This window comes from Pan troglodytes, chromosome 1, assembly GCF_028858775.2.
Source record: "Pan troglodytes isolate AG18354 chromosome 1, NHGRI_mPanTro3-v2.0_pri, whole genome shotgun sequence".
Taxonomy (NCBI): Eukaryota; Metazoa; Chordata; class Mammalia; order Primates; family Hominidae; genus Pan; species Pan troglodytes.
Window position 1 is genome coordinate 129448646 of NC_072398.2, and position 144179 is coordinate 129592824.

Here is a 144179-nt window from a genome sequence, read left to right on the forward strand (position 1 = left end):
TATAGTCTTTACTTTGTGCATGGCACTCTTCTACTCATTTTACATGTGTTAATTCATGTATTGCTTACAATAAGCCAATTAGATATTATTATTTCCATTGTACAGGAGAGGAAACAGTCCAGAATGACTAAGAGATTTACCCTAAGCCATACACCTTGTTATTGATGAAGCTAACATTTTAAACCTTCCAGTACACATGTCAACCTATTCTTAAAATCTAAGCTCTGGCTCACCCTAGACACCTTGAAATGTATGTTGTAGGAATACTAGAGAAATACAGAAATATTGACAATGGTAATCTCTAGATTACAAGATTGTGGGTGGATTTTTAATTTTTTCTATAATTTCTCTATAGTCCAAGTAACTAAAATGTACCTTATTACTTTTATAATCAGATAAAATAGTAAAGTTTGTTTTCAATAAGGAATTAGTCTCCAGGATTGAAGATGAAGGCGATGTATTTAGCTCTGCTAAAACATAGAATTACCTATTATAGTGAAGAAAAGAAAACAGAGAAATCAAGAGATGACATTATATTGAAAGATGACACTCTTTGGAGGAGGTTGTAATCCAGAATGTAGCATGAAGGAAACTTCAGGGAGGAAACGAGCCACTCTGCCCATCAGAGCCTAGAAAATCTCTGAGCTCAGAGTCTCCAGGAGCAATGGAAGAACAGCTAAAAACAAGAGGGATTCCTTCAAAGTCTGCATACATAATATGTACACTAGTCAGCCGCTATCCACTTCTTTTACATTGGAGCCCAGAGGAAAGCTTGACGTTTGCCCTAAAAAAAAAATCATTAGACTCTTCTCCACAAATAATGAAGTAAATTTCCTTAGAGCTAATAATTCTAATATGAGTAATGTTCAAATGTTGGTGCCTGGTTCCATTCTATTTTCCCTAAATAAAATATACATGCTAACATGTCTGTGATAACCATTGCAAGAAAAGAAATGAGCATAGTCTCTAAACTTCAAGATAAAATAGAAATTAGATCGGTCTTACATATATTAGATAAATTGAGTCAATAGCTAAAAATTCTTTCTGCCGTTAGAAGAAAAAATAGAAGACAAGAAAAGGTTTCATCAATACAAATAAAGACAAAAAAAGAAAAAATATAGTAAAAATGGGAAAAACAGAAAGCACAAAATAATAGGATAGAAATGAATCCAAATAGTTAATCACAGTAACTATAAAAGGACTAAAATTTCCAGTGAAAGACGGAAGGTTTTTTTCTTTTAAAGACTGGTTTTTTTAAGTACATCCAAAAGCTCTTTATAAAAGGGAGACTTAAAACATAAGTACAGTGCTCACTTGGACAGCACATATACAAAAACCAGAATGATTAGCATGATTCCTGCATAAAGATGACATGCAAATTAGTGGTGTTGTCTATGTACTGTACAATTAAAGATGTTTAAGAGGATACATTTTACGTTATGTATTTTTTACCACATTAAAAAAAACACACAAGGACAGGAAAGTTGAATGTAAAAAAGATTGGCATATGTTAATCAAGAGAAAGCTGATACAGAGTTAATACCAAATATAATACACTTTAAGGCAGATAACATTACTAGAAATAAGAAATTCACTCCTTATTTATAAGAGGTTGAATTCACTGGGAAGGTATAATAATTCTAAACTTATATGCACCTAATAGCAGTTTCAAATACAGGCAATCTTCGCTATTTGGGGTTTCCGTATTTGCAAATTCTCCCACTCACTGAAATTTATTTCTAACCCCAAAAGCAATAGTCATAGGACTTTTGTGGTCATTTTCAGACATGTACAGAGTAGCAAACATTTGAGTTGCCCTAAATGCACCTTCCCAGTTGAGGCTGAAGAAAGTGACATTCTGCTTTCTTGTTTCAGCTCTCACACTGTAACCAGGTGTTCTTTTCACGGTCTATGTAGTTCTGCGTCTTTCACATTTGTGCTTTTTCTTGGTGATTTCACAGTTTAAAACGGCCCCTAAGTGTAATGCTGAAATTCTGTCTAGTTTTCATAAGCAGGCTGTAATGTACCTTATAAAGAAAATACTTGTATTAGATAAGCTTTGTTCAAGCATGATTTATAATGCCGTTGGCCATAAATTCTGTGTTAATGAATCAACAATGTATGCTAAATAAAGTACCTTTAAATAAAACCACACACACACACAAAAACTTATGTGTTGGTCAGTTGATGGAAATATTCTGACCAGAGACTCACAGGAACCTAACCCTGTATTTCCCCTCAGAATAATGGTTCGATATTCACTAATTCAGTACTCACAGCAACTTTATAAAACAGAACTATTAAAAACAATGAGAATGGACTGTATGTAAAGCAAAAACCAACACAAATGCCCACAAGTAGAAACTAATACATCCATTATCAAAAGATTTAATATACATCTTCCAATAACTCATAGATCACACAGACAAAAATAAATCAGTAGGAACATAGAAAATGTGAAAAACAGAACAAAGGAGGTGTTTGTGTGAAAGAGCATACGAATGAAAAACAGGATCTGGCAGAATGCAAGGATAAATTGATTACTCTTGTTTGAAAGGGCAGAGAAATGATGGCGAGTGATTCAGAGGGCAGGTATCAGAGTTGTCCTAACATTTAGAAATAATCTAAGAGGATGATCTGTGAGAAATAAGAAATAAATAAATATTAATTCAACAGAAATCCAAACTATAGCAGTTGTTACCAAAAAAATGGAAAATAAGAAATAACCATAACATTGTTAGCAAATTATTACTAATTTGCATTATTTCTATAAAATGACAAAAATTTTTAAATGATGAAAATCCAGAACAAACATGTATTGGACATGGGAGATCTGTTTTCTCTTTCTGACAAGATCCTTCATCCCTTTCTCTCACCTTAAAGATTTTACAAAAGAGTTGAGATCCAAGAAGCTGTGTTTCTGAAAAAGACAAGTAGTCCTCTAGCAAGGAAGACTTTCTTAGTGGAAAAAATTGAGCTCATGGCTAAATGTATAATATAATTTCCCTTGATATGTAGTTGTAAATTGGTTGCCCACTTGATATCTTCAATATCACATAAATAGTTATAATCCTTCCAGCTGAAATAAAACGTAGATCTAAGCAGCTAAAAATTCAGAACTGACATGGGAAACTAAATATGGACATAGTCCAAGATCTTGCAGCTCTGTTAGCTCCCTTTGAAAAGGACATTATCATTTGTTATTCTAGCATTCTGCTCAATATGCTTTCATCTGCAGAAGCTGTTATTTCTTTGCTACAGATCAAATATTCTGATTTGTTTCTCCTTACTTCTTTGCACAGAATAAGTAATTGACTTATTATAAAGTAGTACCCTGGTTTTGGAGACAAGTTCCCAGAATAATAAAAATCCAGAATTATTTGCCCAGTTTCAGATTTGAGGATCAGAGCCCTGTAGCAATGATATAAGAATCAGAAGCAAGAATACATTTCATCTACATTTGTTCTATTTCCTGCCATTTAGTTTCTAAAATGGAAGCCATTTCTTGCTGGGAAAACAAAGGATCTTTCCATCCTCTAATGGAGAATCATGCAGTCTTAGAGTTGGATATGACTTGAGTAAAGTTCTTCCAATTCATGTGCCACAACACAATGGTGTACTCTGAAAAGGTTAGAGTGAGTGGAGAGAGCTTTCCAGCCACCAACAGGGAGTGGGATGGGCTGAGCTTCAGCCAATTGTGTCTCACCTTAAATGGCCTATCACAATTAATCACACTGTGAGACAAAAATATTTCTTTCTTTTGTGCCATGATATGGAAAATGTTGGGAACCACTACCTTGGAGATACATAGTCTAACTTACTCAAAAAGGAATGCTTGCTGCAATCATTCTGGCACAGGGCTGGTTGATTTCTATTTGTATGTTTTCCATGACAGATTCCTCAGTACTTTATGAAACAACAACTCTCTTTGAAAGATCTGTCAGAGAAAAAAGTTTAAAAGATCCCCTCCAGCTTCTTTGAATTGATGAAACTTCTGGCATTTGAAGCCACAGTAGATACAACTTTATGTGATAGCTTTGAAACTTGGAATGCAGATATTAAGTCTTTTTTTAGTTATTGCTTCTCCAGGACATACATCTTCAGTTCTCTCAAATGTTTGTAAAATGAGAAGGCTAGGGAAACTTCCACAATGTAGCCACAACCCCACTTACATGAAAATGTTTATTTTTAAAATACAGGGTCTAGAACTGAATATGCAGATGTGGTTGTATCGACCCTTATTAAAATGTGTCTATTAAATCCTCGATTTTTATTTCATCAAAAATATAAAGGGATGTTTACTTTCTTTTCTTAACAACTGAATGGTATTTTTTATTTGTATTGAATTTGTGGCCAATGAAAAACCTCAGGATATTTTATATGAACTGCTGTTGAGTCACATCTTCTTCATCCTGTATTTACTCATCTTGTTAAACATAAAAACAGCAATTATCTTTCTTTTCTCCTATGTGAAACTTAAGTATGTTGACTTCTCACATAAAAATAAAATTATAATCAATTTGTAATCAATTAATTTTAATTGTTGATAGCTCTTGCAAACATGACTTCTTTATAGGTTTCCAGTCAAATAATTGCAACATAATTGCAAAGCATGTCATACAAGTCAGACAGGACAGGATCTCAGGATACATCACTACAGACTTCCCTTCACCCTGGCACCTAACCATCTAAATGTCACTAAAGTACTTCTTATCTGTAACATTTTCCTTATAGTAAAATTAAAAATAAACACAAAATCATGCCTTGTTTATTATTTAAGTAACATTAGCTTATTGTAACAAATCAATCTAAAAACAGCTCATACACATTTAAATTTTATTTCTTCCTCTAAAAAACAAAGGTGTTCCTGATTGACTGGAAGCTTTCCCTAAAGTAATAATTCAAGGACACAAACTCCTTCGGTCTTATGGTTCTGCCATCTTCAATATGTGGCTTACAGGGTTGTCATGCTCCCTGAAACCAAGATGATAGAAGGTGAAAAAGCCAGTGAAAAAGGCACACCTGCTTCTTTAAAAATCTAGCTGAAAAGTAAAACGTAAAGTAGGCACTTTGGGAGGCCGAGGGGGGCGGATCACGAGGTCAGGAGATCGAGACCATCCTGGCTAAACAAGTGAAACCCCGTCTCTACTAAAAATACAAAAACTTAGCGGGGCGTGGTGGCGGGCGCCTGTAGTCCCAGCTACTCAGGAGACTGAGGCAGGAGAATGGCGTGAACCCGGGAGGCGGAGCTTGCCGTGAGCCGAGATCGCGCCACTGCACTCCAGCCTGAGCGACAAAGCGAGACTCCGTCTCAAAAACAAACAAACAAACAAACAAAAAACAAACATAAAGTAGGGGAAAGTATTTGCTGGATTGGAAACCACATCTTAGCAACAACTCCACATTATGGACATTATAGAAGGAGACACACAATTTTGAAGGGCGCTACTAGTCTTATTTTAAATAGTCCACCCCTCTGGCCATCTATTTCCCTCACACATAGGACATAGTCAAGCCCTGGCCAAGAGAGATCTTCCAAAATCCCATTAAGAAACTTTTACCAAATGGAAGTTGAGAATGTCCTGGTGAAATACAGCCTTCTTCACCAGGTCCTAATGGCTCCTACACATTAACAGACAAATCAGTTTCTACTTCCACATCCTCCTCCCTTCCCCCGCTTCTCTCTGTCTTTCTCTCAATATATGATAGAGGAGGAGGGATAGGAGGACTATAATTAAAAACTCCCAACTGGAAAAGAAAAGGGAAAACAGTAAAACTCTACAGAAATAGCTAACTCCTGCTGGGTAGGCGTTCTCTTATTTGTCAGTAGAGAATATTCACAGATTAGACTATAAACCTGCTGCCTGGTGAAAAAAAAAAAACAACTCTCTTGCCCGTCGTTGTCTTTTGTCTCTGGTTCCAGCCCTGAGAAGTTTGTCCTTGTACCTTATCTTCTGTGAATATTGAAGAGTGAGCCAGTTTTGGGGACCTATACAACTTCCAGAAACTCTTTCCTGCTGGTGCAAGTTTGAGGACTGGAAAAGAGTTTTATAGTCATAGGCTTTTTCTTGGCCAGTTCATAAAGGTTTTAACAATTAGAATCCCTCAAAATCTTAGTAGATTCTCATTTATTTATTTCCAGTTGTTTCCATGTACAATTAACTAGGACCAATTTTCTTTCTTGAGTATAATTTTCAAGCCTACCTGAATTCTTTACTTCCTTACTCCCTTGCCTTTCTCTTGAAAGTCAGTGGTGTCTGCCTGGAAGCCAACTAATACTTTATTGTTGATTAAGAAGGCAATACCTGTAGTCTGTTCTTTGTCCCAGGGCTGTTTACCTGAAAAATATTAATAACTTCTTATTGTTCAACGCTGTTTTCAGTTTCATTTCTTGCTGTTTGGAATGTAGAAGCTGACAATTTTTCCAACTCTACAAGCCCTAAAGCTTTCAGAATCGTTCTACACCATTTCATTTCTGCTTTCAAACTGCCAGTTGTTCTTATACTTTTTGTTTTGTTTTAATAATACATTTCCATGTGCTATAAGAAGCAACTAGTACACAATCAGGTGTCTGTACTCCTACAGTTACAGACCTATAAACAATTGATTAGCTTCCAGGTGATTTGCAGTTTTACCAAATGTTTTGTCGCTGCAAAATATAGATTGTCATTTTTCCAGCCTCTAATATGCATTTTCTTGCCCTCTAGTGATTATCAAGCCAATGCCACATATTTTAATTATTTGTTGGAGAAATAACTCTTTTTCAAAGTTCCAATTTTTATATTAATTAAAAGCTAGATGATGTAACAAACAAACCCCCAAATTTTAAGTGGCCCAAACACATTAGAAGTTTATTACTCACTCCTACATAGTCCTAATGCTCCTAATCTGTGGAAGACTCCCCTCCAAATAGTAACTCAGAAAAGTAGGTTGCTTCTACCTATGCCACCACCGTCTTCCAAGGTCACCATGTTGATCTGTATTAAGTTAGTGGACGGGAAAGATAAATTCAAGAAGCCACATCTACTTCTTAAAAATTCATTCTAACCATTCTATTTCATGGAGAGCATAAAAATGCTTGTATAAAGGGCTTGGTTATTGCTGGTTCTGCAGCCACTGACTGGTGTCCACTAGCCTTCTCTGACTCAACATCAATCAGAAGTGCTAGAGGAAAATAAATTCAAATCTTTGAATTATCTTGGGAAAATATGCATAGGGCATTCATTCCAAATTAGCATATACCCCACAACCCCCTATTCTTTACTCTGAAATTTTCATTAGATCAATAACATGCCAAATGACTAAGAACAAATTATTTGCAAAGAAATTGAAAATTGATGTCTTTATTATGATAAACATAAAATTCAGGAACAACAACAATACTCGGTGGTACTTGGTAGCAGAAATTGGACTAAACAAAATAGAACTGGTAAAAATAAGAAAACAAACAATAACACTATGAGAACTACGAGACATCATTAATACTAAACCACAATCTGTGTAAAGAGGAGATAAATAAAAGAATTATAGCTGAGTTTGAAATGAGATATTACCACCTACCCACTAGAATGAATAAAATTTTATCCATCAATCCATCAATCTGACAATGCTGACTGTTAAGATATGGAACAACTGGAACTCTCACTCCCTGCTAGTTGAAGTAAAAGTGGTAAAACCACTTTGGAAAACTTACAGAATCTATTATACAAACTCTGACCACATGCATTCATATTGTTTAACAAGTCCACTCTAATTATATACTCAACCAAAATGTGTACAGATATGCAGCAACAGATACCTACAGATATTAATACATATTAGAATGCTCATAGCGGCATTATCATCAATAGCTAAAACTTGGAAAAAGCCCAATTGTCCATCAACAGGAGAACATTTTTCAGTGTGTTTTCAAACAACGGGGTACCATATAACAATGATAAGGAACACAATACTATAATATACCATCACACAGATGAATACCACAGGCATAATACAGAGTGTAAAAAGTCAAAGACGAAAATACAAACTGAATTATTTGATCTCATAAAGTACATAGAGAGGCAAATCTAATGTGTGGTATTAAAGTCAGAATAGTGGTTACCTTTTGCCAGAGCTGGGACAGGGGCTCAGTGCGTAAGTACTGGGAGCAACTGTGAGAAAGTTTCCTGAGATGCAAGTAATGTTTTATATTTTCATTTAGGTGCATATGCTGGTACATTCATTCAGTAAGAATAAGTTTACTATACCATTAAAATTTATGCATTTTCATGGAAATGTATCAATGTTTTCATCACTAAATTTTCCTTTTATTATTGCTTTATGGACACCATAATCTGAAAGAATTTGTCTGCTTACAAAACTATATTAATGTTTAGCCCTATCTTTTCTTACACTTATTCAGATTTTAACCCTACATTCTGTATTTGTGATTTCATAATATTTTTATGATTTAACTTAAGTTAGTTGTAATACTAATAAGTAATAAATAAGTTGACAGACACTTAGCATTTTTCAGTGCTACCAGTAGCTCATTTTTACTGTCACTTAGCATTTGTATCCAAGGTTTATCACACATAGGACATGTTCAGTTCATTACAGTGACCATTTCACGGGGTTCTAGTCACAGTGTTTAATCTCCTAACTTGTTCTAATAATTTCCGTGATATCATCAGAAGCCAATCATTACCTATTACTTTCAAAATGTGTTGCTTTACTTCTAGCCCACAGAAAAGAAAACATATTTTGTTAGCCAGACCATCTAATTCAGGGAATTAAGCAATTTCAAGAAGATTATTAAAATATTAAAAACACCCTAGAATTTTATATCCACATTCATGGACCCTTAAAAATCTAGGAACCAACAGCATATTATTTCTACTGCAGGTTCAGATGAAGTAGCAGGGAGTCTATTTCTTAACTTTTAATAAATTTTTGTTGTTTGACAATTTGAAAGGGCTATTTAAAAAGATCTGCAACAGTAATATTTTAAAGGCTTTATATTTGAATTGAGAATCTAATCTGTCTATTTCTTTTCTCAAATCGTCTCTTTGAAATTCAGTCTCTGCTTTCTATAAACCTTTACTGACTTTGAAAGTGAACAGGATATCTTTCTGGGTTTAAATATTTTTCATGCTATTGCATGAATTTTAACTAAGATTTTTGTTTTTCATTTTGGCTGGCAGATGGTGTTCAATCTACTCTGTCAGGTAATTTGATAGGTCCTGGGTATATAGCAATGATGGAGACACAGCCTTTGTTCTAAAAAAACTCAATTATGCAGAGAAAAAATTGTAAGTAAGTAAAATAAACTGAGCTATGCACCAACAGCAATGAGTGCACTGAAAAAAACAAGAATCAATTCAACCTGGCAAATCAAGAAACTTTTAGAAAATAGATACCATCAGGAACTTGAAGTGTTTGTAATAATAACTTATATCTGCATAGTACTTATTATTTTCAAGTACTTCATATGTATTTCATTTTTCTTAAGAAAAAAATCCTATGAGTTTTATATTGTCATTATTCTTATTATACTAAGTAACTTGTCAAGGCTATCCAAACATGAAATAGTCACATTAAGGTACAAATCTCGGAAGGGGCAGTAAGTGTTAGAAGGCAGATAGAGGCTTTGTAATCTGAGTAACTTATCTTTGAAACACTACTTTGCCATTTCAGTGTGAGAAAATTATTTGTACTTGTGAGCTTTCTTAATCTCTAACTTAATATCTTTGCATCAGGATTACTGTGCACTTTATATGAGACAACAAATGTATGTGAAGTGTTTAGCACTGTGTTTAGGAGAATGGGCTTTCAATTAATTGGTGCTTTGTTTTTTGATCCTAAACCAGGGGATGGGATGAGGACATGATAAATCAATGTTTTAGAAATGTAATTAGGTCAGCAATGTGTAGGATGGGTTGAAATATCAAGAAGCACAAGAAATGTAAAAGAGGAGTGTTTTGTAATAGTCTAGCCTTAAGAAGATGAACGTTTGAACTAAAGCAATAGCAGTTGGGATAGACAAGAAGAAAGGATGATGAGAAACATTCAAAGGTAGAATTGCCTTGAAAATTGGTTGACTGTCAGGAGTAGAGAGGAGGGAAAGAATTACCTAACTATAATTTGGGAAACTGGTATATTGTGCTGCCAGGAACTGGGATAGAAATACAAGTTGATGAGATACTTTGAAAGTGAACATTCAATACTGTTTTAGACATATTGATTTAGGGATACATGCAAGAAGAGATGACTGAGCAGGCAGTTGGAGACATAGGTCTGGAGCTCAAGAAAGATTTTAGAGTCAAGTCATAGATGCGAGTTGAAGACATGCTAGAAAATGTGATCAAACAGGGAGAACATATAGGCCAGGTACAATAAATATAAAGACCAAAAACTTGAGGAATAATAACACTTAAGAATCAAGAAATGAGGTGAGGTGAGAGGAATCCAAGAAAGCCCAAATATGACTAGTCAGATATTTAAAAGAAATTAAGGAAAGTGACATGACATAGAAACCAAAAGAAGAGGGATTTAAGAGGGAAGTCAACCAATAAATTACCAAAGAGAAGATTAAAACCATAAGCACTAGTATCAGATCAGCAGTAAAGCTTTGACAGCTTTAGTGGATTGGATGAAAAAAGAATTTATTGACGAAAGAAGAGGTTGGGAATCTACAGAAAATAATGAGCATGAGCAAAGACACAGACAGATACAGGAAATAGTTTAAGTTGTGTTTGGTGAGCATTGAGTTAACAGGACCATGAGTTAATAGGACAAACTCGGCCTTATCTCGTTTTCCTTCAGAGTAGAAAAAAAGCACCTCCTTTGCGTGGACACAACTCTGAAAGTGTGTAGCTAGGCCAGAGCGCACGCTGAGTTTCAGTCCCCTTACCCTTCTGCCTTTGTGCAGTTCACTACTGCACAGCCACTTACAGCAGCCCTAAGTCAACAGTCCTATGGAGTTGAAATGCAGGGTACTGGAAGGGTATCACCAGAGCATAAATATGAAAAGATATCTTATAGATCACAGTGTGCAGAGGCTTGAAAGCTGGTTGAGACTATTGTGTTCCGTTTAGGAGACGATGGGGAACCATCCACGTCTGTGAAGTTCACTTAAGGAAGATGAGCCTGGCAGCAAAATGCAGATAGTGGGAGGAGGAAAACACAGGTGGTAGGAAAACTACTAAGAAAATGACTTCAACTGGATATCTAAATGCACAGCCTTGTGTTCCCTTTGACCTGATTTGAGATGTTTTAAATGAAGTCTAGAAAAAAAAAACATGAGGTCAGAAAAAGCAGTATTTATCCATGGAGCTTTGATTTCCAAAATGTAAAAAGAATTAGCTCCTCCAGGAGCAAATTAGGCAGATACAGAGAAAGGCAATCTCTGTACACCTTGCAACATGATTTAGTGCACTGCTTCCTACCTCTCCAAGGAACTACAGTGCTTTGAAGTACTATTTGTGGCCTTTCCCTAAGGTCTTCCTTATATTTCCTGCTACTAGGAGAAAAGTTGAGTCCTAGAAGGCCAGAATTTTAAAAACCAAAAAGTTCAGTCAAAACAATTCACATGGCGTCACTTGGATTGCCTCTCTTGCTCATTCCTGTAGCTCATAAAATGACTGTTGACCTGTAATTACTTACTGGGTTTAATGAATTAGTTAGCCTTGTTTGATCAATCCAAAAAGGCAAGATAAAGTAGAAAGAAAGAGAAGAGGAGTTAGATTAATAGGAAAAAAAGGGAGAGAAAGCCATCTTAGAATAAATTAAAACTTACTGAGTATCTGTTGTGCACTTTTGCTCCTTTTGAACAACATAAGACACATTTTATAATTCTGATAACAACTCTGCTATTGCTATCAGCATTTTACAGATAAAAAATCAGAAAATTCGTAATGTGAACTGCTCCATTATAATAATGGCAACTGGTTGAAAATATGCAAAGTTATTGATAAGAAAACAAGTATTAGCATAATATTTCTACTAAATAACAGTTAAAATGAAATACACTAATGAGTCTGGAGGTATAAATCTCAACATATATGATTGAGTAGAAAAAGTAAGTTTCAAAAGAGTATGTACAAAGTGAAAACATATAGGTAATATTTTAATTAAAAAAATATATAATTGTCATACATTTTCAGCTAAGATGGAATAACAGAGATCAAATTTACCCCTTACCCTCCCTCCTTAAACAATTGAAAAAACAAGCAAACAAAAACAAAAAACAAATGAGGTGAGCCCCATCTTATTGGCCTTGAAAGAGATTTTAAACTATGACAGGGAAGGAACTGACGGTGAAACCTGGCAGACTCCATGAGGTGAAGAGGCAGAGCTGAGATTCCTGGAGAATTAAGACAGCCAGTGTTCAAAGAAAAAGTTAACCAAGGAAGATACAGCTGTACAGAGAAACGCCCCTACTCCTCTGTAGAGGGCCACATTCCACCTTCACATTCCACCCTTATTGGCATTCAGCAGAGTACTGATCAATGCAAGTGTGTGAGAAAATTGTCCAAGGCTAGAAAACACTGCCCAAAATAATTAGAATAAGTAGGGTCCAACATTCACATAGGGCCAAGAAATGTTTGTGTTCTGACCAACCAGACTGCAAAACCTCTGATTTCACAGGACACTGGGTAGAGTGCCCAGGAAGGTAGTCCTTCAATAGCTGAAAATTAATTATAGACCAAACAGTGCTCCTAAGCTACTGACAAATTATTTTTATAATGCACCAGATCCAAAAAGATCAAACCATTTCCAAGTAGTTAAAAACAAACTGTAAAAGATTTATAGAATTACAAAATTATCCAGCACCAAACAAGGTAAAATTCACAATATCTAGCTTTTAATTAGAGTACCAGGCATGTAAAAAATTTAGGAAAGCTAAGCCATAATAAGGAGAATAATGAATTAGGTGAAATTGACCCAGAATTGACATAGACATTAGAATTAGCAAACAAAGACATTGAAACCCTCATGATAATGATATTCCATACGTCCAAAAAGTTAAAAGAAGTTAAAAGAAGACATAGCAGATGTTAAAAAAAAAATTCAATTGAGTTTCTAAAAATGCAAATGACCATGCTGGAAATTTAAACTATATTAGCCAGGATTAGCGGTAGATTAGACATTGTGAAATAAAAGATTGGGGAACTTGAAGGTATATAAATATAGACATCCAAAATGAAACATACAGAGAAAAATACATTTCTAAAAATACATTTTTAAAAATACAAAGAGCATCACAAAGCTATAGAACAATTTCATTTGAAGTCCTCGAAGGAGGGGATTGGAGAACCAAAATAATATTTGAATAAATAATGACCAAAATATTTACGAACTTGATGGAGATGGAATTTTTTTTTTTGAGACAGAGTCTCAGTATGTCTCTCAAGCTGGGGTGCAGTGGCACAATCTTGGCTCACTGCAACCTCCACCTCCCAGGTTCAAGCGATTCTCCTACCTCAGCCTCCCAAGTAGCTGGAATTACAGGTGCCCACCACCACAGCTGGCTAATTTTTGTATTTTTAGTAGAGATGGGATCTCACCATGTTGGCCAAGCTGGTCTCAAATTCCTGACCTCAAATGATCCACCCACCTTAGCCTCCCAAAGTGCTGGGATTACAGGCGTGAGCCGCCCTGCCAGGCCTGAGGAAAATGTTGATCCACATATTCAAGAATCTCAATGAACCTCAACACAAGAAACATGAATAAAACAATACCAATGTATAGCTTAATCAAAATTGCTAAAAAGCAGTGATAGAGAGAAAATCATAAAAGCACCAGAGAAAAAGACATGTTATGCAGAAATAAACAAACCTAGGAATCATATCAGATTTCTTATTGGAAATAATGCAAGTAAGAAGACAGTGGAGCAGTATATTTTAAGTATTGGGAAAGGGGACACTGTAAATCTAGAATTCTATACCCAATGAATATGCCTAGCAGAAAATAAAGACAAAGTAAAGTGTTTTTAGACATACAAAAGATGAAAGAACTCATCACCAGCCAACCTGCACTACAAGACATGTTAAAGGAGATACTTCAGGCAAAATAAATAAATAAATAAATAAATAAATAAATAAATAAATAAATACCATTCATGATTTCATATTTCATGAAAAAACAAAAACATATTGATTAAGAATATAAAATCTGGAGACAACTCCATCATTTCCTAATGGTGATTTTGGGCAAGAAACATTTTGGGCTTCAGTTTTCTCATAACTAATTTGGGAATAATGACAGTATCTACCTCAGAGGATCATTGTGAAGACTAAATTGTGTGTGGGGTGTGTGTGTGTGTGTGTGTGTGTGCCATCAGAATAATGACAACTGACTGGTATAATAAAAGCACTATAAATATTGGCTATTATTTATGATTACATATATCTGTAATAAAAATATAAAAAGATGAGTGAGGAGAATATACACAGATTTTTTAAAAAAAGACAAAGGAAAAGAGAAAAAAACAGCTGGAGGTATATATCCCAATAACTGAGTATGTGATGACTGGAGGAATGGAGCAGTGCTTACCTTCTCCACCTCATGGAAAAAAGAGAAGAACTCTGGCAAGAAAAAGAGAGATGCCCTTTTCATTTCAGCTACTTGCAACAAAGAGGCTAAAGAAAGAATCCAATCAATAGATGGATGTGCTTAACGTTTCAATCATTTTGGAAATCCCATCACCAGGGACTATCGGCTAGTGAGGATGAACATTTCTCCTCTTTGGGGTGGCTGGGCATAAAATCAAACTTTGAGCATCATTTAGAAGCTTCTATAGTTTGAATGTGTCCCCCAAATTCATGCATTGGAAGCTTAATCCCTAAAGCCAACAGTGTAGACAGGTTTCTTTAAAAGGTGATTCATTCATGAGGGCTGGGTTTACCTGGGTTTCTAGTAAAAGACTGCATTCATCCCCCTTCCCTCACCCAATCCCCCCACAACATTGGGCGTGCTCTCTTGTTTTCTGCCTTCCACCATGGGATGATACGTGAGAAAGCCCTCACCAGATCCGGGTTTCTCAACCTTAGACTTTCCAGCCTCCAGAACTGTAAGAAATAAACCTCTTTTCTTTATAAATTCCTCAACCCCAGGTATTTGGTATAGTAGCACAAAATGGAGCAAGAGAGAAGCTTAAACTCAAACTACAGTGAGGTAGAAAGTTCCTAATTCTCAAGCAAATGAGTGAGCTTCAGAGTCCCAAGATTCCTTTGAAATTGTATACAAAGAAAGAATATATAGAATTATGGGAGGTGTGTGTGTGTGTGTGTGTGTGTGTGTGTGTATTTAGTGAGAGATTGCACAGTCTTCCTCAGAGTGGCAAAGTGAAGACCTTAACCCCAAAAACAATACAAATGATTGAGCCAAGAGAAAGCTGATTCAAACCAGGAACCGCATTAGTTAGCTTGTTGGATTCTAAAAACTAAGTCTATGCTTTAAAGGCTCATGGGATTTTTTATTACATACATTAAGCCAACTAAAATGCATTGAAAATTGAAGTAGACACGGGAATGTAATTTATTAATTATGAGAAACATAATTGCTATAAGACCTGAATTTTAGAGAATGTATCTAAAGCATTCTTTCTCTTATAATCCAACTTTTAAAAAAGGCTGTGATAATCCTAAATTTACATGGTCTAAATTAGTACTAAAAGTATTTAGACAGTCTTATTAAAAATACCCAAATAAGATAGTCTGGGAGTCTTTGCCACTTTCTGGATAAGCCTGGCAATGGGAACAGAATTTGTGAAATATTTTTACCACAGGGACACTCTCTTTTAGCTAAGCGTAACTGGATTCTTCCTGTCTGGTTTCTTTTTTTTTTAAATGCTGCCAGACTGTCTTCTATCACTACCTTTTTTTCTTTATACCTGCTAATAATATTGTTTATGCTACTGCTGTAAGTTGCCAATATAGTTTGGGAAGGAAAAAGAAAACAACTTGTGGTTTTATAATACAACTTTAAAAGAACAGCACTATTCCTTTTACTCAAGGTCTAAGGGAATTATTTTGTAAATTTAAGCACTAATCCTAACAATAACTTTATTAGCAAAACAAAAATTTTCCCAATGGTTACCACTGAGTGTTTTAATTGTGCATAATACTTATTGAGTCCTCCACAATCTGATCCATTTGAGGTCCCACCTTCCTCCCTTCATGTTAACCTCTTACACCACCACCACCACCCTCTGCAATGGGGAAAGAGAAACTAGGGGTGCAACACACGCATGCACACACACATTTAATAGGTTCAAGTTTATGGTCTGTGAGGTTAAGATTGTGATTGCCTTACTAATTACCCCTGGGACTATATACCTACAAAATACAAGCAGCAAATTTTAACACTAATTCACGTTGATCTTAAGAAAAAAAAATTCTAATCTACATGAAATATGAATGTTGTTCAGTGTGAAGATGCCAATTTCTACTGCAATGATAATTTGAACATACTAATTACGATAAATCTCTTTTAAGAAAGAAAAACCTTAACTGTTGAAAACCATTCAATGAGCTGTTTCTCTAGATGTGCTTATTAAAAGAAGATTCTGGATATTTTTCTACCAAAAAAATTATTTAAAAGCTCTTTAAATATTAAATATTTCTTACAGATGCTCATTAAGTGCAGAGTGGTAGAACCATTTTAGTTATTTTTTACTGTTTCTCTCTCCCTCTACTAGGATGGTGAAGATGTATGAATAGGACTTCTGAGACATTTCTTAATTGTTTTGGGAGAAATGAATTAGAAGCAGGAGGAAGGTAGTAAAGTATTAACCCAATCATAGTACTGCCATGCCTTTAAACTCTGTACTAGTACAATTATGGCTTATCTAGTACTCATCTCCAAGGAGTCAGAAACTCTTCCAATAACAAAAATGACTCCAAGACAGGCATAGTGTCCATAATGTTTACATTGCATTAAAATGAAAAATACTGAACTTGAAGAAAACGAGAGCTAGAAAAAAAAGACACAAAACAAGTAACTATCACAGTCTACCCAAAGAGAGAGAAACAGAGAGAGACAGAGACAGAGAGAAAGACAGAGACAGAGAGAAAGACAAAGAGACAAAGAGAGATGTATTTAATATATGCCTAAGATTTTCAAATGGAGTAAATTATAACATAAATTAAAATGAAAATTGGTTTGGAGGATAAAAATAGGGATAAATATCTCAGATAATCCCCCTGTCTACACTTACCAACATCCCACCATCTGCATCATCATCCCTTTATTAGGATAAAAATGCTTCCAGTTGTTTAGGGTAGTGATATCGTTTGGCTGTGTCCTCACCCAAATCCCATCTTGAATTCCCACATGCTGTGGGAGGGACTGGGTGGGCAATAATTGAATTATGGGGGCAGTTTCTCCCATACTGTTCTCTTGGGAGTGAATAAGTCGCACAAGATCTGATGGTTTGAATAAGGGGAAACCCGTTTCACTTGGCTCTCATTCTCTCTCTTGACATGACCATGGAAGAAGTGCCTTTGGGTTTCTACCATGATTGTGAGGCCTCCTTAGCCACATGGAACTGTAAGTGCATTAAACTTCTTCCTTTTGTAAATTGCTTAGTCTTGGGTATGTCTTTATCAGCAGTGTGAAAATGGACTAATACAGGCAGACAGCAAAACATGGAATTAAACTCTACTGCAGATCTGTAACTAACTGGTGATAGTTAATCAAACATATATCTATTGAGCATTTTCTGTAGGCGAGGACTCTCTGGGAGCCAAAGCTGTACAGTCAGCATCCCTGTTCTAGGAAAAGTTACAGTGTATTTATTTAACAAATATTTGTGAATGCCCTCATCATGTCATCATGGCAGCATAAACAAGGTACTTAGAGACATAATGGCAACAAGATAGACATTGCCTCTGATCCCATGGAGACTACATTCTGATCCAGAAGATAGGCACTAAGCAATTTATTACACAATTATTCATTACAACTCTGATGAGACTTAACAGCATGCATACTGACTGCCATGACCTAATTTAGAGAATCAAAGCTTTTGCTCTTAATTATAATCTAAGCTTTAGAGCTACCCTGCCCTCAAACAATTTCAAATCCAAGCTCCACTTCCAGCTTTGGAATCTCGAACAAGTCACTTAATTTTAATAAACTATCTGTGCCTCAGTTTTTTAACTGGCAAAATAAAAATAATAAAACTTTTATGTAGGTTTATGGTAAGATTTAAATAGGCTAACATATTTAAAGTGCTTAGGACAGTGAGTCGCACAAAATGAAGCTCAGAAAAATGCTAGCTGTAATTGCATTTATTACAAGATGTGGAGAAAGAAAGATAAGAAAAGTAAGAAGAGGGAAGAGCATGTGCAAAGGTCCTGAGAAAGGAAACAGTACATTTGAGGAAACTGAAAAGAAAAATAATGAAAGATTGGCCTGGAGAGGTAGGCAGCGCCCACATCTAAAAAGGCCTTGCAAGCCCTGAAGGGTTTTAGACATTAATGCAATTGGATGTTATTAAGAGTTTTAATTGTGAAAATTACATGGTTATATTTTTACTTTAAGTAAAACAATTTCCAGTGCAGATAATGTAGAATAGAAGCAAAAATGGAAGAAGGAATTTAAGGGGCTATATCTGCCATATCAGTAAAAGGCAATGGTGGCTTAACTTGGGAGGCACCAGTGGAGATGAAGAGATATTTAGAATGAAGGTGCAGCTTAAGATTGAATTCATATCAATCTACATTAACTACTGTGCTAATTAAGGTTTCAAATTTCTATAACTGGGTGGATGATGGTGCTATCCACTAAAATAAGAAAGATGAGAAGGGGAGATTTGAAGAAAAATAAATGAATTCAATATTTAGGCATGTATATGATTTCTCTAGGACTGCCATAACAAAATACCACAGAATGAGTGGTTAAAACAACAGAAATTAATTTTCCCACAGTTCTGGAGACTAGGGGGTGAAGATCAAAGTGCCAGCAGATTTAGTTTCTTCTCAGGTATCTCTCCTTGGCTTGCCAGATGGCCCCCTTTTCACTGTGTCCTCACACGAACACCCCTCAGTCTATGTGTCTATGTTCCTTATCTCTTCTTCTATAGGATGTCAGTCACATAGGATTAGGGCCAACTCTGATGACCCCATTTTAACTTAGTTACTTCTTTAAAGAACCTGTCTCCAAATACAGGCACTTTCTGAGATCTTAGGTGTTAGGACTTCAACTTATGAAATTGGGGTGAATCAATTCAGTCTGTAACATCATGCTTTTTTGGGGAAGGACTGTGAGAAAATGCATGAACATATTATATAAACAGGATATATAGATCTAGAGTTCAAAGGAAAGATCTTGGACAGAATTATAAATTAATGTTATTTGTGTTTTACTGGTAAAGAAAGTCAGAATTTGGATGATATCACCAGATAGATAGATAGATAGATGATAGATAGATAGATAGATAGATAGAGATAATGTAAGAGAAGTTAGCACTGAGTGTTCAAAGATGAGAAGGAGGGGAGGGGGAGATGAAGAGATGGTAGGGGATAAGGGGAGGAGATATTTTACAAATGGAAAAAGAACCTTTAAAGAAGACTAAGAAGCAGTGGCCACAAACACGAGAGGAACAGAAGAGAGTCTTTCAAAAAAGCATGGGGACCAGCTATGCTAAATACAATGCAGATGGCAAATATTATAAATCCAATAGGAGATATTGATATGTAAAGAAGTAAACAGTAATACAATGCAGTGCTATAAAATAAATAAAAACAGAGTGATATAGGAGCATGAAAGGCCTATGTTTATTCATTTAATACATATTTGTGGAGTGACACTGTAATTCGTATTGGCAGCATAATGTTTAAAAAGCAGAAAAAGTACATAAGTACATGCTCTATTGGTCTTTATTAGTCTAATCAGATTTAAAGTCAAATGATGAGCCAGTTAAAACAGAGCATAAGTTCTATGATAGGTGAGTGGTTCTGAAGAATTGCAATGCTATTTTATTTTATTTTTTTTTACAAAAAGAAGGGGTAGAGGGTGGAAGCAGAGACTATTCATACCTAATAAAGGCAGCAACTACTCCTTAAAGCACTCAGTTGTGAAAGAGCCCAGTGCTCTGGGGAACAGAGAGAGACATTCAATGTGGGGAGAGCTGTAACAGCAAGAGCAAAGAAATGTGCATATAAACACATGTGTTGTGTGAAGTTATATTATGAAGGAATTTCCATGCAAACTAAGAAATTTGAATTTGGATTTTTCTACATGAAATGGATGTAACAGAGGTGTTTAAACAAGAGTAAAATAGTTATTTTTCTTTTATAGAAACATCATTTACAGTAAGTTAGAGGATGGGCTGCAGTAAACAGAAATTGGTGACAGACATACTTTATCAGGATTCTGTCATAGTGGTCCAAAGGAGAGTTTATGAAAGCTGTATTGAATTGGAGGTGAAAGGGATATGGAAGAAAGGACTAACTGGAGCAACATTTCTAGATATAATTGTCACATTCATTTCCAGTAAGAGTGAGAAGGGACAAAAGGGAAGGTCAAGAAAGAGGAGGCAATAAAACAATAAACAAGGTAAATGATGATGCTGTTATTGAACGACACAGTAGAATGAAACAATCTGGATGTTCAAGAATGAAACTGGAGTTGGAGGATATTTTGCAACAGTAGTCATGCTTCTTTTAATCTCATACTCATTTCTTCTTGCAATCAGGGTGCAGTAAGGGCATCTACACTACTTCACTCAGAGTTGCATTGTTAGAGCAAAAATGCAAAGAGAATAAAAGAGAATTGGTTTTTGTTTCAAAACAGAACTTTGCATTGTATGGTACAAAGGTTTTTAATGGAAAAAAATGTTAAACTGTGAAATTCTAAATTTTGATGATTAAAAGCCAGATCTCTAAATAACGAGGGGCATAAAGTTTAAGCCTTAAATAATAAGCACAGAAAAATCTGAGCTTGGTCAGAGCTAATTTTTTCCTACCTACCAGAAAAAAAGATAAAATTGTCTTGAACTGGTGAAGACAAAAAGTCAGAGAAGAAACTTTTATACACCTATATGGGACTCTGAGTGGTAGACCCCCAAATCTAAATAAAATTTTTTGGTAGGAGAAATGGTATTAAAGACAATAAATTACACAAGTGGAAACTCAAGAACAGTATAGACCTAGAGACCACTGCAAGTTTGGTTTAGCATTAGCAGAATACTAAAGGCATCAGAATTAAATTAAATTAAAGGCAAGCAGAATTAAAGGCATCAATCTCCCAGTCCCCAGGGTGGCATGAAAGAGAATCAGAATATTTTCATGTCTACATTGGGAGTCTCAGAAGCAAATGACTGAGGGCCAGGAGAGCTGTGTCATGTTACAAATGAGTGGAGAGTAAATTGTCTAAGTGAATGCCGAAGACTAGATAGAAATATAGCTATCTCAGATCACTAGGACATGCTCTGATGAAAAGGAACCAACATTTATGAGGCTGTGAGACAGGCACCAGCAAGAATAGCCATAGACTAGGGAGAGCCCCATATTTTTCTCCCTCTCACCATACCCATTTATGCCCCTGGAACTTAAAGGCAACCTCAGAGATAAGTGGCTGAGGGATAAACTATGAATCAACTGACACTAATCTGAAAGTTTCTGCTACTAGACAATAAGTTTGGTTATAGAAAAAAGGATACATTTTTGCTTGTAGAAGTTCAGTAAGTAATGGAAATGTAGATCTCGAACTAAGAAGAAAAATCTGGGCCAGAGAATCCAGTTTGGAATTTATCAACACAGTGATGATAAACTGAAGCCATAGGAGTGGGTGAGATAAAGTGATGAAGGAGGACAGAACCCTCAGTGTTGTAGCATTCAGGGGCAAGCAGAAGAGAAGGAGATAAGAATAGAAGAAAAAAGATGTTGTCAGAGATGAGAACCAGAAAAGAATATTGATAAGGAGAGATGGCAAGAAGTCCAAGGTCACCAGCATCTAAAAGTTGCAAGATCATGTAGAATACACCCTGGATATGCATAGACTATAATTGATCTGATCAAAAGAGTTTCATGGAAATGGTGGGAACAGGAGCCAGGTTCAACAGATTCAGAAGAGAATGGGGAATCTGACAAAGTGAATATAGGAGGTGCAGGTGGTATTTTTAGGAAAAGAGTGCAGGAAGGAAGGAGGGAGATAGGGAAGAACTTTGAAGGTGGTGCTTAGTTAAATGAATGGTTTGGGTTTTAATTAGACCTTTATTTTCATTGTGAAGATTTGCTTTCTTTGGCTTTATGGATGTAGAAAGTATATTGTCAATGGAAAGGGAGAGAAAACAGGTGGAAGAGTTGATTGATTATAAGAGCAGTTGTGAGAATATTGGATAGTGCAAAGTGAAAGACTTGGCCTCGGAATGGAGCAATGTAAAGGAACAAATGAAATAAGTTGAAATGATAACTGTAATGCATACATTTTTGGAGAGAGAGGAGTAAATTAAATAAATTCCACGTATATTTTTCCTAGGAAGAGGGTGATAAATTGTCAACTAGGTGTGAGGAGGAGGAAAGGAGAAAGGCCCAGGAACATCCTGGTACAACTGGGAATGAATAAAGAACTACTGAGTAGTTCTGAGGGCCCAGATGAAAGTAAAACCCTAAAACCTTAGTGCCACCAATCAACACAGTATTTTCTGCAGCAAAATTTATTGAGCACTACAAGTACAAAAGTAACTTAGACACAGTTCCTTATGTTCAGGTTGCTCTGATGCAGGAAACAATGGATAAATAAACAATTGCAGTTCAATGTGATGAATCCTTTAGAAGAGTGGTAAAACAAGGTGCTGTATATGAACAACTAACTTTGACAAGGCTTCATAGAGGACATGACATTTTATTTAGGATTTGAAGGAGAATGTTTTTTAAGGGGACGGGATTGGAAGATTTCTAATTATAGATGCAGCATATAGAAATCATGGAATTATAAAAGGAGTTGGCAGTTTTAGGATATGGCACAAGTTTTATGTGGTTCTGTGATGGGGTAAGAAGGAGGAAATTTGGAGATTATTCTAGAAAAAACTAGAAGTTACAATAAATTATTTCTCTTGTTTCTTATAGTTTTTCAGCAACCGTTTTATAATTTTAATTCTGCAAAAGTCATAGGAAAGGAGAACTCACTGCAATCATGAAATAAAATAGTTTTTAGTCCAATTGTAGAACACATTCAAAGAAAAGGCAGAAAAACAGTCTACCATTATGTTGCATATAGCCAATTAACACTTCAGGATTACATATCAATAGATAGATAAAAATAAATGCTAGATAACTAATACAAATAAACAAATAGAGATATTGATAGATATAGTCTCTAAAACTTCTTTCATTGTTTCAATTTCTTCTTTGGAAATCATAATTAAGACCCACTGTAGAGTCATGAGTTGAAAATAAAATATTTTGTTTGGCTACAAAAGGGAAAATATTTATGCTGCCCCAGAAGAGACTCATTTGCAGTCAGTGGCACACCAGATGGCAGCAAGTGGTCTGTGCAACAATCTGTTATGCCTACAATGTCTACAGTGCTCCTTCCATAATGCATTATTGAAGTGATAAAATGAAAAGGAACTCTCTGAGAACACTATGCTCATAAAGAATGCAGTGGATGGACTCTAGTGTTATAGATCTAGAGGTAAAATACTCAAGGAAAGTGATCTCTGAACCACCTTTGTTAATATATCAGGGCCTAAGATCTTCACACTCTGGGAATTGTGCTGTAGGTCTAATCTCAACAACCTCTTCAACATCAGCTAGTTTTATTTTATTTCATTCAGAAAAAATAAATTGGCACCTCTACATAAATTTTTTCATTCAGGAAAAGTAAATTGTTTGTATTTCTTCTTAATTCAGAAATGTGAATAAATTTCCTAAATCACTATTCAGATTTACAAAAATGAAACTATCTAATCTCAGATCTCCTCATGTTCCTCATTTTTGAAATTCTCACAGTAGATATTTTCCATGGTAAATGCAGAATTTATTTTAACAATCCATTAGTTACTGTTACTGTGTTAAAAAAAAATCCCTTCAAAATTTAGCAGCTTAAACAACCATTTTATTTAACTTAACAAGGATTCTGTAAGTCCAAACTTTCAGAAGTATACAAAGTGACGGGCTCTTCTTGGCATCACAATATCTGGCACATAGGCTGAGAAGAATTGAATGACTAGATCTCTTGGTAGAGAACTTGGGCAGAGCTATCTAGAGGTGACTTCACTTACTTATCTGACGCTTGGTTTGGGGCTGTTGATGGGAGTACCTACACACAGCCTCTCCTTTTGTCCTGGACTTCCTAACAACGTGGCTGTTTCAGCGTACTCAGACTTCTTCCATGTGTGCATGGTTTTTTTTTTATGACCGGGCCTCTTAAGTCACCCAGCATAACTTCCATTAATTTCTGTTAGCTACAAATGAGTCACTAAGGCCAGCCCAGCTTCTCCATAAGAAAATGTCAAAGAATTTGTAGAAACGTTTTAAACCATTATAAACAGCAACTAAATCATTAAGTTCATAATTTAAAACAGACTCTTCAAAGTAAAAAAAATACATATACCCACTGTACAAAGAACCCTTTCAAACTTTTTTGAAGGCAATATGGGCATCATATGTTAAACTCTTATTTGTTCTGAATGAATAGGTAGGTAGCAGTGTTCTGAATTTACCTGAGTCTCAATTAAACATTCTTAGAAAATTCAAGTCTAAAAAATGTACTTAGCACTACATATAAAATATCCTCACGTATTTAATGAAAAAAAATTTAATACAATGTCCATAATGTCATTTAGTCTCATTTATATAAAAGGTCAGGTTAGGAATTCCTTTAAGAATTTAGAGTCAGGTGACAGTTTCTATGCCTTTAATTTAGAGTCAGGTGACAGTTTCTATGCCTTTTAGAATTAACAGGCTTCCTCCTTTTGACAAGGGTTGTATAACTGTTTTGCATTGACAACATGGAGGTTCACAGTCAAATTTTACTCTCCAACACAAGACTTATGCTAATGCATAGAATTTAGCATATGAAATGCCTTCATTTTACCCTTTACTAGTTTCCCTGACTTCCACCTATTCTTATTTTATTAACCTTAAGGTGTATGTCCTATTATTGTACAACAATGCAAATCCTTTTAGAAAACAAGTAGAGTGTACTAAAATTAAAATAAATACTTATCATTAAAGTTATTCTGAATGTAATGTAATCTTTGATAATTCCAAAGATTTTAACAGTTTATAATATTTTGATGAATGTACTATGAACATCTATTTTCTTTTAAAGTAAATTAAAAAGTTGGAAGAAGTTAGGCTATCTCTACACTAACTTCATAACATTACTTAAATGTTATGTTTTTTCATAAAAAGGAGGCTAAAAGCCTGAGTTCTGGTCACTCCTCTCCTCCACCATTCCTCAGACAAAAAAAACCAGTCAATTTCCTTCTCTGGACATTCATTACCTCATTTGGGGAGGTAGACATTAGAGTAGAAATTAGGTGTTTTTGACCTTTTAAATCTTTTGGATTTCAGATAAATGAAATTTGAATATGATGGGGCCAAAAGAGGGATTGATTTACCATGTGTAGGAATTTTTTATCCTTATTGTCAGACCCCACCCACAAATTTATAGTTTAAGGAAAGAAAATAGGGTTAGTCTTGCTAAATGATGACGAAATAGCATGTTTAAACATATACTTTGAGCATTATAATGTTTTAGAATCCAGGTTATTAGTGTTTAGTAAAAAATATAACATTTATAATTATTTATCACTTGGGGTTGTTTTATAATAAACATATCAAAAGTCCTCATATGCTTGCTTTGTATATAATTGAGATTTAAAACCTCAAAGTGAATTTTAAAATGTTTAGTATTTTAAAATAGATGTTGGATTTCCCTTAATCAATATCAGACTAAGTTAACTGATGTATTTTCATTAAGTGTATGATCCTTCAGCAATATGAAACGTGTAGTTTTTTATTGATGTGTTTTTTTATTATAGATATACGAATATAATCCCATCTTTGTTCTCTTGGACACATGATAGAATAAGAATAGTAATATTCTTGCTTTAGGCAAAGCCCTGTTCTAACTGTTTTATATGCCTTAACTCACTTCATCTTTTGGAAAATGATACAACATTTATGTACATATGGTTTTTAGTTCCCTGTTAAGGAAGCAGACTTTTGCTAACATCCCTCACTCCTCGGAAATCTAAAGAACTCTATTTTTATTTTCATTTAATACTTCCTGAGTTTTCTTACTTTAAAACAATACTTATAAATATGGGGTTGGGAATTATGTATGCCCAAATCTCAATTATCCATGAATTTACCATCCATTTAGCAGACTCAGAAGCAAATAGTTTTTATCATTTATATTTGTATATAAGACATTAATCCAAATAAAGCAAGAAATGAGTGAATGATCTTTTCTCTCTCTCTACAAGATCCAAAATCTTTTTTCTATGCTGGTTTCAACAGAGATATAACCTAAACTGAAACTGCTTTAGTTGAAAGTATTCTAAAAGGTCTGGAATCATCTTTGTGAGCTTTTGTTCTTAAGTTTCTGCAGTGCAAAATAGACCGAACATAATAGGCAATTATGAACACAAGATTCATTTCATTGTTGAAGCTTTGAGCAAACAAATACAGCAATTCTGACTCAACCAGTCTTAGGATCAATATCAGACCTCTGGGAAATTCCCAAGGATGATAAACCTTGCTTATTAGCTTTCAGAGCAAAAGTCTTTCATTGCTATGAAATACAGCAGATGTATGTGTAGTTCATGATGGAATGCAGTGATGAAGAGGACAAGCTCCAGTTAGACACAGACAGGCCTGGAATGAATCCTAGCTCTACCTCTGGGCAGAAGGTAGGCCACGGTCATGACATTTAATCTCTGCCATTTCCATCTATTACAGCGAAATGAGAAGAACAAACTCTGTTTTGTAGACCAGCTTTGAGGACACAATGAGAAAACGCATGGAAGTGCCTAGAACATTGCCTGGCATATAGAATTGTGTTCCATAAATAATGTTCACACATATTGTTATGGCATAAATCTTTTATATTGTTTCTCTACTCCTTCTCTATATTTCATGCAGAAAAAAGATTATGCCCATGGTATTGAGCAGCAAAATATCATTTAATGACACCAGTTGAGTGGATTGACAATATATGCTAGTTAATTTATAAAGACCTTCAAAGTAAACAGAAACATCACAGCAGCCTTCACTCCCAGCTCTCTATCCCTTTTTCTTAAACATCTTATAGAAAAGATCTCTGAAATCTAGTAGCATACTACTAGCATCTCACTTGTTACATAAGAAATATATAAGTTGTAAACTATTTCCAACTCCAGAATTCCATCAGCCATACATAAAATCCTGGAGCCTGGACGGTTTTGGCTATAGCGGCCATTTAATCCTTGAAATTTTGAGGGAAGCTCTGCTGACCTTCACAGTAAGAACTGACCTCATTATATTATTTCAGGACCAACATAGAAGAGTTCCAACCCCAAAGATTACCTAGTCAACTCCTTCTGTGCACAATTGCCTAAAATTCCTTCAAGAAAAGACAAAATTATTTCTCCCAAAATTAGCAATGAAACAGATACCTTGTAAGAGCTAACATTTGTTGAGTACCTGCTACGTGGCAAGATTATCATGGATTTCATATTTTAACTCATTAAACCAAAACCACAAACCTCTGATGGAAAAACTACTATAATTTCATTTTACCCAAGAGAAAACCGAGTTATGGAAAACGTAAGTTACGAACACAACATTACAACACTATAAGTGGTAGATCTGGGATTTGAATCCAGATAGTCTAGCCCTCAAATCTCTGTTTTTAACTACTATGCAAAATAAGGGATGAAGACTGACAAGAGAGTTTTTTCTGAGGTTTTATTGAAGGAGGTGAGAGACACAAATTGCTGAAACAAGGGGTATCAAATACCATGAAAAGGAGAAAATAACAATAAGAAGAGGCTAGAGGCCGGGCGCAGTGGCTCACGCCTGTAATCCTAGCACTGTGGGAGGCCAAGGCCAGTGGATCACTTGAGGTCAGGAGTTCAAAACCAGCCTGGCCAACATGGTGAAACCCCATCCCTACTAAAAATACAAAAAAAAATTAGCAGGTCATGGTGATGGGCGCCGATAATCCCAGCTACTTGGGAGGCTGAGGCAGGAGAATTGCTTGAACCTGGGTGACAGAGGTTGCAGTGAGCCAAGATCACACCACTGCACTCCATCCTGGGTGACAGAGAGAGAAAAAAAAAGGAGAAAGAAAGGGAAGGGAAGGGAGGGGAGGGGAGGGGAAGGGAGGGGAAGGGAAGGGAGGGGAAAGGAGGGGAAGGGAGGGGAAGGGAGGGGAAGGGAGGGGAAGGGAGGGGAAGGGAGGGGAAAGGAGGGGAAGGGGGTCAGGGGAAGGGAGGGGAAGAGAGGGGGAGAGGGAGGGGAGTGGGGAGGGGAGGGAAGGGGAGGGGAGAGGAGAGGAAGGGAAAAAAAAAAAAGAAAGAGAGGCTAGAGATACCAAATAAACACCTCATTGACTTCACAGTTTTATCAAGGGGCTGTCCTAGGCACAGGATTTCCTTGAAGTTATTTTGTCAGACTTCTACTCCCACCCCCCAGGAACTTATTCATAAAAACAGAGTGTATAAAAGAGACCACCTGGCATCTAGTCACAAGATTTCTTCCCCCTCAGCACTGAGCTAGCACTTTACTTAAAACTTCATTTTAGTCTAAGTAACATCCTTTTCTGATAATTTATTGGTCTATAACATAATCCATCTTAGAAAGTGCTAAATAAATATAGTGTAACCATTTTTTATAAATTGTCTGTTATCTGTGTTAAAGACTGTAGTTAGGGCTAATGAACATCTATTACACTCTGTCATACCAACGCATGTAAATTTTAAGTGATACCTAATGTCCATTTTTTTTCTAAAGTAAATGCCAAATTGTTAAAAATGCTTTATTAGAAATAAGCTATTCACAGAAATAAAGAATACTCTATTTTCCCTTCAACAACAACAGCTTTCCTAAGTGGTTTATAAATCTTAGAGCTGCATAAATCAACATCAGGAACTCACTAGGCTATATATCCCATGACTCAAGAGCCTCCTTTTTTAGAAAATGGAGAGGAAGAATATCAGGAAGGAGACCAGGAGTTAACTACATCCTGGGCCAGTGCTCAGTCCTAGTAAAGATCAACACGGAGTACGTTGATCTCAAATCCTAATATGATCCAGTATTAATGACAGTTTTGTTATTACTCTTCACTGATAATATTTTCTATAACCAGATGAGGTATCCAGAAATATAAAAATATACTCCTAACTGTTTTACTTATCTTAACAATTTTAGGTTCACTTACTAGTAATGGGTCCACTGAGGAGAGAATGGCAAATGGATGCCAAGGCCACGAGCTATATGCCTTCCCAAACTTACACGGTGCTAAAACCTTAATCAAATCATTTTGAAATTTTTTTTTATTTTTTATTTTATTATACTTTAAGTTCTAGGGTACATGTGCACAATGTGCAGGTTTGTTACATATGTATACATGTGCCATGTTGGTATGCTGCACCCATTAACTCGTCATTTACATTAGGTATATCTCCTAATGCTATCCCTCCCCCCTCCCCCCACCCCACAACAGGCCCCGGTGTGTGATGTTCCCCTTCCTGTGTCCAAGTGTTCTCATTGTTCAATTCCCACCTATGAGTGAGAACACGCGGTGTTTGGTGACAATGGAACACAGACAAAAGTTGTTATGATTGTTTCCTATGATTGCATCTTATACATATCCTACTAATTCTAAATCAGCAGTGTTATGGTTATATGACAAGAGCATCATTTTTTACCCATGCATTCATTCAACATTATCTAGCTGATGCAAGGCACTGTTCTATGGTATATACAGAAGTAAGCAGGACAAAGTCCCTGTATTCATCAGTGTTGTATTCTAGGAGGAGGCAGACAACAATCATATACAAGCAAATGATATAACTTCAGAAGCAAACAAAATATGGTCATGAAAAACTGTTGAATACTCTTCATAATTTAACGTTTTAACTACTATGCAAAATAAGAGGCAAAGAATGACAGAGAGTTTTTTCTGAGGTTTTATTGAAGAAGGGGGAGACACTAATTGCTGAAACAAGGAGGAGCAAATACCATAAAAAGGAGAAAATAACACAGTAAGAAGAAGCTAGGGGTACCAAGTAAACACTTCATTGACATCACAGTTTTATCAGGGGCTATTCCAGGCATAGGATCTCCTTGGAGTTATTTTGGTAGACGTCTTCCCTTCCCCTAGGAACTTATTCATAAAGAATAAGTTGTAAAAGAGGTCCTTCTGAAGAGCTGGCAGGTTGAGACCTAAATGGTGAAACAGTATAACACATCGGAGAGAAGAGGGTTCCAGGCATAGCAAACCGCAAGTTCACAGACAGAAATGTACATGCTTGGACTGTCAGGAGCAGTGAGGGCAGTAAAATGGCACAGCATTTTAAAAAAGGAAAGAACCATTAACCATGCCTCTTTCTTCATGCAGTTTTGAAGGACAGGAAAAAATTGTGAGATTATATTCCAATGAAAATAGAAAATCTTGGGAGGGTTTTTACAAAAAGAAGTAAATATGATTTCATATACATTTTAAGGAAATCTCCTTGGCTGCTGATTGGAAAATGGCTTTGTGGTTTGGAGGATAGGGACAAGTTGTGGCAGTTGAAAGATCAGTTAGGAGACTTCTGCTGTCGTAAAAGTGAGAGATGATGCTGACTTCACGAGTGCAGTAAAGATGTTGAGAAGTAATCAGATTTGGGTAGTCATTCAAGACAGCACCAATAAGACTTCTTGATGAATTATATTCGGGATGTTAAAGGAACTACATCATACAGCATTAGCACCTGTTCTAGGATATAAAGTGCTCACTGAATTGGTCATTGAGCTATTTCTGTGTGAAAAAAAAAACCCTTAAATTTTATTGATAAAAAAACTATGCAACCATGGACTATAGTGTTGTGAGCTTTATTTTTGCCTTGTATTGCTGAGTTAAGAAAAAATATGCTTAGAGGTCTCCAAATGAGCTGAGTATAGGTTAATCTCTTTAAGAGTTTGCTTTCAATCTCTTCTAAAATGAAATTTACTGGAAGGTTCTGGGAGTTTTGCATTTTCATCTGCTTCACTCCTACAGCATTAAATGAAAATGCAAAACTCTCAGAACATATGTGGTAACATATTGGATTCTCAATGCATAATTCTTCACTGGTTTCATCAAAAAAACCTAATCTCAAGATTCTTGCCAATTAAAATATTCGATCTTCATTTTCTCTTGAGCTTTTTGCTCTTGCAGTTGAATTCCTATTCTTCTTTGTGCACAATGCATACAACTGTTTAAAATGAATTTTAAAATTGTCCATTTTCAGTGAAGCATCTGACTTACATCAAGATGTAAGAAGGTCACAGCTTGTCAAACATGCTAACTACTGTTAATATTTTATTGATTTTAGTAAAAACCATTTTTTAAATATGCTAAGCATATATCTTATTAGATTTCTAAATCCAGACAGACAAGTTGAGAGTAGAATACCACTGTCCTGGTCCCCAGTAGAATTCCTTTCACTTCATTGCACTTCGGTATGTGGCCATCAATTTATATTGAAGGTGATTATGAGGAAGGGTTCTCTGAAATGTATAGTTACACCCATTTTCAGGATTTGTAAAGAAGTTTCTTTATTGCATCACAAGCAGTCCTTTTTATGAAGTACTCCTTAGGAAATATATCTCCCTAGTCAGAATATAAAATATAAAATTCACTGCTAATTGTACTTTGCCAAAATAAATAAATAATAATTTTCTTCTGACTATTGTGAATGATATGACTCAATTTTCCTTGTTTCTTAAGTTGTTAAAAACTTCCAAAATGTGTTCAGTTAAACAGGTAACAAACAAATCATTACAGTAAGCATGTTAACATTATTTCTGGATTTTTTTTTTTTACCCCAAGTTATATAGTCTCCTTGTTATGTTGGTTTTCTGTATCATTTTAGACTTCTGGAAAAAAAGACAAGATTGAACAAGTTATTTGACCTCTCTGGATCTCGGTTTCCTCATTCTAAAACTTGAGAGTTGGATTACAAAACCTTCAAGATTCTGAATATGGATGAAATATATACTTTAGCATCAGAGATAGGGAAAGAATTTTAGTGTGCCTCAAATCCCAATACAGAAGCAGCTACTTACTCTGCCCACATATAAAACCAGATCTGCCTTCAGGAAATGGAAAATCTAATTCCTAGCCTATCTTGTTAAGTTGCAAAGTCACACTTGATTGGAAATGTACTCTCCAGCAGCATTGTTGAATCCTTAGAATTTATGTGGTTATTTTAGGTAGCTGTAGCTCTCATCATTTTGCAACCTACACCTAAGTAGTTCAGTTTATAATTGAAATACATAGATTGAGAGAAAATATTTTGGCATCAATTATAAATTTCAGGGGGATATTTTATTTGGGGGCAAAATATTGGCAATTGTGTCTATTCTCTACTTTGTGAACTCAGAAAATCATAAAATAAAACTATTCTCAGACCAGATACTGGCTTTATCATGGTATACACAAAAACAAATAGGAGATGAAAATGAACACAAAATTTGAAAGACATAGCAATCTATAAATCAACAAGGGGCTATAAAGTAATGCAGTATTTTTTAAAGCTACTTTATGCTGTGCCTATGCCAAAAGCTCAAATCATGGTTGGCTCCAAGTACTAACTATATTTCACTACCATATATCTCCCTCTTGGGGTTTTTAAAGTGATTTGCAGACTGAAAAATGTCAGGGACGAATGCTTTTGAGTCTTCCATAATACTGCAGTCAGAGTGGGAACTGAGAAACTGCAAGCAACAGCCTCAAGGACTGTCTTCTACTGCCTACTCTTTTCTAAAGACTAATTATTGTTTTACACACCTTTAGGCTTTTTCCCTGAACCCTATGTAAGGAGAACCTATTAAATTTTATGACTTGAGATTTCTAAACAACTTGTGAACTCTGCCATTAAGCCAAATCTTCTTTTCTTTGCCTGTTTTTGTCCTACTTTCTGCTTCTTCCCAGGTAAGGCATTCACTTTTAAGTAAGTGAAGATAAAGCTGTTCTTTCCCATGGGATATTAATAAAATAGACTTATGTAAAATTTCAGCTTTTGCTCCATATTCTTTATTTACTATATTTTCTTGCCGATTTTCTCATACTCAAGTCTGATGTTTTCAGTTCTTTCACTGCAATAACACTGCAAAAGCAATGCCAAGTAGCAAACTGGAAAACTACAACACAGATGCCTAATCATTGACTCTACACTAATTTCTTTTAATTGACACTCTTTTGGTTAGATTCCCACATAGAAACTAACGGAAGGAAATTGCCTACATGTTTATTTTTTAATAGATCAGGTTCATAAGGCCTGCAAATGTGAGTTGACTGTGTGTGTGTGAGAGTGTGGGTGTACATGCACGTGTGTGTGGAAGACAGCTTATTATGACTTCCAGAACTGTTCTTATTTTAAATTAGATTGATAATATCATTTTTCATCAATTATTTCTACATGAGAAATCTAAGTGGGGAAACCTATGAAAAACCTAGGCTCAAGTAAACTAAATTTAGGAAGGTCATTTTTAATTATCTTTATCTGAAACAAGAGTTTCCATCACATAGCATATTTTATGGTTTAGAATAGTGATATTTTACATCATTAATAAGTATGTGCTGAACAAAGAATAAGATTACAAATTGAGCAAATTATTATTGTTAATAACCCTCAATTCTAAGAAAAATTTAATATAAATTTTCATTAAGCATACAAAATGTCCCCAAAGAAGTTTACTTGTGAAATTATATTACTCTTATTTTCTAATTTTAGGATAATTGGGAAATATAAGACAATTATTATAAATTGCATGTAATATAGTTTTTGCACCCAAAGTAACTCTGATGATTCCTCTTTTCTCCAATTTTTTTTGCCTTCCTTCTATAGAATTAAAATGTCAGAATTTATATTTTAAATTAGTAACAACTTCTGTTCAATTTAGAAGTCAAACATCTGTCCCAAAGGTTAGTCAGAATCACCAGGTAAGTTTTATTTCTTTAATACAGATTCATAAAACTAACTCTAAATACCATGATTCGGTACACCTGAGGAATGCAGAATTCTATTTTGTTTAAATGTTCAAGAAAATGTCAAGATTTGTCTGACTCAGTTATCAGTAAGCAATTCGAGATCTTTAATTTATTCACAGAAAATGTGAGTTTCCAAATGCAAGTAAAAAATTAGATGCCTGAAAATAAAGAGGATGTAAGGAAAAGAACGCTTAAATTTAATTTAAATTTGAAGGAGATGGTTTGAAGAGATTTTTGAAATGGTAGGATTTCTTCTATTGTACTAATTCTTCCAGACAAAACTATATAACTCTCATAAAGGTATAAGACAGGAATCCAACAGGAGTCAACACATGGAAAAAGAGAAACAGCACTGAGTTTCCCATTTGTGTGGCTCTTTATCTGACGGAACACCCCATTCAACTCCACACAGGTGGCTGAATATTGGATAGAAATACATAGTTTTGCCAACTTGAAGAACTAGACGAAAGAGCTCAAAGTAAATGGCAGCTTGATGAGGGGGGAAATCCCAGAAAGAAAAAAAAGAGAACCAAAGATTTGTAAGATTGCAAGTCTCTTACATTTTACAAATGGCACAATACAAATTAGGTAGAGTGTGAAAACTAAATATTTGTAGTATAACTCCGGAGGCAACTCCTAAAAATAATGCAAAAAAAAAAAAAAAATTAAAAAGTCAATAGATAGATTAAAATTTAATTCATACAAATGTTTATTCAATTTAAAACAAGAAAAAAGGCAGGAAAGGAGAGACAGAGGAAAAACCTACATGAGACAAAGAGAAAACAAAAACTGAAATGGTAGACTTAATCCTAAGCATATTAATAACTACAATAAATATATTATAAATGGATTAAACTCTCCAATTAAAAGGCAGAGGTTGTTGGCTTAGATTTAAAAAGCAAGACTCAATTATATTTATTTTAAGTATAAAGACAAAGATAGATTAAAGGTACATGAATTTAAAATTACTTTTAAAATTATTTTAAATAAAAATTAGTGAATGTATTATATACTAATGTTACATATAAAATAAAATACCAATATTCGAGAAAGTCAACTTTAAGACAAAGAGCATTAACAGAGATAATGTGCTCCTAATGATAATAACAATGGCAAAGGGGTCAATTCATACCAAAGCCATAACAATCAGAAATACATGTACATCTAGTAAGATAATTTCAAAATACATGAAGAAACAATTAGCAGAATTAAAGAGACAAATAGACAAAGTCGTGGTTGGAAGTTTCTTGGAAATTTCTTGTAAATTTGTTTAACACCCCTTCACAGGAAATGATAAAATTAATTTTAAAAATCATCAAAGGCATAAAAGTTTTGAACAGCACTTCCATCTTAACATAGTTGTGTGTGTGTTTGTTTGTTTGCTTGTTCTTTGTTTGTTTTGAGACAAAGTCTCACTCTCACCCAGGCTGGAGTGCAGTGGCTCAATCTCTGCTCACTGGAGCCTCCACCTCCAGGGTTCAAAGGATTCTTGTGCCTCAGCCTCCTGAGTAGCTGGGATTACAGGTGTGTGCCACCACACCCAGCTAATTTTTATATTTTTAGTAGAGATGGGGTTTCGCAACATTGGCCAGGCTGGTCTCCAGCTCCTCACCTCAAGTGATCTGCCCGCCTTGGCCTCGCAAAGTCTTGGGATTACAGGCATGAGCCACCACACCTGGCCGCATAATTGATACTTATAAAACATTACACCCAACAACTGCAGAAAACACTCTTTTCAAGCACACATGGTATGGTCAACAAGACAGAAAATACTCTAGGTCAAAAATAATTGTCAATAAACTAAAAAAAAAAAAAAAAAAATGAAGTTGGCTAGGCACGGTGGCATAGGCTTGTAATCCCAGCACTTTGGGAAGCCGAGGTGGCAAATCTCTTGAGTCCAGGAGTTCAAGACCAGTCTAGGCAACATAGCAAGATCCCCTCTCCACTAAAAATACAAAAATTAGCTGGGCATGGTGGTGTGTGCTGTTTTAATCAATAGCCTAAAGTTCCACCTTAAGAAGCTTGATAAAGAAATGCAAAGAAAACCCAACGTAGGGAGAAAACAAGTAGTTGGTAGTGCCAACTACCTGTGGGGGGCAGAGATGGGAGGATTGCTTGAGCCCAGGAAGTTGGGACTGCAGTGACTCGAGATCACACCACTGCATTTCAGCCTGAGTGACAAAGTGAGATCTATCTCAAAGAAAGAAAAAAAGCCTGAAGTCATATAGCATGTGTTCTCTGACAATAGGATTAAATAGAAATAAATAACAATAAGATATCTAGAAAAATCCCACAGTTTGGAAAAATAATTATATAATTTTAAATAACCCGGTGATTATTTTGGGGATAGCCTTTTCTTTTCCCCCAGTAAAAGAAGGATGCCCCAAGAGTCATAACTTTAAATGATCCAAGAAAAATTAGAAAATATTTCAAGTTCTATAATAATAAAAGTATTAGTACTAAAACTTAAGGGGAAACTAAAGTAGAACTTACAGAAAAGTGTATAGTTTCTAATGTTTATATAAGAAAAAAACAAAGGTGTAAAATCAGTAGCCTGAAGTTCCACCTTAAGAAGCTTGATAAAGAAATGTAAAGAAAATCCAATGTAGGGAGAAAACAATGAAACAGAAAATAGGAAAACAATAAAGAGAATTAACAAAGTTGAAACTTTGTTTTTCTATGGCTGCATAATATTCCATGGTGTATATGTGCCACATTTTCTTTATCCACTTTATCATTGATGGACATTTGGTTTGGTTCCAAGTCTTTGCTATTGTGAATAGTGCCACAATAAACATACGTGTGCATGTGTCTTTATAGAAGAGAGATTTATAATCCTTTGGGTGTATACCCAGTAATGGAATTACTGGATCAAATGGTATTTCTAGTTCTAGGTCCTTGAGGAATCACCACACTGTCTTCCACAATGGTTGAACTAATTTACACTCCCACCAGCAGTGTAAAACTTTCCTATTTGTCCACATCTTCTCCATCATCTATTGTTTCCTGACTTTTTAATGATCGCCATTCTAACTGGCGTGAGATGGTATCTCATTGTGGGTTTGATTTGCATTTCTCTAATGACCAGTCATGATGAGCTTTTTTTCATATGTTTGTTGGCTGCATAAATGTCTTCTTTTGAAAAGTGTCTGTTCATATCCTTTGCCCACTTTTTGATGGGGCTTTGTTTCTTCTTGTAAATTTGTTTAAGTTCTTTGTAGATGCTGGATATTAGCCCTTTGTCTGTTGGATAGATTGCAAAAATTTTCTTCCATTCAGGTTGCCTGTTTACTCTGATGATAGTTTATTTTGCTGTGCAGGAGCTCTTTAGTTTAATTAGATCCCACTTGTCAACTTTGGCTTTTGTTGCCATTGCTTTTGGTGTTTTAGACATGAAGTCGTTGCCCATGCCTATGTCCTGAATGGTATTGCCTAGGTTTTCTTCTAGGGTTTTTATGGTTTTGGGTCTTACATTTAAGTCTTTAATTCATCTTGAGTTAACTTTTTTATAAGGTATAAGGAAGGGATCCAGTTTCAGTTTTCTGCATATGGCTAGCCAGTTTTCCCAACACCATTTATTAAATAGGGAATCCTTTCCCCATTGCTTGTTTTTGTCAGGTTTGTCAAAGATCAGATGGTTGTAGATGTGTGGTGTTATTTCTGAGGCCTCTGTTCTGTTCCATTGGTCTATTTGTTTGTTTTGATACCAGTACTATGCTGTATGGGTTACTGTAGCCTTTCAGTATAGTTTGAAATCAGGTAGCATGATACCTCCAGCTTTGTTCCTTTTGCTTAGGGACATGGATAAGCTGGAAACCATCATTCTCAGCAAACAGAACAGAAAACCAAACACCACATGTTCTCACTCATAAGTGGGAGTTGAACAATGAGAACACATGGACACAGGGAAGGGAACATCACACAATGGGGCCTGTCAGGGTGTCGGGGGATGGGGGAGGGATAGCATTAGGAGAAACACCTAATGTGGATGACGGGTTGATGGGTGCAGCAAACCACCATGGCACATGTGTACCTATGTAACAAACTTGCACATTCTGCACATGTACCCCTGAACTTACAGTATTTAAAAAAAAAACAAAAAAACTTTGTTTTTCAAAAAGATCAACAAAATTGATAAACCCCTTTGGATAATTAAGAGAAAAAACAAGGACAAAAGAATAAAAACATAACTTAAACAAAAACATAACAAACATCCCATAGGTTTCCATCATAGCTAATCAAAATAACAACTTTACTAATACAAAATGTGCCCATTATTTACATTTACCAGTTGTCACTTCATATTCACTTTTGAATAAGAAAGCATTCTGGATGTAACTTGAAGTAAAAAATTTCCTTATATTCCTCACATTTTTGAAATTCTATAAATCAGTTGAAATGCAGCCATGCGTATTTTTGCATGAGCGAATTGCATCAATAATTAATTCATTGTGAAAGCTGCTATGTTTACATACAAAAAAATTATTTAAAAATTCCAAATAACTAAATAGTAAAATAGAATGACAGTTAATACAAAGAGTACATTAGCTAGATAACTTTAAAACTTATTTTATTATTTGAGTAAAAATAGTATGAAAATTTAAATATTAATACAAAGCAGAAAGTAGAGATTATATCTAATTCTTATTGTAGAATTGTTTATTGTGCTATCATTAATATTAGACAAAATAAAACATAAGAACTGGATTTAATATTTAGTTGTTTAATTCAATTTATGCTCTAAGTATTTTGAGAATAAGTCCTATTACAAAATAATTCACTTCTGAGGACAAATTCAGGTTGCAATACCTGCTCACCCCCTCAAAATTTTATTTCGACAAAACCTTAAAAGTTATCCATAAGATTAACCATAAAAATTCCTTAAATCATGCATAAAAAGGGATATAAGTACTATGAAGAGAGAAAAATGAAGCATTCCAAATATCCTCATTAATTAAACTTTGAAATAAGAGACATTACCATAATGCTATAAAAAGACATTTGTGAAAGTTGTGAGTATAGGAAATCTGTATCCACAGTTTGCAAAAATCTTTTTGGAAGATATTTATAGATTGTTGTTTATTTTCAGTAGATGAACACAATACTTTTTGTGACATACTAAAGCTATAAATTATTCTAGAAAATATTACTTTCCAGGTTAACCGTATCAGGGCAGCTCCCCCACTCCCCGCCCCCCTCAAAAGTATTAGCTCCTAAAACTTAGAGCATGGAGATGAGAGAGAGCGAAGCTTTTAAAAGGGGGTAAGCTGAAGGTCTAGTTTCTCCTTCCAAACCACCTTCTCCCCACAGGAATGAAGCTTTTTAAAAGATAGAGTGAAGCCAGGAATGTTGTAATAATTGATGTCCTCCATGGAAGGAAACACAGAGTATGGGGAAGAAGCATTCCCCCAAAGTGATCCTTAGGCCTTCTTTGTTCCAGAGCCTATAGTGTGGATACTGAGAATATGAAGAAGAATCAGGAAGAGGTCCCTACCTAGGAGGGACACACAGTGTAATGAAGATGGCAATCCTGTCAACAGAGGCATTGAAACCCTCTGGCTTTAGTTCCTTGCTTCCTACTCCATCTATCACACACAGCAACTTGGTTCGGCCTCAACTATATCACTGAAATTATCCTCACTGCTACATATTAGACAAATCTGATAAGCATTATTCCGCCTTCTCTGTTCTGCTCTCCCAGTCTTGTGAAGCCATATATTGTTGAGTTTTCCTCCACCTCTCTGGCCGTTCCTTTCTAGTATTCTTTATGGGATCATTTTTCTATGCCTTATCTCACAAAATATGGGCGATTCTCAGGACTTTCTATTTTGCATTTTTGCTGGAAAATACCATCAGCTCTCAATAATCCACATTATCTCCATATGCAACCTAATAAGAGAGAACTATTCCAAGAGAAAGAATGGTGGGATAATATAAAAAGACTTAAGTCATAGATCACATAAGCTTTATCAGGTAAAATTTAGATTCCTATGTTAAACATTTACTGACTCCAACAAAATATGTGCACTCATTTAAATCATTTACACTTGCAGATGATAGCCATTCTCATTTATTATCAAGCATCATTCCGGTTTTAATCAGTATCAATTCCGATCTGAATTTGAAAAATGAGACTCCTGTTATTCACACAGACATAGAAGGCCTCAGTAAGAGTTGTTGTTCTTTTGTTTTTATAAGTGAATTCATTAAATAACAGCAGGTGAATTATTATGGCAACATCTTCTTAATCAATTTGAGTAAACCATGGCACGTTCTCTGTGATGGGCTGTGTGTTTTTCACTCATCTGCAGAATGTTTTGTAGAGATGTCAGGTTTCCAACTTCTAGTCTTTGCTTAATCAGAGATAATTTTCTGGAAATCTGAAACAACAGCATTTATGAACCCCAATCCAAAGTAACTTCCGGGTAGTCAGATATGAGATAGATTGGGCATGGCTCTGAGTTCATAGAATAGCCAGGTCTATATATCAATTGAACTTAACTAAAAGCTTTCAGCTATGGAAGAGAAAGTAGGGTGGCTTCAGATAATGCGTCCTGCAGAATGCACATTACATCCTGGTGACTTTTAGTTGCAAAACGCTTGGGGGAGAAAGATGAAGACAGTGCATCATGGAGGGTTAGGAATAACCAAGGGTGAGAAGATGGTATGAAGGAGAAGACCAAGAGGTCCTAGCTGAAGGACCTGCCCAACTATCTCTTTCCAGGAGAGTCTCTAGAGAGGAGAAAAGGATGACTCAGAAATCCTGAATGAGTTCTTTATATTCTTCAAGTTTGCTTTCTCATTTCATATATAGGGATACTGAGACCTAGAAATGGGCAGGAAACTTTCTGAAATAGGATAGTTTGAAAAATAAATAAGATAAATTTTAATAGAAAATGATGTTTAAAAAAAGATTCCTAACTTATACTCTGCTGAGCACTGAAAGGTTAGTGATAATGTACGATGTGATACTTATATGTCTAGTACATCTGATTTATGGGCAGGCAGAACCATCCAATCAAGAAACCTATATGGATAATTGTTTTTTAACTTTGCTAATGTGGTGGACTCATGCTGAACTCAACAGTGCTTCTGATGTACCCGTTTGGCAAAATATTTCTGGGTCTGATGCTGTATTATTTTCTATGGCTGCATATCAAATTACCACAAATTTAGCAACTCAAAAAAGTTCCACGTATTAGCTAAGAGTTTTGTAGATCAGCAGTCTAGTGTGGCATAACTAAGTTCTCTGTTCAGAGTATCCCAGACTGAAATCAATTTTTCTACCAGACTGAATTCTAGGAAAAATTTCTCCTCCAAGGTCATTCTTGTCATTAGCAGAATTAATTTCCTTCTAGTTATAGGACAGAAGCCCCTGTTTCCTTGCTGGCTGTCAGCTGGGAGCTACTGTCAGCTCCTAGAGGCCACTCATAATCTTTGCCACATGATTTCCTCTTTATCTCCAAACTAGCAATAGCAAGTTGAATCCTTATCATGATTCAAATTGCTTATCCTCTTTGTCTCCCACTTCTAAAGCCAGATTTAAAGGACTCATGTGATTAGGCAAGGCCCACATGGATAATCTCTGATATCTTCAGGTCAACTGATTTGGGAACTCAACTACACCTGCAAAATTCTTTTTGGCCATAAGATGTAACATAATCGTGAGAGTAATAAACATCATATTTGTAATTTTAGGGGTTATACAGTGTGTGTACATCAGGAAGCAGGAGACTTCGGGGCTATCTAGACTTCTAGCAATCACATGTGCCAACAGTATCTGACTAAATAATAATAATTATTGAATAATAAATTATTAACAAAAATTGCATGCAATTTTATTGACAGTGTGATAAAAGCTTATATTTTTATATGGTTAAAAAATTATTATAGAACACAATACAACTAAATTACTAGCAGTATGCAGAGAATTGTTGGGCCACTATTTTCATTCTTTTTAAGCCAAAGGCAAAAATCAAAAGTTACAGGAGATTTTGGAACTGCAAACCAAACTAGATGGAGAAGTAACCGTCACATATTAAAATCTGCTTAAATAAAAGAAAGCCTTAATACCATACCATATGTTGCAAGGGGGAAAATCTCCAACATAGCAAGTCTTACTTAACAACCAATAATAATTATTGAATAATAAAGTATTTCTCTACAAACAATAGTTGTTTGTAGAGAAAGTTATTTATATACTAAATCAGGCAAACTATGTGCCTTGAGATTACAACCATTTCTTTACTGATAAGTGCTGCTAAAAAATCCTCCTATCATTCTATTAAAAGATGCTGGGAGTGCAGACAGTAAAAGCTGGGTGCAGATAGAAATTCGGACAAGAGTTTAGTAACTTGAAAGTCAATCACATTGCTCCCTTGTTACATTTCAAGATTAAGAACAAATTTCCCCATAAGACAATATAAAGCAGTGAATGCTTGCAAATACATTAGAATAAAAATATTGAAATGAAAGCAACAATATGTCTGCATCTGAAAATATGCATAAAGTGGTTTTCCATCAACGCGGGAAGCTTCTAAGTGTGAGATTGGGTTGTTAGGACAGCCACAAGGGCACTGATCATATCTGAGAGCCCAAATGTCGAAGAGTAGTTAACCCTTCACCACATTCAGCTCTGGCTAGAGAAGAAGAAAAGCTAAGTACTTGGTGGAAACATCACAATCCAGGAGTACCCTACTCTGGACAAGGTAGAAAAAGTAGATCTTGTCCCATTATTGACTTTTCTCTGTTAAAAGTGACTATTTTTGCTGAAAAGTTATAAATCTTGCATTTTAATGTCAAACTTTAAAAATAGATCTAGCAAAAGTTTTAATAAAAAATTGTAATCATAGTAAACATTTTAATAACATTTCAGATTCAATTTTGAATCATCTTTGGCCAAAAGGCATATTTGGTCTACTTCTAGCCACACATTTCATATTTTTTGTTATCCAACACTTTATTTTTCATTTTTTAAAAAATAGCCTAAGCCATATCACTGTGGATTTCTGATCATGAGTAAACTGGTGAAAAATCATACTGGTTTACCTCCTTACTTGATGAATGGGCATTTTTATTTTGTGATAAATAACAGTACTTAATGTCTCCTTTCATCTTAATTATCTGCAAAGAAATAACAAAAGACAGCATTGCCTTGGCTTTTAAAAACGTATAATATGGTTGAATTTATATCGACTGTTAACATTTTGAGGGCAGAAACATAAAAAAATAGTGTTTGTCTAAATCAACTTTTTGTAGACCTTACTGATGAAATTTAAAAAAAAAGTAACTTTAAAGGCCAAAGAAAGATGCCTTTCATTAAGGAATTTATTTTTGGGCAACAGAGTCACGACTAGCTTAAGAAAAAATTTTCATATATTTATAAAATGGTCTAAATACTATGGACTTGGAGGAACAAATATTTTCCTCAGTGTTGGATTAACTAATTGGATGTTTATATTTATATTAGGGTCTAATATTAAATTAAACTTATAGGTTTCAAAAATCTCCAGTAATATATATTGCAAACATAGAAATATACTTCATATTACATTACACATATATCAAGAAACAAATAAAACTTGTCAGAAAAAAATATAAATTTTCCGGCCCGGCATGGTAGCTCATACCTGTAATCCCAGAACTTTGGGAGGCTGAGGCAGGTGGATCACTTGAGGCCAGCAGATCAAGACCAGCCTGAGCAATATGGTGAAACCCCCATCTCTATTAAAATTCCAAAAATTTGCTGGGGTAGGCATGGTGGCGCATGTCTGTAAGATACTCAGGAGACTGAGTCAGGAGAATTGCTTAAACCCAGGAGGTGGAGGTTGCAGTGAGCAGAGGTCATGTCACTACATTGCAGCCTGGGCGAGCAGAGGTCGTGTCACTACATTGCAGCCTGGGAGACAGAGCAAGACAAGAAAGAATGAAAGGAAGAGAGAAAGAGAAAGAGAAAGAGGAAAGAATGAAAGAAAGAAAGAAGAAAAAAAAGAAAAGAAAAAGAGAGAAAAAGGAAGGAAGAAAGGAAGGAAGGAAGGGAAATATAAATGTTCTCAAGGACTTTTATAAAGTCCATCTTAATCTGAACACTAAAGTAGGGTTTGATTCATTTTTTCGCCTTGAATCTTTTCAACAAATTGAAGAAAAATTAGAAAACAAAGAATCAGAGAAATGTGTAAGGATAATACGTGGTAGTCTCTCTATTTAAATCATAAGTAAACTCATAGGATTCTAAAATACTCTCAGCTAACCTTTACTGTAATGAGTGTAATTTTTCTAATGGCTGCCCTCTAATTTTAAAATTCCAGATCTTGCTTCATTTGACCTCAGTTGGACTGCTATTTTGAAAGACTGTTCAGAAAAAATAAAAATAAACCTTTAAAATATTTTTACAGTTTTGCAGCTATTTAAATGATTCGGCTGCAATAGACACAAATCTTTAAAATAGATTCTGACCAAAATATCAAAGCGTCAATGACCTCTTTTCCTAAATAAGAACATGAAAATGGTAGATTAGCTCAATTAGCTTCAGGACTAATGGATGCGGGTTTAGTCAGAACTCCAAAGAAGAGCTAAAAGTAGGATGAAGTTCTGCTTTTTTTAAAAAATTTTATTTGTATGGGAGGCACACACAAAGACTATCGTAAAATGGATGATTGGGACTTCTGTAGTGATCCTCTAACGGGCTGTCAAAAGACAAAATTATAACAAATTTAATTTAAAGACCTTAGTTGGCTTTTATTTGCAATTCTAGAATCAGGCAAAACCCCATTCTGTAAAATAGAATGAGTATTCCAATGAGCTGAGTGGAGGAGTTTGGCTTTATGGACAGAAAAGGGCTGAGGAAAGCAGAAACCAAGAACAAAAAGCAGATTGGTCATTTCAAAGTTATTTTCCTTGAAAAGGTTAAAGCAGAGGGAATGTCCTTATCATACGGACTAAACCTGACCTGTTTGGGAATTTGGCTATTATCTCTCTTGATTTCTCAGAAGGTCAGATAAACAACTTGGTTTTGACTTGGTGGCCTGGAACTCAACAAAAATGATTTCATTTTAGTTTGATCTGTTGGGCTTAGTGTAGGAGCTCAGTTCAAACCAATAGTCACCTATAAATTTTATTTAACAACAATAACATCAGATGAGTTTAAAAAGGAAAAGTTAATCATGTGAAACAATGTTGACAGGCACTACATGCATCAGCAGTCTCCTTACTCCTGTGTGTACATATATTGCTGAGTTAGACTAAAAATTCTCACAGAAGATTCATTCTAGAAAGGCTGTGCTCTCACAGTCCTTCCCTCCTCCAGTCACCCCTTATCTCCCACACACGCATATTTTCTTTTCTGGTACATTTGACATTACTGTAGTTTAGTTATTTTTTAATTATATTTCTACCATAATATCCCTATTATGATGATGCTGAACACCACCCTGTGTCTCTGATATTTATGGTTTTCATTTAGCTCTGCCTTTCCAGAAGAATCGCAGTTAAAATATTCTGCCCTATTGTCTTCATAATGCACTCATACTTATCAAACCTTGTATCCTGGATTTTAGCTTCTCAAATAATGTCTTGACACTCTTGGTTGAAATTTGATCTTTTTTTTCATGGATATGTTATTACAAACGTTGGTCAGACTCCCAGGCAAACCCAAAGCTCATTTAACTCATAGTTGAATATGATACAGGTAATACAAGTGAATTATTTCTCATTTAATCTGTAAACCTACACTGACTTCATAGTGGACAAGAGCTTACAGAGCATCTTAATATCATGGGCTAACACGAGTAATGAGTTAACACTAAAGCAGTGCAGAGCAGCAGATAATGCTGGAAAAAATACAAAGAACTGATATTAGTTGCACATATGTGAGTTAGAGTTTTTCAGATTGTAATTAACAAAAATATAACCAGTTCTTCACAAATAATCAAAGCTTATATTACGGATTATCAGGGAAGTAAGCAAGAACAGAAAAGAAAGAATCCCAGTCAGCAGAGAACTGAAATTATGGAAAAAATCTGGAATGAGTCTGAGAATAGAACAGCACGGGTGACTCTCCAGGCACAGCAACAGCTGCAGAGATCTGGTCCGCTTTATGCCCTCTGCAGCCGTGCTGTGCTCTTAGGTGACTCAGCTATCCTCTGTTTTACCTCTTTGAACTGCTCTTATCAGTACTTGACTCTCAGGCTATTTTTGCATTAAAAATGCCCCCATTGAGAATATTACTACTTTAGACAGTTCCTACCTAATGTACTGGGGACCACTTCATGGGCTGCTGTCTACTCAATAGACAACCTCTTTTAGGAATGCCACCAATCTTTAATCCAGTCAGGGGCAGTGAGGGTGCTGAAGTAAGGTGGCCATATGTCCTGGTTTGTCCTAGTTTGTCCCAGCTTACATCTATTATCATGGTGTCATTAATAGAACCCTTTTTATTCTCAAAAGTGTTTGGTTTGTATACAAATTATATGGCTGCTCTGTGCAGAGTCACATTGAACCAAAGCATGAGAATTTTAGGTCAGAAAATGCCTGCAGGAGGGCAAGTATTGGCATTTACCCCAACCATCTGTCCAGTTCAGTAGGCTATCGCCTCAGCAAGGGCCAATCCACTAAATTGCTAGATTATAGGACTAATTGTTACCAATATATGCAACTCATCAGTTCTAGATGCAAATGTTACATTCATGCATTCAATATATTTTTTATGGAGTGTCTCTTTGTTCCAGGTACTATTCTAGGCACCGCAGATGCAACAATGAACAAAACATAAAAATGCCTCTCCTCATGGTATTTACATACTAATAACAGAATTTTCTAATTATGGCAAATATTCACTGAATACTTCTATATCCAGGGTATTGTTGTCATCATATTATTTAAATATATTATCTCATTGTGTCCTCAAAATAACTCCATTGTGTGCTTTCTATTGTCATCATCACCATCATCATCGTCACCATCATCGTCATCACGAATGACTAAGTCAGATAGAAATTTGGAAACATCAAGGTGAGACAGTTAATGAGTGGTGGACCAAGGGCTTGAATCTAGACAGTCAGGTTCTGAGTCCTGCTGCTGATTACTATATTATACCACTTCTCTGTTAGCAGAAAGTACAGTCTCCCTCTTGAAAACTTGTAGGAATTGTAGAAGATTGTATGAGTCTAAGGGAGGACAGCTGTACTTAAAACGCCAAAGAAAATTTGAAGTGGAATCTGAATAAGTTACTACAGACAGCCCTTGCGTTTTTCTGTCAATTCCCAACACTGATGCAGCACAGCTGGACAGATTTTTTGCCCACTCCATGGAGAACGCTTTGTAGACCAGTTGCCTATTAACACTTTGTGCTTGAAAGTTACATTTTTCTTAGATCACAGGCCTGTGCTTAGTCATTGTTTCTCAAGTCAATACCGTTCCAGCTTAGCTGAATTCTGCGACATTTGCAGACTTAGCCATGCTTTGCTAAATTCAACTTTTCTGCTGTGTGAACACTTAGGCTCTTGTCTTACAACTAGTTCAACAAATTAAATGTTAATTTTCCTAAGAAAAACTAAAACCAATTAATTTTTAAAAACTATGTATACACACACACACACACACACACACCTCACTTTCTTTCCTCAGTATAATTGTTCAGTTTCTATAAGAAGATTATCTCTAAGAACTAGACGGCTTAAGTCCAAGAGTGCAGTTAGGTTAAAATTTGAAAACTAATCAATCCAACTCACCAAATTACAGAATTAAGGAGAAAAATTTTGTGATTCTCTCAATAGTTACAGAAAAAGCAACTGATAAAATTTAATATGAACAATTAAAGTCTCAGTAAACTATGAATCAAAAGGAATTGCCTCAATATGATAAAGGTATTCCTACAAAAGCTTTAACTAACTTCTGCAATGGCAAATTAATAAATTTGTTTGCACGAAAATCATAGAGAAGTTAAGAATGTCTGCTTTTATGTCTTTGTTTTAACATTGTAGTGGAGGTTCTAGCAGTGCAAGAAAGTAAAAGAAAAAAATAGGCATATGATTGAGAGAAAAGAAGTAAAACTGCCTCCATTCCAAGACAATATGATTGTTTATGTAGAAAATCATAAGGAACCTACAAAGCAATTGTAATTAATTTTTAAATTTCAATGATTGTGGGATATCAGATCAAAATAAAAATATAACACCTAGTAAATATAAAAAAATTCAATTGCATTTCCTTCTATAAACTGGCAATCAAAATTAAGAAGTAACTTTACAAAACAATAAAGTTTACAATAGCAACGAAAAACATACTTTGGAATTGTTATTAATGTGCGAGAGCTCTACACTGAATACATTTTAAAGGAACAAAGAGAAATTAAGAAAGACAAATAAATGAAGAGATAAACTACATTAATAGATTGGAAGACTCAGTATTATTAAGATACTGATTATCTCTGCACTACCAGTGGCAGTCAGGCAGGGTGCAGCTGCTAAACAAGGTTCACAGGACCCAAAATGGCACTGTTTAAAAATCTACAGTTTATTGCAGAAAAAGAATATAATACAGCAGGCATTCAAGAACTTTTGTCTACTTTAAACGTCCTAGAGAAGCCAGGTGCAAACCAATTTTTCTCCGTCTCTAAAGTTCACTGGGAGACACACTTTCTCCTTGGATAAGGAGCCCCCAAAATGTGCAGAGAACACCAAAGAACCAAGAACTCTAAAAAGGAATCTCGGCTGAGATTTCTTATACTCTGCTGATTGCATAAGCATTTCTGCTATGTAAGCAGCCCCGAAAGCACAGCCCTCCAGGGGTTTGTCTGAGAGAGGATAGTAAATTATCTAATTATTATCAATAAACAAAGCTAACAAGCTGGTCCACACAATCCTAAAATTCCTTGGGCCCATGACTACAAAGCAAAAACATTATGATAATATGTTTCATGCCTTGATAGAAGTCAGTTTCATGCAGGTACTTTAGCAAAACAGCTCAGGCCAAATCCAGAGGTGATAGAATTAACCTTCATGGTATTCTCCCTCAGCTAGAATTAACACCATCTCTATCATAATCCTATCATACTTTTCTTCTGAAATTAACATATATTCTAAAATATGTATGGAACTCAAAGAATCTAAAGCAATAAAAACAATATTTAAAAAGAAAAATTAAGTTGGAGGCCTCACACTACCTGATTTCAAGGCTTACTATAAAACTACAATAATTAAGACTGTGGAGTTGACATAAGTATAGATGATTAGATCAATGAAATAGAATACAGAGTCCAGAAAACAGGCCGTTGCAAATAGAATTAATTGATTTTTCACAAAGACACCAAGGTAATTCAATTAGGAAAAGAGAGTCTTTTCAACAAATGATGCTGGTATGCCTAAATAAACATTTTAAAAATAGGAACTTGGCTGGGCACAGTGGCTCACACCTCTAATCCCAGCACACTGGGAGGCTGAGGTGGGTGGACCACCTGAGGTCAGGAGTTGGAGACCAGCCTGGCCAACATGGTGAAATCCCGTTTCTACTAAAATACAATAATTAGCTGGGCATGGTGGCGGGCACCTGTAATCCCAGCTACTTGGGAGGTTGAGGCAGTAGAATCACTTGAACCTGGGAGGCAGAGGTTACAGTGAGCAGAGATCGTGCCATTGCACTTCAGCCTGGGCACAAGAACAAAACTCAGTAAAAAAAAAAAAAAAAAAGGACCTCTTGTTCCAGCATAAGATGGACTAGACACCTCTCCCTATCTTCATCTATAATGTGAAAATTATATTACTTAATACTAAGTTTATAGGACTATGGTGTGGCTAATGTTTGTATGAGCTAATGTATGTATGGTACTTAGCACAAGTTCCGACATAAAATGTATATATTCAGAAACATAAGTACATCTCCCTTAATTACCTTCTTATTCGTGGATAGTCAACATAAATATCTTGTGTTTTCAGTCCAAAGCTCTGTTCTGCCAATATTCTTTTCTGCAAACCTTTAAACACTGCAAAAATATCACACATATCCTATAAATATGTATAATTATTATGCATCAATAAATTTGTTTTGATCAGCTAAGTTAGCAGGAAATTTTTAAAAATCAAGTTTCAATATTAAATGTATTATTCCATGTGTGGAAAAAGACACAAAGATATATTTTTACTAGTATATGGAGAGATAAAAAGAGAGAGAGAGAAGAATATAATCCAAAATATTAATAGTGATTATCTCCAGGAGTGGAATAATGTGGCACTTTAACTTTTTCTCTATCATAAATTTCTGTAATATTTTGATTTCTGTAATAAGCATGTATTACTTTTGTAATTAATAAAACTATTCTTTGAAAAATTAAAAAATACAATATTTAAACAAATATGGATTAAAAAAAATACAAACCAACACTTATAGCATGGAATTAAACTGGAGGATAAAATGAAGCTAGAGAGAAAGCTAACATGCTGATGCTAGATTTAGGAACCCAAAAAGATTTCATCAAATTCTAATTATGGGCTGAATCAAACTAGAATTTAACATAGATAAATAAAAAATCTGGAGCACAAGTTCAAAAATATAGCAGCACATACATAGCCTTTTGAGGGTTTAATTTTCTACAAGACTCATAAGAATCAACAATCTATCCGTACTTTAATACACACTAAAAAGAAACACGTTGTTAAGGCACATGTACTACTTTAATTCATACTCAAAATATGGAGATGGCCCAAAATTATTCTACCTAATCTGCATTACTGAGTATAAGGTACCAGAACAAGGAAGATTAATCTATTTTAGCTATTCTGAGCTAATTAGAATAAACTTAGACATAGTTTTGGGTATCAGAATGAATGAGATTTTGGAACACTAGATTAAGTGCTGAGAAGAGTATGTAAGAGGATGGGGGAATTCAATACAATGGCAAATGAACTGCAGTCAGAATCCCTAAGGAGAGGGATGGCTTGTGTGAGACATCTTAATTGACCTCATATATTATGCTGAAAAGAAATTAGACATTTTTCTATATGCCCTAAGGAATAGCACAAATAACAATTAGTATACTTTTCTGAGAGCTAGATTTCATTTCAATTTAATAAAAATAATTTCTTAACAATTATATGTATTATTAAATTGAATGGTCTGTCACTTTAAAAAGTTCAATTCACTGGGGGTTATAAAACAAAAGCAGTAGGGTTTTCTCTCATAAGAAATGGCCTCCAGTGAACTTTTCAACTAAAAGTCCATTATTTTAAGATATGAGTTTTATTTTTCAGTCCCATCATCTGGGATATTCAACAAACATATATACTCTGAAATATTCGCTTAGAGTAGGGGGAGAGTGTGGACTTGATTAATCAGTTCTGAGATCCCCACCACTACTTTGCTTTAATTTATTTTGCTTTAATTTATTTCTTATTTTTGTAAATTGTTAATCCATCATCTAACAAATCATAATAATTCTAACAGTGGCTAACATGTATTGAGTATTTACTATGTGGTAGTCACAATGCAAATTTTCTCCATTGATTTTTTTTTTTTTTTTGAGACGGAGTCTCGCTCTGTCGCCCAGGCTGGAGTGCAATGGCGCGATCTCGGCTCAATGCAAGCTCCGCCCCCTGGGTTCACGCCATTCTCCTGCCTCAGCCTCCCGAGTAGCTGGGAATACAGGCGCCCGCCACTACGCCCGGCTAATTTTTTGTATATTTAGTAGAGACGGGGTTTCACCGTGTTAGCCAGGATGGTCTCGATCTCCTGACCTCGTGATCCACCCGCCTCGGCCTGATTTTTTTTATTTTAATCTTCATAATAACTTCAGTCCTTTAACTTATCATACTTCTAACTGTATTCAGTGCTATTGCTATACCCATTTTACAGATGAGGAAAAAAAGAAATTAAGCAACATTGTTAGATCCATTTTCTTTATGCTGCTCCTTGGGACCCTGAATAAATATCTAATGTCTCTTTGGTAGACTATATGAGGTTATGTGACACCATGTCACAATTCAGCAACACAAGCAATAGTTGGAATATCAAGAGGTCCAATCAAGACACAAACTCCAAAGTTGAAATTCTTCATTTTTATATGTTTTAGATATAAAACACAAAGGCACTGAGAATTACCAAGAAAATTTTTCTGCTACTGGAAATTTAAAAAGAAAAATTTAACATTCAAAGGAAAAAATAATTATCTCATTTTCAATACATAACATATTAATTTTTTCTTATATTAATCACCACAGATAAATGTTGGTGGATAGAAAACAATATTGCAGCAAGATTGACTATGATTTATTCAAGATGAGCATATTAGATTTCTTTGTAATTCATTGTTGACTCATATCAAAATCATAAACCACTTTAACAGTTTTTAGCCAATAAAATTCCAAGGTGTTATTCAATTCCATAAAGAGCTCAACACTGAACTAACTTTCCAAGGTTATTATTGTTTGGTCCAATTTAAGTTTGCATTTGCTAAGTACTTTTAAATGATAATGTGTCCAAGACACTGACTTTAAAATGCTGATGAAGATATTGTCCTATTCTGGAGGAGCTCAGAGTCTTTAGGAATCATAGATATATAGTGATATTGCATCATCAAAATGAAGAAAGCAATAAGATAGCGGTAAGTCCAGGGTGTAAAGGAGAACACAAGAATAAAAATTGTATTAGGCCATCGGTTACATGTAACAAATTTAAAAAATTAAATCTCCAATTCATTAGGAAATTAAATGTTATGGAAGAGCATTAGAATTCTGAAGTAAAACAAACAATTAGAAGAAAAAAAACGCAGGAACCAAAGCCATTCTGTGTGTATTAGGGACTGAAAAGGGAACTCGGTAATTATTAGAACTCTATCTCTCCATCTCTTGTCTCTGATGATTGTCTTTAATTTTTCCTAATGCAAGGCTTTTTTCATCTTAGTGACCCAGTAGGCAATAGGATCTTTAGTCTTCAGTTCTTGTTAGAATAATTTTGGTAAAGATTCTGCCAAGTCCCTTCTACTATAGTGAGAATGTCTAGGGCTGTAGCAGAAGTGAGATATGGGGAAAGGATACTGGGCAGATAAAAATCACTGCTACCGTAGACACTATCCTCAAGAGAGAAGCTCAGAAATCCTCAGAAAGAAGGACTAAGAAGTCTCAAAAAACAGTACAATTTAGCCAAATCTTAAGCTAAAAGGGTAAAACAATAATAATTTTAAAAAGCAAAGATATCTCAGCAAGAATCAACCTGATATATAGCCAAGGTACAGTTTGAAGTGGTGATTATAAGGGAAGATGAGGCTGGAGTGTCAGGTAACAGTCAGGTCATGGAGAACCTTGTACACTATGCCCCAAATCAAAGATAATTGATGAGACTACATGAACTGAAAATCTAATTTTTAAATTTCCAATTCTACTTAAGATTTAATGAGCTAATGCACATTATGTCCCTCACAGGCAAAATTTCTTTCTTAGCAAAACCTACACCTGTGTATCGTATTCATCACCCCCTGCTCTTCCTCCACTATACATTTGTCACCAACTCTGATGATGTCATACATTTGTATGGTAACAAGCTTAGGGCTACACAGCAATGGTGGCAACTCAGAGACTTTTCTTCCTGGCAGGGTTTAGCTGCTTCAATCAGTTTTCTCTCAACCATCTCATTTTAGATTAGGGCATAAAATTCACTGAGTTTGCCAATCCATCCTGCACCCTCTCACTTGAACTCTATTCATCATTTTATCCAAAGAATTGCCTAGGAAAGAAGTATTTCTTGAGGCAAGTATAGAGTTGGGGCCTATTATAAAATAAATAGAGCCAGTGGGATAATTAATTTGTTTCAGTTGCATTAGAAATCCGCATTTGTGTTTTATGCATCCTTTCCAACTCAGCCTCCCTCTACCTTATAATTAATATTTTAGAGTCTTTTTCGCAGAGTGTATAGCCATCACAGGAAAACTGTGCCATTCTTTTTTTTGATTTTTTTTTGTTCACATGCCAAACACTGCTGTGTAGCCTTCTCAGGGGAATTCTCTTTCAGCTTCAGAAAGTTGTTAACATAAGGTTGAGCCTGTACTGTGACCTTATTATGACAGCTTCTTCAAAACTACAAAAGACAAAGGACAGGAAAAGTTTAGAAATTGTGTCTGTTACATACGCACATGGTCCCCTCAATATGCTAAGCTTGGAAATGGTGGAAGCTACAGTTCTAGAAGAAAACCAAAGCAGTCAACCATTCTTGACTCCTTTCAGCCATTTCAGTAGTCTGTAGCTCTTCGATATCAAAAATAAATGTAACTGTTAAAATGCAGGGAAGGATGGCAACTCTTCTGACAGAAAATATAGCCTATTAAAATATTTAACCATTTGACTCAAATTATTGAAACTTTCAGGTTAATTCTAAGTTTTGGTATGGAATCCTCTTTATCTGTGAAGGTTTAAAAAAACCCTGTGTAATTCCACATAGTGTAGTGACTTGAAGCATTCCATGGCAGATATAGAATATATACATGGTATAATATCAAGATAAGAAAACAGAAGCCAAAATAATATAAACATATTTTTGAAACCATACGAAGTTTATAAAAATTACTTTAAATGGTGAAAATTAAAATTAATCAACATAACCAACAAGAAGATAATTATGTGGTATATTCATCTCATGAGAGTTTTATAGTTGCTAAAAGTGACATAAATAAAAGTTTATAATGCAACAATGACATACTTATATGTAAAAAGTAAAACCAAGCATTATTTATACAATAGGGTCATATTATATAGATAAAATGCATAGAGAAAAGGTTTTATATGGAATGCTAATATTTTTAGTCTTTGTTTCAATGTTTCCAGGTATATTTTCATCAGTATTTTTTATAATAAGAAGTATAAACTACAGGTAAAACCATATTTGAAGAGCAGTTTGTCAAAATCTGTTAAAGGTGAAGATGTCCATGTCCTATACCTAGTAAGTTTATTCCTAGGTATATAACCAAAAGAAATCTTTACAGCTGTACACAAGCATACAAGTACAAGCAGGTTCCTTGTAGCATTAACTAACTGCAAAAGAACAGAGAACAATCTTTGTTTTTTTGTTTTTGTTTTTTGAGATAGAGTCTCGCTCTGTTACCCAGGCTGGAGTGCAGTGGCACAATCTTGGCTCACTGCAACCTCCACCTCCCAGGTTCAAGTGATTCTCCTGCCTCAGCCTCCCAAATAACTGGGACTACAGGCGCACACCACCATGCCTGCTAATTTTTGTATTTTTAGTAGAGATGGGTTTTCACCATGTTGGCCAGGCTGGTCTCAAACTCCTGGCCTCCCAGAGTGCTGGGATTACAAACATAAGCCACCGTGCCCAGCCAAACTTTGTTTATTTAAAACAACATTAAATTCAATAAACTGGAACTGCATGTAGCAACATTGCTAAATCTCAGAAGCATACCATTGACCAAAAAAGAAAAGATCAAGTTGGAGAATGTACATATAGTATGACATTTTAATAAAGTTTAAGATATCTGTATTAATCCATTTCCACACTGCTGATAAAGACATAACTGAGAGTGAGCAATTTACAAAAGAAAGAGGTTTAATTGGACTTACAGTTCCACATGGCTGAGGAAGCCTCACAATCATGGCAGAAGGCAAGGAGGAGCAAGTCACATCTTACATGGCTGGCAGCAAGTGAAAAATGAGAGAGAGCTTGTGCAGGGGAACACCTCTTTTTAAAACCATCAGATCTCATGAGACTTATTCACTATCATGACAACAGCACAGGAAAGACTTACCCCCATGATTCAATTACCTCCCACCAGGTCCTTCCCAAAACACCTGTGAATTCAAGATGAGATTTGGGTGGGGACACAGCCAAACCATATCCACATCCCTTGTACAACTCCATAGCAAAAAAACCAAATAACCCAATTTAAAAAAGAGAAAAAGATTTGAATACACATTTCCCTAAAGAAGGGATACAAAAGTCAACATATATGAAAAGATGCTCAGCATCAATAATCATTAGGGAAATGCAAATTAAAACCACAATAAGATACCACTTCATGCCTGTTAGGATGGCTCGTATCAAGAAAACAAAGATAACAAGTGTTGGTGAGAATGTGGAGAAATTGGAACCCTTGTGTATTGTTGTTAGAAATGTAAAATAGTGCAGTCACTATGGAAAGCAGCATGTGGGATCAATCATTGAAAAATTAAAAAATAGAACTATCATATGATCTAGCAATCCCACTACTGAGTATATACACAAGATAATTGAAACCTAAATATCAAGGAGATATTTGCACTCCCATGTTTATTGCAGCATTGTTCATAACACCCAAGATATGTAAACAACCTGAATGTTCATCAACAGATGAATGGATTTTTAAAATGTGATTTATACATACAAGGGGATATTATTCAGCCTTAAAAGGAAGGAAATCCTGCAATATGCAACAGCATGGACGGAACTGGAGGATTATGCTAAATGAAATAAGCCAGTCACAGAAAAACAAATATTGCATAATTATATGAAGTGTCTAAAACAGTCAAACTCATAGAAACAGAATGGAATGGTAGTTGCCAGGGACTGGGGGAAGAGATATGAGAAGCTACTGTTCTTCAGTTGTAAAGGGTCAGTTATACAAGATGAATAAATTCTAGAGATCTGCTATACAATGTAGTGCCTATAGTTAACAAGACTTGACAATTAAAAATTCTTTACTGCAATAATTTTTTTTTTTTGAGACAGAGTCTCACTCTGTCACCAGACTGGAGTGCACTGGCACGATCTCAGGTCACTGCAACCTCCAACTCCCAGGTTCAAGTGATTCTCCTGCCTCAGCCTCCTGAGTAGCTAGTATTACAGGTGCCCACTACCATGCCCAGTTAATTTTCTTTTTTTTATTTTTATTTTTAGACAGACGGGGATTCACCATGTTGCCCAGGATGGTCTGGATCTCTTGAACTTGTGATTCACCCGCCTTGGCCTCCCAAAGTGCTGTGATTACAGGCGTGAGCCACCACACCCAGTCAATAATTTTTAATTACAAAAATAAAACATCACTGTCTTAGCTCCTGCTGCTATAACAAATATCATAGACTAGGTGGCTTAAACAATAAGCATTTATTTCTCACATTTCTCTAGACTGGGAAGTCCAAGAAAAGGTGTCAGAAGATTTGGTGTCTAGTGTGGGCCCACCCACTTGAGGACAGCTACAAAGGCTATGTCCTCACAAGGCCCCAAGAGAGAGTTCTGTCCTCAGTGTCCTCACATGGGCCTGAGAGAGAGCTCTGGTCTTATCATTCCTTTATAAGGACACAAGTTCCATCATGGGCTCCATCTCATGACCTCATCAAAACCTAATAACCTCCCAAAGGCCATACCTCCAAATATCATCACACTGGGGATTAGGGCTTCAACATATGGATTTGAGGGGGACATTAAACATTCAGTCTATAGCAATCACAAAGAATGCTACATATTTTTTATGCATGTTTATATTTATAGTAAAAGTAACAATGAAAGAAATGCATGGAAAAGATAAATAATAAATTCAAGATAGTATAAACTGCTAGGAGGAAAGGGAAGAGATTAGATCAGGGAGAGATATATAGACTTCATCTGTGGTGGTTTCTATTTTTCTTTAGATTTTTTAAATTAAAAGCCAAGTAAAAATGGTAAAAATTAGGAAAGCTAGGTGGTGGGAATTTGGGTCATCACTATATGTACATCTTTTATAATAAGCTTGAATTATTTCATAATGTCAGACAAAATAAAATATTTTAATACATCTAAAGGTAGAAAAAATTAAATTTTATTATAAAAAGTAGCAAATGTTTATATTATTTTACACACGATAAAATTACCATATTTTTATACATCACAGTTTGTTGTGTACAAGAGCTTAAAAGTAGTATTATTTGTGTGTTTAAATGGTCAGAAATGGAAAGAAACAGAAACACATTTCAACACTGAGAGAAAAACAAATAGTAAGTTGCAAATTGCTAAGAGAAAAAACAAATGAGAACCTAAGAAACTGGGAGTCTGAGTAGCTTTTAAATCTGGGTAATGTTTAATTACTCAGAAGGCCATATAGGGTGTGATTGTGGGTACAGACTCTGTACGATATTGGTACTGTTAGGGTTTGAATTCTAGCTCTATTACTTAGTTATGCAACCATAGGCAACCTACATATTCTGACTGGGTCTCCATGCTTTTGTTTCCTCATTTATCAACTGTAGAGAATATGAATAATTACTTCATAAGCTAAATGTGAGAAAAAATGAGTTAATACATATGAAATGTTTAGAAATGTGGCAAGCACCTTTATCATTTAGATATTAGCTCAAAGTTCACTGCCTCAGAGAGAACTTACCTAGGAATCCAATCTAATCCCACATTCACTCTGTATCACATCATCCTGTATTATCATCTTTATAGCACTAAACATTTTCTCATAAAATTTTATAGCTGGTTTGTTTATTTGGCATTGCTGCCCTCCTTCAATATAATACAAGTTTCAGGAACACAGGGCCTTTCTTTGTCTTCTTCACCACTGTATTACCAGGACCTGGGTCAGCACCTGGCAAAAATATTTACTAAATGAAGCATAAGGGGCACACCTCTAACAGTGAAGGAGTCTTGACAAACTTGAATGTCTATTCTTGGATATTCTTCCAGATGTTGTGGAAGTCACATATATCAAGACAGATCTGGTGAAAAGGCTAACCCAGACTAACTCATGTCAAACCATTCAATACCTCCTAGACCAGCCGCCCCTTCAACAGAAATAGTTTCCACTCACAGCCACTGCTAAAGTAGTAGAACTATTATAATATAGGGGTTCAGATCCAGACCCCAAGAGAGGGTTCTTGGATCTCATGCAAGAAGGAATTCAGGGCAAGTCCACAGTGCAAAGTAAAAGCAAATTTATTTAAAAAGTAAAGTGGTGAAAGGACAGCTACTCCATAGGCAGAGTGGGACGTTCCTGAAAGTAACAGGAGGAACGCATCTACCCTAGGTACAATGTTTGTTTATATGGGGAGATGTGCTCTGCTACAAAGGTTTGTGATAAAGGATTAATTTTCTTAATTACTGTATTTTTCAAGAATCAATATTATTATCTTTAAAGCAATATTAGGAATGCCTTTGCTTTCCAGATATTGGGATATCTGAACATTCCTAAGTCTGGGTCTGTTTAGTAAACATTATTAATTTCTTCCCTTAACCATAAACATCTAGAGGCTAGGAATGCCTAACTTCCTGAGAATGCAGCCCGGCAAGTCTCAGCCTCATTTTCCTAGCCCTCACTCAAAATGGAGTCGCTCTGGTTCAAATGCCTCTGACTGAACTAACCATCTATATTGTATCATATGAACCTGTCTCCCAGACAAAGCTAAGTGGACTAGGAATGAACAAAGGGTTCTCCAAATGTTAGCTGGGCTTAGGCAATCACATCCCCTCAAGAGAATCTGAACAAAATGCACAGAGACAGTAGTCAATTAATGTTGGTTGTTGAAGCTAAGTATTCATGATGTAGCGACAGAGGCTGGAGACCATGTTGAACCAGGTATATTTTGAGTAAGCAAAAAAGAGAGATGAATAGAACATTAGGCAAAGCAGAGATAAGAAAGACCACATGGCTCTAGAGAGCTAATAGGAATGAATTAACTTCCTGGCCCCCAATTCCATTACAATATAAAATGTGAACTTTGCCTTGGGATCATGAATATCCTCTGCATTGCATGATAAAATCCTCTATTTTACTAGTGTAAAAGAGTGACTATTTGCAGCCAAAAGAACTTTGACTGGAACACTATTGAAATTTACATGTTTTTATTCAAGAGTAAATGTGATCCAAAATTGTTGAATCTAGGTGACCTGTTAAGAAACAGTCAACAAAGAGTAATCAAGTGTGTAAGCCAAATCCAATCAAAATGCAACTCTTACATTATGAATTTACTCATAGAAGGGGGAATCATGGTGAAGTCAAATGGACATGAAGGTCCTTAGAAGTGGTTACCATGTCCTAAACTTCTCTAGTCCCTTCACATTACTCAACAAAGTTGAAATTCTTCCATGTTTTTCCCTTTTTCTCTTGCATGCCTATTTTTCTATAGGAGATGAGATTTGCTTTGATATTTGTTGCAACAGAAAATCTTAACCATTAGACCTAAAACCATAAAAACCCTAGAAGAAAACCTAGGCATTACCATTCAGGACATAGGCATGGGCAAGGACTTCATGTCTAAAACACCAAAAGCAATGGCAACAAAAGCCAAAATTGACAAATGGGATCTAATTAAACTAAAGAGCTTCTGCACAGCAAAAGAAACTACCATCAGAGTGAACAGGCAACCTACAAAATGGGAGAAAATTTTCACAACCTACTCATCTCACAAAGGGCTAATATCCAGAATCTACAATGAACTCAAACAAATTTACAAGAAAAAAACAAACAACCCCATCAAAAAGTGGGCAAAGGACATGAACAGACACTTCTCAAAAGAAGACATTTATGCAGCCAAAAAACACATGAAAAAATGCTCACCATCACTGGCTATCAGAGAAATGCAAATCAAAACCACAATGAGATACCATCTCACACCAGTTAGAATGGCAATCATTAAAAAGTCAGGAAACAACAGGTGCTGGAGAGGATGTGGAGAAATAGGAACACTTTTACACTGTTGGTGGGACTGTAAACTAGTTCAACCATTGTGGAAGACAGTGTGGCGATTCCTCAGGGATCTAGAACTAGAAATACCATTTGACCCAGCCATCCCATTACTGGGTATATACCCAAAGGACTATAAATCATACTGCTATAAAGACCCATGCACACGTATGTTTCTTGCGGCACTATTCACAATAGCAAAGAGTTGGAACCAACCCAAATGTCCAACAATGATAGACTGGATTAAGAAAATGTGGCACATATACACCATGGAATACTATGCAGCCATAAAAAAGGATGAGTTCATGTCCTTTGTAGGGACATGGATGAAATTGGAAATCATCATTCTCAGTAAACTATCACAAGAACAAAAAACCAAACACCGTATAACTCACTCATAGGTGGGAATTGAACAATGAGAACACATGGACACAGGAAGGGGAACACCACACTCTGGGGACTGTTGTGGGGTGGGGGGAGGGGGTGGGATAGCTTTAGGAGATATACCTAATGCTAAATGACGAGTTAATGGGTGGAGCACACCAGCATTGCACATGTATACATATGTAACTAACCGGCACATTGTGCACATGTACCCTAAAACTTAAAGTATAATAATAAAATTTAAAAATTTAAAAATTTTAAAAAAGAAAAAAAAAGAAAATCTTAACCCAATGGTACCAGCACAGCACAGCAATTATAACTCAAGCTAGTTTCATTCTACTAGTTTGTGTTTCTCTGCCCAAGAAAATGGTTAATTATATACCACCAAGAAATGTGGTGAGTATAGAGTGTAAATCACTGTAAGAACTTAAGTTTAAAGGCATCAACAAACTTCTTTAAATATAAAAAGTAAAAGAAGCCTTAAAAATTGCTTCCTTAGAAACTGAGAAAGTAATTCTGGAAAGTCACAGTCTATTTTCCAAAAGGAATAAAACAGAAAAACAATAGGTTTAGCATAAGGATGGAAATGGAATGCCAAGGGCTATTTATTTTAAAGATACAGAGTATTACGGAATAGTCAATAAAATATGAATGCAAATTGTCTGAATTTCACTCTGAAACGTGCCAATAAAAACTTGGCTGACTGAACATTATTTCCTATCATACAGATGTGAAAATGTGGAAGATATACAATAAATTTTTTTATAAATACAGAACCTTTTATGTAAATCTGGACCCTGAGTTCCCAGGAGCATCAGAATTCTTCCCTGACTCAGTTATCTCTCCACTTTCCAGTGCTGTGTTATCCAGAGAACACAAATAATTATCCACTGTTAAGAAAACAACATTTGCATCATTATGCAGTAGAAAGTGTATGTTCTTTCAAGAATGCTAAAAAATTAGATATACTAATAAAGTTTGTCTTTTGTCTCAAAAAGTGTATTTTATTATAAATTATGACTTTCAGGAACATGGCTTATTTGAATGAAAAAAAAATCAACAGACTATATTGAGAGTTTTGAACTGACTCCCCATGCCTACCTTGACTGGGTTGATTAGGTAAAACGAACTAGAAGTTCAGGGCATACATAGCTTTTTCCAGTATTCAAAAGTTTGTTCCTGATCTCCCAGAGTGTGACAGGCTAAAAAGGCAAAATGTTTTGTATATCATCACTTACATCCTCAGTAAAATGTATTTAAAACCCTCTGGAGAAGAGGTGTCAGGCAAATCCCAAATATGGTTAGTATTTAAGCTTAGTAGAGTAGAAATATTTTAAAGGTTGGCTTCAATCAAATCTTTGCACATAAATAATAGAGGGGTCTCACTTGCCTTGTAGAAGACAACCAAAGCAAAGAGAAGCTTTATTTAGACTACAGTAGCTACACCTTGCTTCAACAAGTTTTAAAGACTTTCTTCTCCTTTCCATCAAATAACCCCTAAAGTGTCATATTCCTGTTAGTTTCCCAAGCAAAAGCAAGAAATACTCTATTAAAAATTTTATAGCTGAGTAAACCAAGTCCCAAAGCACAATAAAAAATACAGCAAAAGGAACAATAAGTTTTCACAGTTACTTTATAAAATAAGTTTATTTCAGGTTATTTTCAGGCTATCTTTAAAATAAAAATTGATTTGTGACCAGAATTGACCCAAATTAGGCTCCCAACCTTTCTCTGTTTAGGCTATTACATTGCTTCATGGGTTGCCTTCAATAGAAATGTCATAGTTTTTCTTCAAAAACCTAAGACTTAATTAGATTTTTAAGGGCTTTTTGTGTCTAACCAAAACTATCAGATTTTTTTCCTGATAAAAATGTGAAGTTGCTACATTTTGATTTCATTCAGAATCTCTCTCAATAGAGGTTATGGGGAGGGAAAGATTCAACTCCTCAATTTTAGCTTCCCAGGAAGCAAATGACGATGGGCACATTCATTTATGGTCTCTTCTATGCACTGGCCTTTGTCATAAACCAACTGAATCTAACAACATAATTCTTCAATTAGAGAACATCAGCAGTTGTAAAAAAAAAACACCATTTGCTTAATAAAAACTTTCCAAGTAATTTACACATTAATAGAAAGTACATTTAATCTCAGAAGTGGTGAAGATCTATCTGCATTACAGCCAGGAAGAAGATTTCAGTTCCCAGATTCTCTTCATAAAAACACTGCCTAGAAGGAGCTCCTAACTCAGAGAACCTGTTAACATCTGTATTATCTTCAACTACAGACAGTTCAAAGTATTAAAAATATAGAAAACTAGGATATTGTCAAGTGCTGACTCCCTGAAATATTATCAAAGCAACTTTTGATAAGATAAGGCTGAGTTTAATTTTACCATGGTAAAGGAAGGCACTACCTTAGCAAAGTCATAGTTGTATCTCAGAGCAGGGAGTACAAAGTTGGGATATTTGTGGGGTTTTAGACTCTGGTTTAAGGTGGGTCTTTCAATTCATTAGCTTAGTTAAATTTTGTAACAATGTGTTAGTTTAGTATTGATGTGTCCAAAGACAAGGCTTTTCAGGCAAGTTCAAATAGTCTTGGAGACTAAACAATCATTAGAACCTATCTATTGAAGAGTTAAATAGTTTGATATTCATTTAAATAAATTCTTCTGGATGTTCCTGGAATAAACAATAAATTTATTTTCAACTTTTGTCTCCTAGGCAAGAGTTTCTTGGAAATTGGAAACAGTGGAAGAGTAAAGTCACATTAATGTCGACAGAAAGCTGCATGGGTGCAGGTGTTTCAGTTCTCAAGGTCCCTAAAGCAATAGCCATACAATATATGATAGCACCGGGAAAAAATATATAAGCTAGGATACGTTCAAGTAAAGCTGGTTGTATGGTAAAGTTTGTCTTATATGACAAGACTCCATCCTTTCCAGATACATAGCCCACATACCTTCTTTTGTTCCAAATAAGAGAGCTGCATAACTTTCAATAAAGCTATTTTACTCCAAAGATGAACTGCTTTCTGAAAATAAGACATATCATTGACTTCCAGCACACTGAGGTGAAGACCTAATGCAATACCATGTGCCAGTTATTGCAGCCAGAAGGTGTGTGATTCTGTTCTTTCTTAGGTTCACTTCCTATACAGCTCTAGAAATATCAGTAAAGGAAGGTTGGTTATGTTATCTATATAATAGAATTTTTGCTTTTTTTTAGCTTATTTCTGTTCAGGTCAGGCACAATGTGGTATAGCAATTAAGAGCATAGACTAGCTAGACCAGGTACTCAAATCCTGGCTGTGCTACTTATTAGCTGAGTAAAAGTTGACTTGGTTAGAAATAAACTTTCAGTGCCACAAAAGAAATAGCACTCAAACATAAATGTAATTTTCTCAGCAAGGCAATTTTACTTCTATAGAAGGGTGCACATCACAGATGGAGCAATGGCAAGAGCACACCTGCACAAGGGAGGGAAAGGCGTTCTTATCCCTGATGCAGGTAGCCCCTACAGCTGTGTCATTCCCCTATTGGCTTGGGTTTGGGTTGGACTGCACAATCTAAGCTAATTATGATTGACTATTTTAAAGAGAGCAAGGATACAAGCCGGAGTGGCAGGGTGAGTAGTTTGGCCGGAATGACGGTTACAGAACAGGTGACTCTGGATGACTCAGGTCAGAGCAGGTGACCAGGGGTGACTCAGGATGGAGCAGGTGATAGAAGCTAGGAGGAGGTTGTTTACTGAAACTAGGGGCAAGGAGACAAAGATAATGAGGAAGTTAAACTTTAAAATGAAGAACAAAGAAGAGGAGAGCTGAATATACTGATACATTGCGTCTTTGGAGAGGATCTCAGAACTCATTGTACTTAAGAATTTACAGGCTAAAACCTTTGAAGAGGAATTTATTATATCCTACAGTTATTTTACCAATCTGTGCATCAGTCCCTTTGTCTGTAATATGGGGAAAATAATAGTCATAATACAATAAGTTGTTATGAGGAAAAATGAGCTAATAAACATGAAGCAGTTTGAATAGTACTGTTTCAACAGTCAGCAAACTACAGCCCGGAATAATTGCCTGTTTTTGTTCAACCTGTGAGCTAAGAATGGTTTTTGTATTTTTAATCATCTTTTTAAAGTCAGAGCAAAAATAATATTTTGTGACATGTAAAAATTACATACAATTAAAATTTCAGTATTTATAGTAAAGTTTTGTTAGGATACATACCTGCTCATTTGCTCATTTATTGTTTATGGAAGCTTTTGCACTGCAATAACAGAGTTCAATGATTGCAACAGAGATAATATATAATATGGCTTGGTTTTGCAGGAAAAGTTTGCTGACTCCTGCTATAGCAGATACTACTGCCTGTGGTCTGCTGAGATTCCATTGCTTTACCAGTTCTGTGCATCCTTCCCCTGGCTTTTGTTTATTTGTACTACAAATTATTTCATTGTGGTTCTCTTTAGAGGCTGCCCTTGAGCTATTACAACTACTTTGACTGCAGACACAGAGGTCTGGAAATACCTGGGAGCTTATATTTCCGTCATCCTGGTATGACTCGAAGCCAATAACTAAATGATGTGAGAATATAGCTCCCTTGCCTCAAGTTGGAATAAATTCTGAGGGATAATTTATACTTCATAGATAATTTTATACTTCAGATACTTTTTATTGGGAAATAGCTTATTTTTCAGTCTTCTACTTATCATTCAGCATAGCACAGTATCCTGCCATGCTGTGGAGGTCACCAGGTTAATTTTTTTCCATTGCCACTATCTTTTTCCTTTAAAAAAAAAAAACTTGTGAGAAGGAAAATACTAAATTGGGTACAGTTTTTTTGTTTTGCTTTGTTGTTGGTTTTTTTTTTTTTTTTTTTTTTTTGGAGACAGAGTCTCGCTCTGTCACCCAGGCTGGAGTGCAGTGGCACGATCTCAGCTTACTGAAAGCTCTGCCTCCCAGGTTCACGCCATTCATCCTACCTTAGCCTCCTGAGTAGCTGGGACTATAGGTGCCTGCCACCATGCCCGGCTAATTTTTTTGTATTTTTAGTAGAAATGGGGTTTCATCGTGTTAGGCAGGATGGTCTCAATCTCCTGACCTCATCATCCACCTGCCTCAGCCTCCCAAAGTGCTGAGATTACAGGCATGAGCCACCATGCCCAGCCAGGTACAGTATTTTTTAAAAAGGTTTTCATTGCTTAGAAACAAGAACAACACATTTTAATGTCTCCTATTCTTACTACAGTTGCTCAGAATTTGCTGGTTAACAATTTAATGCTCATGGTTTGGTGATCTAGATATCAGTTTTCTTTCTCCAGGTTGAGTTATTGAGCAGTTTTTGACTGTCCATTATATAACAGGACCTATGAAAATTACTGGGAACACAGTGAATGTAAGATGACCCAGATATTAAAAATTTCACACTTTTGTGAGGAACTTGCAATTTCATATGCCACTAGAGAAGGGAATGAACCTTCCACTCCAAATATTTCAAATTTTTGGAGTGCCAAGCACAGGGATGTGCTGAATAAATACTTGCTAAATGTAATTGTATCTCATCATTCCCAAAAACGGAAATCTATTCAGCCAAGAAGCAGCTGAATTTCATACATAATTTCTAGTAAAGAAATTATTGACACATAGCTCAACATGTTATATTGTCACAAGAAATGGGCACCAGGCTGAAAACTTGAAGTCCTGACTCTTTCTTTCCACTCTATTGATAAATCCCTAGGTGACCTTAGATAATTCTTTTTATTCTCTAAGCCTCAATTTCTTTAACTATAAAATTAAGAAGCCAGATTAGATTATTCATAAGGTTTATTTCAGCTCTGAAATTCTGATTCTTCTGAACTCTTAAATTATTTAGCAATGCCTGACTTCTCATGAAATAATAGACCTTACTTCAGGGCCTTATCCAATACTATTACATGAGTTAAACTACAGATTTTTTCACTGTGATAAACTTTATTGTTGAGGCAGAACTAATATGTCCCATGATTTATTCCTTTTACAGTCTCAGGTGTAAAAATACTTCCCCGAAATGTCATTCTTAGTTTTCAGTCTCTTGTTTTTAAAAAATGTTTGCAATTAGTTCTGAAAATATTTACTAATAATTTTCCATCTCAGATTTATAGATAGATCCAAGTTCCAATTAATTTCACAATTTTCTATCCCAACAAATTGCCTCATTTTATCATTTTGAGTTAATTTTAAGAGTTTTCAATTTTGAACACATTCAAACTTGTTCTCTTTTTATTAAACCACTTTGCCTCCTTCTTAGGTCCCTAGTCCTCATTACGAGTCCTAAGACTAGTAGAGATGGAAAATGTCAGCAACTTGGCAGAGTAAAATTTTCAAGCAAAGATAGAAAATGTCAGCAACATGGCAGAATAAGATTTTGAAGCACTTATCCCATTATAAAAGCATCAATTTGAACAAGTACCTATGCATAAAACTATCTTCACACCAGCTAGGAAATCTAGGTGAGAGATTACAGCACCCAGGGGAAGAACAGAAATAAGGAAAGATGCATTGAAAAGTGTACAAAGGACGGTTTCACATTACACACACCACCCCTCCCCCCAGCGTGGGCAGCACAGTGCAAAGAAAAATACTATCCACATAGGGAAAGAAGAATAAAGTGAAAAGTCAGCTTTCCCACAGACCCCAGCACCAGGTTCATGACAGTAAACCAATACCAGGCTGGTCCCTGTGGACTCAGGCTCCAAGCCCACCCCAGCACCAGGCCAACACCCATGGTCCCAGGGTTGTGGCCTCCCCAGTGCAAGGGGAGGCAACCACAACTCCAGAATCCAGGATATCCCCTTCAGACCCAGGCTCCAGCCACACTCCGTCACCAGGCTGGCCCTTGTGGACCTAGAATTCAGTCCCATACCACAGACTCAAGCGCCAGGTTTATCCATGCAGACAGAAGCTTCAGGTTCATACCTGCAGACTTAAGCTTCAGTATAGCCTCTGCAGACCCAGGCTCCAGGCTGGCTCCTGTGGACTCAGGTGCTAGGCCTGCCTTCCCACTGACCCAGGACCCAGGCCACCCCATCTAAGGACAACAGCAGCATACTAATCAGTAGAACCCACTAAATGGCCCACATAAAATCTCTGGATAGGCTAACTACTGAAGCCAGTCAGTAAAGACTCTAAGAAGTGCCTAGTTCTTCAAATGCACAGACATCAAGGCCACTAGGATCATAAATAATCAGAAAACAATGACATCACTAAAGGAACAAAATAAAGCACCAGTAACTTATCCTAAAGAAATGAAGATTTACAAACTTCTCAACAAATAATTAAAAATAATAATTTGAAAGTAGCTCAGTAAGCTGTAAGAGAACCCAGAGAGGCAACCAGACAAAACAAGGAAAATAGTAATGAATAATATGAGAAGTTCAACAAAGAGGTAGAAACTAGAAAAGAAGTACCGAATTATAGTTCTGGAGCTGAAGAACACAATGACTGGGCTGAAAAATTCCATAGAGAGCTTTAAGCAGGAGAAAGAATCAGCAAGCAAAAAGATAAGTCATTTGAAAGTAACAAGTCAGAAGAATAGAAAGAAAATCCAATGTTGCATTTCTACACACTAAAAATGACTATATAAAAAAGCAAAACAATCTCCTTTACAATGGCATTATAGAAGAATAAAATGCTTAAGAATAAATTTAACCAAGCAGTTGAATGATCTGTACACTGAAAACTACAAGATATTAATGAAATAAATTTTGAAGACACAAATAACTGGAAAGATTTCTCATGTTTATGGATTGGAATAATTAACATTGTAAAATGGCAATTCTACTCAAAGTAAGCTACAGACTCTTGCAATCTCTATAAAAATACAATGACTTTTTTATAAAAATAGAAAAAAATCCTAAAATTCATATGGAACTACAAGAGAATTCAAATAGCCAAAGCAATCTTGAACAAAAAGAACCAAGCTGGAGGCATCGAACTATCTGATTTCAAAATGTACTACAAAGCTATACCAATCAAAACAGAATAGTTCAGGCATAAAAAGAGACATATACATCAATGGAACAGAATAGGAGAGCTCAGAATTAAATCCACATTCATGGCCAATTTACCTTCAATAAATATGCCAAGAACACACAATAAGGAAAGTCTCCTCAATATACTGTGCTGGGAAAACTGGGTATCCACAGTCAAAAGAATGAAATTGTAATCTTATACCATATGCAAATATAAATTCAAAATGAATTTAAGACTTAACTGTAAAATTGCTAGAATGAAATATAGGGGAAAACTTATTTACATTAGGATAGGCAATAACTTTTTTGATATGACACCAAGGCACAGGCAGCAAAAGCAAAATAGTAGACAAATGGGAATGCATCAAACTAAGAAGCTTCTGTACAACAAAGAAAATGATTGAAGGAGTAAAGGCACAACCTAAGAAATGGGAGAAAATTTTGCAAGCCATATATCTAATAATGTGTTAATAGCCAAAAATATAGAAACTCAAATAACTCAATAGCAAGATAACAAATAACTCTATTAAAAAGTGTGCAAATGACCTGAACACACTTTTCTCAGAGGAAGACATACAAATAGCCAATAAGTATATGAAAAGATACTCAACATACCTAATCATCCAGAAAATGCAAATCAAAACCATGAGATATCACCTCACAATGATTAAAATGGTTAAGATAAAGACAAAAGAACAAGTATTGGCATGGATGTGGAGAAAAGGAAATCTTGTATACTGTTGACAGAAATGTAAATTGCTATAGCCATTATGGAAAACAGTGTGTATTTTTCTCAAAATATTAAAAATAGACTACTATATGATTCAATAATCTCACTTCTGGATATATATCCAAAGCAAATGAAATCAGTATCTCAAAGTACCTCCATGTTCAACACAATATTATTCACAAAAGTCAAGATGTACAATCAACCTAAATGCCAGTCAACAGAAGAATGGACTACACACACACACACACACACACACACACACACGCACACATGTATATACACACATATATAATGAAATATTATTTAGTATTAGCAATGAAGGAAATCTCATCATTTGCAATAACACAGATGAATGAAGGATGTTATATTTAGTGAAGTAAGCCAGGCACAGAAAGACAAACACCAAATAATCTTGCTTATCTGTAGATCTAAAAAGTAGAACTTACAGAAGTCCAGAGTAGAATTAGCAGTTGGCAGGGGCTTGGGACTGGGAAAAATTGGGAGAAGTTAATCAAAGGGTACAAAGTAGGAGTTATCTGCATTTTTCTTGATGCAAATAATTTACTTTTTGGTCTTGCAGACATAGTTGTAGTTATGTAGTTGAGTATTCACCTTATTCTAGTTGTTTTAATGAGAATTTTAGTTTCATGTGATTCTAAATATAAATTTATATTTAAGAATGTAATATTCATGTTCCCCTTCCCATCTCTGAAACTATGCTTCTTCCCAAAGCCCTTCTTCAATGTAAAGGAAGAGAATTTTCTCACCACCACTACAGATCTCTGTATCATTTATCCACAGTTTTAACATTTATTGGACCCTAAGTACTTGGCCTGATGCTAAACTTTGAGAATATAGAGAGAGAGAAGAAGAGAGGTTTTTTTTCTTTTAAACGAGTTAAATTACATTTTGAAGAATGAGTGAAGTTATAAGAGAGAAAATAGAGGCTTGAAGATCAGAAAACACAGCATTCAAGAACCTGCAAGTATTCTAGGATGGCTAGAGCACTGCATCCTCCATAAAACACACTAAGACTAATCAAATATCAGTGGAATGTGCATGATTTATCTATATAATTATCATTATTTCCTCTTCCTATGTTGGCCCTAATATAGGGTAATATACTTTCTGATGAAAGAAAATAAAATATATTTTTTCTTTTTAAAAAATTTTCACCATTACTCATTTCCTTTTTTTTTCCCCCCACAGTTTTTAATTTATCACCCAAACCCATCATTCAATGTTCCTATCTTCCTGGGCCCTATTTCAGGTGTCACTGTGTAAGTAGGAGCCAATTGCAAACCATGCCCAAGGACAATTCTACACTAAAATTCTAGCATTTAGCATTTATAGATTTAGAAGACTAAAAGCTGAGGTAAAGAGATGAAAAATTAGCTTCACACTCAGATCTCACAATCAGCACTGTGTGTTATGAAGTCCTGTATATACAAGTTCTTTAAGATCATTTTTTAAGGAAATGTGTAAATTGAAAAAAAAAAATAAGAATAATTTGGCCAGGCGCAGTGGCTCACGCCTGTAATCCCACCACTTTGGAAGGCTAAGGCTGGTGGATCACCCGAGGCCAGGAGTTCTACCAGCCGACCAATGTGGAGAAACACTGTCTCTATTAAAAATACAAAATTAGCCCCCGTCTCTACTAAAAATACAAAATTAGCCAGGCGTGGTGGTGCATTCCTGTAAGCCCAGCTACTCGGGAGGCTGAGGCAGGAGAATCACTTGAACCCAGGAGGCGGAGGTTGCAGTGAGCCAAGATCACACCATGGCACTCCAGCCTGGGCAACAAGAGCAAAACTCTGTCAAAAAAAGAAGAAGAAAGAAGAAGAAGAAGAAGAAGAGGAAGAAGAAGAAGAAGAAGAAGAAGAAGAAGAAGAAGAAGAAGAAGAAGAAGAAGAAGAAGAAGAAGAGGAGGAGGAGGAAGAAGAGGAAGAATTTTACACTCTTTGTAAAGAAAGAAAGGAAACAACATATTTGATACTTTAAAAAAAGTGACAAAAAATTTTTTTAGTATATACATAAGCAGAGAGAGTGCCTGGTTTGTCCCCTAACCCCAAAATGTCCTTAATGAGCCAAAAAATATACACAAATGTAAATAATAATTTATCTATAGATACTTACACACTGAATGGCATTATGAATACATTTGCCTATACACACATACATGCATGTGCGTACCTGAGATCCTTGCTCTCTGTTGAATGATCAAATCCTATGAGATGAAATTAGCTTCAAGGGTCAGACTTACTTTAGATAGGTGACCATAAAGATCCAAATTAAACAGATTCTCCACAATTATCTCTCATCAAAGTTTGCAGAAGAGTGGCACTGGTATGGGAGAAGGGCAGAAAAATGCTGGGAGAAGAAGGGCAGGGTCCCTGGTGAGGGCTCCACCCTCAAGCTTGTACCCACGGACCTAGGTGAGGACAGGCACTCCTGTTTTTGTGCCCAAATGTTGCATTTTCCAAGACCACCCTAACCTGCCATGCCCCCTATCCTGTGCCTATAAAAACCCTGAGACTCTAGTGGCCATGCACACAAGTGGCTGGACATTGAGAGGAACACACCAGCAGAAGAGCACACAGGCAGTTAGACGTCTAGAGGAGCAGAGGAGCAGAAGAGCACACCAACAGGCAACAGCAGACACCAGCAGGCCATTGACCAGTGGAACAATGTGGATGCTGAGGGGAATTTGCCCAGGGTGGTCAGAGGAGAGTGCAGCCATTGAGTGACTAAACTCCGGGGGAAAACCACCTTCCCACTCCATCCCCCTGCTGGCTCCCCATCCATCTGCTGAGAGCTACTTCCACCATTCCATAAATTCTTGCATTCATTCTCCAAGCCTATGTGTGATCTGATTTTTTCCAGCACACCAAGGCAAGAACTCTGGTATACAGAAAGCCCTTTGTCCTTGTGATAAGGGTCTAATTTAGCTGATTAATACAAGTCGCCTACAGACGGCAAAACTAAAAGAGCACACTGTAACACACACCCACTGGGGCTTCAGGAGCCGTAAACATTCACCTCTAGACACTGCTATGAGGTCAGAGCCCCACAACCTGACCATCTCCATGCTCCCCCTAGAAGTTTGAGCTGTGGGGCATCAAATAAGTGAGCCACACCCTCATCATACACCCTGCAAGGGGGATAAGGGAAATTTTCCCATTTCAGCACCATTCACCTTTCCCATCCCTTCCCATTATATATTCTCAATACAACCATGGCTGCATTCCCTCTTTTCAGATTTATGATGTAATTAATCATCTAAATCAGATACCAACTATAGACAAATTAAGTATAGCTAATTGGATCTAGACTTCAGTGAAATATTTTCTGGTCTGGTTCTTTCTCCTTTTCCCCAGTTCTACACGTGGTTTTTTTTTTTTTTTTTTTTTAATTAACAGAATTTTTAACTTTTCATTGGCATCCCTTTGGTCAATTGACGTATATTCTGTAAAGACAGGTACTTATAAGCCAAACCATTCCCTTACTTGTGACAAAGATTCTCTCCTTGTTCAAACCTAGTCAAGATCCTCTGAACCCCCTCCTAGGCCAGACCTCAATATTTGGCTATAAAACTACAGCCTCTCAGCACAAATGATTCCATTATTTCCCTGCCCCAACACTAAGAGGCTTGAACAAACACCACCACAGTTTCTGGGGTGACCTGACCCCCAAACCCCCTTTAAAGTGTCTGCCTCAGAAAGCTCAGTGCTTCCAGGGGAACTTATTGTTTGTTGCAGCCAAAACCTGGTAATAGACAGGTCTCTGAATACTCTCTTAGGGCAGTTACTTTTGAAAGCTTGAAGTTGTAAATATAATACTTTCTTTCCTCTTTTGAGACTGATGTTTCCCACCATCTAGAACTTTCTTCTCAAGAACCTGAGATCTGTCTCTTTGAAATGCAAACTTCAGGGAAATAACTCTGACTCTCTCTCCCAGCCTGATGGGCATCTTGCTCCAACATGTACCACTACCTTCTGTCATAAATATAAGAAGTTCACATCTCCTCCTGATAAGCACCAATTTAAATACGCAATTTCTGCTCAAGCCTCCACTTTTTCCTCTTCCTCACTCCCTCATTCTCCCTTAATAATGTCCAGTAGCTCTGTACAAATCAAAGCTGAGTTAATACTGGAACTTCTTCCCCATTGCAACGTGAAGGATAGAAGACTATCCCACTTCAAAATATGCTACTTTAGCATGAGGGTTATTTTGAACTGAAGGCAACTGAGAAAAAGCAGATACAAGAAAAATTTTCTGCCTTCTTCCTATTTGCCTAAAGACAAAATATAAATTTGTAAAGATAAAGATGTCCCCTCTTTTTTCTGTAACAGGAAGAACAGAAGTAAATCACCAAAGACTATTTTAGACCCTTGTCAGCTGGAAGTCAACAGAGGACACTCCACAACAAACTTTACTAACTAGCCCTATCTTCCATTAGTTTCCCCCATGTATGTACCTTCCCATGATTTGCCACTCAAGAAACTCTATGTCTTTTTATTTTTGTTTTCTCAATTCCCTAAATGTGTATTGTTCTTTTGTTGGGATCCTACACAAGCCCAAGTTCTAACTCCTGTCTTAGTCTATTAATATTGCTATAATGAAATATCACAGACTGGCTAGAGAAAAGAAATTTATTTTCTCACAGTTCCAGAGGTTGGGAAGTCTAAGATGTTTTTTGATAACACCTTGAATGCTATATTCTCTGAAGGGGTGAATGTTATGTCCCCATGTGGAGAAGGGCCAAAGAGCAAAAACGGTAAAGCTAGTTATCTTTATCTCCTTTATAAGGTTATACTCGTTCATAAAGGTGGAGCCTTCGTGATCTAATTACCTTTTAAAGGCCCATGCTGTTAATATAGTTTCCTTGGGGATTAAGTTTCAACATTAATTTTAGAGGGAACAGAAGTGTTCAAACCGTAGCACCACCTCTTTCAGTTACTCATGTTTGAGTACTCCCATGGGTATGCACATACATTTGTTGATAAATCTGTTTATTTATCTGTCTTTTGTCAGTCTAATTCTCAAGGCTCCAGCCAATGAACCTAAGAGGGGTAGAGGAAAAACAGTATTTTTTCTTCTTTACCAAAGGTTATTGATGAAAAACATTTGTCCTTACCACTTTATCTTTGACACTTGCCAGCATGATGTTCTGCAAACTGAAAACAGAGGAAAAATGCCTCTTCTTGTACCAGTACCAACAACCAAGGCCGAGGACCAAAGGGTTTCATAAAGGGGGTCTGGAAAAGCTCAGAGGGGCCGAAAACTAGTTTCTCTATGTGCTAAAAGTATAATGCATCAAAAAGGAGCAACTAGTTAATTATGAGATTGGCAGATAAACGCTAAAATGGTTGGGTGACTAACTCATGATGTTAAGATTGCAGATTATCTTTTTATCATTTTGTGCTTTTCTATATTTTAACTTATCAAACATAAACAATTATGCTATTAATCAGAAAATTTACAATGTCAGAAGACAGTTTCAAAAACTCTATATCAAAAGTGACAGTGATGCATAGGAGAGAAAGAGAGAGAGAGATCACCAAAATAAAAGAGTAGAAGAATCTGGCTTTCTTGGTTGTTCTCCCCCTCCAAAAACAAAACCAACCACCTAGTGCCAAGGTGATCACCAGAAATATCTCAGAACTCAAAATTAAGTGTGTGACAATCACTGGGATCGCAAAGAAGCGAAAATCTGCCAGCAGATGATAAAAGAAATGGACCACTCTAACTGCAATGCCCCTTCCTGAAGCTGCTAGGTTCCACACAGAAAAGTCACCCTACAATCCAGTTTCTACACTGGGAAAAGTAAAATCAAGGCAGACAGCCAAGTTCCCCATCATCTTGGGGTTTTCGTTTTTGTGTTTTGCATGATAACCATTCCTGCCACAACCCATGGGAAGCATTGTAAATGGCCTGTAGGGCAAAAATTCCTGAGGGCAGCTACAGAAAAAGAGTAGGGTGGGGCTAGTAACATTCAGCTCATAAAATGTGGTGGCTATTGTTTGACTTGGCCAAAAAAGAGGTGGCTATTCTCTGACTTGGCAAAATCAGGGAGGCTGTTTAGCAGCATAATACTGTAGGGTACATGCTCCATGGGTCCCCTGGCCACAAACATCTAGCCAGCCTTCCCGAAAAGCCAGGGGTAATCTTTGGGATCCCCCAATATTCAGGAAGGGCAGACTAACTTTTGCAAGAGCCATGGCAAACCTAGGCTTAGGGAGCCATCTAGTGCCATAAAAGAGGCAGCATCTCGGGCCAGGGGAACTCAATCAACACAATACCTATGCAGAGACATGCGCTAGAAAAAATAAATCAAGCCAAACAGTAAAGACGGAGGTAAATGATTAATCCTTCAGTGCAATGATATAAACAGAGGTTTATAAGAAATAAGAGCAAATGAGGAACCATGACCTCCCTAAATGTAAAAAACAAGAAGGCAGTGACTGATCCCAATGAGATGACAATGTGTGAGCTCTTGGATCAATAATTCAAAATAACAGGTTTGAGGAAATTCAGTGAACTCCAAGGTAACACAGAAAAGCAATTCAGAAATTTATCAAATACACTTAATAAAGAGGTTGAAATAATTTTTAAAAATGAAACAGATATACTGGAGGTAAGAAATACAAGTTAAACTGGAAAATCTATTGAAGGATCTTAATATTAGAATTAATCAAGCAGAAGAATAAGTAAGCACAAAGACAGGAGATTTGAAAATACACAGTCAGAGGAAAAAAGAATGAAAAATACTTACAAGAGCTAGAGGATAATCTCAAAAGAGCAAATCTAAGAGTGACTGGCCTTTGAAAGGGAACTGAAAAATTGTAAGGAGTCAGAAGTTTATTCAAAGAAATAATAAAATAAAACTTTCCAATCCTACAGAAAGATATAAGTATCTAGATATAGGAAAATCAAAGGTCACCAAAGAGATTCAACCCAAATAAGTATACCTCAGGACATATAATGATTGAACTCAGAAAGGTTAAGAACAAAGAGAGGATTCTAAAGGAAAAAGATGCAAATAACGTATTCGGGAGCTCTGATTCATGTGGCAATAGACTTCTCAGCAGAAACTTTACAGGCCAGGAGGAAGTGGGATGACACATTCAAAGTGTGAAAGCAGTAAAACTGTCCACCAAGAATACTGTATTCAGCAAAACTATCGTTCACATATGAAGGAGAGATAAAGACTTTCAGAAAAAACTAAGCTGAATTAATCAACATCAGACCTGTCTTAGAAGAAATGTTAAAGTTTTTCAATTAGAAAGAAAAGGATGCTAATGTTCAACAAGAAAAAATCTGAAGGTATAAAACTCAGTGGTAAAAGTAAGTACATAGACACATTAAAATAGTTTAATACTGTAATTGGGATATGTAAACTACTCATATATTTAGTATTAAGATAAAAAGACAAATCTATCAGAAATAATAACTACCACAATATAAGAGATAAGCCATGTTAAAAATGCATAAATTGAGACAACAAAAAGTCAAAGTGTTGTGGAAATTGAGGTAAAATATGTAGTATTATAGTTTATTATTTGTTTTTATTTTTTTTAGATCAAACGCATCATTATTATTTTACTTTTCATAACTAAAAGATGTTTTTCTGTAATCCACATGGTAACCACAAAGCAAAACCTCTAAGAGATACACTAAAAATAAAAAGTAGTGAATTAAAATATATTACCAGAGAAAATCACTTAACCACAAAGGAAGAAAGTAGGAAAAGAAGAATTGAAGACAGGAGTAACAAAAGAGCCAGAAAACAAGTAATGGCAGTAGTAAGTACTTACCAATCAATAACAAAATTAAATGCAAATTGACTAAATTCTTCAATTAAATGACACAGAGTGGATTAATAGATTTAAAAAAACAGGACTTGATAATATGTTGCCCACAAAAAGCTCAGTTCATCTGTACAGAAACACATAAACTGAATGTAAGGGGATGGAAAATGATGTTCAATATAAATTAAAACCAAAGAAGAGAAGGAAAAGCTATACATATATCAGATAAAATATACTTTACCTCAAAAACTATGAAAAAAGGCAGAAAAGGTCATTATATAATGACAAGAGTCAATTCATAATAAAAATATAAAAATTATAAATATATATGCACCCAACACTGGAGCATCCAAATATATAAATCAAATATTAATAGATCTAAAGGAAGAGATATACTGCAATACAATAATAGCAGGGAACTTCAACACCCCACTTTTAGCAATGAACATACCATCCAGACAAAAAAAAAATAAACAAAGAAACATTTAAGTTACAACTATTCTCTAAACCAAAAGGACCTAACATTTACAGAATACATATTCTTCTCATTAGCACATGGATCATTCTGCAGAATAACCATATGTTAGGCCACAAAACAAGTTTCAATAAATTCAAAAAAGTTTAAATCATATCAAGTATCTTTTCTGACCACAATTGAGTAAAACCAGAATTGAATAACAAGAAAAACTTTAGGAATCTTAAAAATACATAGAAATTAAACAACATGTTCCTGCATTACCAATGAGTCAAAGAAGAAATTAAGAAGGAAACTTTGAAAGTTTTTGAAATAAATGAAAAATTGAAACACAACATACCAGAAACTACAAGATACAGCAAAAGTAGTACTAGAGGAGTTTATAGCAATAAACATCTACATTTAAAAAGCAGAAACAGTTCAAATAAGCAAGATAATGATTCACCTTAAGGAACGAGAAAATCAAGAACAAACCAAACTCAAAATTAGTAGGAGAAAATAAATAATAAAGATCACAGAAGAAATAAATGAAATTGAGAGTACAAAACAATACAAAAGATAAATTTTAAAAGTTAGTTTTTTGAAAAGATAAACAAAATCAACAAAACTTTACATACACTAAGAAAAAAAGAGAGAAGACCCAAATTAATAAAATCAGAGATGAAAAAAAGACATTACAACTGATAGCACAGACATAAAAAATGATCAGTAGAGATTACTATTATATAATGACAAAAAAGTTAATTCATAATAAAAATATAACAATTGTAAGTATATATACACCCAACACTGGAGCATCCATATATGTAAATCACACATTAATAGATCTAAAGGGAGAGACAGACTGCAATACAATAACAGTAGGGAACTTCAACACCCCACTTTTAGCAATGGGCATACCATCCAGGCAAAAAAAAAAAAAAAATCAACAAAGAAACAATAAATATTCCAATAAATTGGAAAACCTAGAATAAATAAATAAACTTCTGGACACATACAACCTACCATGATTGAACCATGAATAAATAGAAAATCTGAACATACTAATAGCAAATAATAAGATCAAAGCTGTAATAAAAATTATCTCACCAAACAAAAGCCCAGGACCTGCTGGGTTTATTAGTGAATTCCACTAAACTTTTAAAGAGCTAACACCAATTCTACTCAAACTCCAAAAACTTTGAAGAGGAGAAAATACTTTCACATTTGTGCTTTGAAGCCATCATTACCCTAATAGCAAAACCAAGTAAGAACATAATAAAAAAAAAAGAGAGAAAGAAAACTACAGGCCAATATCCCTGATGAACAGACATAAAAACAAAAATTCTCAGTACTAGCAAACTGAATTCAATAGCACATCAAAAAGATCATTCCCCATAATCAAATAGGATTCAGCCAGGAATGCAAGCATGGTTCAACGTACACAAATCAATCAATAAACATGATATATCACAACAGAATAAAGAACAAAAATATAATAATTTCAATCCATGCTGAATAATCATTTTATAAAATTCAACATCTCTTCATGAGGAAAACTCTCAAAAAATTGGATATAAAAGAAACATAGATTGAAACAATAAAGGTCGTATATGACAAACCCGCAGCTAACTTCATACTAAATGGGGAAAAATTGAAAGCCTTTACTCCAAGGTCTGGAACACAATAAGAATCTCTATTTTCACCACTTTCCCTCAATATAGTACTGGAAGTCCTACCCAGAGAAATTAGGCAAGAGAATAAAAATAAAGGGCATCCAAATTGGAAAGAAAGACATCAATTTGTCTTTTTTTGCAGAAAACATAATCTTATATTTAAAAAAATCCTCAAGACTTAGCCAAAAAACTGTTAGAACACATAGACAAATTCAGTAAAGTTGCCAGATATAAAATACACATAAAATAAGTAGCATTTATATGTGTTAGTGAATAATCAGAAAATATCAAGAAAGCAATCCCATTAACAATAGCTACAAAAAAATACCTGGTAATAAATTTAATCAGGAGGTAAAAGATCTCTACAATAAAAACTACAAAACATAATGAAAGAAATTAAAGGACACAAATAAATGGAAATCCCTTCTATATCCATGGATTGGAAGAATTAATATTGTTAAAAGGTCCATATTATTTAAGGTGGTCTAGAGAATCAGTGTAATCCCTATCAAAATACCAATGATATTTTTCACAGAAATACGAAAAAACAATTCTAAGATTTGTAGGAAAGCACAAAAGACCCCAAATAGTCAAAGCAATTCTGAGCAAAAAGAATAAAACTGAAGGCATAACACTGCCTGACTTCAAAATATACTGCAAAGCTATAGTAACCAAATAAACACAGTAATGGCATACATAAAAGCAGACACAGAGATCAGTGGAAAAGAATAAAGAACTCATAAATAAATTTATTTATTTATTAATACATCCAACTCACTTTAGACAAAGGACCAAGAACACACACTGAGGAAAGGACAGTCTCTTCAATAAATGGTCTGGGAAAACTATATTCATATGTAGATGAATAAAACTAGATCCATATATCTCACCACATATAGAAATCACATCAAAATTGATGAAAGGCTTAAATGTAAGACCTGAAACTATGAAACTACTAGAAGAAAACATTGAGTAAGTGCTTCAGGATGTTGGTCTGGGCAGATATTTTTTATTAAGACCTCAAAAGCATAGACAGCCAAACCAAAAATAGACAAATTCAATTATTTCAAGCTAAAAAGCTCTGTACAGGAAACAAAACAATCAACACAGCGAAGAGACAAGCTACAGAATGAGAGAAAATGTTTACAAACTGAACTGTTCATCTGACAAAGGTTCAATAAGCAGAATATATAAGGAATTCAAACTACTAAACAACATAAAAGACAAATAATCCAATTAAAAATGGGCAAATGATCTGAATAGACATTTCTCAAAAGAAGACCTACAAATAGGCAACAAGTATATTAAAAAATACTCAACATTACTAAATATTAGGGAAATGAAATAAAAAACATAATGAGATTATCTTACCCAGGTTAAAATAGCTATTATCAAACAGACAAAAAATAAAAAATGTTAATAAGGATGGGGAGAAAAGGGAACTCTCACACACTGTTGGTGGGAATTCATATAATCATTATGGAAAACAGTATGAAGATTTCCCAAAAAGCTAATAATAGAAATACCATAAGATCCAATAATCCCAGTGCCAGCTATACATACAAAGGAAAGAAAATCAGTATGTCAAAAGATTACCTGCATTCCCATGTTCATTGCAGCACACTATTCACAATAGTCAAAATATGGAATCAACTTGCGTCCACCAACAAATGAATGGATAAAGAAAATGTGGTATGTATACATAATGCAATACTATTCAGTCATAAGAAAAGAATGAAATTTTGTCATTTGCAGTAACACAAATGAGTCTGGGGAACATTATGCGAAGTGAAATAAACCAGGCACAGAAAGAGATTATTGCATGTTTTTCCTCATGCATGTGAACTAAAAAAGCTGATATCATAGAGGTAGTGAGTAGAATGGTAGTTGCCAAAGTTTTGGAAGGGGAAGGAGAAGAGAGGGATGAAGAAAGACTGGCTAATGGGTATAGAAATAGTCAGATGAAAGGAATAAGTTCTTGTGTTTTATAACCCAGTATGATGACTGTAGTTAACAAGAATGCATAGTATACTTAAAAATAGCTACAAGAGAAGATTTTGAGTATTCCCAACACTAGGAAATGATAAATACTTAAGATGATGGATATCTCAATTACCCTAATTTGATCATTACATGTTATATATATGGATCAAAATATCACATGTGCCTCATAAATACATATAATTATTATGTATCAATAAAAAATAATGAAAAAAGAAAAGAAAAAAGAGAAGGAAGGAAGATAGGAAGGAAGATAGGGAGAGAAGAAAAAAGGAAGGAACAAAAAAGGAACTTTTCACTGAAGTCAACCAAATCCAAATTCAAATTTTAGCTTTGCCTATTGCATGATCTTAGGCAGGTAATTTAGCATCTTTAAACTTCAGTTTACTTAAAAATTGACAAGATAACCCTTAACTCATATGGCTGTAAAAAAGGTGAAATAAAACATATTTATACAAATTTAAAAGAATTTTCATTGTTATTATCAAGGTGAATCTTTGCCTTCCCAAAGTTTAAAGCCTATCCTGAATCCACTCTGGTACTGCTGTCTTAACCTTTAATTCATGGAGACACTGTGGTTTGTAGCCCTGACACTCATTTCATAGATACTTAAAGACCTAACAAAGAATAAGAAAAACCTCATGTGCATTCATGTAGTGGACTTTTCACATGTAATGTATGGCATCTATTAGCAACAACAATAATTATGATGATGATAACAATAAATAATTCCTGTAACCTTGGTCTCTGTCAGGTTCTGGGTTAATCACTTTATATGCAATATTTGACATTATCTTCACAGTGACCTAAGGAGGTAGATACTATTATTACACGCTAGTAACTTGCTCAACATCATTGAGCTAAAAACTGGTAGCCCTGGGTCTCTAACCCAATCTTTGAATCTTCAAAGTTTCAACAATCTTTGAAGTTGTTTATACAACTTCAAAGAGTAGCCTTCTGACCACTTTGTCATCTACAGAATGAAATAAGTACATTTCTGTCTAAGGTATATTTCCAATTTCTTTTTCTTTTCACAATCTTGTTCTTACATAAAACTGCAGTCTACCCTTCATATTGCAGTTCTGCATCTGTGTATTCAATCAACCACAGATGGAAAATATTTGGAAAAATAAAAAATAATAATATAATATTTAAAAATAACGCAAATAAAAACACAGTGTAACAACTATTTACCTAGTATTATAAATAATCTAGAGATGATTTACAGTATACAGAAGGATGTGCGCGGCTTATATGCAAGTATACCATTTTATATAAAGGACTTGAGCATCACAGGGGATTTTTGTATCTGCAGTGGTCCTAGAACTAATTCTCCACAGATTCTAAGGGACAGGTATATATTGAACTCTACATTGTGTGTCATCCTTTCCCTGAGGCATGACAGAAACAAAAAAAGTCCAAACTCTACAAATAAATCTGGTCATGGGAGCTGAAGAAACCACCAAATCTGTGACCAAATTACAATTCTGATGTGTGTTACAATACCTGCTTCACAGATACCACAGGCATAAATGCTGCTGTCACAGCATTGTGATTCCATTTTTCACAGATTCTGAAATGCAACCACACCAGGCTGAACTAAATCTGTTAGAAAGTAAATCAGTACTCCAGTTAACTTTTTAATCATGTAACTCTGGCTAATCAGAATGAAAGCAATTCTGAATTGTCTACATACAACTATATTTGTATGCCATCAATACATCAATTCCTTGAAGATAACGCCTTTGCTTTCATTTAATAAAATCACATCTTACAGTATCAAATTAATGAATTTGGGGATTCTAGGAACAGACACTGTCTTTACAAAGTTTAAGAAATCATATTGTGCAATAGTTTTAAAGTGTGTTAGATTTTTAATGAGGGTGGTTTTTAGTTTTTAAATTAGCAAAATCATGCACACATTTGTTTCTTCTGCCCTTAGAGATTATAAACACCCAGAGGCAACTCATTTTTTGGAGTATTTGCTGTCAAGAAGCAATGAAGTGCAAATGGAAGCCAATCGAACTTAGCAATTTGTTTACTCAGAAACCAAACAGCTGGAGAAAAAAAATTAAGTATTTTAATAATTAGTCAGTCATGTCAGATAAGGGGCATTCCAGTGTATGATATAGCATTATAATAAGGAAGCTGCCACTTTGGATGCTAAAGAATTAGCAATTAACCTTCTTCAAACTCAAGAAAACATCCCCAGAAAGGAGGGAAAAAAGTTTTTAAAAAATCCTTTGGTTTGAATTATATTTACTAAGTCTCCAGAGTCAAAACAATTATTTTTAAAGTTTTATGAGATGATGTGCTTTCAGTACATTCACAAATAGAAGGCATATGTGAGCCAATGCTAAAGACTATGTATTTAAGAAATTATAAATTAGCATAGTTATCATAGGGAACTGTTGTCAACTATCTGATCAGAAGTTAAATTCTGATAATCCTTTAGCTTTAATGTCTATATCTATTGTAAACTGTAAAAAAAAAAAAAAAAAGTGCAAGTTAACCTCTGCTGCAGCCCAATTGTTATCTACCTTCTGGTAATACATGCTCAATTAATTATAAGCAACACCAACTTAACTTCCAATCTTTAACCACAAAGTCCTTTCAACATGCACCTGCTCAAAATATTTTTAAAATATAAAAACCACACTCAAAGAAGAGATAGGACCACACACCATTGACATATGAGATTATGACTACGGTCCAGTGAAAACCTAGGCATTAGGAGCCAAGAATGTTAACTTTGTCCAAAGCTCACATCTTCACCTCTGGCCAACTGCCAGCCAAAGGAGAATGTGAATCTTTCCCTTTCCAGAGAAGTATTCCAATTAGCAGTTCAGATGGAGAATTGACTTAAACTTTGGATACTTGGCTTTTGTGTAGCTATATCTAAACATGTACATTAGTCTTTGAGGTCCTTATGAACAACTGGAGCACTAAACTAAATAACAATTATATCACATATATCCCAAGGAGTATAAAAAACAAAGAAGAAATTGTGTGGAGTTGCATTTGGTACCTTCAGGGGAGAAAGAAAAAGAGGTGAAGGATAGAGAGAAAAAGAAGTAAAAAAGGAGTTGAGGAGAAATCAGTACAGTTATAGTCTCACTGACAATTCTTAAATTTGGTTACAAATCAAAATAACTTGGTACAGTAGCAGTACCTAGTCAGAATAACCCAGAACATGTTGTTGTTGTTGTTACTGTTATTGCATGGCTGCTGCTGCTGCTGCTTCAGCTGCTTTTCCTCAAAAGGTTCTGATATTTCTGATGAAGGACATTTTAGAGCCTGTAGTCTTTGGGTTTATTTGTTTGTTTGTTTTTGGAGCCTATAGTCTTTGGAACCCAACTCTATCATGTAGCAGAGTTGCTCAGGGACTTCCAGTATCCAGAGGAATAAGACCATGTACTACTAACCTTTATTTCCTATAAAAACAGGCTGTTTTACTCCCCTTTTGATCCCTGTATTAGTCAGGGTTCTCTAAAGGGGCAGAACTAATAGCATAGATGTGCATATATGTAGAGGAGTTTATTAAGGAGTATTGACTCGCACGATCACAAAGTGAAGCCCCACAATAGGCCATCTGCAAGCTGAGGAGCAGGGAAGCCAGTCTGAGTTCCCAAACCTCAAAAGCAGGAAAGCTGACAAGGCAGACTTTAGTATGTGGCAGAAGACCTGAGAGTCCCTGGCAAACCACTGGTGTAAGTCCAAGAGTCCAAAAGCTGAAAAACTTGGAGTCTGGTATTTCAGGACAGGAAGCATCCAGCATGGGAGGAAGATGAAGGCCAAAAGACTCAGCAAGTCTGCTCTTCCATCTTCTACTGCCTGCTTTATGCTAGCTGCACTTGCAGCTGATTAGATAGTGCCCACCCAGATTGAGAGTGGGTCTGCCTCTCCCAGTCCACTGACTCAAACATTAATCTCCTTTGGCAACACCCTCACAGACATGCCCAGGAACAATACTTTGCATCATTCAGTCCAATCAAGTTGACACTCAATATTCACTATCACAATCCCATAGATGTGACTATGATGAGATTTTATCAAAATCACTTTATCATTGTTACTCCTGCCAGAAAGATGGTGCATTACACCTTCCTGGCTTTGATGTAGACAATGAAACTTTCTAATAGATTGTCGATTGCTTTGACACAAAAGCTAGAGAAAATGTAACTTATCCCAGAACCTTTTTCGCAATCTGTCTCCAGCACTGCAGCTGTCAAATCTGGCCCCGAAAATGCCCTTGATTAAAGCAGTCAGCCAAAGAAAGAGTAATAGTCTGCCAAGTTAGGTGGCTATAATCCTCAGTATTGGTAATTACACTTCAAATACATTGAGCTTTGTTGTAGAAACTTAGTAAAACTGATTCATCTAAACAAAAGATGATTCAGATCTTGTGAGACTAACAACATTGAGGATGTTCTAAAGTATCTCCTGCAACTACATTACCTTCATTTGTGATTTTTGTCAGATCTCCCATGACAGCTTCTGCCTAATGTGGCCATCTGATGAAATCTTGGGCAATCATGGAAAATATTACAGATGGCTCATTTTTCTGAGGTAGAGCACCAAGTATGAGGAAATCATAGACAATCAGAAAATACATGTGGCTCATTTTTCTAAGGAAGAATACCAAATTTGATGCTAGGTTTTATTGTTATAACATAAATCTGAGTCCTGTGCCGTTTGTGGTAAATAGCTCTGAGATTTCATCAAGAAGAAAAAATTCACCTACTTCTCCTTCAGAGCCAGTCAGAACAATTAACTCTTCTGATGTTGTCAACCATTTGCATCACGATCTCATTCAAAGCCTTCCTTGACTTAAGTGGAGTTCTTGTATCTCTGTCAGCAAAAATGCATTACTCTTCACTTTCAGTCTGTCATAGACTCAAGAGTTGGAAACATTTATAGAACTGGTCAATAATACAGGGCCAACTTGTCTCCCATTGGCTAATATCTGGGTCCTTCATTTTTATTTACAAGTTTTTCTCATGAGTAATGGGATGACTTTTTTCAAATTTCTATCACGTATAAATTAATGCATCACTTAATTCCTTCTACAATCAACAGTGTCAAAGTATAGCCTTCTTCTTGTCTGACTTATAGATGGCCTGGGGCTGATGTAGAAACATTACGTTAAAATGGCAGCTTTAGAAGTCTCTGAATAGGGTTCAGTAACTTCCACACTTTTGTCACAATTGGCATCAATTAATTCACGTTATGGAACCATTTATCAAATGTTTAAGAGCTAAAACACAAGGGTTCTTACTTGGAAGAGGGTTATTCTCCCAACCTAGCCAACCAAATTAAAGCTAATTTACCCTCAGAACAAATTAAATCTTGGTTATGGCTTTAAAAAATTCTAATGCCCAAACTCAGTGAGTTTCAACTTCACTCCTTCAGAACCTCCTTCACAATCTATTTAAAAACTGTCTTCAAACCTAATTTCACATTTGAAAAAGCCACATCTAGAAAACTTTTTCCACACGGCATTTTCCAGGCATTCTCAAAATAATTCAGGGATAGAGATGGTGAAATCCTTAGCTTAAAATGTCATTTCAGAAATTAATCCCACCAGAAAGTAATGCTTCTTATATTGACACAGCTGTGGCTAAATTAACTTTTAGACACTGAAGACATTATTAGTCCTGATGCATACATAGTCACAAACAATGTTCTAAGAGAGGGGTTCTCTGGCCCTGAGTACACAACCAAACCAGAGCCAGAGGAGCACTCTAAGTCAGCACCATATTGCTTCATTTTTTCATAATGCTGTACAAACCTGGTAGACCAGGAAACACATATCCAGACTTTGTTGTTGGAAGCCTAATATTTATTATTATTGTTGGTAATAAAAATAGTTGTCATTTACTGAGTATTTACCATGTACCAGACTCCATGTTAAATATCTCCACATTGTTTATGTGCTTAATAATTCATATTTGGAAAAATATTAATTTTAACATTAGGAATCCCGTACAGTGAATATTCAAAAGGAGATCTAGTTTTCTATGAAGTCTTTTTCTTAAAATAGCAGAGAAGAACTCGCCTAATTACACAGCTACCAGCATTCTAGAAGGAAAATAGAAAAGAAGTGTGTTTGGGGGAATAAGTCCTGATTACCTGCAACTGGGCAAAGAGAAGTAAATGGAAATCCAAGGAAAGAGGGATAAAAAAAGAAAATATATTACAAGACTAAATCTTCAGGAAATATAACAATATCAAGCTATACTATTACTAATTGGAGAGCAGACAGATAAAGAAAATACTTTAATAGCTGGGTAAAGAAGGGTATCTACCACGTTCATGTCAAACATGAAGAAGATTAAAGCAAACTAGGTAGGCAGCTTGGAGCCTGTATAGCTTAACTATGGATTTGCATTCACTAAAAAGCTTAGTACTTAAATTCTGGAATTCCTTTGCATGGTATGTTTCATCCATGTTAAAGTGTGATGAAAGTAAGACTAGAAACCCCTGCTTTTATCATATACTTTATCACCAGTTGAAACTTAAGTGAAAACCTTTCTGGGATTCAGTTTTACCAGTTGTATAGTGGAAATTAAGCAAACCGCTCTGCCAACAACACACAGCTTTTAAACTACACCATATTGCTTGAGGCAATGGAAAAGAAAGCTCTTTGACATAACAGAAAGCACTATACAAATGTAAAAGTTATTATTCTCATTTTGTGTCGAAATGCAATCAGCTCCAAATTGATAGCTAGATACCACAATCCTTCAAGAGGGGCACTGGACAATGTAAGAAATGTCTAGTATACTACTAGGGTCTGTGCCTCAGTAACTGACAGTGAAAACAGTATAATGAGAATGGACCAAAAATATCCATTGAGAATGGTATTTGAAGGAAGAAACATTGGAATATTTCCCTTGTATGTCCACTAGTTGGTTTAATTATTCATTCATTAAATCTACTATTTCCTCCATGCTTGGGATGCTTCAAGCTTATTTTCTCTTATTCCTTGTTGAGTAGATGTGAAGAATAGAATAGTAATTCCTCACATATTTTCCGTAATCAACACCTAGATTTTTCATCTTGAGGAAAAATAACTCCATTAATAACTCCAATGTTTTTCATTCTCCCTGACAAAGATTGTCTCTTTGACCAAATTTTAGTCAGGCTCCTCTGAGCCCAATGAGGCTCCATCCTCAGGTATGTTCTCCAAGAACCCTGTGTTAACAAGAATCCTGTCAAGTTTGATTAGCCAGAGTTCCTTACCCTTGATACCTATTCACCCTCCATATCTGACAGAGTTTCTCATCCTCTACTCGTCTTTTAGAATATGATGACCCTGATCTGCCTTCAGAAAGAATCCTGGTTAGGTCAGTTTAGCCATAATCCCCCATTACCCTTGACATTCTCATAGTATTTTTCCATCCATTAACCCCTCCAACCCTGCCCTTCTCCTTGGCTATAAATAACAGCTTTTTCTTGTTGCACTCAAGAGTTGGTCCCAATCTCTCTCCCCTACTGCAAAACCCCATTGCAAAAGTCCCTATACTATTGTGGCATTCCTAAACATAGTCTGAACTTACTGTTTTTAATAAGTTTTTTGAATCATTTTTTTCTTTAACCTCCCTCATGGAGAAATATTTTTCAACTCTCTAATTATCGTCATTGAACTTGTCTGTACTATAGAGATGTGGAAACCTGTAATCTCTGTCAGATTCTGTCCAAATGGAGAAAGGTCTCTTCATCAGATATTGTCCCAGGGAAAGCCTTCCTGGGCTTGAAGTCATTTGGGTTACATAGCAACTTTCAGGCCTGAACTTAATTAAGCACTAATTGCTACTGCCCTTATGCACCTGACAAAAAAATGAAAATCTTTGGAGGAAAGCAACATAATGCTCGATCTTGAATTATTTCATCAATTAGCTTTTCAAAATACAATTTTCAGCATACAAGCTAAAATAACTAGAGACATGTGTGGACAAAAACTTCAAGAAAGAACCAGCACAAATAACAGACAACTAACTGAAAGTTGATTTGAAAATCTTGTTAAGGAGCTCGAAACTATGAAACACGATATAGAGAGCTGTTTGAAAGAGTCAAAATGTTAGGATATTGTCTTAGGCCATTTGTGCTGTTATAACAAAATACCACAGACTGGGTAATTTATAAACAACAGAAATATATTTTCTCACAGTTCTGGAGGCTGGGAAGTCCAAGATCAACGCACTGGCATCTAGTGTCAAGTAAGAGTCTATTCTCTGCTTTTAAGATGACGCCTTGATGCTACATCCTCTGGATGGAACACTGTGTCTTCTCATGGATGACGGTGAAAGGGAAAAAGAAGTAAACTTCATCCTGCAAGCCCCTTTATTAGCTCACCTAGTCCTATTCATGAGGACAGAGCCCTCATGATTCAATCTCTTCCCAAAGGCCACACCTCCCAATGCTGTTGCTATGGGGATTAAGTTTTAGCATGAATTTTGGAGGGTGGAAAAAAACATTTAAACCATAGAAGATATTACAATAGAATTTGAGAATTTAATGGATACAAATAAAGAGAGAAGAGAGTATAAAGAAGAGATGTGGTAAGAAATGAAGAGCAAGGCCAGGTGCGGTGGCTCACGCCTGTAACCCCAGCACTTTGAGAGGCCGCGGTGGGCGGATTACGAGATCAGGAATTCAAGGCCTGTCTGGCCAACATAGTGAAACCCTGTCTCTAATAAAATACAAAAAGTTAGCCTGGTATGGTGGCGGGCACCTGTAATCCCAGCTTCTTGGGAGGCTGAGGCAAGAGAATCGCCTGAACCCGGGAGGTGGAGGTTTCAGTGAGCCAAGATTGCACCATTGCACTCCAGCCAGGGTGACAGTGTGAGGCTCCATCTCAAAAAAAATAAATAAATAAAAAAGAAGAGCAATGAAAGTGATAAATATATGGGAGACTCTATATGAGAAGTGATTATATAAAACAACAATAATAATGCTTTTCAAAAACATACTGTATAAACACACATTTTACATATTACCATTTGTTGTTTTATACAGTCACGGTTTATGTAGACTTACGCATATTTGCATGTGTGTATGTGTAAGAAAATCATAGCATACAAGTCAGTATAAATGAATTGAAATGTTGTAATGTCCTTGCAATGTCCAGGGAAAGTAAAAAGTGCATGGTGTAATTTCCAAGGCAAGCACACCCACGCACATGTACACACACACACAAACACACAGAGGATGAACAATTCTAACTGAATGGAAAGTAAAAGTTATCGCCCTAAATAACAAGAAAGGAAAACATAGCCAGAGCTGATTATTTGAATGGGAAGGAGACATGTAAGGAAGGGAAGGACATTAATATCATTTTTACATTAAGGGAAATCAAAAGATGCATAGAAAACTGGTAGAGAGAAATGGGGGTTTAAGAACAAAAAAGGCACACAATTAACCAATACAAAATTAGGAGAAATACTAGAGCTTTCAAAATTGGAAGATATGGAGAGGTGATATGAGGTATTATAAATCAGCTTAATATTCATCTTTTATAATGGGAAATCAAGTTCATAAGTTAGGAAACAGTATTATAAGCATTTCATTTTTTTAGAGTAATTACTCAAGAAATTGTAATAAAAAAATTTGATGATACTATCTTAAAAATGGCACTTAGAATGGTGAAAGATGAAATAAGGAGCTGCTGCATTTTATTTGAAGTTTTTCTGTTTAATTACCTTATACTTTGGATAGATAAAAATTTAGATTATATATGATTACATAAAATTTTATAGTTTTGTGTTACATTAGCATATGAATATAGCATATTATATTTACATGTTAATTTATATTACATATAATAAAATTATAGATACCATACATGATAGTATATGCTATATTATTAACAGTATATGCTTTATATAAATATAATTATATATACTTTATATTATATATTTTACTATATATAATATCCACATTTTATATATTTATGTTCATAGTTATGTATTCCAGCTGGAAAATTAACCTGCTATTATCCTTATGAGCTAACCTTATTTTCACTGATCTTTAATAAAAGGTTGTTAAAATTCAGGTCATGTTTTCACAAACTCAGAATCAGACAGATTAGATCTCAAATCTCTCTTCTGTCATAATCTGGCTATGTGAGATATAAAAATTCACTTAACTTCTTTGAGTCTCTATTTTCTTATTTATAAGGTAAGAAAAATCATAACTACTTTCAGAAGTGCTGTGATTGTTGGAGAAAACATATTTAAAATGCTTAGCCAGTGTCTTCACAAAAGTAAACGCTCAAAAAATGAAAATAATGATATCATTTAACACTATTAATATTCATTTATTTAATAAACATTTGGGGAGTATATTATGTTTAATAATTTTCCTAAGACTGCCTACAAGAAGTTTGCCATATGATGGGAAGAGGGAGGCAGAGGAGGCTTCATTTACCCGTGGACATATGAACTGCATTGTGACAGATAATAAGCTTCAGATAAGGAAAGGAAATTGCAAGTAGAGGGAACAGCATAGGCAAACAGCATATATATATAAAGTAACATGATATATTTTATATCTTGGACAAGAAGTTTGGATTTGCTCAACTCTAGACACAGCCATTGAAAAATTTTAGAAAGACAATCCTGTCAACAACAATAGAAACAAACTGGGGCCAGGCACAGTGGCTCATGCCTGTAATCCCATCACTTTGGGAGGCTAAGGCAGGGAGATCAATTGAGGACAGGTTGAGACCAGCCTGGCCAACATGGCAAAACCCCCATCTCTACTAATAATACAAAAATTAGCTGGGTATGAAAAAATGCTCACCATCACTGGCCATCAGAGAAATGCAAATCAAAACCACAATGAGATACCATCTCACACCAGTTAGAATGGCAATCATTAAAAAGTCAGGAAACAACAGGTGCTGGAGAGGATGTGGAGAAATAGGAACACTTTTACACTGTTGGTGGGACTGTAAACTAGTTCAACCGTTGTGGAAGTCAGTGTGGCAATTCCTCAGGGATCTAGAACTAGAAATACCATTTGACCCAGCCATCCCATTACTGGGTATATACCCAAAGGACTATAAATCATGCTGCTATAAAGACACATTCACACGTATGTTTCTTGCGGCACTATTCACAATAGCAAAGAGTTGGAACCAACCCAAATGTCCAACAATGATAGACTGGATTAAGAAAATGTGGCATATATACACCATGGAATACTATGGAGCCATAAAAAAGGATGAGTTCATGTCCTTTGTAGGGACATGGATGAAATTGGAAATCATCATTCTCAGTAAACTATCACAAGAACAAAAAACCAAACACCGTATATTCTCACTCATAGGTGGGAATTGAACAATGAGAACACATGGACACAGGAAGGGGAACATCACACTCTGGGGACTGTTGTGAGGTTGGGGGAGGGGGGAGTGATAGCTTTAGGAGATATACCTAATGCTAAATGACGAGTTAATGGGTGGAGCACACCAGCATGGCACATGTATACATATGTAACTAACCGGCACATTGTGCACATGTACCCTAAAACTTAAAGTATAATAAAAAAAATTAGCTGGGTGTGGTGGCACATGCCTGTAGTCCCAGGCTACTCAGAAGGCTGAGGCAGGAGAATCACTTGAAGCCAGGAGGCCAAGGTTGCAGTGAGCCAAGATTTCACCACTGCACCCCAGCCTGGGCAACAGAGGGAGACTCTATTTAAAAAAAAACAAAAAACAAAAAACCTAGGACACTAGGGAAGAGAAAAGTTGTAAATGATTAAGATACGGGAGAGGATTTATAAGTATATCATAATAATCTGGGAGATAAGTGACAAATACATGAATCACATCAATAGGAAAGTCAAGGAGAGAAGTTTACAATTAAGAAGGTAGAGAATAGGGACATGGACTGATTTAATGTGACATGTGAATTAGAGGGAACAATTTAGGGTGGCTTTGGAAACTGGGTGAATAGTAGTGATTAACTGAAATAGGAATTGCAGATAAAGGAAAATCAAGTTAGGATACATGAGTTTGGGCAATATGCCAGAAATGATGCTAGTAATAGGAGATAAACTAAATATGACATAGAGCTTATCCTAGAAATACTGGAATGTCAAGTGCTAATGTTCAGTGGGTAGTGGTTTTATGGTTCTGAAGCTCAGCAGGAAGTCTGGGCCGAGGGTCTATATTTGGCTTGGTACATAGATAGTGGCTAAAAACATAAGTTTAAACTATTTTTCCAAGGGAAATCTCAGAAAGTGAGAAGAGAATTTACTCCTTGTCTAAGAACCAGCCCTTCAGACACATTCATTCCACTGTACAAAACTGTCTTTTTTCACTCACCAAAAATTTTTTGATTTAATGCCTATTGTCCAAATTCAGTGATATTTTTGCATGTCATATACTATATATATTTATTTACATTCCAAGACTAGAATAAGTATTTCTAGGATGAGGACTATGTCATATTTGCTTCATCTCCTATCACTAGCATCATTTCTGGCACAGGGAATGTCCCAGATATGTGTTTTCTGAGTAAATGCCTCACACCTCTGGTAGCCTTATAATGTTATTCCTTATCTTATGATTGAATCACAGCCCTATCTACGGCTTTAATTCAAGCTGTTTCTGTTTCTCTAGCTCATACTTTACATCATATTGCATGTTACTACTCAAGTTTCTTTTAATAAATAAATGCTCAATAATAAATGTCAGCGGAAAGTCACCCAGTCAACCATATGGAGCTCACTAATCATGACACAATTCATGAGAGGACAAGTGAAACTTTAAAGAAGCTCAAGGTATATTCCTGCTATGTCTCTCAAATTATCATTGATTAAGAGCCCCTGAGCCAGACATAAAGAGAAAGAGAGGATGACATCATTGGCATTGCAATTATTGTAGTAAATTTAATACTGTCATGTTCGGGGTGAAATGATACTCCTTTTATTTTTATTTTTATTTTTTATTTGTTTTGAGACAGAGTTTCACTCTTGTCGCCCAGGCTGGAGTGCAGTGGCGCGATCTCGGCTCACTGCAACCTCCGCCTCCCAGGTTCAAGCAATTCTCCTGCCTCAGCCTTCCAAAGCAGTAGGGATTACAGGCACCCACCACCACACCCAGCTAATTTTTTGGTATTTTTAGTTGAGACTGGGTTTCCCCATGTTGGCCAGGCTGGTCTTGAACTCCTAACCTCAGGTGATCCACCCACCTTGATCTCCCAATGTGCTGGGATTACAGGCATGAGCCACCAGGCCTGGCCGATACCCCTTTTAATTGGAATCATATGTCATAGAGGAATGCCCTAGTCTGTGAGAAACTCTTAGCCTAGTCTAAGTCTACCCACCGTGCAAAAATTTAACCGGCAGATATAGCAAAAATGACAATATCCCTACTAGAGGAGGAAAATTCTGACAAGAGTAACAACACTCGGGAAGACATGAGAAATATGTTCGTTGAAAAGTTTCATTCCAAAAGAGACATTTTTCAAAAGGTTGAATGCATTTGGAAAGGTCACATTGAAGTCAGCTCCACAAAAAACATTTGCTCACAAAAACACTAGCAACAAATAGATAACATTTGAGAAACAATTGTCTTGCCCTGACTGTATACAAATGGAGAAAAGTCTTCAAATGCTTCGATACATTCATTTTGAAATGTTGTCAGCCTCAGAAGCTTTTCCTGGTGGTACATACTGGCAATACTTGCACCTTGTTGTTTTCAGAGCTATTAACCAAATGTTAAATATTATGCAAGTGCCATCTGAAAAAATGTGTGTCTGAGATGCATTTATTTTGTAATAAATAACAAGTAGTCACAAGTAACCAAGCAGAACACAATATTTAGAACAAGAGCTACATTTATCAAAAAAGTAAAAATCTAAAAAGTGAGCATGTCAAAAAACAATTGATATATTTTTAAGTAAAAATAACTAAGAGTATGACATGTAAGTAACAATGAATGAGGGTTGTGAAGGAGAGACATGTCACAAATTTGAATGCACATTGAACACAAGTAGCAGTGGCCTATTTTCTTGTTTTTCTTATTATCATTATTAATCATTAAAGACAGTTAAGAATTGTCTTTCTGTATTTGAAGTCAAACTACCATCCTATGAATCACCTGGGGTGAGTAGCGTATTCCAGTCTTTTGTTAATGAAAGATTAGGCAGTGTTTATAACAGTAAAAAATATAGTTCATTAGTAAAAAATACCATTAGCCATGTGGAAAAACAGCCAGAGAAAGCATTCCCAGGCTAGTCCTCCCATGTAGCCAATGATTAGAAGTACAAGCCCCAGGATCTGCTTACAAGTGATAGTTTTTCAGTATCCCATTCAAGTTCAAACTGAATCATGATCCAGCCATTTTCTACCTGCAGAGGCTCAAATAAATTACCCAACCTCTTTGTGCCACCAGTGTTCTTATCTAAAGTCTGCATGGATGGATGTAATAGCTACTTCATGGGATTATTGCAAAGATTAAATAAAATAATGAAAATACAAAACCAGTACAACACCCGGCACATGATAAGACCTCAAGAAAAGTTGACCATTATTATTATTATTATTCCTGGACCTTAAATGCACATAGCCTATATAATAGGGAGTTGACAGTAGACACAAGTCTTACACATATCCAATGTGTGTTGGGTGGTGCCCCTTCCCTAAGCTTGTATGTGCATCTGTGATTTTCCTGGAGGCTGAGGACCATCCTAAGATAAACATTTGAACTGCATCCACAATTAAGGTTCAGACTGGCATAAGAATGTGTGAGGACCTGAGTAGGGGGTATAGGTAGTGGTGACAAGAGGATGGTTCTTTCAAATTTGCATACAGAACAAACAGCCCTGAGATGGAATCACTTGAAAAAAGAAGGATCCAGCCAGTGGGCTGAGAACAGACAAAGGGCATAAGATTACAGAATGAAAAAAATTAAAAGTTACACTATTAACCTCTGTAGTATTTCAGAATCCAAGCAATAATACTGAGGATGTGCCCTGCCCCTGACCTGAGCATAAGGTGGAGGGTGACACCAGTGTGTGAGGTGAATCAGCAGATCTCATCCTCAGCAGGTCAAGACAGCTGAGGGCAGAGCCGCACTGTTCAGCTGTCAAAGATAGCAGCTGCAGAATCCAGGATCTGCAAACAGCAAGGTCAGCAGATCTTCAGGGTGAAGCACTGAGGTGATGGAAGGAGCCTAAATGAAGTGATCAAGGTGGCAAGACAGCGCAGAGCAACAGAAGTCCACCTTGACGTGCAGACTTAAAGCTATGTTTAAAATACTTCCGAAGTGAGCCCAGCCAAACTCAGTAGAGTGAACTACGCTAGAGGACCTTATAAATTGAGTGTAAATGCTGATAGGCCTTCCTCATCTCTGGCTGGCTAATTCTGAGACAACTGGCTTCTGTTATGTTGTGTTTATTGTCTTTCTCAGGAAAGCGTATTATTTTTGTGGCAGCTGTCTAAATTCAGAGTAAAGAATTTGGCTTGACAAGTTGGTAAACAGATGTTTCTGGTGATAACTGAGGCACATAGCTCAGATTTAGGAGAGGTTCTTCTCTCCTCCAACTCCCAGAAGCCAGATCATCATGGTTTTGTAGGTTCAGATGTGACAGCTGAGCTGAAAACAAGGTTGTTTGCTCCTATTTGACATAGGAGATGATTGGGCAGGGACACAGAGAGCATATTCAGTGAATTTCATTTCCCATTCTTAACATTATTCCTCAAGTGAAATGTATTTAAAATGAATAACAACTTAAATAGCAGGTGAATAAGGGAGGTTATCAAAAATATGACTATATCATGTATGATTTTTAGTTGCCAAACTACAGTGTACAAAAAATACCATTCTTAAAATTTTCTCAAACTAAAACAAGAAAGTTTTCACACTCTGAGCCCCCATACCACCAGGCTGGCTGGGAAAAAAATAATTCAGACTTTATCCTTCAGGAAATTTCTCATACTTCTGCTCCTTATCCCATCTCCTCCCCACCTGGATTGAGAAAACGTTGAGAATCTTACAAAAGAATTTATACACTGGGGAGGGTCTTCTGGTCATGACTCATTAGTACCTATTATTTCCCCTGGAGACACATCCAGTCTCTTCAGATCCCGCAGCTTTGCTGCTGCCATGCCATCCTTGAGTCAGAAAAACTTTGAAGACAGTTGGAGCCTCCAGATTGGGAACTCAGACTCCCTGGGGACCCCACTCAGACTTTCCCTGAGAGCTTGACTCCTCCCCAGTGTGGCGTTACAGAGCAGGACAAGGGTCTCCACTATCAAAGCACACAAGACGTTCTACTGTTTCCCATAGAGAGAACATATCTCTTTTCCCTTGGTGCCCTCAGAAGTCTTTAGAATAAATAACTCAGAAAGTGAATTTTAATGCAATATCTGCTTTCTACAAGCCGAAAATGTCCAGAATCCAAAAACCCATGAGCCTGACCTTTTGCTTGAATAAAGGAAGGAAGGGAAAGGTGGAAAATATATAGAGAGAAAATCATGCATTAATGTGTGCTGTAGTTTGAGTGCTTTCCCCAAAAAAACTCCTTTTGAAACTTAACTTCCAATGCAACAGTATTGGGAGGTGGGGCCTAACTAGAGGTATTTAGGTCATGAGGACTGCACCTTCCTGAATAGATTAATATCACGGTACAAAGAGCTTATGGAAGTGGATTCACTCTTTTGCTCTTATGCCATGTGAGGATACAGTGTTTATTCTCCCTCGCCTTTCTGTCTTCCACCATGTGAGTCTGCATCAAGAAGGGCCACACCAGACACCAGATACTAGTAACTTGATCTTGGACTTCTCAGCCTCCAGAACTGTGAGAAATAAATTTCTGTTCTTCATAAATTACTCCATCTCAGGTATCCTGTTATAGCAGCACAAAACAGGTTAAGACAATGTATCAAAAATTATCCTGCTGCAAGTAAAAAGCTATGGTGACAACTTAGTTATTTATGTATCAAGCCCTTATGTAGCACTTAGCATGAACCAGCCACTGTTCTAAGCACTTTAAAAATATTAATGTACTTAATCCTCCGAACAACTCTTTATTAACCTCATTTTACAATGAAGAAACTAAGGCACAGAAATTAATTCCAGTTCACACAGTCAATCAGTGACAGCGTCTAAATTCAAAGTGAGGTCATCAGGCTCCTTAGACTCTCCTTTTACCTATTGCCATGTACACCTTATAGGAGGAGATGAATCTGCTGAGTATTATTCTATTATGTTCCATAGCTGCTCTCTTCTCCTTTTGCCCTCTTGCCCTGAGCCACTGCAGCTCCCTCTACTTGAACCACAACACACTGGGCCCAAGTTTATGTTCCAAAATCTAGACCTTATGGGTTCAGATCCTCTTACTTTGTTCCAACATTTGCCCTTTGCTCCCTGCCCTGTTCTTACATTTTCACTGATGTAATGAAGGCATAAGAACGTTGATGATCAGACCTTAAGACAGATTTGGCTTTTCTGACTTCCAGCCTCAGAACCCCCTCTTTGAACTTCCATCCTCAGAAGTCCCTCTTTCCATCCTTTTTCCATTTTGAGCTCTCTGGGTAATCCTTCTGGCCAAATTCTAATGCCTGATATCTAACTATCATATGAGGCCTCCTGGCCATTGTCCTGGCTGAACTTGCTCCAGATTCCCTTGAGGAGGGATTGGTGCCAGGTAGAACTCCAAGAAAATGTAATACATTCTGTATTCCCTGAAGTCAGGGATCTCAAAAGCTTTTTAGAAATAAGACATCATTTTTTCTCAATAAAATAAAGTTCACATTTGTATATTTTAGACACTTAATACTTGGAATGTCTCCATTTTTCTAACTTTTATTATAAAATAATATGATTTTTTATAGTAAATTAGAAAATAAAGCACTGAGTTTCTTACCAAGTATTTTTATTTTTCATTTTTTTATTATACTTTAAGTTTTAGGGTACATGTGCACAACACGCAGGTTAGTTACATATGTATACATGTGCAATGCTGGTGTGCTGCACCCATTAACTCATCATTTAGCATTAGGTATATCTCCTAAAGTTATCCCTCCCCCCTCCCCCCACCCCACAACAGTCCCCAGAGTGTGATGTTCCCCTTCCTGTGTCCATGTGTTCTCATTGTTCAGTTCCCACCTATGAGTGAGAATATACGGTGTTTGGTTTTTTGTTCTTGTGATAGTTTACTGAGAATGATGATTTCCACTTTCACCCATGTCCCTACAAAGGACATGAACTCATCTTTTTTATGGCTGCATAGTATTCCATGGTGTATATGTGCCACATTTTCTTAATCCAGTCTATCATTGTTGGACATTTGGGTTGGTTCCAAGTCTTTGCTATTGTGAATAGTGCCGCAAGAAACATATGTGTGTATGTGTCTTTATAGCAGCATGATTTATAGTCCTTTGGGTATATACCCAGTAATGGGATGGCTGGGTCAAATGGTATTTCTAGTTCTAGATCCCTGAGGAATCGCCACACTGACTTCCACAATGGTTGAACTAGTTTACAGTCCCACCAACAGTGTAAAAGTGTTCCTATTTCTCCACATCCTCTCCAGCACCTGTTGTTTCCTGACTTTTTAATGATTGCCATTCTAACTGGTGTGAGATGGTATCTCATTGTGGTTTTGATTTGCATTTCTCTGATAGCCAGTGATGGTGAGCATTTTTCCATTGTTTTTTGGCTGCATAAATGTCTTCTTTTGAGAAGTGTCTGTTCATGTCCTTCACCCACTTTTTGATGGGGTTGTTTGTTTTTTTCTTGTAAATTTGTTTGAGTTCATTGTAGATTCTGGATATTAGCCTTTTGTCAGATGAGTAGGTTGTGAAAATTTTCTTGCATTTTGTGGGTTGCCTGTTCACTCTGTTGGTAGTTTCTTTTGCTGTGGAGAAGCTCTTTAGTTTAATTAGATCCCATTTGTCAATTTTGGCTTTTGTTGCCATTGCTTTTGGTGTTTTAGACATGAAGTCCTTGCCCATGCCTATGTCCTGAATGGTAATGCCTAGGTTTTCTTCTAGGGTTTTTATGGTTTTAGGTCTAACGTTTAAGTCTTTAATCCATCTTGAATTAATTTTTGTATAAGGTGTAAGGAAGGGATAGAGTTTCAGCTTTCTACATATGGCTAGCCAGTTTTCCCAGCACCATTTATTAAATAGGGAATCCTTTCCCCATTGCTTGTTTTTCTCAGGTTTGTCAAAGAAAGAGGAAGTCAAATTGTCCCTGTTTGCAGATGACATGATTGTATATCTAGAAAACCCCATTGTCTCAGCCCAAAATCTCCTTAAGCTGATAAGCAACTTCAGGAAAGCCTCAGGATACAATATCAATGTACAAAAATCACAAGCATTCTTATACACCAATAACAAACAAACAGAGAGCCAAATCATGAGTGAACTCCCATTCACAATTGCTTCAAAGAGAATAAAATACCTAGGAATCCAACTTACAAGGGATGTGAAGGACCTCTTCAAGGAGAACTACAAACCACTGCTCAATGAAGTAAAAGAGGATACAAACAAATGGAAGAACATTCCATGCTCATGGACAGGAAGAATCAATATTGTGAAAATGGCCATACTGCCCAAGGTAATTTATAGATTCAATGCCATCTCCATCAAGCTACCAATGACTTTCTTCACAGAATTGGAAAAATCTACTTTAAAGTACATATGGCACCAAAAAAGAGCCTGCATCACCAAGTCAATCCTAAGCCAAAAGAACAAAGCTGGATGCATCATGCTACCTGACTTCAAACTATACTACAAGGTTACAGTAACCAAAACAGCATGGTACTGGTACCAAAACAGCATGGTACTGGTACCAAAACAGAGATATAGATCAATGGAACAGAACAGAGCCCTCAGAAATATTGCCGCATATCTACAACTACCTGATCTTTGAGTTTCTAAGTATTTTTTATATTAAAAAGTTATTGTCATATTGTAAACATTTACATGTGAACCTTCTAACAACTCCTTGAGGTAAACTCTGTAAGAGACTTTAGTTGCTTTAGGCCAATGATTTTCAAATGTTTTTTACTGTAGTCTATAGTAAGAAAAACAAATAATGGTGCAACCCAATGCATGTGTGCTAAGACAAAAATTCCTCCAACAATACTGTATTAGGCCATTCTTGCATTGCTGTGAATAAACACCTGAGACTGGGTACTCTATAAGAAAAGAGCTTTAATTGGCTGGTGAGTTTGTCGGGTATACAGGAAGCATAGCAGCGTCTGCTTCTGGGTAGGCATCAGGGAGCTTTTACTCATGATAGAAAGTGAAGCAGGAGCAGGTACTTCACATGGTGAAAGCAGAAGCAAGGGGGTGGGAGGAGGTGCCATACTTTACAGGAAGATCTCATGAGAACTCACTCACTATCAGAAGGACAACACTAAGCCATGAGGGATCCACCACCATCTCCCAAACACCTCCCACCTGGCCGCATCTTTAACATTGGGGATTACAAGAGAGTTGGTGAGAAGAAAGATCCAAACCATATCACTCCACCCCAGCCCCTCCAAATCTCATGCTCTTCTCACACTGCAAAATACAATCATGCCTTCCCAACAGTCCCCTAAAGACTTAACTCATTCCAGCATTAACTCAAAATCCCAAAGTCCAAAGTCTCATCTAAACAAGGCAAGTCCCTTCTACCTATGGGCCTGTAAAATAAAAAAAAGTTATTTACTTCAGAGATACAATGGGGGTACAGACATTGGACAAATATTGCCATTCCAACGATGAGAAATCAGTCCAAAGAAAGGGGCTGTATCCCCCAAACAATTTCAAAACCTGGCAGGGCATTCATTAAATCATAAACTCCAAAATAATCTCCTTTGACTCCATAGCCTTCATCCAGGACATACTGGTGCAAGGCTTGGGCTCCCAAGGCTTTGGAATCTCTGATCCTGTGTCTTTGCTACACTGAGAGTTCCACTGGGGACTCTGTGTGGGGATTCCAACCCCACGTTTCCCCTTGTCACTGCTCTAATAGAGGTTCTGTTCTCTGTGGGGGCTCCACCCCTGCATCAGGCTTCTTCCTGAGCACTCAGGCTTTTTCATACCTCCTCTGTAATCTAGGCAGAGTTTGCCAGGCCTCATTCACTCTTGCACCTTCTGTGCACACAGGCTTAACATCACATGGAAGCCACCAAGGCTTAGGGCAGCTTGTACTCTCCAGAGTGGCAGCACAAGCAGTATCTGAAGCTCTTTGAGTCAAGGCTGGAGATGGAGTGGCTGGGATGCAGGAAGCAGTGTCTCTGGGCTGTGTAGGGCAGTGGGGCCCTAGGCTTGTCCCATAAAACCATTCTTCCCTCCTAGACCTCTGGGCCTGTGATGGGAGGGGCTGATGTGATGGTGTCCCATATGCCTTTAAGTTCATTTCCCCATTGTCTTGGATATTAGCACTTGGATCCCTTTTAGTTACACAAATATCTCTAGAAAATGATTGCTCCACAGCCTGCTTAAATTTGCCTCTGGAAAAAAAAAAGCATTTTCTTTCTCTGCCACATGGCCAGGCTGCAAATTTTCCAGACTTTTATGCTATGCTTTCTAATAAATATAAATTCAAACTTTAAGCCATTCCTTTACTCCCACATCTGATCATAGGTGATTAGACACAGCAAGATCACATCTTGAACACTTTGCTGCATAGAAACTTCCTCCACCAGATATCCTAAGTCATCACTCTTTAGTTCAAACTTCAACAGATCCCTAGGGCATGAACAGAATGCAGCCTAACTCCTTACTAAGGCATAACATGTGTGACCTTTGCTCCAGTTCCTAGTAAGTTCCTCATTTCCATCCGAGGCCTCCGAGGCCTGGACTTCAGTGTCCATATCACTATCAGTATTTTGGTTACAACTATTTAACCAGTCTCTAAGCAGTTCCAAACTTTCCCTCATCTTCCTATCTTCTTCTGAGCCCTCCATACGCTTCCAACCTCTACCTGTTACCAGTTCAAAAGCTGCTTCTACATTTTCAGATACCTTTATAGCAATGCTCTGCTCCTCAGTACCAATTTTCTGTTTTTGGCCATTCTTGTATTGCTATAAAGACATACCTGAGATTGGGTAATTTATAAGAAAAGAGGTTTCATTGGCTCATGGTTCTGCAGGCTGTATAGGAAACACAGTGGCATCTCCTCTAGAGAGGCCTCAGGGGGGTTTTGCTCATGGAGCAGGCACTTCACTTGGTGAAAGCAGGAGCAAGAGAGGGTAGGGGAGGTGCTACACTTTACAACAAGCAGATATCTTGAGAACTCACCACCATGGAGACAGCACCAAGCCATGAGGGATCTACGCCTAGATTAGTCAGGGTTCTCTAGAGGGACAGAACTAATAGGATAGATGTATATTAAAGGGGAGTTTATTAAGGAATATTAACTCACAGGATCACAAGATCTCACAATAAGCCATCTGCAAGCTGAGGAGCAAAGGAGCCAGTCTGAGTCCCAAAGCTGAAGAACTAGGAGTTCAGTGTTCAAGGGCAGGAAATATCCAGCACAGGAGAAAGATGTAGTCTGGGAGGCTACAACAGTCTAATATCTCCACATTTTTCTGCCTACTTTTATTCTGGTCACGCTGGCAGCTGATTAGATTGTGCCCACCTAGATTAAGGGTGGATATGCCTTTCCCAGCCCACTGACTCAAATGTTAATCTCCTTTGGCAACACCCTTACAGACACACCCAGGATCAATACTTTCCATCCTTCAATCCAATCAACTTGACACTCAGTATTAACTATCACAGTCCCCATGACCCAAACACCTCCCAACAAGCTCTACTTCTAACATTGGGGATTACAATTCAACATGAAATTTGGTGGAGACACAGATCCAAGCCATATCAAATACTCTCACCTTTCCAATGTATGATACACTCTGATTTTGTTTATATTAGGCTTTTATTTTTTCAAATAAACCAACTAATAAGTTATGTTTCAATTTGAAAATAATCAATATGTTATTGTCAGTTTACTGTTCTTTGATAAACCTATCTTCTCCTTGCTCCTTACACACACCCCACAGAGAATATATAGCTCAAAAATTCATACTAGGAAAAGAACACCGTCTCTCAGAATCTGGCTGTTTTCACAAGCCTAACAACTATCAGGAGAGTGTATGACCACATGGATTTCCTGTCCCTTGGATCCAAAGGATCAATTTACCAAATACTGGAAAGCTTTGTGTAAGACTCTATCCTAAAGCAAATGACACTGGTAGAGCTTGTTTCCTCAGTGTAAATGAGGTAGTATTGACTGTGGAACATATATTATTTGTCAAAGGAGGGTTAAGTGATGCTTGAAGTTGAGAAGGAGGTATATCTAAATACTGACAAGGAAACAAATTACAGTCTTTTTCTAGAATATGTTACTTTCTGAATTTATAAATTATACTGGATTAAGGATATGGATTTCTAACTAATAGTTTACCTATGTTTTCCTTTTCTATGCCTAGGATATAAAAATAAATAAGTGATTTTACAAATGTATCACAAGATTGTAGAAAAGAGCCTGGAACAACCTTAAGAAGATCCAAATTATTTTCCTCATCTAAATTCATCAAACTCATTCATTTAACAAAATTGGTAACCAAGACCCTTCCTTTGAGACAACATTTTTAGCCTCAAGATTTAGCACAGAGGATTTATATTCACTGTGTAGAGGAGTCTCCAACCAAGAGAAGCCCAAGTGCTAACAAGGACCAAAGAGTCTATGGAGCCCTTCACCCTGGTTACCTCACTACTTTTCAGAGGACCATTATAAGGGCGGAAATTACACCGTGTTTTCAAGGGCTATATGCTGTTGAGAGTAGAAAGTAGTTCAGCACAGTACATTGCTTTGGACTTGATTCTGTATTTTCTCAACCCTCAGGGTAAAAAATTATAAAGACAGGATAAAAGCCAAGAAACAAAATATACACAATAAATGGTGGCAGAGAGAGCTCTGGAAGCACTGTTTTTGCTTCAGAGGAGAGTTAACATGAAATTTAAATGAAAAGAGGTACTAAAATACTTCCCAGCAAGTAATTAACAAAAGACAAACTCACCAGATCTCTTGGGAACAGACAATTTCATATTCATGGTATTTATAAATGTTTGAGTCATCAAAACTATAAGTCTGTCATTGCCTATAAAATTACTTAAATTACTTAATTCACTTCAAAGATACATTATCTGTCTCTCCTGGATTCAGCAATTCTTCTCTTTCAAACGTTCATTCAAAATTCACTTAGTCTGCTTTGTGCTGCTATAACATAATACCAGAGAATGGGCAATTTATAAAGAACAAAAATTTCTATCTTACAGTTCTGGAGTCTGGGAAGTCCAAGGTTGAGGGGCCCACATCTGACAAGGGCCTTCTTGCTGCATCACTCATGGCAGAAGGCAGAAGGACAATAGAGCATGTGGGGAGTTACTGGGGGGAGTAGACTGAACCCCGCCTTCTATCAGGAACCCATTCCTGCAATAACATTAGTCCATTCATGAGGGCAGAGTCCTCATGACTTAATTACTTCCTGAAGATCCACCTTTCAACACTGCTGTAGTGTGGGTTAAGTTTCCAACCCATAAACTTTGGAGGGCACATTCAAACCACTGCATTCACTCACACGGTAAAGGCCATCCCACCAGGATCTGTGAATTTCTATAGAACACACTATCTGCATGCTTATTTTTGCACTTGATAGCACAGATAAATCCAACTCTTTTCACTCCTGTACCTGTACAGGTAACCATGACTATAGAAAATCTCACAATCATGTGGGAAGATATGTTGAATTAATAAACACAGATAAGGGTGAGCTGCTAATGCTACCAGAAATTCTACTGAACTTCCCTAATCTATCCACTTTTTCACTCTCCTACATGATAATCCACACCTTTCTCCTCACACCTCAAACAGCTTCTATTTTATCTCTATTCCCAGTAGGAAGCTGATGACTCTGCTTCCTCCATACTGAGAAAATTAGAGCAATCAGAAAAGAACTTCCATGGATTCCACTGTCTGCTACCACTTTCACTCACATACTAGGCCCTTTCTTCTGTTGCCATAGATGAATTATAGATGAAACTATCTAAAGCCAAATCTTCCATTTTTGCACTAGATTCCCTTGCCTCTCTCCTATATCATCAGCATTTCATCCTCTGCTGATTCATGCCCACCTGGATATATATACACATACATATATATATTCTTCTTGACCCCACTACCCTTGCTACTTATATTTCCATATCTTGGATCCCCTTTGCAGAAAAACTTTTTGAAATAGTTATCTGTATTTTTTGCTTACCTCACCCTAATTCTCTTTAAACTCACCCTTTAATTTCTCACCCTAATTCTCTTTAAACTCATCCCTTAAGGCTTTTACTTCATCGATTCACTAAATCTTCTCTGGCTATTGTCACAAATGACCTCCATGTTGCTAAATCCAATGATCAATTTTCAGTCCTCATCCTTTTTCCTGTAGTTGATAGCATTCTCCTTGATACATTATTTTTCACAGTTTCTGAAAGGCTATATTTTTCTTGAGTTTCCTCCTACTGCACAAATCACTCCCATTCCTTCTCAATCTCTGTTGTGGTCACTTTTCATTCTCAAACTCTTTATGTTGAAGTGCTTCAGGACTTAGTCTTTAATTGCCTCCCAGAGGAGGATTTACAGTGAAGCTAATGTTGTTTAATTTTAGCTTCAGCAATCCTCCATTGCATGGGCCCATTTCAAGGGTCTAGGAAAGCCCCCAAAATCTGTTCATGCTTTCAAATTGTAATTGGTTAAGACTACTTTTTCCTCCTTTTCACTTCTTTCTATCACATTTCCTTACATCCAGGTGCTACTAGAGTAGCAGCAGTCATGTTTGGGATGTGGCCAAATGCAACCAAGATTTTATAGGGTATTTTTATGTGGTTTTGTCATTTCCATGTATTAAGGTAATGCTAGCTACCTCATAAAAGAGCTGGCTTTAAACAGTACTCCAACTACTCACGTGCCAGAGGTTGAGTTGCAATGTGAATGTGTTGTGAGGCACCTGAGACTATATATGTAGTAGAAGGAAAAAATGATTTAAAATATATGGATCCATAAACTAATATAAAAAAAATTCTTCCAATCTTCAAACATGTGAAATTAATACCTAATCAAAGTGAAAATTTTTGGCTGGGCATGGTGACTCACACCTGTAACCCAGCAATTTGGGAGGCTGAGGCAGGTGGATCACCTGAGGTCAGGAGTTCAAGACCAGCCTGGAGAACATGGTGAAACCCTGTCTCTACTAAAAATACAAAAATTAGCTGGGCGTGGTGGTACATGCCTGTAGTCCCAGCTACTTGGGAGGCTGAGGCACGAGAATTGCTTGGACCCAGGAGGCAGAGGCTGCAGTGAACCAAGATCACTCCACTGCATTCCAGCTTGGCCGACAGAGTGAGACTCCATCTCAAAAAAAAAAAAGGAAATTTTTTTTCTGTCAGTAACACACTTGGTAATGCAGTATGTCAATTGTAAATGTAAAATTTCTTTCATTTTTGATGGTAATAAAATGTAATCAAATGTAGTAGAACTTCTGTTTGTAGGGTATAAACCTGTATCAGTATTAACAGTGAGTTTGTCTGTGGATAAAATCTTGCATCTTGTGCATCCCACTAATCAGTGATAAAAAATGTTTTTGAGAAATTATTTCTATTTTCTATGAAAACATTTGTAAATTATTGTCATAGTGGTATAAGTAGGCCCGGTATGGTGGCTCACACCTGTAATCCCAGCACTCTGGGAGGCCGAGGCGGCTGGATCACGAGGTCAAGAGATCGAGACCATCCTAGCCAACATGGTGAAACCCCGTCTCTACTAAAAATACAAAAATTAGCTGGGTGTGGTGGTGCGTGCCTGTAGTCCCAGCTACTAGGGAGTCTGAGGGAGGAGAATCGCTTGAACCCAGGAGGCGGAGGATGCAGTGAGTTGAGATCACGCCATTGAACTCCAGTCTGGCTACAGAATGAGACTCTGTCTCAGAAAAAGAAAAAAGAGAGTGGTTGAGAAGACAGCCTAAAACAGTAAGGAAAAATGTTTGAGTGCTTTGTCAGTAAATTAATTAAAATACTGTCATTTTTCCAAACTTGGTAATATTTTTATATTTCTCAGCTTTTTAAAATATACAACCTGCTTTTTTCTTTTTTCCATTATTTACTGTTGCCCTAATTTTATATTCATAATTATTTCAGAGAGTCCCCCACATTATTTATAAATCAGATCCTGGAAATGGAATCCACTCCTCCTGCTCCTCTTCCTTATCTGCATTCACTCTTTTGGGGATCATCCAGTCATGGCTTTAAAACCTGTGTCAATACCAAAGAATCTATCTCTAATACCAGACTTCTATCTTGAATACAAACTTCTCTCTGGAACTGCAAATTTTAATAGATGTCTAATACACATCTCATACTCAACATGTCTAAAATCAAACTCCTTTATAAAACCCAAACTGCGTCCCCCACCAGTCTTTCCCAAGTCAATTATAGGTGACTCTATCTTTTCTGTTGCTCAGGCCAAAACTTTGGTGTTATCCTTGACTCCTTTCTCTGATTCTTTACAGCTAATCATGTTAGCTCTACTTTCAAACTTCCATACTCAGAATCTATATCCAAACTCTATCCAGACCACCTCTCACCATCTTCACTCCTTCCCCCAGGTCAAAGCTACCATCATTTCATGTCTGGATTACAAGAGCTCCACAATATCTCCTTGTTTCTACTTCGGCTTACACCATTACCCCAACTCTCCCACACACACATCATAAGTTAGTTCATGTCTCTCCTCTGTGCAAAACCCTGCCCTGGCTTCCTGTTTCAATCAGAATAAAAGGAAAAGTCCCTACAATGACCACCAGCCACTATATCATTTGTCCTCTTTCCTCTTCTCTCTCTGACATTATCTCTTACTTCTCTCCCTTCACTTTATCTGTTTCAAGCACAGCAGCTTTCTTTCCCATCCTCAAATATATAAGATTACTGCCTGAGGTCTTTCGCTCTGGCTGTTGCCTCTATTGGAAATGCTGCTTTTCCTTCACATATCTCCATGGCTCTCTCATTTCCTTTAAGTCACAAATGCCACCTTCTCAATAAGACCTACTCTTGACCACCCTATGTAAATTTCAACACATTCCCCTCCATTTCCAATACTCCTAGCCCTGCTTTATATAATCTTTTTCCATAGCATGTAAGATCACCTCTTCACATACAATATCATTAACTTAATTATGTTATCATATAACATCTGTATCTGCAACTAACCCTGTATGTATGTATGTGCACACATACCCCTGAATGTGAATTTTGTGAGTTAAAATGTTTTCTGTTTACATTACTAATACATTCCAAGAGCTATGCACCCAAATAATTTTTTAAATAAATAAATAGAATATTTTTGTTATAGTAGTAAATCATGTAATTAAGAGTAACAGCTACCAATATTTATTTTTCTTAAAAAACAGAGGTGGAAAAAGTAGATTTAACATATGATTAGTTTATATTTTTTATTGCTTTCCATTTATTTGTGGGGTATTTTTTGTTATTGTTGTGGTGGTGGTGGTGTTGTTAGTATGAACAGAATTGGATTTAGGGCAGGGTTCCCCCAGGGTCCCCAGACCCCAGGCTTGTGGACAGGTACTGGTCCCTGGCCTGTCAGGAACCTGGTGGCACAGCAGGAGGTGAGCAGCAGGGGAGAGAGCATTACCACCTGAGCTCTGCTTCCTGCTAGTCAATAGTTGCATTAGATTCTCATAGGAACACAAACCCTATTGTGAACAGGCATGCGAGGCATCTAGGTTGCACCCTCCTTAATAAGACTCTAATGCCTAGTGATCTGAGGTGAAACAGTTTCATGCTGAAACCATCCCCCACCATCTCACTGCACGCTCATCCGTGGAAAAATTATCTTTCTTCCACGAAACCGGTCCATGGTGCCAAAAAGGTTGGGAACCACTGATTTCGGGGAGGGGGCATAAAGTTTTGAAAGAATGAGTCAGACTGCCAAGACTACAGAAAGGAAGAGTCAGAGGGGCTCAAACATCCTCACCAGTTGGATTCCCATCATCTTTCCTCCCGGAATCTATAACAATATTGTTCCCAAGACCCTCAGTCTGTCTGTCTCCTGACTAAAATTGTCTCCTGACTAAAATTGCATTTCTGTAGGGGAAAAACCCAGATTGGCCCACCCAGGATGCCTACCTATGAATTAATCAGTTACAGTCTCAGAACCACTGAGACCTAAAATTGTGTATTAGGAGCCATGCCTACTGAAAAGTGAATAGCTATGAAGCAAGTTCTCAAATGTGCAAATTGATCTGCCATTTTTAAAACTTTTACAAAGACAATTGAGGAAGGACAACGACTCAACTTTATGTTTTTATTGTTTTAAATTTTATTCGAGCTATTCCTAAACAACATCAAAATATTTCTATTTTGATAAGAAAATGTAAAACCTTTCAGAAATATATTCCTGAAAATTTAATTATATCCTTATATGTTTGAGTTCATTTTTTTACACACTTAAAAGAATGTGTTAGACAATATTTTTTAAACGCAGGGAGCAGGACTTATTGATCAATGTACTCTATTCTAGGCACTGTTAACCACATTATATTAAATGAATATATGTACCAATCAGTACATTAGCAAAGCATCACAAAAATAAACCTTGAATACACAGTCAAGAAAAAAGAAAAAAAGAAAAAAGGCTACCCCTCAAAGAAAGAGTAGTTTAGATACAAAGTCAAGTATATCATCATCCAGGTTACCCTGATAACTTCAGTTCATTCTTTAAACACATAAAAATAACTATGACATTAGATAAGGCTGGGAAAAAGTAAAAGAAAGTGAAAGCATACTGAAACCTATGTTTTGTACAGTGAGAACTAAAGACACTAGACACAAATAACTTTAAAATCTGATACCAAATCAAACATAAATATAAGTATGTATGTTAAAAGCTATAGAAATTAAAATTGTAACATTCAAATCAAAAGAGAAAAAGAAAGAGTTTCAAAAAATCAATCAATTCAACAGAATATTGGAAAGGAGAAAAAATAATAAGGGAGAATAAAAAGTACAAAACACAAAATAAGTTGGCAAATACAATTCCAAATATGTTCATTATCAGAAAATATAATTGGCTAAAATCACTAGTTAGAAAACTCAGCTATATATTCTTCCCAAGAGATAAACTATATAGAAGGTAAAAATAAAAAGACAAATGGAAATAACAAAGATTAAAACATCAATATCTAAAAATTGGAATTTAGAGAGGCCAGACTGAACCACTATTATTGCTTTAAATTGGGAGTAACTACGTATTTATTTATTAAGTCAACAAATATTTGTTGATAACCTACAATGTGTCAAGCATTATTATAGGCCAGGGACACATCAGTGAAGAAAACAGGAAAAATCAAACACATAATAGAAGGAAAATACCACTCACCATGCATCAAGTATAATAAAAAATTTCAAAATCAATATAACAAAGTGTTTAAGATATTAAGGTTAAATCATAAAATGGCAAAATATAATCTAAAATTATAATAATTATAATTACAGTTATTCTTTATAGTTAAAATATTACTAAAGAAAGAATAACTGAATAAATGGAAAAATGGACGATGTTAATTAATAAATTCAATCAAGACAATATTACCTTTTTTCAAAGTAATCTGTAAATTCAAAACAAGTTCTTCAAAATTTCACAGGGTATCTTGTCTCAATGAAAGTGAATAAAGAACAAAAAAACAGACCTATCTATCTATGGAATCATGGAATAATAAAACGGCAAATTGCAAATCAGCAGGGGAAAAGGACTATCAAACAATTCAAGTTAGGACAATTGGATCTACATAATGAAAAAATGAGATTTCTATTCATACCATAAACAAAAAGATTTCCAGCTAAAGACCTACATTAATAATGAAAGTGAATAAAAAATATAAAACTATTAGAAGAAAATGAAGGAAATTACTTTAATCACTTAGAATAGGAAACCTGTCTTAAATGAGATACAAAAAGTACACACTCTAAATAAAGAGAGATAAATAGAATTTGACTTCACCAAAACTTAGTACTTCTATGTAAATAGAGGGAGGTGCAGATACCAGCAAGAGGCAAATCAATTACCTCACAGAATCTTAGAGGATTCCAGGAAATGGAAACACCTAGTACCTCGTAAGGCAGGTTTTGCCTTGGAACTGAAAATAGGAGAATCGATTGAAAGTCTATGTAAAGAGCAACAACCCCATATGTTCCTCTCTTGTCATGAGTCAAACAACAGCCCCAACCTCACCCCGCACCTACTGTCAAGCAGATATTAGATGATATACTCTCTGGAAAGATTTCACCACAGAAAGCCTGGATACAGTGGATACTAGGCACTGCTGAAGGAATAAATGAATTATTGTATTAAAGACCAAGGGATATATACAAAATTCTGCAAACCAAACAGTGAGATACTCAGCCCCTTTCCATTCTTGATTAGTCCTCACAATCATAGCAGCCAGGCTTATTATACCCATCCGTTTCCCCATTCCTGGTAAGTGATTAAAGGATTCTTTGGGGGAACTGAACAGTCCAAGGTATAGAGAGTGAGCATGAGGAGGTCTATAGACATACCTTAATGATCCTGCAATAAAATGGCAAGGTCCTCACCCTATTAACTTGATAATAAAGGCTACCCTCTCATGCTCCGGTCAGATTTGTTGTGCCTCACTCTTCAGTATGAGTGGCTGACCAAAGATCACCAAGCAGTTGAGGAGAGCCTCTATCATAAAAGACAGAGAAAAAAATAAACAAATATTTTCTAAAGTACCTAGGAGCAATGCATGCAGCAGCAGAAAAACTTTTAAAAAATTAAATCTACAATTGATAACTGTAGAGAAAAAAAGAAATTGTTTAAAAAGGAAACAACAGCAGAATACTATTTAGAAGACAAAAAGAAAAAATGAGGAATTCTTAGAAATTAAATATATATGTAACATATACACTCATGTATACATGTATACACATATATAATAAATATAAAAATATTTTAGCTCAAGTAAAAAAATTATTCACTCTTGCTAAGCTGAAAAAATTTCAAAGAATGCAGGAAAAAAAGGAAAAACAAATAGAAAATTAACTAAAAAAAGGATCAGTCCAAGTGATTCAAAATCCAAATAATTAGTGCTGTAGAAAATGATAAGAAGGGAAATGGAGGAGGGAAAGTATCAAAGAAATAATAAAAGAAAAATCTTCTTCCAAGCCTAAGGAACACGTGTTTCCAAAATAAAAGGGTCATGAAGGAGCTAGAACAATGACTAAAAGGAAAAAAAAGAATATCTTTAAGCACAACATCACACAATTTCAGAACCATAAAAATAAAGAGAAAAATCCTAAAAGTTTTCAGAGAGAAAATAAATGTCATATACTGAGAAACAGGCATTAACATTTATTTTAGACTTGTTAACTACTACAACGGAAGCTAAATGCTATTAGAGCAGTGCCTTTAGAACATGAGAGGCCACTGTTAGTAACATATAATTCTGCTTCCAGTCAAATATGGACATAGAATAAAGGTATATTTGGATTCACACTCTTTCCCTTAAAGCTCGTTATGCTCTATGATAACAGGGAAATCAAGCCGAAAAGCAGAAGAAATCATATCCAGGAGGCAAGAGAGACAAAACTGGAGAGAGGCAAAGCTAATTCACAGCACAAGTCCCAGGATGACAGATGAGTAGCAAGCCTTGAGAGCAATTGGTCCATACACAGTAACTAGATATCATAAATTCTTTTCAATCACCTGTGGATTATTTATAAAAACTGACCACATACTAGGTTATAATACAAACTTTAAAGAACTGGCTCATGTAGATTACATTTTATCATAAATTAGAAATCAAAATTCAAAGACATTTTTAAAAATATATACAGATTTTAAAACATACTGTTAAATAACTCATTAATTAAAACATACTACTAAATAAGCCCAAATTATAATGAGAACTATAACAACCTTAAAACAGAAGTTGGGAAAGGAAAATAAAGCTCAATAAGGGAAATCTGAAAGCTAAAATAACAAAGATGCATCAGAAATTAAAGAGAAAAAGACAATAGAAATATAAGCATAAATCTAGTAAAGATATGGATACCCACTGTCACCACTTCTATTCAACATTTTACTGGAAGTTCTAGCCAGTCTCATCAGAAAAGAAAAAGAAAAGGTGCATAAGGAAAAAATAAAATAAAGCTGTTATTATTTGTTAATGAGATAAATATGTACATTGAAAAATGAAATAATTTACAAATAAGATTTTAGAATTGTAAAAGTTTAGCAAGTTTATGGATATAGAAATATAATTGACTTTCTATAGTGGGCTAATATCCAGTAAAGTAAAACGTAAGCTTTTCAATTGTATTTATATTAGTATTATAATAGGAAAATAATAGTGGTAATAATAATGAGGTGCCAAGGAATTAATCTAATGAAAAATGTACAGTTTTCTATAGAAATATTTTAGAAATATATTGAAAAAATACTATTGAATACTTAATAAAAGGATAGGCATGCCTTTACAAAAAATACTGTCAGAAAGTTGTCAATTTTCCTTAAATTGATGTATATATTCGGTAAAATTTCACACAATATTCTAACAGATTTTATTATTTATGTGTATATAGGTATACTTGTGTGTATATGTTACATATATATTTCATTCAAGGAACTTAAATTCAATTCTTAAACTTTTTATTTTGAGAGAGTTATAGAATCTTGTGCAGTTGTAAAAAATAGTAGGAAGTGATCACATGTACCTTTTACTTAGTTTCCCCTAGTAGTAACATCTCACAAAACTCTAGCACAATATCAAAACCAGGATATTAACAGTAACACAGTAAAAACACAAAACAATTCCATCACCACAAGAATCCCTTGCTTTACTCTTTATGGCCACATCACACACTCCCCTATTCTTACCATTTGGCAATCACTAATCTGTTCTCAATTTCTTTATGTCATTTGAGAATGTTATATAAAGAGAATCATAGTGTATGTAACCTTCTGGGATTGGCTTTTTTTCACTCAGCATAATTGTATCAAGATCCAACTGATTGTTGCACATATCAGTTGTCCTTTCCTTCTTACTGCTGAGTCATATCCCATGGTATGAATATTCTACAGCTTGTTTAACCATTCACCTGCTGAAGGATATCCAGTTGTTTCCAGTTTGGGGCTATTCCAAATAAAGCTTCTATGAACATTCCTGTAGAGGTTTTGAATGAACAAAAGTTTTTATTTCTCTGGGATAAATCTGTAATGGTACTTTTGTGGAATCATATAGTAGTTGTATGTTTTGTTTTGAAAAAAACTGCCAAATTATCCTGCCAAGTGCCTATGCCATTTCACATTTTACATTTTTATTTTAGTCATATGTATAGTTCTGTAGTGATATGTTATTGTAATTTTAATTTATATTTCTCTAATGACTAATGATGTTGAAAATGTTCCATATGCTTATTTTTCATGTGTATATCCTCTTTGTTGAAATGTCTGTTCATGTCTTTTGCCCATTTTTCTGCTTGGATTATTTGGGTTTTTTACTGTTGAGTTTTACAAGATACTAGTACTGTTTTAGATACATGATATACTACCAATTTTTCTCTATATATAGTTTATCATTTTATCTACTTAGGAGTGTCTTTTGCAGGCAAACTTTTTAAATTTGATGAGATACAGTTTATCAATTTTCCCTTTTTTGGATCATTTCTTTGTTATCAATTCTAAGAACTCTGCCTAGCCAAAGACTTTTTTTGTATTTTTTCTAAAAGCTTTATAGTTTTATTTTTTACATTTAAGTCTATGATCTATTTTGAGTTGGTTTTTGTATACACTTTGTATAAAGGTTTAGGTCAATGTTCATTTTTTTTCCTATGGATGTCCAGTTGTTCCAGAATGACTTGTTGTAAAGGCTATCCTTCTTCCATTGAATTGCTTTTGCTTCTTTGTCTAAAATTAGTTGGTTATATTTGTGTGAGTTTATTTCTGGGTTCTCTACAGCATTCCACTGATCCACGTGACTAAGTCTCCACATTAAAAAAAAATAAAATCAGGTAGAATGATTTCTCCTATTTTATTCTTTCATTTCAAGATTACTCTAGGTATTCCAAGACCTGCATTATTTCATATAAATTCTAAAATAAGCCTGTCTATCTCTATAAAAATGCCTTGCTGGGATTGTCGTAGGAATGCCATTAAAACTGCAATTCAGTTTTGGAAGAATTGACAGCTTTATGACATTCAGTCTTTTGTGTCTTCTATGGACTTTACAATGTCTTACAATGTTGAGTCTTCTATATCTCTACATCTTCAACTTATTTTATCAGCATTTTGTAATTTTCAGCATTTAGATTCTTTATATGTTTTGTTAAATTCATACCTAGGTATTTTACTTTCTTTGGAGTGGAAGTTAATGTTATTATCTTTTATTTCTATTTTCACATGTTTGTTATTAGTATATATAAATGCAATTGCTTTTTGTGTGTTGATCTCTTAGCTTCTAAACTTACTGAAGGCATTCATTAGTTCTAGGAGTTTTGTTTCAGTTTTAGTTTATAAATTTCTTGGAATTTTCTACATAAACAATAACACCATCTGAAAATATGGGCAATTCTATTTCTTCCTTTTGAATCTGCCTGTCTTTCCCCACCCCTGGCCTTCTTTCCTGACTTTTTTTGCAGTGGCTAGAGCTAGAAATTCCAGTATTACATTGAATAACAGTGATGCCAGCAAATTGACTTTAATATTTATGTGGAAGATCAAAGAATAAGAATAGCCAAGATACTCCTAAAGTACAAGAACACTTTGTGAAGATATGTAACATCAAATTTCAAAATTGATTGAACATACGCATTTCTTGAAAACTGGGGATTCCAATTCAAAATATATACTCTAAAAAAAACTTTGCATCTGTGTTCCTGGAAACATATACAAGAAACTTTATAACATCAAAACACTGGAAATAATAATCATATGTTATAACATTGTTAATATTAAATAAATTATGTGTATTTGCCCAATGGAATATTATACATTACAGAAAAAGATGACCTATAGCTACATAAAATAGTGGGAACAAATGTTTGAAACAAAACTTTTTCTGCTTTAATATATTTTATTTTTAGGATTAGTGAGGTATAATTGGCAAATAAAAATTATATATATTTATAGTTCACAATGTGATGTCTTGATCTATGTAAAAAATGTGTTTTAAATTATTTTAGAAATTGCCAAATGTTTTTCCACAATGGCTGAACTAATTTACATTCCTACCAGCAATGTATAAGTGTTCCCTTTCTCTGCAACCTCACCAGCATCTGTTATTTTTTGACCTTTTAATAATAGCCATTCTGACTGGCATACTATTATTGAGTTTATACCCAGAGGAATATAAATAATTCTACCATAAAGACACATGCACATGTATGTTCCTCACAGGATTATTTACAATAGCAAAGGCATGGAATCAATCTAAATGCCCACCAACAGTAGACTGGATAAAGAAAATGTGGTACATATGCACCATGGGATACTATGCAGCCATAAAAATAACAAGATCATGTCCTTTGCAGCAACCTGGATGGAACTGGAGGCCATTATCCTAAGTGAGCTAACACAGGAACAAAAAATCAAATACCCATGTTCTTGCTCATAAATGGAACCTAAATGTCAAGTGTATATAGGACACAAAAGGGAAACCACAGACACTAGGGCCTACTTGAGGGTGGAGAGTGGGAGGAGGAGGAGGATCAAAAAACTACCTATCAGGTACTATGCTTATTACCTGAGTGACAAAATAATCTGTGCACCAAACTTCCACAACATGCATCCTATTTACCTGTATAACAAACCTGCACATGTACCCCTAAACCTAAAATAAGTTTTAAAAATGTAAAATGATTAAATCAAGCAATTAAAATATCCATCACCTCACATATTAATTTTTGGTGATGAAAACACTTAAAATCTACTCTCTTAGCAATTTTAAAGTATATAAAACATTATTATAACTATAGCCATCATGCTGTAAAATAGCTCTCAGAGCTTATTCATTCACTAATCATAACTTTGTTATCCTTTGACCAATACCATTCCATTTTCCCTACCCAGCCCCCAGCCCCCAGCAACTACCATTGTACTTTGTCTATGCTTTTTGGCTCATATCCAAAAAATTATTGTCTAGATCAGTATCATACAGCTTTTCCCCATGTTTTCTTCTAGTGGTTTTACAGGTTCATATATTAAGTACAATCCTTTCTGATTAAGTTTTTATATAGTGTATGAGATAAAGGTCCAGTTTCTTTCTTCTGTATGTGGATATCCTCTTTTCCCAATACCGTTTATTGAAAAGACTGGGCTTTCTGCGTTGTATCTTCTTAGCAACTTTGTCAAATATCAATTAACTATAAATTCACAAATTTATTTCCAGGCTCTCTATTCCATTCCATCTGTCACTATGTCTGTTTTTATGCTAGTGCCATGCTGTTTTAATTACTGTAGTTTTACAGTATGTTCTGAGGTGAGGTATTGTGATTCTTCTAGCTTTATTCTTTTTGTTAAAGATTATTTCCATGAAAACGTCATTGGACTTTTGATTAAGAGTGCATTAAATCTGTAGATCTCTTTGGACATTTAAATATTAATTATTCTAACCCATGAACATGGAATATCTTTTCATTTATTTGTGTCTTCTTCAATTTCTTTCATCAATGTGTTACAGTCTCAGATCTTTCATCTCACTCTCTCCTGGCCTGCAGTTTCTGCTGAGAAATCCACTGATAACCTTATGAGATGTTCCTTGTATGTGATGATCTGATGATCATTTTTTCTCTTGCTGCTCTCAAGATTCTCTCTTAATCTTTCATTTTTTACAGTTTGATTATTATATATCTTGGTATAGTCTTCTTTAAGTTGAATATGATTAGAGATTTTTGGTTTTCCTGTACTTGCATGTTTAGATTATTTTCCAGATTTTGGAAGTGTTCAGGCATTATTCATTTAAATAAGCTTTCTATCTCTTTATCTATTTGCCTTATAATGTGAATGTTAACTCTCTTGATGCTGTCTCATAAATCCGTTAGGCTTCCTTTATTCCTTTTCATTCACTTTTCTTTTGTTTTCTCTGGATATTTTTAAATAAATTGTCTTTAAGTGCAAAGTTTTTCTTTCTATCAATTCTGCTATTGGCTTTTTCTCTATTGCATTTTTTATTCTTTCATTGTATACTTCAGATCTAGCATTCCTATTTAGTCCTATTTAATGTTTTTAATCTCCCTGTTAGACTTCTCATTTTCTTCGTGTACTGTTTTCCTGATTTCCCTGAGTTGTCTGTGTTCTCTTGTAGTTCAACGACTGTACTTAAAGCAATCATTTTGAATTCTTTTCTGGCCAATTCATAGCTTTCCATTTGTTTGAAGCCAGTTAGTAAAAATATTTTCCTGTTCCTTTGATGGTGTTATGTTTCTTTGTTTTTTCATGTTTCTTGTTGCCTGACTGAGAGCAGTCAGTAACATCTGGAAGAGTTACTCCAAATGTACTCTTCCAGATGTTACTAACTACTCTCAATAGGGAAAGCCCTTTTCTTATGGGCTAGTGTGAGGGTGCTGTCTGGGTGGGGCATGGCAGTCCAGGCTCTGGAGAGGGTACAGCAGCATAGTCATCATGCAACTTTGTTATCTAACATTAGCATGGCAAAGATTGCAGGGGTCATCAGTGGCCAAAGGAGTGGCTCTGGTGTTTGCAGTGTGGGCATGCATGGAACAGCACAGAACTGGGTTTTGGAATGTGGGCACACATGAAGCAACCATGGAGCAGCATCTGGAGTGTAGGCATATATGACATGGCCACAGATCCAGGGTCTGGGAGGTACACAGGGTTGAGAAAGGTAGCAGTCGTCATCCAGTGGTAACACAACAGAAGCTCTTACTGGGGAGTGGGGGTGGAGCACAGCAGCATCTCCCTCTCTGGACATGAGCAGAAGAAATGGCTATTGACAAAGGGTGTCTCAGTGGCAAAGGGTGCTTATGTCATCTGCAGAGCAGATCACTGGGGACTGCTGTGACACCCACTGCTTAGCTGATACTGATAGCCCCCATCCTTCCATCCTTATTTTTTGTTCTTAGCCATTTCCAAACATCTCAGCTATGTCAGACAACCCAGTGATACTTTCTGCACAATTATTTGCGAGTTTTTTTCACCAATGTGTTGCTGCACCTTCATAAGTGGACTCTTGAGCCCTCCCTAAGTGTATTAGTCCATTCTCGTACGGTTATAAAGATACCACTTGAGACTAGATAATTTATACACAAAAGAGGCATAATTGACTCAGTTCTGAATGGCTGGGAAGGCCTCAGAAAACTTAAAATCATGGCAGAAGGCAAAGGGGAAGCAAGGCACATCTTACATGGCAGCAGATGAGGGATGGGTGGGGAAGCACCAGACGCTTATCAAACAACCATATCTCATGAGAACTCACTATGACAAGACCAGCAAGGGGGAAATCTGCCCCCATGATCCAATTGCCTCCCACCAGGTCTCTCCCTCGACTCGTGGGGATTACAATTTGAAATGAGGTTTGGGTGAGGACACAGAGCCAAACCATATCACTAGGCTACTTTCATTCGTGGGTAGCTGTCTATTTCTTGCTTTTTCTTGGGCAACAAAAGCAGATACCTCCTATTTCACCATTTTGCTGATGTCACAAGAAGGAATAACATAATTTTGAAATCTAAAGTTGTTATAAAAAACAACTTATAAGATGATTTCAGTTTATAAAACCAATTAAAGCGAAACTAAACAATATATTGTTTTTGTTTTTGTTTCATAAAGATGGAGTCTCACTATGTGGCTCAGGCTAGTCTCGAACTCCTGTGCTCAAGCCATTCTCCTGTCTCGGCCTTTTGAAGCACTGAGATTACAGGTGTGAGTCACTATGCCTGGCCCAATATATTGTTTTAACATGCATGTGTATGTGGCTAAACAAGGAAAACAAAAAGGAAATGATAAACACAACATTCTGTGTACCAGTTACTTTGATTGAGGGGTAGACAGAGAGATGAGATTAAGAGGTACACAGGTAGAATCAAGGGTATTGGTAATGTTCCCTTTCTTCAGATGGGTGGAGAAGATGTAAATATCAGTTTTACTTTTTTGATTTAAATAAAAAATTTTATTCCTAATAAGTATTTTATAATTTTTAGAAGAAAATAAAAAATAAGAAATATGCATACAAAAATCATGATGGTAGCTGCTTTTAAGGGGAGCAGGAGGGAAATAGAACTGCAAATAATGTTTTAAAAGGACTTTCATCCTAATAATTTATTTCTTTAACAAAAGTGGAAGAAAATATAACAAAACAAGTAAAATATTCACAGGTATTCATTCTGATTGTAGGTGTGGAAAATACAGATTTTTGCTACATTATTCTTGTAATTTTCCCTATTTGAACTCTTTTTAAAATAAAGTATTTTGTTCCCATCTCCTTTGTGCTGGGATCATAATGCCATAGATATAGACAGATTTCTAGGCAGACAGATATAGAACAAGACTGTGAAGAGTAACAATTAGATATGCTGTTCCATCCTCTGAGATACACTGTGAGCAGTAACATGATGCAGCACAAACAGCACTTAGCTCTTGGCTGAGTGAGGTGATAGACAGACAAACACTTTCAGCCTATAACACATCTTTATATTGTGTATTACTTTAATACTACCTAAATACCATGGAATCTCTTTCTGACAACAAAGTTAACAGAAAGTGGGCAGCAAAATATGTTCTATTTAAAAAGAAGAAATGTGAGTACTAAGCTATTTTCTAGAAATCAGTGACACTATATCAACTATAAGCATTCAGTGACTATAAAAACATTTTAAGGGCTACATCCACAATACAAACAGACAAAATAACTTGAAGTACAATTGAAACCTACAAAATTCTAAAAGACGTCATTTGAATTCTCAAAGGCATAGCAGTCAGAAAGTGTGTTTTTGAAAGCTAAGGAAGGGAATTTGCACAGTGGAAAGATAAAATCTTCAACTAAACAAGAGTCTTGTATAATTCAGGAAGAGAAATGAAATTGATATGTCAAAGAAGTTGGAGAGTGAAATATGGAAACTACCAAATCCAATGAAAGGAAGAATGCATGAGAAGATAAGAAAATTCTGTGTAAAAATTACAGGAAGATTCATTGAAAATGTCAAATACTTCAAGATGGCCATAGGAAAGTACATGCTGTTTCTCTAAGGAAAGGCTGCTCCATATCAGCAGAAAATTGAGATTTGTAAATACACATGAAGTTTATAGAATGCCATTTAAATGTATTGCTATTCCTTCTATGCTTGAGTATTTGGAGTCTGTCTAATCAAGATTGAGAGACTATTTCATCAGCCCTGAAGCACACTGGCACTCAAAGATTAACAGAGCTATAAGCCCCAGGATGGCAGGGTGGGTGTCTGATTTATCATTTTTATCTCCCCAGCACTTATTATAGTACTTTGTTCATAATAGGTGCTTGATAAATTTATGATAAAAAATAAACAGTCCTACTAGAGAAGAGGTCTTTTTTGCTTAATAATCTTAATAATCAAGTGAGCTCCAAAATAAATTATTTTTTGACAGTGAGGTAATAGGAAACACCGGATTAACCATACCACTATATTTTGAGAAATCTGTCTTGACATGGCTTTCTCTAATGTGGTATTGCAAATATTTGTCGTGCTCAGTAAATGAAAGCTTTGTTATCAGTGAGTCAGTATGGAATAATAAAAGAAGCTGCTCACTAAAAGAATCAGATAACAGACTACTACCTTAGACCACTTAGTTGTGAGATCTTAAAGAAACCACTTTACCTCCCTGGCCTTTGGTTTTCCCATTTAGATAATGAGGCTGTTGGAGTAGATAATCCCTAAGGTTCCTTCTAGATATTTCATATAGTCTCTGATGTGAATCCCTGAAAAAGCAGAGCATAGCCAATGATATCCTTAGACTGAACTTTCTTTAAGTTAGCTTTTCTTCTCCAGGTGATTCAAAAACAAAAACAAAACAGGAAATACAATTTCCCAGAACAGCACAGCAGGGCTTTCCTAACTAGGTAATGATGTACTGAAAACACCAGCAGAGCCATATGAACTTGGTGGAGGCAAAATTGTTTTCTCCCAAATTGTCTGCATAAAAAGACCCATTAGGAAATAATGGGGTTCAGACATACGGAATACCTATCAGACTGTTCTCTCACAAACAGGCATTGCAGACAGGCAGTGAAAGCAAGGCATATTGGAAGTGAACAATCAATAACCTCTGCTCCTGGTTTCCTGTCCCACCTCCAGCCTGCCCTGTTTTACAGAAAGCATAGCCTCAGTGGAAACCTATGGTTTGAAAAAATTGGCTCTGCTAAGGCAGGGTAGCAATTCCCTGTCATTACAGGGGGTGCTACAGCCAGTTTCTCAGAAGTTAAAATATACTGAAAAGGTCAAGGGAAACAGGCAATGAAACCAAAATGGTATTAACTGAAAGGAACATGAAAAAGCAAAAGGAATTCCATAAACCTTTTGACTTGGAGGTGCACAGTAATTCCACATATCTGCATTCACAGAAATGTGCAACCTTCTATGGACTTCCACATTTAAAATTGCCTTTGCTAAATCGTAAACACCTGCACAATATATGAATTATATAGAACATAAATCATTGGTATAAAACATAGTGGTTTATTTTTTATCTTCTCTACTAGTTCATGCATTACATACCCCAAATAAAGAAAAACTCTATATAATTCCTTGGCACAGAATGCGACCTGACAAAAAAAACTTCTGGAATAAACAAGGCATTTCTGTGAAACTGAATGATCTGTGTTGCAAATGAAGACTCTCCTAGAATTCAGGCTTTATTTTTTAACTTCAATCATTAACTTTTTCTTTTACATGTCTGATTAGGCTTAATGAGTTAGCTAGGTTAATGAAGTGTGATGTCCCATTAAATACATCAACTGACAACAATTAATTCCTCAGAGCATGTTCTCTGTTGATTGATTATATTTATCAGTGTAGAAGCATTTAAGCGATGTAAATCTCTTAGCAGAAAATAAGACTTGCAAACTCTGAAAGTTTAATTCAAAGATAATGATTATTTTCTATAAGTGAACTTTGTTCATTTATTCAGAAAATCATCCTGTTGACTTGTCAACAAATTAAGGAAAGCATCACAGTAACAAGTTACCCCTCAATAAAAAATGTCCACTATCATTGAAAGTCTTAGCTGGGAGCTCCCTTGTTGTGTAGAGTATTATCTACAGCTATTACCTTAGAATTGAGAAGTACATCATTGAGCTAAATCTGTATAAGAAGCAGGGTGAAGTTTGGAGATTTAGAAAGAAAGCTCAGAAATGTAGAAAAATACAAGTAATTTTGAAGTTATTGAATATCCAGATCCCTTTACTTATTTTTGGTAATAGCCCAAGTTCCCCCAAAGCAATCTGTCACAGGAAACTTGCAAACTCCCACAAATCAACATAGTAATAATGGGCCATCATAGAGCCTTCTTAAGTGATCTGGATAGAAGACATGTAGGGTAACCCAGGAGATTACAATCCATTTAAATCACCTCAGTGAGTGAAATTAGCCAAACGAGAGATCCTAGTGGGAAAAGACCAAGCATCTGTTTAAACATAAATAGCTCAGTAATGAACAACAGTAGAAAACAAAGTATTAAAAACAAGAAAATGACAAAAGACTCAAAGCTTTCATTTGCAAAATGCATCCACAGTCAGTAGAGTCTGAATAATCTAAAGATTAGTGTCAGATGTGTGTAGGAGTTGTGGGGTCCTTTCAATGGATACAAGTAGTCAATGGATGATGAGAAAACTCCATGGCATTTCCTTCTATACTTCACAGCACGTTTCTGGTGTTGATATATGTGGAAGATTCAAAAGCACTTACTCATATATTCACTGACTGAACAGGGCAACACAGAGGCAAATTTGTTCTTGGGATATGCATATGTACAGTCTTTCTCAATACAGAATCACCTTTCTTGGTTCTTACATATTATTAAACAGTTAAAAGTCCTTAACTTAAAAAATTCTGGATTTAATTAAGTAGATGGTCAATGGTTGCAGGTGAAAGAGGTACCTTTGAATTGTGTTCATTTAAGGGTATAAGTGATCAATGAACATAAGCATCATTTGTTAACTAGAGTTGGCTGTTATAAATAGTACATTTTTGTTTGTTTGTTTTATGGTGCTTAAACCAGGACATAAAAGTGAATGATCAGTGACAGTAATTTTATATATTCAAGTAAAATATTCAACAAACACATTAATTAAATCGAATCCTCCACATCTCATGACTAACCTTGAAGTTAGTTTCAGGCCTCTGAGCCCAAGCTAAGCCATCATATCCCCTGTGACCTGCACGTACACATCTAGATGGCCGGTTCCTGCCTTAACTGATGACATTACCTTGTGAAATTCCTTCTCCTGGCTCATCCTGGCTCAAAAGCTCCCCTGCTGAGCACCTTGTGACCCCCGCCCCTGCCCACCAGAGAACAACCCCCCTTTTTCCTTTATCTACTCAAATCTTATAAAATGGCCCCACCCCTATCTCCCTTCGCTGACTCTCTTTTCGGACTCAGCCCGCCTGCACCCAGGTGATTAAAAAGCTCTATTGCTCACACAAAGCCTGTTTGGTGGTCTCTTCACAAGGACGCGAGTGAAATTTTGGTGCCGTGACTCAGATCAGGGGACCTCCTTGGGAGATCAATCCCCTGTCATTCTGCTCTTTGCTCCATGAGAAAGATCCACCTATGACCTCTGGTCCTCAGACCGACCAGCCCAAGGAACGTCTCACCAATTTTAAATCCGGTAAGCGGTCCCTCTTTATTCTCTTCTCCAACCTCTTTCACTATCCCTCAACCTCTTTCTCCTTTCAGTCTTGGTGCCACACTTCAATCTCTCCCTTCTCTTAATTTCAGTTCCTTTCCTTTTCTGGTAGAGACAAAGGAGACGCGTTTTATCCATGAACCCAAAACTCCGGCGCCAGTCACAGACTTGGGAAGATAGTCTTCCCTTGGTGTTTAGTTGCACAGGGATGCCTGCCTGATTATTCACCCACATTTCAGAGGTATCTGACCACATGGGAATGCCTGCCTTGATCCTTCACCCTTAGCAGCCAGTACCACTTTCCTGGGGGGCAAGCACCCCCCACCCCTTCTCTCCATGTCTCTACCCTCTCTTTTCTCTGGACTTGCCTCCTTCACTGTAGGCAACCTTCCACCCTCCATTTCTCCTTCTCCCTTAGCCTGTGTTCTCAAAGACTTAAAACCTCTTCAACTCACACCTGACCTAAAACCTAAATGCCTTATTTTCTTGTGCAATGCCACCTGACCCCAATACAAACTTGACAGTAGTTCCAAATAGCCAGAAAACAGCACTTTTGATTGTTCCATCCTACAAGATCTAAATAATTCTTGTCATAAAATAGGCAAACGGTCTGAGGTGACTGACATCCAGGCATTCGTTTACACATTGGTCCCACCCTAGTCTCTGTTCCCAAAGCAACTTGTCCCAAATCTTCCTTCTTTCCCTCCTGCCCGTCCCCTCAGTCCCAACCCCAAGCATCGCTGAGTCTTTCCTCTTTCCAATCTTCCTTTTCTACAGACCCATCTGACCTCTCCCCTCCTACCCAGGCTGCTCCTCGCCAGGCCGAGCTAAGTCCCAATTCTTCCTCAGCCTCCGCTCCTCTACCCTATAATCCTTTTATCACCTCCCCTCCTCACACCCGGTCCAGCTTACAGTTTCATTCCAAGACTAGCCTTCCCCCACCTGCCCAGCAATTTCCTCTTAAAAACGTGGCTGGAGATAAAGGCATAGTCAAGGTTAATGCTCTTTTTTCTTTATCCAACCTCTCTTAAATCAGTTAGCGTTTAGGCTCTTTCATCAAATATAAAAACCCAGCCCAGTTCATGGCTCATTTGGTAGCAACCCTGAGAAGCTTTACAGCCCTAGACCCTAAAAGGTCAAAAGGACGTCTTATTCTCAACATACATTTTATTACCCAATCCACTCCCGACATTAAATAAAACTCCAAAAATTAAATTCCAGCCCTCAAACCCCACAACAGGATTTAATTAACCTCACCTTCAAGGTGTACAATAATAAAGTGGAGGCAGCCAAGTAGCAATTTATTTCTGAGTTGCAATTCCTTGCCTCCACTGTGAGACAAACCCTAGCCATATCTCCAGCACACAAGAACTCCAAACACTTAACCGCAGCTGCCCGGGGTTCCTCCAGGCCCACCTCCCCCAGGAGCTTGCTACAAGTGCCGGAAATCTGGGCACTGGACCAAGGAATGCCCACAGCCCCGGATTCCTCCTAAGCCATGTCCCATCTGTGCGGGACCCCACTGAAAATCGGACTGTTCAACTCGCCTGGCAGCCACTCCCAGAGCCCCTGGAACCCTGGCCCATGGCTCTCTGACTCCTTCCCACATCTTCTCGGCTTAGCGCTTGAAGACTGATGCTGCCCGATCGCTTTGGAAGCCCCCTAGCCTATCACGGATGCCGATCTTTGGGTAACTCTCACAGTGGAGGGTAAATCCATCCCCTTCTTAATCAATATGGAGGCTACCCATTCCACATTACCTTCTTTTCAAGGGCCTGTTTCCCTTGCCTCCGTAACTGTTGTGGGTATTGACGACCAGGCTTCTAAACCCCTTAAAACTCCCCAACTCTGGTGCCAACTTAGGCAATACTCTTTTAAGCATTCCTTTTAGCTATCCCCACCTGCCCAGTTCTCTTATCAGGCTGAGATATTTTAACTAAATTATCTACTTCCCTGACTATTCCTGGGCTACAGCCACGCCTCATTGCCACCTTTTCCCCCAGTTCAAAGCCTCCTTCACAACCACCCCTTGTATCTCCCCACCTTAGCCCACACGTATAGGACACCTCTACTCCCTCCTTGGCAACCGATCATGCACCCCTTATCATCTCATTAAAACCTAATCACCCTCACCCAGCTCGATGCCAATATCCCATCCCACAGCACACTTTAAAAGGATTAAGGCCTGTTATCACTCGCCTGCTACAGCAAGGCCTTTTAAAGCCTATAAACGCTCCTTACAATTCCCCCGTTTTACCTGTCCTCAAACCAGACAAGCCTTACAGGTTGGTTCAGGATCTGCGCCTTATCAACCAAATTGTTTTGCCTATCCACCCTGTGGTGCCAAACCCATATTCTCTCCCATCCTCAATACCTCCCTCTACAACCCATTATTGTGTTCTGGATCTCAAACATGCTTTCTTTACTATTCCTTTGCACACTTCATCCCAGCCTCTCTTCACTTTCACTTGGACTGACCCTGACACCATGAGGCTCAGCAAATTACCTGAGCTGTACTGCTGCAAGGCTTCACAGACAGCTCCCACTACTTCAGTCAAGCCCAGATTTCTTCCTCATCTGTTACCTATCTCAGCATAATTCTCACACGTGCTCTCCCTGCTGATCGTGTCTGACTAATCTCCCAAACCCCAATCCCTTCTACAAAACAACAACTCCTTTCCTTCCTAGGCATGGTTAGTGCGGTCAGAATTCTTACATAAGAGCCAGGATGACGCCCTGTAGCCTTTCTGTCCAAACAACTTGACCTTACTGTTTCAGCCTAGCCCTCATGTCTGTGTGCGGTGGCTGCCGCTGCCTTAATACTTTTAGAGGCCCTCAAAATCACAGACTATGCTCAACTCACTCTTTACAGTTCTCATAACTTCCAAAATCAATTTTCTTCCTCATACCTGATGCATATACTTTCTGCCTCCCAGCTTCTCCAGCTATACTCACTGTTTGTTGAGTCTCCCACAATTACCATTGTTCCTGGCCCGGACTTCAATCTGGCCTCCCACATTATTCCGGATACCACACCTGACCCTCATGACTGTATCTCTCTGATCCACCTGACATTCACCCCATTTCCCCATATTTCCTTCTTCCCTGTTCCTCACCTTGATCACATTTAGTTTATTGATGGCAGTTCCACCAGGCCTAATCACCACACACCAGCAAAGGCAGGCTATGCTGCAGTACAAGCCACCAGCCCACCTCTTAGAACCTCTCATTTCCTTTCCATCGTGGAAATCTATCCTCAAGGAAATCACTTCTCAGTGTTCCATCTGCTATTCTACTACTCCTCAGGGATTATTCAGGCCCCCTCCCTTCCCTACACATCAAGCTCGGGGATTGCCCCTTCCCAGGACTGGCAACTCTTAACTGCCTCTTAGAGTGGATAGATGATCTTTGCTGGCAGGGGACCTTTCAATACTTTTGCCCTGATGAAGTTCTATTCTTTACTTTTACACTCAGTCTTATTCTCATTCCCATTCTTATGCCACCCTCTACCTCTCCCCAGCTATCTCCACCACATTATCAACCTTACTCATTCTCTACTAGACATTTCTAATCCCTCCTTAGCAAACAACCACTGGCTTTGCATTTCCCTTTCTTCCAGTGCCTACACAGCTGTCCCCACCTTACATGCAGACTGGGCAAAATTTCCTGTCTCCCTACACCTCCAAACTTCCTTTAACAGCCCTCACCTTTACCCTCCTGAAGAACTCATTTACTTTCTAGACAGGTCCAGCAAGACCTCCCCAGACATGTCACATCAGCACGCTGCCACCCTCCTCCACACTTACTGAAAAAACCTTTCTCCTTATATCAACTCTAATCCCCCCATATTTGGACCTCTCACAACACAAACTACTATTCCTGTGGCTGCTGCTTTATGTATCTCTCAGCAAAGACTCACTGGAATTCCACTGGGTAACCTTTCACATTCTCAATGTTCCTTTACTCCTCATCTCCAAAGCCCAACTACACACATCACTGAAACAACTGGAGCCTTCCAGCTCCGTATTACAGACAAGCCCTCTATCAATACTGGCAAACATAAAAACATTAGCAGTAATTATTGCTTAGGAAGACACTTACCCTGTATTCCACGCCATCCTTGGCTACCTTCCCCTTGCTCATCAGACTCTCCTCCCAGACCTCTTCTTGTTTACTTATACCCAGCCCTAAAAATAACAGTGAAAGGTTGCTCATAGACACTTGACATTTTCTCATATACCATGAAAATTGAGCCTCCCCCTCTATGCAGTTACCTCATCAGTCCCCATTACAACCTCTGATGGCTGCCACCCTCCCTAGGAGTCTGGGTACAGACACCCCTTTCAGCACTCCTTCTCATCTTTTTACTTTGCATCTCAACTTTTGCCTCGCACAAGGTCTCTTCTTCCTCTGTGGATCCTCTACCTACATGTGTCTACCTGCTAATTGGACAGGCACATGCACACTAGTTTTCATTACTCCCAAAATTCAATTTGCAAGTGGGACCGAAGAGCTCCCTGTTCCCCTCATGACACCGACATGACAAAAAAGAGTTATTCCACTAATTCCCTTGCTTGTCGGTTTAGGACTTTCTGCCTCCATTATTGCTCTCGGTACTGGAATAGGAGGCATTTTAACCTCTGTCACGACCTTCCGTAGCCTGTCTAATGACTTTTCTGCTAGCATCACAGACATATCACAAACTTTATCAGTCCTCCAGGCCCAAGTTGACTCTTTAGCTGCAGTTGTCCTCCAAAACAGCTGAGGCCTTGACTTACTCACTGCTGAAAAAGGAGGACTCTGTTTATTCTTAAATGAAAAGTATAGTTTTTACCTAAATCAATCTGGCCTGGTGTATGACAACATAAAAAAACTCAAGGATAGAGCCCAAAAACTTGCCAACCAAGCAAGTAATTACGCTGAACCCCCTTAGGCACTCTCTAATTAGATGTCCTTGGTCCTCCCAATTCTTAGTCCTTTAATACCTGTTTTTCTCTTCTCTTATTCCATTTAGTTTTTCAATTCATACAAAACCCTATCCAGGACATCACCTATAATTCTACATGACAAATGTTTCCTCTGACAACCCCACAATATCACCCCTTACCACAAAATCTTCCTTCAGCTTAATCTCTCCCACTCTATGTTCCCACGCCACCCCTAATCCTGCTTGAAGCAGCCCTGAGAAACATCGCCCATTATCTCTCCATACCACCCCCAAAAATTTTTGCCGCCCCAACACTTTACCACTATTTTGTTTTATTTTTCTTATTAATATAAGAAGACAGGAATATCAGGCCTCTGAGCCCAAGCTAAGCCATCATATCCCCTGTGACCTGCAGATACACATCCAGATGGCTGGTTCCTGCCTTAACTGATGACATTCTACCACAAAAGAAGTGAAAATGGCCTGTTCCTGCCTTAACCAATAACATTACCTTGTGAAATTCCTTCTCCTGGCTCATCCTGGCTCAAAAGCTCCTCTGCTGAGCACCTTGTGACCCCCTCCCCTGCCCACCAGAGAACCCTCCTTTTTCCTTTACCTACCCAAATCCTATAAAACAGCCCCACCCCTATCTTCCTTCGCTGACTCTCTTTTCGGACTCAGCCCACCTGCACCCAGGTGATTAAAAAGCTTTATTGCTCACACAAAGCCTGTTTGGCGGTCTCTTCACAGGGACGCGAGTGAAAGTTAGCATAAAAGGTTTTTGCAACTAGCCAGGTAAAAAATAATAAACATACTGAAGTCAAAAGCATACCCTGGCTATTTCATATCTACATGAGATGTAATTATCAAATCTGGACAGAAAAAGAAAGCAAAATATTCCCATTTAAAGTTAATGAAATTCACTGAGTGACCCAGCCACTGAAATTAAAAGGCACGTGCTCATCTAGAGTGTCTGGACTGGATAGTGAACTTCCCCCTCATTATCCAAGTGGCCTCCCATTGCAGTCTGGCTGGCATTGCAATGGCAATTTCTATAACTGCTGCAGAACTGGAGTCACATGAGGGAGATGAGAAAACCATGAAATTATATGCCTCCTGTACATACTACCTATAATATCTACCCTTTGTTCTCTTCCATCTTTACTCCTAAATATTAGATCCATCTGCTGGTATTTCCCTTCATGCCACCTCCTCACATCCAAAACCAGAAAGAAGCTGACAAAACACTGGCTTCACCATAAACACTTACAGAGACTTTTTAAAATACAGGCATGCCTGATTTTACTGCACTTCACTTTATTGTGCTTTTTTGCACAAATTGAAGGTTTGTGCCAACCCCGTGTTGAGCAAGTCTATTGGTGGCATTTTTTCAGCAGTATGTGCTCACTTCATGTCTCTGTGTCACATTTTAGTAATTCTTGCAACATTTTAAGCTTTTTCATTATCATTATAGCTGTTACGGTGAACTGTAATCAGTGGTCTTTAACGTTAATATTGTTATTTTTTGAGGGTGCTATGAACCACTCCCATATAAGGTGGCAAATTTAATCAGTAATTGTTGTGTGTGTTCTGTGGTTCCAGCAACCATCCATTCCCCTATTTCTCTTCCTCTACTCAGGTCTCCCTTTTCCCTGAAACACAACAGCATTGAAATTAGGCCAATTAACAACTGTGCAAGACCTCTAAGTGTTCAAATAAAAGGAAAAGTCTCACGTCTTTCACTTTAAATCAAAAGCTTAAGTTGAACTTTTAAAATGATTAAGCTTAGTTCAGAAGGCATGTTGAAAGCCAAGATAGATCAAGGACTTGGCCTCTTGCATCAGATACTTAGCCAAGTTGTGAATAAAAAGGAAACGTTCTTGAAAGAAATCAAAAGTTCTACTCCAGGGAACACACAAATGATAAGAAAGTGAAACAGCCTTATTGCTGATGTGGAGAAAGGTTTAGTGGTCTGGATAGAATATCAAACCAGCCACAATATTCCTTTAAACCAAACACTAATCCAGAACAACGCTCTAATTTTCCTCAATTCTATGAAGCAGTAAGCAAACTGCAGAAGAAAAGTTTGAAGCTATTTGAGGTTTTGTTCATGAGGTTTAAGGGAAGAAACAGTCTCTATTACATGTGCAAAGTGAAGCTGCAAGTGCTGATGTAGAAGCTGCATCAATTTATCCAGAAGATCTAGCAAGGATAATTTTATGATGGTGGCTACACTAAACAAAAAAAAATTTAATGTAGACAAAACAGCCTTATATTGGTGGAAGATGCCATCGAGGTCTTTCATAGCTACAGAGAAGTCAATGCCTGACTTCCAATCTTTAAAGGACAGGCTGACTCTCATAGTAGAAACTAGTGCACCTGGTGACTCTAAGTGAAAGCCAATTTTCAGCTACCATTCCAAAATCGAGGACCCTCAATAATCCTGCTAAATCTATTCTACCTGTGCTGTACACATGGAATAGCAAAGCCTGGATGACAGCACATCTGTTTACATTATGATTTACTGAATATTTTAAGCCCACTGTTAAGAACTACTGCTCAGAAAAAAAGTCCCTTTCAAAATATTACTGGTCACTGACAATGCACCGTTATCCAAGAGCTCGAATGGAGATGTACAAGGAAATTAATGTTGTTTTCATGCCTGCTAATACATCAAGTCTGCAGCCCATGAATCAAGGAGTAATTTCGACTTGCAAATCTTATTATTTAAGAAATATATTTTATGGAGCCATAGCTGCCATAGATTATGATTTCTCTGATGAATCTGGGCACAGTAAATTGAAAATCTTCTGGAAAGGCTTTCCCATTCTAGGTGCCATTAAGAACATTCATGATTCATGGGAGGAGGTCAAATTATCAACATTAACAGGAGTTTGGTAGTAGATTCCAACCCTCATGGATGACTTTAAGAGGATTAAGACTTTAGTGGAGGAAGTAACTGCAGATGTGGTAGAAATATCAAGAAAACTAAAATTGTAAGTGGAGCCTCAAGATGTGACTGGATTGCTGCAATCTCCTGACAAAACTTGAACAAGATGAGAATTTGCTTCTTACAGATGAGCAGAGAAAGTTGTTTCTTGAGATGAAATCTACTCCCAGTAAAGAAGAACTCCAGTAAAACATTGTTAAAATGACAACAAAGGATTTAGAATATTATATAAACTTAGTTGATGCAACAGTGTCAGAGTTTGAGAGCGCTAACTTCAATTTTGAAAGAAGTTCTACTGTGGGGAAAATGATATTAAACAATATTGTACATGACAGAGAAATATTTTATGAAAGGAGAAGTAAATTGATGTGGCAAATTTCATTGTTGTCTTACTTTAAGAAATTGCCACAGTCACCCCAACCGTTAGCAACCACCACCATGATCAGTCAGCAGCCATCAACATCAAGGTAAGACCCTCCACTAACAAAAAGATTATGACTCTCTGAAGGCTCCAATGATGTTTAGCATGTTTTAGTAATAAAGTACTTTTTAATTAAGGTATGTACATTGTTTTCTTTAGACATAATGCTATTGCACACATGGTAGACTACAGCATAATATAAATATAACTTTTATATGTACTAGGAAACCAAAAGAATTGTGTGACTCATTTTATTGTAATACTAACTTTCTTGCAGTGGTCTAGAACTGAACTCAAAATACCTCCAAGGCATGCCTGTAGTTGATCAATATCCTAGTTGCCAGATAGAAACTGCTGTAAGCAGATAGGATAAATCTTTTATCTGTTTAGTACAGGCTTCCTTTCCTGAACAATTTTTATTGCATTGGAACATCTCATTTAAATGTATCAGATTTTGAATATTTAAACAAATAATAACAAGCAAAATTTTATATTAATTCTCATTATTATAACTGGTTCTCGTGTTAACTTTCTCTGTTCAGCACAGTGTATCCCAAAGTGTAGACCTAAGACCATATTAAACATCAGAATTGTTTGGAGTAAGGAGAAGCTTATTAGAAATGCAGATTCCTGGGTCCCTACCTACTGAATCAGAATCTCTTGGCAAGGACAATAGTAATCTCCATTGTTAATAAACAGTCCCAATGATCTTTATGCATGAAAATTTGAGTTTCAGTCTAGTAAATGAATCCTTACACCCCTTAAAAAAAAAAAAAGAAGAGAAACACTCTATGAAGTGTCACCACAAATAAGGAAATTATAGACAATTACATTTCATAGGATTATAAATGTACAAAAGAGGCCAACTGGACAAAATATGCTGAGTTCCTATTACTCCATGCTGCACCTTGTATTTCCTCTTGAGTGCAGCACTCACCACAATGTTTTGCCTCATCATATATTTGATATATTTATTTTCCCTCCTTGACTATTAGCTATTAGGGAGAAGTAACAGTGTCTTCCATTATTTTCTTAGTATCAAAAAATAGTGTCAATTATGTATACTGAAATGAAAGAATAAATATTTGTCTAGTAAGTAAGCTTATTGAGATATAAGAGTTACCTTGAGAAACTCCATTTAAAGTTGCCAGAAGAGCAATACATTACATTTCATTGAATCTAACATGCCACTGATTGTAAAACACACCATTATTTTATGTATTACTAAAAAGAAAAACTCAGGAAAGTAAATATGACACCACTATTGATTGTAAGATACACTCCACTTTCAAGGATAATAAAAATGTGAAAAAGTGTGTCTTACTGTTAATGAAATAGGTTACGTAGTGTATGGCACCCTGATAGGCATAAGGAGTAAACATACGTCAACAGGAAATGGTTTTCTTGACTGTATTGTCTAGTCATTCCTGTCTTACCAAATTACCATGTAAAGAAAGTAGGGTTGATATGTCTTCAAGAACCATAGTCTGAGATTTTCTACTGAAAGATATTTTCCCATTCAACACTAGCCAAAGTAAATACAATTTACCAGAAAATATGGGTCTCAACAGACACTAACTCATTGATTATCCAAATAGAGCACTTGTCTCTCCATTCAGCATGCATTTTTTCAGGCCACAGAGCTCTGTAATATGAGCCTTAACTTGTACTCAGTGTTTAAATGGGAATAATAAACATAAGTGGGTGGGCCAGGGATAGAAGCCATCTATTTAAATGAATTTTAAACCTAATTAGGTAACTAATTGTGCATCAGAACTTAGTTGGTGTACAACATGTCATGTATGGTTAACGGTGATTTATTCTAAAATTCTTCATTTAGACTGCTTTGTTCTCCATTTTCAATGAGTCAAATCACTAAAAGACAGCTTTAATTTTGACAATGTTCTCTCTTTTAATCATTTTCTGTCTATGAAATTTGCAGAAATTTAAAAATATCATGAAATAGAAGCCGATGTTAGAAAAATGAAAAGTAAGAAAATTTGCTGTATAAAGCCCCCCTGGAACCTTATATGTGGCACAGAATTGAAGCAGTAAATTCTGGGCCACATTGGCCAAACACATAGTACTACCCTGGTAATTATCAATATTGCAACACAAAAGAAACATTGTGTGAATAAAACATCTTACAGGCCTACATAGCACACTAGTAAATAAACTCTTTTAATATAAATAACTTCCCCAATTACACTTTTAAAGCACATGAGGGCAAAGACAGCAATTAATTAAACTAGTTTTTACTCAACTGGCCCAACAAGGAGATAGAAATATGGTATTAAGGAAATAACAGGTAACTCATCTTTTAAAGTTCACTTGAATCAGCTCTAGTGGACAAGGATTAAGATCTTGGTCTCCCTATCCACCTTTCTTCTTAAATAACTGGGGAAGTGAAGAGGCAGCAGGGATAGTGCTAACATTTGGGTACTAAGAGGATGCCTGCCTTCCCAGCTAATGGCCTGACTGAGCATTCAAGGAACTAAGGAGAGAACATGAAAGACTCTTCTCCTTCTTACTCTCCACTGTTGTCTCCTCACTAGTTCAGTGGCCCATGGTAGTGAACTTTACCCTTTATTTACCAGCCTCTCTGTTATCGCCAACCAGTATTCTTCACTCATGAAACCAATCTCCTTCTCTTATTGTGTAGGCTTAAGAGGAAAGCTTGAAATCTGATTTTTTATTCCAGCCTCACCACTGATCTTATTCTGTGAATTTAGGCAAGTTCTTCCTTCTCTGAGGCTCATATTTCTGATCTGCATAATACCTACTTCACAAATTTGTTATAAACATTAAGTAAGATAATGTATGTGAATAATTAGCACCATGCCAACACATAGACTGAAACTCATCCATCAAGTATTTTTTAAGAGCCTATTCTTCGACACTCAAACTGGGTTAGAATGTAGGTGAGCTAAAGATGAAATAGGGAACCAAACATATTTGGCACCTACCCTTGTGGATACCCTGTTAGACCTTTTTAGACCTTAGGGTCTAATGTGGGACAAGTAAACAAACAATTCTAATAAATCACGTTCATGCTCTAATAACAAGATTACAGTGAGCTTTGTGAGGTCCCTGCATTGGTCTAGCAAGAGGCAAGATAAGTTACCTAAAATACAAGTAAAGTTGGCCTGGCCTGCTAAGGCAGGAAAAATTGTTCCAGGCAGAGAAAACAGTTGAATGAAGGTAATGCTTATTTCAGAATGTGAAAGAAGTTGTGTTTATAAGGGATTGGCAGCTTCAACACAATATGTGAAAAAAACAGGCTAAAATAGAAAATACGAATTTCTTAAAGAATTCAGACTTTGTTGTAAAGCAATGATAATATGGTTTGGATATTTGTCCCCTCCATATCTAATGTTGAATTGTAATCTCCAATGTTGAAAGTGGGTCCTGGTGGGAGGTGTTTGGATCCCAGAGGTAGATCCCTCTTGAATGGCTTGGTGCCATCCTGATGATAATACGTGAGTTCTCGCTCTAAGTTCATGCAAGATCTGATTGTTTAAAAGAGTGTGGCACCTTCCCCTCTTCTCTCTTGCTCCCACTCTCACCGTATGACATATTGGCTCCTCTTTTGCCTTCCACCATCACTGAAAGCTTCCTGAGGTCTCAACAAAAGCCAACCAGATGCTGACACCATGCCTTCTGTATAGCCTGTGGAACTGTGAGGTACTTAAACCGCTTTTCTTCATAAATTACCCAGTCTCAGGTATTCCTTTATAGCAATGCAAAAGCAGACTATTACAAGTGGGAAACAAAAAAAAGAAGATTTTAAATCAAAGAGGAGCATGAATCAAATTCTAGAACAATCACTCTTGCTTTAGTTTCAAATATAGATCATAAACGAGCAAGCCTGCAGGGAGGGATTTCAGCTGGAAGACACTTATGTTATTCCAGAAAAGACTGAATGGATGAATGGAGACATGGTCTGGGGTAGAACAAGTGTAAATAGATGGAGATTGATGTGTAAAAATGATTGAGGGTAGAACAAAATAGATAATTATGATTTTTTTAAATGTGTCGGGGTAGAAAGGGGTAGAGAGGGGGCAGAAACATGATGTAAATTGAGAAGTCCAGGAGTCAGGCTTCAACGGAAAAGCAGTCTGGAGGAGTTCAGTTTTAGATATTCTTGAAGTTCCCAGAATCATTAAAATGCCTCTCAGGAGGCAGATGAATACTCCATGAGGAGATAACCCACTGGCAGTTGGTTGGCAGTTGGATATATGGGAGCAGAGTTTAGTAGAAACTTTGGGACAGTGTCAATATTATTGTCATTTTAATCTGTTTCATTCATTAACTCATGCTGGGTCTTTGTTTAAGGTGATCTTCTGAGCCCAGCAGTTCACGTCATACCTTCTTAGGTTATTGGAGTTCAAAAAATGGCAAAATACTGCTATAAAGGGTAATGAGAAAAGCATCTAAGTGTTTGCTGACTCTGGTCCCAGGACCCCCTAAAATTTTTCTGAGGAACGGTTTTCCTTATCTCAATATGCAAAGGCAGCCAACTACATTTGTTGTAGAAAAAGCAGATTTTGTTCAATATACGCTCTGTACATCTGCCATTTGTCGCATTTCTCCATCTAAATAAATCTGAAAAGGCTGCCACCACAGATTACCTCAGACCACATTTGACAAAAGCCAAATGTGAGCTGAGGAGAAAAAAATGAAAACTGGAGACTATCTATGCTGAGAAACTTAAAGAACAAGCTGGATTCTCTCTGTACTCTAAAAGGAAAGCAGGTTTGCAGCACAGAAAACTTGATGGAAATATTCTGCCGAGAGCTCCTGCATAAATGAAACAGAACATAAAAGAGAGTGTGCTGATCAGCACACAATTGCAAGCAGAAACTAGAGCTATCCTTATTCATTTTTCACTCTGGAAGGCTCTGCCAGGTACTCTATAACCATGAACAATTTCTTTGCCAGTTGCGTCAGGTGCTTAAGAAAATGTTTTCATAAACATCCTAGTAACAGATTTTCCTTCAATGTTTGCCATGTCCTTTTGGGTTTAATCAATGCTTTGAAATTCACTTTCTGAATTTTAGTCCATGAGCAGCACTTAGATTCAGAACCAGCCTGTATTTCCCTTAGCAAAGGCTGTCTGTTAAGATTCTTCTTGGCCTCTCTGTGCAGCATTCCTTCCTTCTGGGTATAGTGTGGGATCCTTTCTGGAATGAGGGTCTTATGACCTACAATCAAACAAGGTAGGTTAGAGAATTTCTTTACGGCCAGTTCTACTCAGAAAGGCAAGGGAAAGTTAGAGTGGTAATTTTAGGTTTTATGGCTGGCTTTGAGGAAAGAGATTTCTGTTTCTTTGACCCGCTTTGGGGAAGAGGGATTCTAGTTTCTATTTTGCCACTGGGGAGAATGAGGAGTGAGAAACAGGAGGTCAGGAGAAGATCAGAGAAAAACTTTGCTTCTGAGGCTGCTTCCGAGCCCTTGACTTTGGGAGTATCATTTTCTGAACCCCAACAATGGCTACCAATTGTTGAGAGTTTCTTACATAGCAGGACTTTGCAAGTTTTCTGAGAGCATAACATTTTAAAAAAATTAATCCCATAAAAATGCTATGAAATTGATATTTATTTTAAGCATCTTATTTACTCTTTTGGTGAGGAAGAGATTCCCACCCTAGGGTTATGAGGATGGCTGAACACACAAAACCAGAAACTGAAAAGATGAGACAGAGAGACAGCAGGTTATTAATCACACATACCCTCAGCCCAGTGGAGAAGGGAGCCACATGCTGTACAGGATTACATGGGGGTTGCACTCAGGAACAGAGTGAACAACCAAGTGCTATGGCAGGCAAGCTTTGGAGTAACAAGAGGATGAGGTACCCCTGGTTCTTATGAAGGATGCGATTGACTTCTTTGAATAATTATGCAAGCTGGCAAGGAACTGCAACCCACAAAGGTAGCAGAAATGAGATCTCAAATATCTATTTGATAAGGAAAGTTGTTTGGCTAGAGGGCCTTATCCATGGAGCAGAGTGGGGAGGGGAACTTGGAATTAATATATTTGAGGCCCTTCTAATTTCACCAGATGTCAAGGCATCGCATAATGTTAAATCTTAATTTTAGGCATTACATCATAGTATTATTCTCATTATCATATCCAGAAACTGAAATTCAGGGAGATTTAATAATATGCTGGGGCAATATAGGTGACAAAGGATACAGCTAGGATTTTAGCCCAAGATTCTTGATCTCTAAAGGTGAAGAAGTATTTATTTCTTGTCTTAAGTAAATATTTTGTGATATAATTTCAAGCTTGCTCTATCTTCTTTCTGAGATATGGTAGAATACTCTATATAGAAATCCAATTACACTGGCTTTACTTTAAAAAAAAGATAAACATCTGAATCCTGCTGAGAAATTCTGGAAGGCAGAATAATACACTCCCCCTATCCTCAGAAATGTCCTAATCCCTAGAACCCATGAATATGTTACCTTTCATGGCAAAAGGAACGTTGAAAATATGATTAAGTTAAGGATCTTGAGATGCGAGATCATCCTGGATTAGCCAGGCGGACCTGATGTAGTCACATAATGATGCTTGTAAGTGAAAGAAGCAGGAGAGTCAGAGGAGACATGATGACGGAAGCAGAGGTCAGAGTCCAGTAGTTGCTGGCCAAGGGCCAGGAGCCAAAAAATGCAGGAAGCTCTAGAAGCTGGAAAAAAACAAAGAGGCAGATTTTTCTCTAAAGCCTCCAGAAGGAATCAGCCCTGCCAACATTTTTACTTTAGCCCTGCAAGACCCATTTCAGATGTCTGACCTCCAGAACTGTAAGATAATAAATTCATCTTGTTTTTAAGCCATTACATTGGTAGTAATTTATTACAGCAAAACAGGAAAATAATACAGCAATGGTGAGCCTCAATGCTAGTTCCAATATTGTTTTTATGTTCTTCCCACATCTCCAGTTTCTTCTTAGGACATTTTTGTATTCAAGAAGCATAGCATCTGCTTCTAAGGCATCTCATAGACCCTTTCAATGTCTATGTCTGCTCTACTTCCCAAAATTCTATTATGACTCCAGGATCACATTTAATATCATTACTCCTTCACATCACCTCCTATTTTCTTCTGAAGGATTCTAGTCCCCATGTTGTTTCTGCTTTCTACATACTTTAATGTGAACCTCAGGTCTTTTTACCTTTCATTTCTACTGCACTGATTCCTTCTGTGCTTCTTTTATCCACTTCAATGCTTCTTATCCAACTCTGATCTACTCTTGTTCATCTCTTGTTCATCTCAGGTCTCAGCTTAAATGTTATTTCCTCAGGGAAGACTTCCTTATACCCTAGACAAGCTCAGAACCACATGTTATACAATCTTGTATAGTTTTTGCAGCAGTTGCAATTTACTGAATACTTTTTAAGGTCTGTCTTTCCCATTAGACACAATCCCTGTTAGAGGATGGTTCATATCTTGTTTACAACTGTATCCCTAACATTGAGCCAAGTGTCTCTCACCTAGTATGTAGTCAATAAATAGTTGTTGAACAAAAGAATGAATAAATATATAGCCTAATTGATAGTTCCTGTAACTCAGAAGAAAGTGCAACTCTTCTTTATCCCTATACTAAAAGTAAAATTTTCCTAATAATAATAAAGGACATATATACATTTAATATAATCAACAACCTTGGTACAATATATGGAATATATTGCATTCAAAACATAGTCAACATTTGTATGCATGTGTTTGTAAAAGTTGAGCATTACTAATCCAAAAATCCAAGCTGCTCCAAAATCTGACATTTTCTGAGCACTAACATAATGCCACAAAGGGAAAATTTTATAGTTGACCTCATGTGATGGATCATAGTCAAAACACAAGCATACAGCATAGTTTATTCTGTGTCTCCAAGGAAAAATATACTCTTCCAGCCCCCTTCAGCTGTTATATATATTTTCCATACATGCCCAGAATCCCTCACACAAGCAGGAACACAAAGAGTAATAAAATGATATGCATGGAGGCTGGACATGCTGCAAGTTCTCCATGATTTCCCAAATGGATCCAAGACCTATGAACATTACTAACTGTATATAGGTCTTATTCTTATGCCATCTGGTATAAATATATTGTGGAAAATGTCAAAACATTCTTCAGATACAGCTATAAGTAATAGTGATAAGAAAAAGAAGCAGCATTTACGTTTATGTTTATCTGTAGCACAGAAAGTCAAGCGGTTGGACAAACCGGACAGCAGTGTAAGTGTGAAACATCTTACAGAAGAGCATGGTGTTGAAATGACCTCCATATATTACCTGAAGAAAGAGAAGGTTAAACTAAAGAGAAAGTTTCACTATGCTGAAAGTGATAAACAAAAGTTAATTTTTAAAAATAGAAAAACACCACATAAAGCTAAAATGAAGACCTTGATTGTGTACTAAAAGGTGGATCCATCAGCATCATGGTGAATACATGCCATGCCACTTAATGGTGACACTGATCATGAAACAAGCAAAGATCTAGCATGGTAAACTGAAAATTAAAGGGAACCACGAATATTAAACAGGCTGATTGCAGAAATTTAAGAAAAGGCATGGTTTAAGTTTTTAAAGATTTGTGGTGACAAAGCATCTGCAGATTATGAAGCAGCAGAGAGATTCATTGATGAGTTTGCCAAGATCATTGCTGATGAAAATCTGACACCAGAACAAGTTACAAAGCTGATTAAACATCACTGTTTTGTCATTGTTGCCCTAGAAAGACACTGACTACAGCAGATGGAACAGCCCCTAGAGGAACTAAAGGTGACAAGGACAGAATGGCTGTACTGGGATGTCCTAATGCAGCAGACATGTATAGGTGTAAACTTGCTGTGATAGACAAAAGCTTGGGTCCCCACTGTTTTCAAGGAGTGAATTTCTTTTCATTCCATTATTATTCTAACAAAAAGGTATGGATCACCAGGAACATCTTATCTGATTGAATTCACAAGTATTTTGTACCAGTGGCTCACGCTTACTGCAGGGAAGCTGGACTGCATGATGATTGCAAGATTTTGCTATTGCTTGGCAACTGTTCTGCTCATCCTCCAGCTGAAATTCTAATAGA

General features: G+C 36.4%; 1 long non-coding RNA gene across 1 annotated transcript; it reads right to left on the bottom strand.

The window, feature by feature from the left end:
- Nucleotides 1-518: 518 nt before the first annotated feature.
- LOC129144120 (uncharacterized) lies at nucleotides 519-90162 on the bottom strand. Its single transcript, XR_008548305.1, has 4 exons — nucleotides 90033-90162; nucleotides 83368-83466; nucleotides 6205-6338; nucleotides 519-784 (listed from the first exon to the last, which is right to left on the bottom strand). It is a non-coding gene; the product is annotated as an uncharacterized LOC129144120 (long non-coding RNA).
- Between the last annotated feature and the right edge of the window lie 54017 nt (nucleotides 90163-144179).